Source organism: Thunnus maccoyii, chromosome 9 (assembly GCF_910596095.1).
Source record: "Thunnus maccoyii chromosome 9, fThuMac1.1, whole genome shotgun sequence".
NCBI classification, from domain to species: Eukaryota; Metazoa; Chordata; class Actinopteri; order Scombriformes; family Scombridae; genus Thunnus; species Thunnus maccoyii.
In genome coordinates this window covers 14545827-14688960 of record NC_056541.1, presented here as the reverse complement: position 1 = coordinate 14688960, position 143134 = coordinate 14545827, and the positions used below count along the sequence as shown (strand labels likewise).

The 143134-nt window shown below is 39.9% G+C and overlaps 9 protein-coding genes across 17 annotated transcripts in view; 7 read left to right on the top strand and 2 right to left on the bottom strand.

Annotated features, from left to right (window-relative positions):
• oxct1a (3-oxoacid CoA transferase 1a) overlaps positions 1-27865 on the bottom strand; it is a 47721-nt gene extending 19856 nt beyond the window's left edge. Inside the window, exons 1-13 of the mRNA XM_042421996.1 lie at positions 27699-27865; positions 25994-26102; positions 25458-25548; positions 18149-18284; positions 17766-17915; positions 17450-17556; positions 16426-16486; positions 5532-5639; positions 5211-5325; positions 3083-3177; positions 2334-2382; positions 1793-1865; positions 825-900 (exon numbers count right to left, since the gene is read on the bottom strand). Of these exons, the coding sequence (XP_042277930.1) occupies positions 825-900; positions 1793-1865; positions 2334-2382; positions 3083-3177; positions 5211-5325; positions 5532-5639; positions 16426-16486; positions 17450-17556; positions 17766-17915; positions 18149-18284; positions 25458-25548; positions 25994-26102; positions 27699-27803 (1275 nt within the window). The 5' untranslated portion in view covers positions 27804-27865. The remainder of the gene's footprint in view (positions 1-824; positions 901-1792; positions 1866-2333; positions 2383-3082; positions 3178-5210; positions 5326-5531; positions 5640-16425; positions 16487-17449; positions 17557-17765; positions 17916-18148; positions 18285-25457; positions 25549-25993; positions 26103-27698) is intronic.
• A 4563-nt stretch (positions 27866-32428) lies between these two features.
• On the top strand, positions 32429-37399 carry c9h5orf51 (chromosome 9 C5orf51 homolog). Its single transcript, XM_042422416.1, has 6 exons — positions 32429-32605; positions 33307-33416; positions 35446-35592; positions 35800-35931; positions 36093-36207; positions 36310-37399. The coding sequence occupies exons 1-6, from the start codon at positions 32512-32514 to the stop codon at positions 36543-36545; spliced, it is 834 nt and encodes a 277-aa protein (XP_042278350.1). The 5' UTR covers positions 32429-32511; the 3' UTR covers positions 36546-37399.
• Positions 37400-37463: 64 nt separating this feature from the next.
• fbxo4 (F-box protein 4) lies at positions 37464-41303 on the top strand. The gene is made up of 7 exons (XM_042422415.1): positions 37464-37757; positions 38751-39025; positions 39173-39393; positions 39763-39838; positions 39934-40106; positions 40236-40462; positions 40569-41303. The coding sequence occupies exons 1-7, from the start codon at positions 37602-37604 to the stop codon at positions 40659-40661; spliced, it is 1221 nt and encodes a 406-aa protein (XP_042278349.1). The 5' UTR covers positions 37464-37601; the 3' UTR covers positions 40662-41303.
• Positions 41304-52085: 10782 nt separating this feature from the next.
• Positions 52086-91373, top strand: ghra (growth hormone receptor a). 2 transcript variants are annotated; one of them, XM_042421628.1, is made up of 10 exons: positions 52086-52613; positions 69114-69235; positions 81490-81619; positions 81795-81964; positions 83160-83338; positions 84036-84189; positions 84364-84454; positions 84567-84636; positions 85670-85902; positions 86000-91373. In XM_042421628.1, the coding sequence occupies exons 2-10, from the start codon at positions 69118-69120 to the stop codon at positions 86760-86762; spliced, it is 1908 nt and encodes a 635-aa protein (XP_042277562.1). In that variant the 5' UTR covers positions 52086-52613; positions 69114-69117; the 3' UTR covers positions 86763-91373. The 2 variants fall into 2 exon arrangements, with proteins under 2 accessions (XP_042277562.1, XP_042277561.1); XM_042421627.1 differs by having other exon boundaries at positions 52087-52613; positions 85667-85902.
• A 3388-nt stretch (positions 91374-94761) lies between these two features.
• LOC121904575 (selenoprotein P) lies at positions 94762-97229 on the bottom strand. 2 transcript variants are annotated; one of them, XM_042422385.1, is made up of 5 exons: positions 97125-97229; positions 96147-96377; positions 95529-95741; positions 95289-95406; positions 94762-95144 (listed from the first exon to the last, which is right to left on the bottom strand). In XM_042422385.1, exons 2-5 carry the CDS (start codon positions 96347-96349, stop codon positions 94860-94862), a joined length of 819 nt encoding a protein of 272 aa, XP_042278319.1. In that variant the 5' UTR covers positions 96350-96377; positions 97125-97229; the 3' UTR covers positions 94762-94859. The 2 variants fall into 2 exon arrangements, with proteins under 2 accessions (XP_042278319.1, XP_042278320.1); XM_042422386.1 differs by having other exon boundaries at positions 96147-96380; positions 97125-97222.
• A 2255-nt stretch (positions 97230-99484) lies between these two features.
• Positions 99485-106421, top strand: znf131 (zinc finger protein 131). 4 transcript variants are annotated; one of them, XM_042422522.1, is made up of 9 exons: positions 99485-99607; positions 100675-100810; positions 100894-100995; positions 101854-101998; positions 102147-102255; positions 102471-102662; positions 103202-103577; positions 103719-103849; positions 105359-106421. In XM_042422522.1, the coding sequence occupies exons 2-9, from the start codon at positions 100693-100695 to the stop codon at positions 105866-105868; spliced, it is 1683 nt and encodes a 560-aa protein (XP_042278456.1). In that variant the 5' UTR covers positions 99485-99607; positions 100675-100692; the 3' UTR covers positions 105869-106421. The 4 variants fall into 4 exon arrangements, with proteins under 4 accessions (XP_042278456.1, XP_042278453.1, XP_042278455.1 ...); XM_042422519.1 differs by having other exon boundaries at positions 103199-103577; XM_042422521.1 differs by having other exon boundaries at positions 99485-99619; positions 103199-103577.
• A 1387-nt stretch (positions 106422-107808) lies between these two features.
• On the top strand, positions 107809-118989 carry nim1ka (NIM1 serine/threonine protein kinase a). 4 transcript variants are annotated; one of them, XM_042421860.1, is made up of 7 exons: positions 107809-107908; positions 113610-113762; positions 114832-115143; positions 115309-115421; positions 116889-117010; positions 117154-117300; positions 117545-118989. In XM_042421860.1, exons 3-7 carry the CDS (start codon positions 114833-114835, stop codon positions 118298-118300), a joined length of 1449 nt encoding a protein of 482 aa, XP_042277794.1. In that variant the 5' UTR covers positions 107809-107908; positions 113610-113762; position 114832; the 3' UTR covers positions 118301-118989. The 4 variants fall into 4 exon arrangements, with proteins under 4 accessions (XP_042277794.1, XP_042277793.1, XP_042277792.1 ...); XM_042421859.1 differs by having other exon boundaries at positions 114778-115143; XM_042421858.1 differs by having other exon boundaries at positions 113610-114158; positions 114778-115143.
• Positions 118990-120008: 1019 nt separating this feature from the next.
• creb3l3l (cAMP responsive element binding protein 3-like 3 like) lies at positions 120009-126385 on the top strand. The gene is made up of 10 exons (XM_042421291.1): positions 120009-120150; positions 121310-121450; positions 121848-122247; positions 122487-122596; positions 122803-122895; positions 123306-123412; positions 123939-124007; positions 124102-124186; positions 124343-124436; positions 124740-126385. The coding sequence occupies exons 2-10, from the start codon at positions 121310-121312 to the stop codon at positions 125144-125146; spliced, it is 1506 nt and encodes a 501-aa protein (XP_042277225.1). The 5' UTR covers positions 120009-120150; the 3' UTR covers positions 125147-126385.
• Positions 126386-128918: 2533 nt separating this feature from the next.
• Positions 128919-130685, top strand: gadd45ga (growth arrest and DNA-damage-inducible, gamma a). Its single transcript, XM_042421605.1, has 4 exons — positions 128919-129172; positions 129285-129386; positions 129501-129711; positions 129869-130685. Exons 1-4 carry the CDS (start codon positions 129120-129122, stop codon positions 129980-129982), a joined length of 480 nt encoding a protein of 159 aa, XP_042277539.1. The 5' UTR covers positions 128919-129119; the 3' UTR covers positions 129983-130685.
• Positions 130686-143134: the final 12449 nt, after the last annotated feature.

Here is a 143134-nt window from a genome sequence, read left to right as displayed (position 1 = left end):
AACAGCTGCGTGCCACGGGGCATTCTGGTTGAGCCCTCCCACATTGTCAACAGGCTTTTAATGGGTTCTTGACCTTAGTAATCATTGAGGAGAGCTGTGGCCACTGTGGTCTTAAGACCAATTGACCTGATGAAACATCTAGCAATAATGTCGGTCACCCATTATACTGGAGCACTCACAAACATCCCCTGCACCCCCCATCCGCAGACAATCATACCCCCATACTCTTGAATAACAAAACCCAAGGTCTCACCCTCCCTTGAGGACATTCCCTTGTTTGAGAAATATTGAAGGCCACTATGCATAAAATAAACAAGTCTAAACTGTCTTAAGATGAACATACCACAGGAAATTGCAACCAATTTTTAGTACATAAGTTCTGCTTTTTGTTACTATTCTTCTGCAGCAGCTCTATGCAAGCGCAAAAGGGAAATTTGACTGTAATTTGGGATAACTCAGAGTCCTGAAGCCTCATATTATCTTCAACTAAACTTCACAATGCATTTTTACACAGAATAAAGACCTTGGATTTTGTCCCCCATTGTTTGAATCACTTTAGAGAGGGATCTCTTTGCTGCCACAGCAGACAGGAGGAACAATTAGAGCAACCAACAAATCTTTCAATGTACATATGGGCATGTTAGTATTGTTTGAAGACAAGCTTAAAAAATGTGAACCTATTTTTTAAGATCAGTACATTTATACCACATTACCATATACGTATTTTACTGATGGTGTTGTGTCGTTGTGACCTCAGCAGATGGAGCAGAAAGCATAGATTTAGAAAAAAGTAAAAGAAGGTGTGCCATCAAAACTGAACTTACTGGGATCATCCAGTTGGCTAAGTCTCCGTGTTTTGACACCTGCATGGCTCCCAGCATTGTCAGGTTGATATGACCCCTACAGAGAATGAGGCAACAGTTGAAGATAGCAGTCAACTTCTGAATCAGTTCTTAAGTCCACTCATCAAAAAAACAAACAAAAAAAATTATGACAATAGATCCATTTTTGTTTCTGTCCCAAGACAAACACAGTACACACTCAAGCACTTAATTTTTCTTCTATTATAGAGAAGAAACAGAAGTACAGTCACAGGTAGTGAAGTTACCTAATGTTTGAGGAATTTGTTATTCTCATGTTGCATAGAAAGTGTGAGGCCACACACTGAGACTAACAAGTGATGAAGTTTAGTCATAAGGAAGTACAAATCTAAATGTAATCCCAGGACAAGACGTAGCTGCTGTGGTATTTGAGGAAACAATCCACCATATGTTGTGTTATTCTTTCTTAGCGACTCTGGACTCTTTAACTGTGTTCACACAACAACAGACACACACACATGCACACACAGAGTCAGCATGGTTCCGTTTGGTCCCTGCCAGTGTGAGTGGACAGCGCTATTTATGAGCACTATTGGATTTCCACTGGGTGGACAAACAGAACTGATGCTGCAGGGAGTGCGGGTGGGCAATCTCAGACAGCTGGCAAATCAATAAGAACCAGAGACCTTGGGAATATTGGCAAGGCTGCTGTCTAGTTGTACTGGTGACAGGGGCTATTTGTTAGTATCATGGCCATGTCCTGTGGTCAAATCCTGCTTAATGGTTATAGGTGACCTATGGTGCAGGTGACAAACTATTAACCTGAGAGAAATCTAGCTGATAGAATTAACTCTTGGTATTAAGGAAATTGTTAGCAGATATAATAAGCTGTCTGCATGGCCAGATATGTCAAGCTTATCTAACTTTCAGTCGGTACCTACATTTTCAAAGCTTGAGTGTTATAGCCTTACCCTCTGATCATGGCAAATGACTCATCGCTGGAGAAATAGGCAGCCCCAGGGAGCACGGTGACAGTCTCCTTCCCTGCAGAACAGAAAGTTGACGTGCTTGATTTTTTTTGCAAAACAGGATATTTCGATTCATTATTTAAAGCAGTACACTGTTAAGAGCACACTAAACTAAACACAGTTTACATAAAGGTATAAGAGTAAATAAAATTATAAAAGACATTTAGTATTAAACAAATACATAAAAATCAATTGATTGAGTGAATGAAAAAGAGTGTTCATCTATTAAGTAATGATTGTAATGTTACGTAATGTAATGATTAAGTAATGATGATAATCCATTGTATTAATCATTCATCTAAGTGTGTTTTTACCATGCAGAAAAAACATATATATGGGAAGTCACATTTTAGCAGAAAAGCTCTCTTCATCCATTCATAATTTTGGTTCAGAAATAAAGTTAGATAAACATCTTCAGAGCTTTTAATTTTTTTATGTATACATAAATTTATAACTGGGAGGTATTGATCAGGATAAACCTCACCAGCATTAATCAGGTCTGCATCCACTGCCTCCTCCACGGGGTAAGGGCCCTATGCACAGTGGAATGAAGATAAACAAGACTGCACACAGACGGGCAGGGACACATACACTCACACATGTCACTCAGCCTGACCGGCCATGATCTTTCCAGGGAGAGACAGACACAATCACATTTCTCTGATTAGATGAGACATTGATTTTCTCAGTGTTCAGCAAAGGGAGCAATCCTTTTGGACAGAGGAGAGGAGAGGAGAGGAGAGGAGAGGAGAGGAGAGGAGAGGAGAGGAGAGGAGAGGAGAGGAGAAGAGAGGAGAGGAGAAGAGAGGAGAGGGAAGTACCTTTTTTAAAACTGGCACTCATAATTAAAAAGAAACTTTGACAAATAAGGCATTAGCATAGACGCCTACACTCTCCTGTCAACACAACTGATTGGAAAGTCAGTAGCAGTCTTTGTTGAAAGCTCAGCCAGCAAATAATGATTGGGAGAAAAGAAAAATGGAAGCAAAAGTGTCAAACTGCCACACTCTGTTATATAACAATCCCAGCACATTTCAAATGAGGGCCCCAACTAGAAATGATACCACTCAAATGAATAGCTATTCATCTTGCTACATGCTCAGAGCACAATGCAGTTTGACGCTTAAAACATCCGTCTACACAAAGAATTGAAAATATGCTGCTCGTTAGCTTGTTTAGTTGAGATTTAAAGCACTGAAACCTGAGGGGGAGGAAAACTTTCTGTTGTCTTACCAGTCCCAAAATTCCATTCTCACTTTGGAGGTGTACCGTGATGTCTGGTTTTATAAAGTTGCTGGCCAGCATGGGGATACCAATACCAAGGTTAGCTGATTGTTTCTTTGTTAAAGACTGGAACGATTCCATTTGTAATCATGCAGTAAAAATGATGTATTAAGATCAAAGAGAAACATTAACAGTATTATACTGAAGCTCCTTTAAAGGAAAGATTCACTTTTTTTTTTTTCTTTCTTAAAACAACTGTCAGGTGCCCAAATGAACATTGAAATAGGTTTTTCTTGCAATAATCATTCCTCCTGTTCATACTGGCTGTTAGAAGATCCCTTCATAATGCACTTACAATGCAAGTGATGGGGGGCCAAAATCCAAAAGCCCCCTTCTGTGCAAAAATGTATTTAAAAGTTTATCTGAAGCTAATATGAAGCTTTAGCTGTCCAAATCACTCAAATCAAGTAGATATGTTTCAAAGTTAGTCTTTTTAGTGCCAAAGTCTCTATTTTTGTTCCTATACTTCCACCACAGCTCACTGCACACTGTCCGAGTAGAGCTGCTGCATTTATCGCGGTAATGCAATCTCGTCACGCCCACCGCAGAGTCAAGCTGATCACCGCTTCACCACTGAGTGAGCGACTCAAGTGATGGGACATTAGTTATACTCTCAGGCTTGACATAAAGAATGACGTGCCTGCCGAATGCTGACCAACATTCCTGCTGCAAAGTCAGTCTCTTAAAGACAAAACTGTAATAAAGATCGACAATTAGACAATAGAGGCTATAAAGAATAGACTACTACAGGAATAAATGCATTTGAAAAATTCACCATATTGGTCCAAATATAAGACAGGTTTTTCTTCCTGGAAATACATCTGAAAAAGTGAGATTGTCTTATATTCAGGGTCTAGACAATTACATGTTCACGACATCAGATATTCATTTTGAACGGATAAAGTACCGGTGTAAAACCGACTCCTACACAGAGTTTGTTTATAGTGAGTGTGTTGGAGTCAGTCAGCCCTAAAATGTTTCATTAGTCCAGTTTGACCTGCAGGAGTTTCTGAAGGCTCCTGTAATGTGTTTTTCTGCCATGGAGGAAATAAATTCATGATGAGTGAGAATGAGTCCAAAGCATCTTCTGACGTCTCTACTGCAGAAACGGAATATGTCAAGCTGCCAAATACCAACGTCACAGATGATAAGAAGCTCAAAAAGACAAACAGGCAGTCTTATAAATGCTAACTGCCAGAGAAAATGATTTTTGACTTACTATACTATAATGAAAGTTACACTCAAAAAGTATTTTTCCCAAAAACAGGTGTTGTATAAGGCGGGGTTGTCTTATAATCAAAGTCACCTCATATTCGGGCCAATACGATATTTAGAAACCAATTATTTATAAACTCTGAGGTTTAAATTATTTTTTTATAGCAGTTACCCTGATGGTTTAAATGGCTTAGCTTAATTCCCCCATCACTTACAGAAAGCACATTTGAAGGGGACCTTTTCATAGCCAGTGTGAACAGCAGGAATGATTACAGTGAGGAAAACCTCTTTCAGTGTTCATATGGGCACCTGACTGTTGTTTTAAGATGGACTTGGAAAATTGTGAACCTATCCTTTAAGACAAACCGTACAATGCTCAGCCTCCTCTTCAACTTCCTCATAACAGTCATGTTGTGTGAACAGGCTCGATCTTTTTGTTTATGGACAATGCTCAAACCCACAGAAATGTGAAGTCCAAACATTTCCAAGATACCACATATAACATGCTGAATTACAAAGGGAATGTGAATAAGTCCAAAAATCACTGAGTGGTTAATCACAGGTCAGCCACCCAAAAACAAAGGAAGCTTTCATGAGGAGGGAGTAACATGTAAATGTGAAATGCTTAAAACATGTGCAATACATGATTTGCCAGTGCAATCAACTGATGCCGAGGCTAAAATTATTCATTATGTGTGTTGAAAAGAAAGGAAGCTGAGGCACAGCTTTCTATGGCTATTGGCCAACACCTGGTTTGCTTTCATTTGTTCAAACGGGAGGGAAGCACCTAGAGAACCAAATAATATGTAGTCAGTGGGACTGTACGATTAGTTCACTGCTTGCATTCTTTTAAAAAGGATACCATACATCCCATCCTCAAACTCCAGCGCAGCACGGCGAATGATCCTTTCCCGAACAATATCAGAGTCCTTCTTTGGTTTGGGCTTCTCTTGTTGGCTTTTCCTTACTGTGCGTTTCTGGAAACATTCAAAGATATATAAAGCATTGGGAAGTAGCATCTTCAGAGGCGAATATCTGGATGAGCAGAGCTTGTATGTATGTTTTTGAACAATGATGGAAATAAGTTCAAATGAAGAGTTAAACCAGAAAAAGTTTAACTCTACATTTTATTGTTACAAGATTTTATAATTCAATGCAGTCATTAAAAGACCTTGTTTTGTACCTCAATTCTTTTTTCGTAGCTTGGTCCCTGGACAACCCTGTGGACATAGATGCTGGGTATGTGGATGTCCTCTTCAGCAAATGTCCCAACATCAACCACTTCCTCCACCTGCACGGAGACACAGATGAATGAATGTAAAATGTCTCATGACCTTTGAGATTAAAGTTCAGATAAGGAAACCATGCACTGATGGAATTACACCAACAGGAAATAGCCTCTGCCTACCCAGCTATGAAATTTAACAGATTAACAGATAAAGATGAAAGATTTTTACCTTTCTGCAGGCTAATCTCAGGAAATTACCTTGATTTAGTGGTTATTAAGAAACCAAATAATCTGAGGCACACATTTCATTCATTTTGATCATTCCTAATCAAAATATGACAATGAAAAATAAAAATGTTATTTCTAGGAATACAGCTGAAATGTTCATTTTGTTTAATATTAAATCCCAAATTGAGGTACGAACAATAGTTATGGTGATGCACAAGCAGATATTTGTTCTACAAATATTATCTCACAGGTTTAAAAATGTTTTTTACAGGGAAGAGAGGGTAATATTTGTGGGAGAAGGTGAAAAATCTCCCTGCTTACCCAAAGCCAGCTCAGCTGACTAAAAACAGAGGAGGATCATCTGACACAGTAAACCCAGGGGACGAAGCTTGATCCTGGGATCAAAGTCGATAGGGAGTAAGGGTGCATGGAGGAGATGGTTTTGGTGTTGGGAGGGCTTTTGTCAAATCACACACAGAGGTCAAAAGAATCATACACTTTTTAGTGTGTAGAAACAACGTTTAGCCAGATGTCTTTATTTTTAGGCCTATTTCACAAGCTTTGCCTCTGCTGTTGACTTTAACACTCTTACACTGATGATATTTCAGCTCAGCTTATTCTCACAATCTCAGTGAAGCTGCTAAAACATTGGCCACTTACATTGTCTCAATATATCTTTCATAACACTGTAATTTCTCTAACATTTACAATGGCAGCAAAATAAGAAAAGCTACGTGTCATAGCGACCAAGCAATATATTCCTGACAACATAGGTGCACCACCTTTATGTAGAAGGTGTCAGAGACAGCAGCAGAAGACGAGTGCACATAAGAGGTTATTTCTGTCTAAGAAGACACGGTTGGAAATGGCTATTGATTTAAGCAGGGTTGGGTCAACATGACTGGAAAATAGAAATCCCACAAGGAACGCACCTGCTCCTTTCTCCTTAGGTAACATTGTTATAAACTGAGCCTACAGCTTCTACTTATACATGTGCTCAGAGAGAGGTGTACAGTACATATGGGCTCCACGCAATCTTGCTGTCAATTTTTAGCCTGTTCTAGCCTCTCAAATTCATGTCAAGTTCATATTTACAGTTGGCTGTGTTCTTAAATGTAGTGATCCCTGCGATTTTAAGTCAATATAAGATTCAAAGTAAGCTTGGAAGGGATCAATGGTAAGCAGTCTTTGGAGAACTAGTTTTCCTTTATTAAAAAAGAGAGAATCAAAAGGGGATGAGACACAATTTCTTTCATCCCAAAGAGTATTCAAGAGGATAAAGCACTTGAGATGACACAAAATTAAAAGGAAAAAAAGAGGGGAGAGCAACCAAGCACCAGAATTATCATCACCTCTCTGGGGACCAAGAGGGGACTTATCCATGACAACATAATTCTCGCCCTCCCTTCTACTTTTCTGTGCCTCACTCCTGTGTAACCTACTTATTCCATTTACATGAGGGGCAAGCAGCCGTTCAGAGCAAATTGAATTGAATCTCTCCTTATCTCCACTTCCTCCCTCAGCACTCAGCACTGACTGAGAGGAGTCAATGGCTAAGAGTGGATCCCATCTTAGCGTTGTCATGGATACGCAGGCTTTGGTCTGTGGTGAGCTGGGGCCGCTCAGGACCGTAAAGTGATTTTAGACTCTTTTTCTGGTGCTCTTGGTCGGGATATGGTGAATCTCTGATGCTCCACGGTGAAAAAGGAGGCCATGCAAGATGAGATCGGTAGCACGAGAGAATTGATACAGCAGTCCCACACATCCACCCACACCTTTCTCTGGGGGCTCGATCTGTCTTTTGTGAGAGTGATGATTTGCATAGACATCTTCATCAAGCTAGAGTGAGCTCATCATGTTATAAGACAGTAATACAATTACCAGGGGCTTGGGAATCACTAAAAATATTTGGTGGTGGTAATTTCAAGACTTCAGATGAATGAATTTAATCTCTAATTTTGTGTCTTCAATCAAAAGGTGTCAAATAGTTACTCAAAAACCAACAACCAAAAGAAAAAAAAAAAAAAAAAGGAATCATACCTCAGAGATGGGTTCTCCATGTCTTTTTGTTGGTTTTTCTATGCAACACACGCATGCAAACAAACCATGTGTCCAGCTCTATTTTCAATTAGCCTTCCAAAGCTAAGTCACAGCACAATAACAAGCTCATACAATTTAAATATGCTGTGTACATAAAAAAGGCTCTGTTCCTTTCATCTAGGTGATGTGTCCCGGCTGCACCGGTGCTCAGATGTAGTTCAGACAGGATGTGCAACGGACGAGTAAAGGATAAAGCATGAAATTGAAATAATAAAAACACACAAAAATAACACATAAACACACACGCAAATGAGCAGGTGTAAGGAGCAAGCAAAGAGACACATGCATAGACACACACATTGATATTCCCGTATCTGTAGAACGATTTTCACATCAATGAGAGCAGAGAGAGGCATGAAGTGAGCTGGCAGGAGGATAGAGGGAATCAAAGTGCCCTCTGGGGACACACCAAGCATTTGAGAGATTTTGCTTTTTCGTACACAAAGCTACTGGATTGGTAGAATAAACCACCAAGAGTGATGTTGCATAGAGTGTTTCCTCTATGCTTCTTAAACAGTGCTGGAAATATGCCATGTTTACCACTAATGTTTGCACAATGAACATAAAAACTTTTTTTTTCCAGTTACAGTTAGACCATATTTAAAAAAAAGAAAAAAAAGAAAAGAAAAATACAAAAAAAAAAGGTACTTGGGACTCGAACCAGTGGGGAGAAAAATGGACAGTCCAAATATGCCCATAAGAGCTTGAATTATGTTTTCCCATCATAAGTGATGTATGAATGTTGCATAAATGTAAATCATCATGCTTACTATGATTAACATTATGATCAGCACATGATAGTACCGCACTACTTTCAGACAAGGATTTGGATGCACATAGAACCTTTCAGTACCAAACAGACTCCATGCTCTCCCATTGAAGTTATTCATTGGAGCTGATTGCACACATATCGACCATCTGGCTGACTTTCCAATCACCAAATAAATAAACAGGAGCAGAAAAAAGTGCGTGTGTCATCTGATTATATGCATGGTATAATTCTCTCTGGTCTAACAAAATGTTAATAGGTTAACTGCTCCTAGAGGCTACGATGTTCATTACGGCCTCAAATGCAAAAGACATTAAACAAAATCAATGGGGTACATTGTGAATTTGGCTTTTGTAAGTCCCAGCGATGGGCATACAACTATAAAATATTCCTAAGGGGGGTCATCAAGGAAAATTTAATGTTTTTGTCACCAAAACAATTAAAATTAATCCCTTGGCGATCATTAATACTTGTGGCAAATGTAATGAAAATCAGGTCATTCATCATCAATATCAATATTAACATTTTGTATGAATACATTCAAATGTGTGAATGCATAAAAACGTTTTGATCAAATTAATTCAAATGTTTGAATGTAAAAAATATCTGAACAAAGAGATTTAATTTTTGAATCCATAAGGAGATCTGTAGCTGTGCCTGACATTTTGTACATCTGGCAAGTAGTTGTTTGGGTAATATATTTTGGATCATAATGTTGGGTGGACTGACATCTTCATCCTTAGGCTCTGCCACAAGTGGAACAAATACTTTACTCAGGTGGAGTTAAAACATTTATGAAACTTAATTAAACCAACATAAATTACCTTAATAAAACTTCATCACTTCAGAGTATAGAGTTGTCAATTTAAAGCTTGGATTTTAAATTTTAAATCGGATTAAGATACACCGTGACTGAAACACTGCGAACTGTAAAAGCCTGCAAAGAGTTACCTGAGCTTATAGTCTATCATGTCTATACTTTGTGTGTGTGTTTGTATGCGTACTGAGATGCGACAGTAGAAAGAGATGGTGTGACCACAGGCGACAGAGCATGAGGATGACAGCGACACCACACTCTCATTACCCTGTGTATTTATAGCCTCTCCATCTTCCTCCCAGTGTGTGTGCATGTGTGTTTGTGTGTGTGGGCACTTGGCCATGCTCTGCTGCCACTTTCGGGGCTCAGCTCCGGCTCTATCCTATAACCCAGAATACTGACAACATAAGCAATCTGTTTCCTCTCAGTGGAAGCTCGCCTCGCTTGTGACAGCCTTTAGGGTATCCAGAAAATAAGAGACAGCAAGCCAATGCAAAACCTGAAAACATTACAGGAACTAAAAATACATTTTTCAAATGAGACATACTGCACATCAAAGCACCTTGTATCATAAGCATTTGGGATGGACAACTCCACTCCCAGCTCAAATGGCAATGTTTACATTTCAAATAACACGTAAGGCTCCATGCAGTGTGCTTCAGATTCAGATGATAGGCAGCCATCAGGGAACTTTGAACTTAAAGTCAGAACGTATAACATGCAAATTTGCTACTTCAAACATTTCGTTTGTGCACATGTTCAGCAAAGCTGTCTTCCCCTTCTTCTGGCTCCCTTCATATCTTTTTTATGTATACTGTATAATCTGTCCCATTTTCTTCACTTCTGTTCAACCACTCAGTGCTCTACAGTTCATTATTATACCTTAAGCCTACAGTCTGTCACCAGCTATCAGTCATATGAGAGTCAGTGTCAGCATTGACTAAAAGTCAATGCCAACCTGTCAAATTCCTATTGTAATGGAGATGGGCAAATACTGCCAGCAATATCCCAAAAAAGGTAGGTAGTAAAATATGCTAGTTATAAAATATTGATCTACCTTCCTGTTCAGGTCAACACAAGAAAATATCTTCAAATGTTTGAATCTATGCATGACAGCCCTGACCTGAGCAGTTGCTAGCCCACAGAATACATTAGGTGAACTAATTTAATGTGACTTCAATATCAATTATATGTTTAATAAGTTGCACAGAAATATGCACCAGTTTTCTAAATAAGTTATTAAGTAGTAAGCTTGTGGTGCATTATATTTATAAACTATATGTAGTCTGTTTAAGAGATAATGTAGCACAGAATTATGTTGCAATGTCTGAGATGTTAGGAATATTTCATAATCAAGTCTATGGCCTTTACTACTTGACTTACTAGATCCTTAATTCACAGGCTCAGTTCTTGGTCATGTGTGTTCCATTCAAGACAACAATAAATGCATTTTATTGTCCCCTATCACCATTAAGTTGGCCCATTTATGACCTGATTTGTAGTCTTGCATTTCAAGATAGTCTCTGATAAATGGAAAAGTGTAAGTATTAAAGCTACCTGTGTCGCTGTGGCATATTTCCTTCTAACACATGCATACAAATGAGCCTATACACATTTAAGGGGGAAAAAATGATGTCAAAGGCTTTTATACCCATCTGTCCATTGATATTACAGCACTTTGCTGTGGTTGTAGCTGAGCTAGACATGCAATTACCATCATCTGCTCAGGAGAGGTTTCAGTTCAAAGTAAAAGAGAGAAAAAAAGTGACACTACACTCATGACAATGTTAACTTTGTTGCTGTCACATTTTATGTCACACTACTCGGTAGACTGCAATACCTTTGTAGAAATACTAAACACAAAATGTGCCCATATTCTGTTGGATAATCAGTATTTTTAATCAGTTTGGATTCAAAGCCATATTTACATCTGGTTTATTAATCTTATTACATGAGAGCTACAGATCATTTTTGCAACACTGTGGTGAAGATCCAAACAAAGGCTGGATAAAGGATCCACCTAGACCACATTTCCTGACCTACAACTCATGCAAAATACAGACAGAAATTATGGCATTCATTAGACATCTTGTGCACACAAAATCTTATTCATAAACCTCTTTAGGCAGGAAATGGTGGGGAAAATGAGTGGATTTATAATTATTTGCCAATAGTAGCTTGAGTAATGGAGTTAGTCGAGGACACAAGGCAAGAACAAGGCAAGCAAACTCAACAAGGCATAGTAAGTGCTGTAAAACAGCACTGAAAATGTTGGCTGTGATAAATAATTGAAATTCCAGCAGCACGCAGACAAGGCATTATGTACCACAAAAAAGACGTAATGGGTCATGATAACACCTCATCATCATTCCAAGGCCAAATATTTGAGACAAAAAAAACCCACATTACCTTCACCTAGTTCATGTTGCACAATTCATAACTGAAACAACGATTGCCTGTACTTTTTGCAAATGTGCAGGTTTTTTGTCGCAACAGTATTATCTGTTGTTATGTGTTGTTTAAGCTCTGAGGATGAAGGCCATTTATATCCGATTAAACCCCTGGCCTGGTAAAAAGAACAAAACACACATTTGTGCAAACACATTTATTCACTTCATGTACCCGCACCACTGCATCGCCATATTAAAAGAATGCAGTTGAGCCTTTACTGTGACTGATGATCGAACGACAACAGAAAACACTGCTTTGATTCAGTCTCTAGCGTATTGTATCCCACAATGCACTGGGGCCTTTCACTGTACCTGAGATAAGGGAATAACGGGACCAGCTGGATACCATGGAACATTCAACAATTGAATAGCAAGGTTTGGTTGCCTAGCAACCATGGCAGGAGCTGGTGATGATCTGGTAATTTTCAAAGTGCTTTTGTGTTATCTCATTTTCTGACACCCTTTCTGCCTCTTGTAATATAAATTCAGCTTAAAAAGAAGTAGAGGTATGTATCACAATTGGGACGAGAGCTAAAATGATACGCCAGCAGTTAGGGACTTGAGAGAATCAGGTTTTGTTGGTGTTTGTCAATTATTCATCTTTAATAAAAGCATATGTATGAGGACATACCATACTGGGATGTATAATACAATATAATAGAATGATAATTAATATATCATGGAAAAATCATGGAAAATGTTGACATGATGTTTCTTACACAAATCTGGCATTATCCATTAGTTATTGATAAACTACAGTCCTGCTGGACCTTAGTGCTTTAATGTATTATGTGCACGTACACTGCATGTTCACTGAGCCTTAAATGAGGGAGGTGTTCAAAATTAAATAAAAATCAACATATTTTGATGACTGATGGTCATGAATCTAAATTATTATAAATCGTGGCACACATATCAAATGTAAGTAAACCACCTGCAGATCTACTGAGGAACTTGAGTATTCAAGTTAAAAGTTCAATCACAGGTAATTCAAACAACCATTAGAGAGGAGTGGGTCGGCTAAACAAAAATTTCATTCAAGAGGCTAAAAAGGAGGCACAAGCTTTTGCCATGTGTCAAGGAGGAGCTCAGCAGTATTTATGCAATATGCATAAATAATGCAATATGATCATTTAAGAGCTTGCAGTACGCTGGCCTAACCTGACAGAAAACACAAAGTTAAATGAATAGCCTCAAAAACACCTGACCCTGCCTGTTTGTTCCTCTCACAGCCTCAATGAGCTCAGGGTCAATATTGACAGCATATGACCAGATTTATGACCAGGCATGCACTGAATCCTAAAGATAAATTTATTTTCAGAGAGACAGTAATTGCTTCACTATCAGAGATAAAAGGTTCTTAATGGGTACTGCAATACAGGCCTATCACTTTATTGTCACCAATAAGTAGGCTTTTCATAGATAATGTCTATGTGTTTCCTGCACGGCCATAAAAAAGACACTACAAAGCATGGTGGATACAATCTGACAAATCACCTGATGTCAGACACACACTACTAAATCTTACTCATAAATGTAACTCAAAATACATATTTTAAATTCTATTTTATTTTAGATCAGATATCTGTTTTACTTACTGCATTTTACATTAGGAGCCATGTTTTATTTATTATTTACAACTAGAAATATGAAATGGCTAAGTGTCACTGTTAAAGAATTTTAATTTTGGCAGACATAAAACAACTTGATAACCACAGAATGTATTTGTTTTGAAATATACTAAATTCTAATTCAACATTCAAAAATGCTGTTTGATACCGTTTGTCAGGCAGCAGCACAATTTACAACAGATGCCCTACTGCATAGAAGTATTTACTTGACATGTGGATGACAAGTGTCTGAAAGGACTATTTGTTATTAGAACATGACATGAAAAAGGAATGAAATGCAAAAAAATCTTCAAAGACTAGTCTGAGACTGACACAGTTTGTTTGACACAGCCTGGTTTTAGTGATGGCACAGAACATCAAATTGTATTTAAATGGATTCAGTGGATTAAGTTTAGATGCAAAAATGCAGAGCTTTCCTCTCCCAAAATAACATGGTCTGTGTGAGGCTTTGGAATGTGTTTTTGGTGAAGTTAATTGACTGAGATGTGACATTAATTCATTCTATCATAAATAGGCCATTTATAATAACTGTTTTTTTAGGCTACACACCTATGTCTAGTGCTCCATTAAAAAGGCTGTTACTCTATACTGTGTCCTTGTTTGAGAAATTAAGTTAAGCAATTATTTATGAGTCCTTGAGTTTGCTGAGGCTGTGTTCATAACTTTTTCTCAGACCTTGTTAACTGAAGCATGTCAGGTGCATCCTGGCCGCATTTGATATGTGGGATCTGAATCTCGCTCACAACTTGTCACATCCTTCCTTCCCTCTCTCCTTCCTATCATCCCTGCCAACTCTCCACTGTATGGAACCAGAAACTGCATGAAAAAAATCTTAAAAATGCACCTGGGAATGAAAAAAAAGCCCCAACACTTGTATTTATCAGTACAAGTGAAGCCTGGGATAAACAATCGCTTCATCCTCTCCTCTCATCGAAAACAACCTGAGCAGATGAGTCTGGGGGTACAAAACTTGAAGCAGACAATATTAAATCCAACCAATTATGCTTGCATCTCATTGCAGCTCTCTAAGCAGAGCTGCATTGTCATTCATGTCACTACCGTCTACATCACAGCTCCAGCAGACGTCATACAGGCACATTTCTCTGTGGCATCACTGCTGTCAGTGCGACTAGTCTCATTATCCCTGTAGAGTAAACTGGGGAATATCTACTATATCATACTGATTCTTAATAATTCATTCATATCTATCATTGTCATCATGGTCACATGCACATGATAGTGTTTGTTGTCTGCTGTTGTCTTAAAACGAATTAATACCTATGCCACTTACTAGAGATGCACCAGTTGATACTGATATCAGTCCGATACTGACTCAAATAGCTGGATCAGGTATTGGTGAAATTGGGCCGATCTGGTATCAGATAACATTATTTTAATTAATAATAATTCAGTAAATTTATAGCTATGCATTTATCTGTTACATTTTGTTTTACAAAGTTAGGAAAGCAATGTTTAAGTCAAGTTTGGTTTTGTCTTTCACATAAAAGAATGAACCCAGTCCCTTCCACGCAGTGAGGCATATAGCTTATTAATTTAACACTGGTATCGGATCAGTGCTCAGTATCAGCCGATACCTATATCCCAGGTATCGGTACTGGTATTGGGACTGAAAAAGTCAGATTGGTGCATCCCTACTGCTTGCCGCTATAAACCAAATTTTAGCGATCAATTGACCATGAAGCCTCCACATCAGCTCTATAGTCACAAAATTTACTCTCCCAATTTGGTCACAGACATTTCTAATCAACAGCAGTCTAAATCTAAGGTCCAGCAGCCGTGGAATAATTGAAAATGTGCTTGCGCTGTTAGATTTATGAGAGACCCTTTGCTGCCAATTTATTTTCAGAAGGCATCCGTGTTTTATGGTTTTCACACACACAGTTTTTCCCCCTGCTGCTCTCCGAATCCAACGGTGCTTATATGGGAGGTGTGAAGCTGTTTGTGTGTTGGAGGGGCGGAGAGGGAGACCAAAAGACACACACATACATACGCAAAGAAGAAGAGATGAGCTATCACATTTCTAGACTGTCAAAAGCTAGATAAGTGGGCAACCAGACAGATAGAATGAAACTAGGTATGACACAGAACTGAGAGGCCTGAGATGGCAGGATACTCCATTTCTGGCCGTACAGATGGAGGCCAACATCTTTAAACTTCTACTCTATTAATTTTACCTGAGGTCTAACAGTTAGACCACAAAACAAATCTTTGGCCTTACACCTACATATAACAAGCCCGTCTCGGTGGTCCATTCGGCATAGAAAAAAAAAAGATATAACCTTGTTCTTTCTACCTTGTCCTTCGTAGGTGGTTAGATAGCATCCATTCAAAATGATATCTGTGTTTTGTTGCTCTGCTGTCAATGTGATGTATAGGTTGAATACTGCTTTTTTGTACTTGGATTCAAAACTCAAATGATCATTAAAATGTTTTCTTTACTCCACAGGTTCTTGGTAGATGTGGATGGTGAAGAAATTCTAATTCTAGTTGAAACACAAATTCACGCTTGGGCTCTTTACAGATCAGTTTCAGGAGGCACTGAATTAAGAATGGCTTTGATGTAGGATATTTATGTCAATATATGTGGAGATGTATTCTCTAAGCTCAAGATTTTCATATTATTTACATTTTTGCCAAAGGGGACATTTCCAGCTGTGGGGAGCACAATAGCTAAATTTCTAGATATTTGAAGTGTGCATAAGGCATGAAAACCAATAAAGGCAAAGCTGAAATCAATAGATTTTGAGTTGGTGAGTCCACTGATAGCTAAGCCAGCAGATGTTCCAGGTAGACATCAGGGTAAGCGTGTGATTGTGATGTGGGAAATGCATACCTCAACTATGGTGGTTTTGGCTGCCTTGCACATGGGCTGGTTGAAGTTTCTGGCTGTTTTCCTGACATAAAAGAGCAAGAAATATGTTGTATTAAAACAAACATGAGGTAAAGAATTATTTACCAAAAAGCAGAGATGAGCAAGTAAACTCATGATCTATCACTGTGATTTCCATTGTCTTATATCCAGTATACAGTAAGCTGGTAGTTTACTAGAGGACACTGCCCTCTTGTGGAGGAAGACTTTACTACATCTACTCTAAATAATAATGTTCTGTGTCGAAACCAAACTAATTCACAATAATTTGCAACCATGTTGGTTCATATGACCTCTCTGAGGCTGTACCAGACGAGGGGCAGATTTTCCTGATTTATTTTATTTTATTTATTTTACTTTTATTATTTTATTTTGCGTTATAACAACTCGTGAGGGGTTCATTCATGTAAAGGTAAGTTGATGATTAAACTTTTTTGACTCATTGAAAGATCAGATTGTTTAACTGCAATGCTAAATCTGCAATGATCAGTAGCCATATCCTGTGCTGCCTGAATAGTTCTGAATGTAAAAGTTGATAAAAAACATTATAGTTCTTATCTATAGTATATTATTTAATATATACTGTAAATAAGAACTACAGCAGGCTTAAATTGTACTGATTAGAATCTGTCCATATGACCTTCAGGAACTGCTCAGAAGGTAAGGTCAAGGTCAACGTAAATCCTGTTCGCCAGGAACATTTCAAAGAGAAAAAAATATTTTCCACGACCTTCCCTAAATGACTGTTTCATTCTTGCCACATGATACCATATGTGCTGACTGTTGTGCAAACACGACCAAGGTGATTAAGACTAGTCTTATACATCCTGAGGCAGGAAAAAGCTGAATCCTTTACAGGGTAAATACTGGCACCGGTGTAATTGAATATGTCTGTGCTAATGTTGTGTGACTAGTAGATAATTCTGTGTAATTCAACAACATCACAAACTATTTTGTGTGCATTATGGGCTTCCATTTCAGCAGTTACCTGAAAACAATGTTTCCAGCCTTGTCAGCCTTCCATGCCTTGACCAGAGCAAAGTCTCCAGTAATAGCCTTTTCCATGATGTAGTGCCTGCCATTGAACTCCTGCACCTGTGCACAATGAAAATCACAATTTAAGGAGTGAGTGGCACTGAATGCAGTTGAAGAGGAACATGTTGACCTGTTCTACAGCATTATCAGAACTATCCACAATTAGATTTGTTTTTTTTTTTTTTGTTTGAGGGAGAGTCATTACTGCAAGATTTGTTTCCACACACGAGAATGAGTAACAGAAGAATAGTGAAAGATAGTTTTCTCACCTGTCTCTTCTCGCTGGCAATGGCAATGCTGCCATCTTTGTTGTATTTGATAGGAGAACCTCCCTCTTGGATCAGTGTGCCATAGCCTGTGGCTGTGAAGAAGGCTGGAATCCCAGCACCCCCAGCCCTGATCCTTTCTGCCAGAGTACCCTGTGGAGAAAAATGTGACAGATTAGGATGAGACTCAACGGATAAAGGCTCCACCGCATGACTTTGTTTCTGTCAAGTACACAACGTATACAGTGTGAAGTCTGACTATTTGGATATGGGAATTAAACATGTCAAGACTTCTTGAGTGAATTTGGTTTATGAATGTGTGTTTTTCATGTGCGGTTATCTTTTTTTATTTGTTTGTGTGAAAATTCAAGTGCTTTCTGACTAACCTGTGGTGTCAGTTCCACCTCCAACTCCCCTGCCAGATACTGTCGCTCAAACTCTGCATTCTCCCCGACATATGAGGAGATCATCCTCTTGATCTGCTTAGTCTGAAGGAGCAGGCCCAGGCCAAAGTTATCCACTCTGAAGAAAACAAACAAACATAGCTGGTTTTCAGATGAGTTCAACTGCGCTTTATTTCATATATACCAAGACAGAGAAGCTTGGCTTAATACTACAATTTTGATAATTTACACAAAAACATATTCTTCACAAATAAATGAGAAAAAAATAATACAAATTCAAAGTCACACAGATTTATACACAGAACAATTTTAGAAAAAGCAGGGCCTGTATTGACTACATTTCTTCAATTTGTATTGTAGAAAGAAATACATTAAAACACAGTATACTTTTGCTTGTTTTATTGACTTTCAAAAAGCATTTGATTCTGAAGCATATACTAAATTAAACTGTAAATGGCAGCTTTTTTCAAGCTATAGTGTCTCTCTTATAGACCCCAGAAGCTCGTGTTAGGATAAATGATTTTACTATCAATTGGTTTCTAAGGGTTAAGCAGGGCAATGTATTCTCTCCAACATGGTTTGCAATCTATATTAATGGTCTTGTTAACGCTATTGATCAGTTGGAATGTGGTGTGAAGTGTGATGAATTAAATGCTAGAGCCCTTCTTTATGCAGCCAATGTTGTTTTCATTGCAAAGACAGAGGAAAATGTGCAGAAGACAACCATCTGCAAAACACAGAGAAAACAAATATAATGCACTTTAGACTCTCATCACAACCCATAAGTAAGTTAAAATTTATGTTTGGAGATAAGTGCTTAGAGCTTTTATTTATTTGGATCATATCTGGATTTATTTGGAACAGCTAATCTTTCTGGGGCCCTCAGAAAAATAAAGAAAATAAAAAACATTAGAGTTCATATATTAAAATAAATATATTGGTTTTTATCTAGATGGACATATTAATTTTGTAAAAGGGACAACATTGCTCTCTAAACCAGCTGGTGGGGCTTTAGGTGGAGTCATGAATGAAACTAAATGTACCAATTTCGGTTTCTCCACATACATTTATCTCTACCAAGCCTGTGCATGCTCTGTGTTTGGATTATGCTGCTGGGGTGTGGGGATTTGAAACTTACAAAGCCATGAAATACTTTTTGGGAGTAAAAGATTTGCTCAAACCACAGCTGTGGCAGCAGGTGTGGGGTGGGAACCCTGTGAAGTAAGTCGGGCTGTTTGTATGAGTGGACTGTTGAACAGAGTGGTGGGTATGAACAAAAGCAGACTTCAAGAAAATCCTCATGTGGGACACACACACAAATGTTCTCAGGGTAGAGTATGTGCATTTATTTTAAAAAGTAGGGTGTGAGGAAACGGACACAAAGAAAATATTAAAATTGGTTTGATAAGAGATTTTGTTTTTCAGTCTAAAGAAAAATGGGCTAACGGGATTTCGAAATAAGCCAATTTTAGAACATATGGTTTACTCAAAACTGAGTTTAGCACTGAAAATTATGTGAAATTGAATCTGCCTGAAAGGACATTATCTTTGTGTGCCCAAATTAGATGTGGTATCTTACATTACATTTGGAGACAGGATGTTGTTTGTCCTGAAGAACAGGATTGGCTATGTCAATAATGCCGTTAAATGAAGTAGAAAATGAAAAGCACTCTGTTTTGTACTCTACTATGCATCATAATTTCAGAAAGAGGTTATTCAGTAAAACTAAAAAAGGATGAGTTTCTTTTGGAAGATACTATAATTATGAAAATATTGTCTGAAACGCTGTTCGCTGTTGGTCTCCATTCAACTTGACAGAGCTTGAGTAATTTAGGAAAAGAAGTATGGGGAAAAACTACAGTGCAAAGTTGATTCAGACCTACAACACTCAAGGCTGTAATTGCTGCTAAATGTAACTCTATAGTGACTCAAAATATGCAAATATTTATGCATTCAATTATTCTCTGTTGCATTTTTTTATATTAATGTATTTAAATTTGTAGAGATTTGTAGAGGCATTTTTTCTACTGATCAGGTATATTAAATTGTCTTTTTAAAGAATGGTTCAAACAGTTATAAAGGATGTCACAGAATTTCAGACATGGGAAAATCATCATGATTTGACAGCAAGAAAAACTCCTCATTCCTAAACATAGTATTGTGAAACTCTTTCCTAACTTTGTGTGACTGTGGAAAGTTATTGTGTCACCACAGTTGCTGAAATGCTCATGAAACAGGCCAGCAGCTATGAGAGGACTGACTCTGTGAGGCTGGTCAGTCATTAACCCATGAAGGTATAGTCTTCATAAAACTTCTTCATGAAACATACACCAATCAGCCACAACATTAAAACCACCTGTCTAATATTGTGTAGGTCCCCCTTGTGCCGCCAAAACAGCTCTGACTCGTGGAGGCATGGACTCCACAAGACCTCTGAAGGTGTCCTCTAGTATCTGGCAGCACCTTGTTAGCAGCAGATCCTTTAAGTCCTGTAAGTTGTGAGGTGGGGCCTCCATGGATCTGACTTGTTTTTACAGCACATCCCACAGATGCTTGATCGGATTGCGATCTGGGGAATTTGGAGACCAAGGCAACACCTTGAATTCTTTGTCATGTTCCTCAAACCGTTCCTGAGCAATTTTTGCAGTGTGGCAGGGCGCATTATCCTGCTGAAAGAGGAATCAAGGAACACCGTTGCCATGACGGGGGTGTACTTGGTCACCAACAATGTTTAGGTAGGTGGTGCGTGCCAAAGTAACATCCAAATGAATGCCAAGACCAAAGGTTTCCCAGTAGAACATTGCCCAGAGCATCACATTGCCTCCACCGGCTTGCCTTCTTCCCATAGTTCATCCTGGTGCCATCTCTTCCCCAGGTAAACAACGCACACACACTCGGCCATCCATGTGATGTAAAAGAAAATGTGATTCGTCAGATCAGACCACCTTCCATTGTTCCATGGTCCGGTTCTGATGCTCATGTGCCCATTGCGGTTGCTTTCAGCAGTGGACAGGGGTCAGCATGGGCCCTCTGACCAGTCTGTGCCTAACGCTGCCCCATATGCAGCAAGCTGTGATGTACTGTGTGTTGTAATGTTGTAGCTGATTGGTGTATAAAACTGCTTTAAACAGGGTATTGTCTTGTGATACAAGACAAGATTCAATTCCTATCTAACGTGTTATCAAGTATTTCCCATTCTGTTTGATTACATGCATGTTCTCTAAGAACACAGTGCAATCAAATAATATTGAAAGTTCATTTCAATGACCAATTTACTTTGTGTAATACTAAAATTACAAAATATATACAGTATGTACATGTAGAATAATTTCTCTACAATAATTAAGACAAATGCATTTTGCTCTGTCTCTGCTCCTACTAATTGCTGCAGATAGGAAAGCTGAGCTTTGTAAGGATTTGGTTCTTCTTCCTCTTTGTGTCCTGAGGAGCTGAGAACCAGAAACCATTGCTTTGTCCTTAATTCTAATCTCAGGTCAGCTGACAAGATATGTAGGCCATGTGCGCCCAGAATACCAAAAACAGATAACTGTGATAAGTACCCTGTCACACACACTACTTATATTGTGTGTGTGTGACAACTGATGTTTTTTTGTTTTTTCTTGTATATTAAACTCATGTGTATGCATGCCTATTTGAGGACTAAAATCTTGTCAATTTCAGAATGCAACATTAAGTGTCTACAGTGATCTTTAACTTAAATGTTGCAGCATTTTAAACAGAATTCATTCTGTGTGTATTTTTGTGTATTGGATAGTGAGCAGTTTAAAGGCAGACAAGAAACAAGGTCAACAAATGCAACAAAGGTCCCTGGCTAGAACTGAACCAGGGCCGTTGTGGTTGTGCAGTAACTATTCAGCTACCAGGGTCTCATTTCTGAAGCACATGATTAAAACAAATATAAAGCTGGAGGCGGTGGTAGTTCTATCACAGCTCAATAATCTGCTCTGGTGTACAGTTGAATCCCTCTCATCTCAAATTACACTGCATAAAGAGCCCACAGTGTCAGTGTTCTACGAAGTAAAGTGGCTGTGTTCACTTGTTAGTGGTGAGACACACAGCCAGACATTTCCCATAATGCTACACAATTCAAAGGACAAAAAATGCATCACCACCTGTGGTTATTGGTAATGATTACTGTATAGGGACAAAGTGACAGACAACTTTCTCAACCAGGATGTGTATAAATGACACTGTAACCAGGCAGCAGTTCCAAAAGTACATACAAATTATACTTGCCTTTCACATCTGCCAAAAATAGGTCAGCAATGTCTATTGTACAAACAGTGTATTCAATCTCCATTGATAAGTGGGATCATTTTTCCTTTACCAGTACAGCATTCAGTCTCCCCAGTCTGCAAAAATTGTCAAATACATTCCACTTACTTTTTGTTAAGATTCATGTGAGGTCATTAAGGAAAAGATTTCCATTCACAAAAGTTAATGTGTCATATTTTTATTACTTCAACAATCCATATTTATTTTAGGGCTGTAGTCAACCAAAGAAAATCTTAGTCGACTAAAATCGTACATGAGCTTCAACTAATCGATTAACTAATCAACCAGTCGACCAGCAGACTACAGCCCTAATTTATTTGCCACCAGCCAAATACTGATAAACTATGAAAGTGTCTGGTAGATTTCAGATACAAAATAGGCTAATGATTAACTATGAGTGGCTGGCTAATTTGAACATGTATCTGTCAGTGGCTGGTAGATGTTCACATTTTAAAAAGTTAATTTCCAACCTGGTGTTCATATTGTGAAGAGCTCACAGCTGAAAAATATTAAAGTGTCTGGTAGGTTTCAGACACAAAATAGGCTAATGATTTACTATGAGTGGCTGGCTAATTTGAACATTTATCTGTCAGTGGCTGGTAGATGTTCACATTTTAAGTTAATTTCCTCTCTCTGTTATCATGTCTGCATTATTCCTTATTTCTGAGATAATACAAGGTAACACATGGTTAGTGTGAAATCCTTGAAACCACAAAGCAATACTTGTTTTTCAGGTTTCATTGAAAAGGATTTACAAACCATTGAGACATTCAAAAAAGGAGCAAGCAAAGTAAGGGGAGTTTTCAGCTTCAGGGAACTTTATTCTAAAATTAAAATGTTATATAACTACTTCTATCCCCTTCTAGCCCTCGTCCCTCTTCCCTACAGAGCCAGGAATTTTAAACAAGATTCAACTGTGAACGAGAAACCACAGATACACACAGGCCTGAGAGGTTACATAAAACAAGAATAATCACATCTAATACATTCTTGCCAACGTCTGTGTAACTCAATTTTCAACTCCCCTCCCAAGCCATTATAAGCCAGATGCATACCTATCTCTGTCTGTAAGCCCCTGTCAAGCCAGTATTCACAGAGACACAAACATCAAGTGTACTACATGTACTATAGTTCATATAGTACACTTGATGTACTATTTGCAAGTGGTTACAATCTTCCCCAACAACTAATGTCTGCAGAGGGAAAACATTTAGGGGAGTAATGGATCAGATTTAGAGGAAAGGCCAAGCGCAAACACATTTCCATTTGAGCAAACATTTTTGAGTATCTGTTGCAAGAATCAATATTCACCAAAAATCGAAGTCCACAACAGAAGTCTGGTGAAGAGTAACTTCTGTGAAGCACATTAACACACTTCATAGGTCAGTTTTTTTCCCCCCCGGACTAAATCAACTACTTACACAGAGGAAATTTAAACAGTCTGTGCAGTGACTTTGATGTTGACTCTTGTCAGCATAGACAAGTCTTTTCCAAAGTTGAGTCTGCATTTTACTCTTGGCATTGTATGTATATTGCACTTAAGTGAATGATATGATGTTAGCCTTGTTAAAAAAAAACACACACACAAAAAAAGAGTGATCAATTCCTGTAAGTTCCTCAAAAAAGCCACCGTCTAGTTTAACACTCTACCCCTTTGGCAATACCAATCCAGGCACAACCATGCGAAGAAGAAAAATATTTCCTAATAAGAAAAACAGACCATATTGCAAATGATTTCAAAGTGGACCACAGTTTTCTTTTTTTTACACTTTCAGCTTCAAATGTTCTCAGGTATGAAATTCACATTGTACTCTCTGTTTTTTGTTGTGTGCAGTGTGCAGTTTTTGAAAAGCTGAAGATATGCATCTTTTTTTGTATTATTAAGCTTTTTTAACAGCAAACAGCTGACTCATTTTTCAACATCAAAAGCTTAAAGAATTCAGTTATGAAGACTGTAATAAACACATAAAATTATTTGTGTGGTGTTGAAATATATGTGATTTGAAATTTCAGTCTGGATTCAGAGGGAAATCCTTTAATTTTGCAGAATCTGCTTTATATTTTAGTAGAGAAGAGGTGTTGGTCGCTGTCCAAAGTGTCAGTATTGCTATTTAAACAATTAAGATAAAACTACATTTACTGAGTGGTAACTGGGCACACTAGGATTCAATTATAAGAGAATGGTGCAACATGAAACTGGTAAGACAAAGACCGTTTCCAAGTATGCAAGAGAGACAGACAGTATTATGCTAAACAACGCCCAGGAAAATTGCAGTGAAAAGCTCAGTTGCCAGAGTATGTGTACATGTTGCATTTCAGTCTCGAAAAATAAAATGATTTTCTTTCTAAGTTTATCTTGATTCAGGTTTTTCCTAACACTGAAGCATGAACCCAGTGTTTAGCAGAATACATTGATACAAATAACCATTCTGCAGATCAAGCTGTGCACTAAAAAGACAGAACACAATATGGAGATCAGAAGCTTATTGCCATGTACTAGAAAGGAAACCTCTGAAATTATTTCTAGAAAGTCTGTCCCACTGAGAGCAAGGACACAATATCACCTGACTACTGAAGGATTGGCCGTCACGGCAATAAACCTTTTCCTTGTGCCTTTAACTGAGATAACTTATCAGAAGCTAACTTGTTGGCATTTCTCCAGGTCAGGTCAGCCTATTTTAAAACACAGCAAGGTCACCAATATCTCTTCAATATGAGGTTAAAACAGGTCTGTAAGGAGATAAGTTGGAGTAAATAACAACTCAGGTTCAAATCAAGACTAAGAAAGATCAGTCACTTGTATTTGGGACTTTAAATACTAGTGAAAAAGCTCTTAAACATTTAATTTTATTACAAATGCTATGAGACACTTTCCTGCAAATATTCCCAGATTAAGATGTTGAATCCAAACATGACACTATTTACAGGACAGGGGACACCTGCAGGTGTGTTAAGCATGAACCAACATAATACGCTCCCTTCCACACACACTTACCCTGCATTGTTGCTGACGGCAGTGAGACCCTTCACTCCGGTCTTCAGTAAACTGTTGATAAGATTCTCTGGGATACCACACAATCCAAAGCCTGTGTTGAAACATAAAAAATAGTAAATAGAACATATGACAGGATCCCAGTGGCCCGATTACATAGTTAACCTTGAAACAGGCCACAAATAATTGTAGTCCTGTATGTAGCTTTACTCAACTTTTCTAATATTACACTGCACCATTCTGATTTCCCTCCGTCTGTTTTTTCCTCCTCGTGTAGAAGAATGACACAGTGGAAAATGTTCAACAATGTCACAGCGGACTTAACTATAAATAAGAGCTGTGGAATTTGTGTGTCCTGTGTGTGTGGATGGTAGTCAACCAGCACATCAGACACAGTTCTATTGAGATCCACAACAAAGACTGACATACGATCTATTTTCTAACACCTGAGAATTAAATGAATTAGCATAACATTTTAAAGCTGGGCTATATGTAACGATCCTACAGCTTTCAAATGTGTTTGTGAAAGTATATCTTACCCCCCACCAGTATGGTAGCTCCACTGGGGATGTCTTTCACTGCATCTGCAGGATTGGAGTAAAACTGTGAACTTCTCTGGTTGGAGGTGGAAAAGTAGCACCCACAGGTCTGTAGAAAGGAGAGCAAGAGGCATATGAAACTTAAAAAAAAAAAACGTGTTATCTTATTTTTTTCAAATGAAGCTCTATCAGCATCAGTAATTCACTCTAAGTGAATATGGATGAAAGCATATCAGTTTAATGCTTGTAAAACGTAGGTTGTTAGACAATAAAAATGGCCAGATGCCAGAGGACCACTAATATGCTTGTACAGTTTAAATAGCTGATCCAGTTTATTCAGTTGAGGAAGGGAAAGATAAGCAAAACTGCTGAACAAATCCTACTACAAAAGGAGCGGAGATTTAGGGCAGCCCACAGCTGAGAGTCCCAACCCAACAAAGTTAGCTGAGGACTCAAATTTAAAATCCACAATGTCAATACTGATCAATGAAAATTGTGACTGTGGTGCTAAATCAGAATACTCCAATTATTTTGTAAGACGTGTTGTGTTTTGCTTACATTTGTTTCTTGGGAATCTTCAATATTATGGTGCTGATTTTATGTGCATTGCAGTTCCATTGCAAAATTGTCATATTGACATTTGATGATGTATACACCTTGTTATGCATTATTGCTTACTAAACAAAATGAAACATTTCACTACCCATGTTCATATCTGTTCTGTTTGAATTACAAGGATAAATACACCAAGTCAGTTAATGTTAAGCCAGTTCTTACTGTCATCCAGATGATTTACAGAACCACAGGTTCAAGCTACTGTATCGACTGCAGTTTTAACAACACAGGATACACTGATAAGATTTAAACAAAACTTTGACTAATGCATATCATCACTTTCTTCCAGTAGTGTCACCATTACACTGCTGACATTCACTATATTGCTCATAAATTCTGAGACACCTGCTCAGATGTTGACAATATTATGCATTTTGCCACTACACCTAATTTGCTCTGATTATTGCCCTATTGTTATTAGCCAAATGTTGCCCAGATGAGTGTTTTGTCAGTAATGGGGAAATCTGTTGCTTCGATTTTTAGGTTTTGCATGTTCCCTTAAGCATTTCCTAAATTTGCTTACCTCATGAAGAACTATTTAACACCGGATATCACATTTAGCTTGTTATTTATAGCCATGACTAACTTATAGCCAACAGTTACAGTGTCTGTGTTATACACTTATTGCCAAAACAACCATGATGGAAATATTGTCTAGAGTTTGTGTGTAAAGCTATGTTGGTAGAGGAGCACTTGTGACAATCTACAAAACAAACACACGCACACCTTAACAAGCTGCGGGTTTGAATCATGCAAAGACTTTAAATCACTGATCCTTATTCACGTTTCACGTTTGGCATTAGGAAAAGTTACAAACAGTTTGCAATGGTACGTGGCGAGAACCTCTACCAGATTAGGTAAACCAGCAGCTTGAGGTCAATTCACGTTATTATCGATAAAAGTTAAGTTATATGAGGCAAAAAGAAAATGTGGAGATTATTAAATTGCCAAACTAAACTCACAGTATTGTGGACGGCAAATAAAAAGTAAGAATGATATTCTTATTATATAGTGACCTTTTAATCTTGCACAAGCATGTGTAACCGTCTCACAGTTAAACCTGTTTAACGTGACCGCTTAAAATACCGACCTTGCTCAGTGTGTGTTGAGTGAAGTTTAATTTGGTTCTGCGGGGGCCAGATAGGTTTCTGAAGAATAAAGTCTCCGCTCTGCACAGGGTTTTGAGGGCCGCCATGTTTTGGAAGCTACACACTGGCGACGAGCTGAGGAGCAGAGTGATAACACCAGCCGGCAATTGAGTCTGGCTGCAGCCGCAGCGTGGGAACACCCACTGCTTTGATTGGTTCGTAGAGCACCGGAACGCCCACTGTTAAGGAATGCCCACTGTTATGATTGGCTGGTGGGGTACAAGAACGCCCACTTTTTCTTCTTCTCCGTAAATAGGTGTGGAGGGCATTTGTGAAGGGCTTTGTATTCAAAAATATAGGATAAATAGCAAACCTCTCTCTGTGGAGGGCAGCATTACGCTTTTCAGTGTACAGCCTGCCTGAAAATCATTAGAAACAGAATGCCCATGGATGTATAATAAGAGCTCTTATTGTACATGGATGTATAATAAGAGCTCTTATTATACATCCATGGCCTAAGAAGAAGAAGACGAAGAAGAAGGAGAAGAGGAAGAGGGCTTTGTATTCAAAAATATAGGATAAATAGCAAACCTCTCTCTGTGGAGGGCAGCATTACGCTTTTCAGTGTACAGCCTGCCTGAAAATCATTAGAAACAGAATGCCCATGGATGTATAATAAGAGCTCTTATTGTACATCCATGACCTAAGAAGAAGAAGACGAAGAAGAAGAAGAAGAGGAAGAGGGCTTTCTGATGGTGTTTTGACGTTTTTTATGCAGCTGCCATGCACTATCTCATAGTAAATATGTGAATATTTACTCCCATAGTCATTGATTTGTCTTAATTTACCATTATCACTGCATTCTGTGTAAATATAATTTTTGATAACAGTAACAATAGAAAGAAATTAATGAAAATTGTGCTCAAATTAGTCTTTTCAGATCATTTCCAATGTTTCAAGCTCTCACACAGTAAAATCATGTTCTGCAAAATGTAGAGGCCTTGTACCGATTGGCTAGAAAGAGGGACTGAGCTAAGAAGGATGTGCAGCAGGTTAGGGTGATGAAGGATAGGGATGGAAATGTGCTGACTAGTGAGGAGAGTGTGTTGACAAGGTGGAAGGAGTACTTTGAGGGGCTGATGAAGAAAATGAGAGAGAGAGAAGGTTGGATGATGTGGGGACAGTGAATCAGGAATTGCAGTGGATTAGAAAGGAGGAAGTGAGGACAGCTATGAAGAGTGGAAAGGCAGTTGGTCCAGATGACATACCTGTGTATGCATGGAGATGTTTAGGAGAGATGGCACTTGGGGTCAACTTTTCAAAGTAACGAGGAGTGCAGAAGAGAGGTAAAGAAGAGAGTGCAGGCAGGGTGGAGTGGGTGGAGAAAAGAGTCAGGAGCAATCTGCGACAGAAGGGTAGCAGCAAGAGTGAAAGGGAAGGTTTACAAGAGGGTAGTGGGATCAGCTGTGTTGTATGGTTTAGAGGTGGTGGCACTGACAAAAAGACAGGAGGCGGAGCTGGAGGTGGCAGAGTTGAAGATGCTAATATTTTTGTTGGGAGTGACATGGCTCAACAGGATTAGAAATGATTATATTAGAGGGACAGCTCAGGTTGGATGGCTTGGAGACAAAGAGATTGAGATGGTTTGGAAATGTACAAAGGAGAGATGCTTCTTATATTGGGAGAAGGATGCTGAAGATCGAGCTGCCAGCTGCCTGGAAAGCCAAAGAGGAGGTTTATAGATAGGGTGAGGGAAGACATGCAGGTGGTTGGCGTGACAGAGGAAGATGCAGAGGACAGGAAGAGATGGAAACGGATGATCTGCTGTGGCGATCATCCGATCATCCGCTGTGGCAAATAAAAGTCAGTCTGACCATGAAAGTTATGACATCTACTATTTAAAGACATTATTTCTATTGTTTTTATAAATTAATTTATTTTTACTTAACCTTTATTCAACCTGGAAAGCCTCATTGAGATTGATCTTTTTTAGCAGTGTCCTGACCCAGGGTGACTTATGATTTGTAAAGGTTCTTTTCCCTATATATATATATTCATTTTTTTTCTTTTTGTCTGTGAAAAGATCACTAAATGTTATTCACACAACAAATCAAGGCAGATAATAGATTTGAGACATTTACTGGGCTTATAATTAAATACATTTGATCAAATCATACATAATACAGCCAATATGATTGGCTTATACATATGTTGATGAATACACACAGTAAGTACAGACATGGCAGACAAAAAGTCCATCTGGTTGTAGTGCCATTGTATGATAGACTAGCATTGCCTCTTTCCTTTTTATTGTTTTTTCACCAAGTGCTTGTCTTCAACCTTTGTATGGATGAGCTTAAAGGGGACCTATTATGCTCATTTCCAGCTCTATATTTTTATTTTTGGACTCCACTAGAGTAGCTCTGCATAATTCACATTTATCTTATGTTGGCCCTTTATGCATCCCCTCAGTTCAGCCTCTGTCTCTTAACAGGCAGTTTTAGCTCCTGTCTCTTTAAGGCCCTCTCCTGATGAGCCCACTCTATTCTGATTGGCCAGCTTTCCAGAAGCCTGCCAAGGGGCAGCTGTATCAGAGTAGCGTTAAGTTACAGCTGATTAAAACCCAACATTTCAGCTCGGGCTGAAAGTAGAAAAAACTGTTGGAAACCGAGCGTTCAGAGCAGTCTGAAGGTGGTGCTTTTTGCTCACAGGGATTATCTCTACATACGTTTACCTCATTACTTGACACTTTGGCCAAGTTTAATATGAACATCCAACATAGTAACATTATATATATGACTGAAAATAAGAAAAAGCATAATAGGTCACCTTAAATAATGGTCATGTCCCCACTGTCACCACTCAATCTAACAGCCATAGAGCAAGGAGGATGTGGGTGCACAACATGATCCATCTGAGATATGATTGGTTGACTGAAAAGGACCGACAGTAACGACACCAGCGCCTTTCTGACAAGTTCAGAAATTTTCAGCTAGAAGTACTTGGAGCAGCTGCACAAAAAAATTTGGAGCACATTGAAAAAAGAAACTGGGTGCAATGCTTTTTCTCTACGTGGCTGCATGTTGCTGCATACGCTCTCTCCCTGTTGGGAATAATTGAAAAAAGACGCTGGCATGAAAAAAATGCTATAGGGACACAAGCCCTAACTTTGAACCGTTGCTTCTGCAGTCTTCACTTCCTGCGGAGTCAATGAGCGGAAATACGGACAGTGTCACTCTGCCATTGCAAACAAAATCGTGGCCGGAGGGGGGTTCTACGTAAACCAACCATCTACCACTGCAGCTGCAATCAGACCCGTCTCCCAGCAGGTGGCGAACAGATGATGCAGGCTGAGCGCTCAAGTAGGTTTATCTGCATACTTGCAGTATTTACAAGATGCACCAACTTTACTACATGATACACCCATTTGGTTAAGGTTAAGCATGAGCAGTGAGATGGTTAAGGTTAGGGGCTGGAAGGGGGTGTGTCACCATAACATGCCTTTAGGGTAACAACATCCTGGGGGGGGTTGGTCGTGCAGTGAAGTGGGTGTGTCATGTTATAAAGTGAGTGTGTCGTATGAGTGCAAGGCTGAACGCTTGCAAATATGGCTACTAGCTTTAGCTCACTCATGGATTTATAAAGAGAACTGGATACAGCATTGGAGGCAGGGCCCTGTTCATTGCTATGAAAGTTGCTCAGTGGCACATGAAGCAAAAAAAAAAAATCGACTTCCAGGTATGGAAGTACCCAGATCTTCCACATTGTGCGGCCCATAGTGCATGCGCACTAGTGACTTTCGCTGGCTGAGCCGGCTACTTCCGGTTTCGAAAACGAAAAGTCAAAGCTACAATGATATTGGCTGGCATCACAATGGGCTGGACTATGCCGCATTCATGTCATATCGGACTTATCGGAAATACAATCCACCCAGTTGTAACAAATATGAATTTTGTAAAAATGAAGAAGAAACAACTAAATATCTATTTTATGAATGTAAGTATAGGTATACATCAGGATTCTGGATAAAAATGAATATTACTTTGACACTCAAACCAACCATTCAATTAAACTTGAAGCCAATGATTCAATGCTATATTTTTGAAAACAAAAACCAGAAAGTTCAACACACTGTCTATTTATTCATTTTACTGAGAAAATTTCACATCTCTAAATTCTAGTTCTTGAGGTCTCGCCCATCACTTGAACTTTTCATGATTGAATTTAGCCTATAAAGTTTTAGTCTGTATGTGCACATACAGTTAAAATGCTCCAAGATTTCTCTTTTAAAAAATCTGATTTTATTGCATACCTTTTCTGTTCAGCAATTTTTGAAAAAGTAAGCCATAAAAGTGTTCAAGCCAACTTCCAAGTTGTAAAACTAACACTTTTCAGAAAACTTCAATATATACGAGTTGATGCTTCACAACACGGATGTGCCTGAAAATCAAACAAAAGTTCAAAGTGATTAAACCCTGATTTAACCAAATCCAACTGTATAATCACAGGACCGTTAGGCTACCGTTAGCGTTGCCATATAACTTGAAAGCAGCAGTGGAAACAGCGGCAAGCTCATTTAAATTTAACCATTTCACCACCGCTACGCTTCATTGTGATGTTTTACCATTATTTTCAAACTCCCCGGGCACATAAATAACGCAGATATTTGACAGTTACAGGTTAAATTTTTTTGTTTCTATACCTAATACTGTTAATATTCATCCAGGCGTGCGCAGAACACCGACGCCATGGAAACTGAGACGACATTCTTTGAGCACGTGACTCCCCTGCCTCACGTGACGAATACTTTCAGTCATGGCCGACGACTACAGGCGACAAGGTTTCGAGTTGGAGAGAAGGATATTTGAGTTAGACATTAAATGTTCTAGTCTCAGAGCTGAAAAACAAGGTATCAATAAAACGTTGTTAAAATAATTATCTTGTGACCATTCTCGGCACCGCGTGCGCGCGGCTGACAGCCTTATTTAGTTTATTAGCCAACTAGCAAGCTAGCTATCGTTATCTAACATAGCTTGCAACCATAACAACAGCTGCTATCTGATGACATGTAGCATGTTTACAAATAATGTTTACCTTAACCGTTAACTGACAGACAGCATAATGTTAACAAAGTGTAACGCTATAGTAACGTTTAGCTTCTCACTTACTGATTGTAGTTTTTTTATTGGCTGGATGTTGGAGTTGTTGGCTAGCGTTAGTTCGCTAACGTTAGCTAAAATGCATTTATGTTGACAAGCTGGCCTTGTAACATGATGCAGCGTATCCAGAGTTGAGATAAAATTTAAGCAGTAACGTTACCAGCATTTTATATTGAATTGTACCTTTATTGTGATTACATTTCAACTTTAACAAACGGTTAAAACGTTTATTGCCATGATGACGCATAGTCACATTCATTGACTTCGTAACGTTATAAGTTTTTTTTAGTATCAATCAATTTGTTTTGCATATTGTGAGTAAATATGAAGTGACAATCATTACTGTCAGTGAAATCTACTGAAACAATATTACACTGAAATGTATAACACAGGATTTTTCTTTAGCTTACATCTGTAATTAGTAATATGTTAACATATTATTTTTCCATAGATGATGACTATTTACAGAATGCATCTGCCATACTAGACAAGTTGAAAAGCTATTACAGACAAGGAGGGGAGAGTAGCAACCTTTCCAAGCTGCTTCAGGATTACACACAGGTACTTCATTATGTCAAACTGTATTATTAAATGTCTAGGGCTGCAATTAATGATTATGTTCATCAGTGATTAATATCTGATTCTGCTTCATATATTAGTTCATGAATACATAAAGTCCCCGAGCACAAGGTGATATAAGATGAGATTTTATTGATAACCAGAGGGGAAATTCTCATGTTATAGCAGTGCAGATAAGAACCAGGGACCAAATGCATAAATGACACGTATGCACCAAAAACATGCATACTTCATTCCCCACACAGAAACTGGTATTTATAAAAACAGAATGTGTAGTGAGAATTTGCGCACCTCACGTATTCTTCAGATCACGCATACACATGTTTTTTCAAAGCGATCTGAGGGTGATGTGATGAGGTGGAGATGCAATATAAGGTGAGGGACAGAATCTCTTAGTAAAACATTGTGTAGATTGATAACCAGCTACAGTTTTTCTGTGACTGTCTTTTTTTTGTGTTTATACAGAGATTTGTAAAATGCCAATCAAAGGCACATTTATAAATGTAACATTGAATAATTACTTTTTTGAGATTAATTTTACCATTCTTTTAATTTACATAGGAGTCAACATTTTATTTTGCTCTTAATATTCTTTTTATTTTATCCTTAATTGTGTCACATCTTGTAAAGTCAGTTTAGATATGAGTGCTACAAACTAATCATTGATTACTTTCCTGCGATGTCACTGCCAACAATAGTTTACAGGTCCATGTGATGAATTAATGATATGGACGGTATAAAGAGCTACACAGCCATGCATAATGACAGCTGTTCTGGCTGTTGGAGAACCTCACCGGTGCAACACAATCGGTGAAACTGCACTTCTTCTTTCCTGTCGTTTCATGGATAGGTGTACAGACTGGTGGAGCAGGTGGCGAATTGATATGAAAACGGCTGGTTCAGGGCGTTTCTTCATCCATATATGGCTAATTGTGGGAATGGAAATGAGGCTCGTGCATGTGCGCCCAGTTCCTCAATGACTGAGATTTCTAAAACAGAGCCATGATAAAACAGAACCATGCGTACACATAGCTTTGTAAATCTGACGAAAAGAATGCATATGCATATTTCTGGCTTTGTGCATACACGCAGTTTTAGTCATGAAGCTGCACAGAGTTTTGGGCATCTGGCCCCAGGAGTAATAAACACAACAAAATAAAAAGTCAAGTAAATGGAATTTAATTTATAAACATTATAAAGATGACAATATTTAGGCTATATACATGATGTGATATCTTCAAATTGCATGAGATCAAGTACAAAACAAAGATATTCCATGTACATTTATAGAAAACATATAGCAAATCATATTTAAAAAGGTGAACCCCCTCATTTTGGGGGGCTTTTTTTCTTCATAAATGAGATGAACAATTAATAAATTATCAAAATTGCTGCAGGTTAGTTTTGTCACTAAACCGAATCGTTCCTCCGCTATGAACATGTGGAAGCTCCTCAGTTCAGCCAGTGAATTTAAAAGTCAAACACAAAACTGGTATCATGGCTTTGAGATTATAGGAATGAGAATGGTTGCCCTAGCTGCATCCTAGGTTACAAGGAGGCACCACATAGATTGTCTTAGTACTTCAGTATGTATGAAGCCTTAAGGGGTGCCAAGCTGAAAGAGAATCCATGATGTGAAGTGGTCTAAACCCTGACTGAAAAAGCTCAACAAAGTTATTAGAATCAAGTTACCAGTAATTAACCAGTTAATCAAGCCTGAGCACTCAAAGACTACAGAGTTTAGATTTTAGTAAGGATATCTGGATCTAGGGGTTGCTTTTTTGAAATCTAAAGTTAAGCATGGAGAGGATTGAGAAGAGGCTACAGCTTGGCTGTCACCCTTCGGCAACTATATTATCAGAATCTCTGATTTTATTTATCTTATTAATGAAGTTGATGATGTCATTAGTTGAGAAGATTGTATCTGACGGCTTTAACTGATAATTATAATTTTGAGTATGTTGCATTGTCTTCTTGTACAATGTTGTGTGTGTACTTTTTTGTTGTTTAGGTGATACTAGACATCACATTTTATGAAGAGAACAAACTAGTGGACCAGGAGTTCCCTGAGGACTGTTCCCCATTTAAAATCCAGCAGCTGCTGCAAGATCTGACCGAGCCAGAAGTTATGGCAGGAAGACTAGCACCAGCCCAAGAGGTATGTATACAGTATGTTTGTGTCAGTGCGATTGTATAACTTGTGTTTGTGTCTCTGTAAAAATCCATGTGGCCAATAAAGTGCTTGACATGAAATCGAGATGGGAGAGAGCATTATTGACAGTTGTGCAGCTCAAAAGCTCAAAACACACTCATGTGCAGTCATGTCAGTGTGTCAGTGCTATTCATGTCATTTGGTCTGTTATAGGTGCAGTCTGTGTTGGGCCTGGAGCTGTTAGAATGTCTGTATTGGAGACGTGGAGCTCTGCTGTACATGTACTGCCACACCCTTCATCAACGAAAACAATGGATCAAGAAAAACAAGGACACATTCCTCAAGGTGCCACGTTATGGAAAAAAATCTAAGTAGATCCAGTGAATTGTATTAGTGAACAGAAATTTACATTGTTTTGTTGAAATAATAGTTTGATACCCAAGGATATGTTGTTGGCATGTGCTGATAGTTGGCCTGACGCTTATCTGACTGATATTTTAATCCAGTGTATTCAGGAAGGAGTGCGCTACCTGATGCGGATGCTGCAGGTGAGAAACTCTGTGAAGCTCAACGATGGAGTGGTGCTGCATGACACTGCTACAGCAAGCTTCCTATCTGAAGGTAAATGTGTCATTAGTTATTTTTAAATAACATACAGACAGAATAACAACAGGTTGTGCTGCCTTTTGATCGTACTCACTACCTGCTTCTGTTTTCGACCAGGCATCTTCTCAGACACACACCTGTTGACAATGATGTACATAGGGGAAATGTGCTTCTGGGCAGTTAAGTACGAGGACTGCAGTGCCGACACTATGGAACGTAAAGAAGATCGCCTCCAGTTTCGGGACATTGGCACACAGATCCTCAACAAATATGTGCTTGCCTGTGAGGGCCCTCTGCAGGGCCAGGGCTGGAACACAGAGAATGCCAAGGAAATCCTTAGTATTTTACAGTGATCCAAGCTGATTCTGTGTTGAAGTTGCCCTCAGGCACAGATCTAAGATCAGTATTCAGTGTGTGTCAACCCCAAATAAAAAAGGAACCCATCAGGTGGGGTGTTATGTTGTTGAAGGCTAAGAAGAGGCATGGGGGAGTAAATGTATTTGAGGAAAGGAGTCTTTGGATCAGTGTCTACAGGCAACCTCATCCCATGCCAAATGGCCCTGGCCAAAGCAGGCGAATGAGAGGTTATAAAGTATAAGATAGGTGGTGTAAAACTGGCAGGGGCTGCAGATGAGGCTGTCGAATAATTTCTTTTGCCCTGTTCTGCTGAAAAAGCAGTTATCATCCTGATTCCAGACTGTTGATTGGGGCACTTGTTTTGCTCTGAGAATGTGTTATAATAACATTGATATTAATATAAAAAGGTTATTAATAAAGATACCTTTTTTTTTCTTTTTTAAGATTGTTACAAGTTTAAAGATAATCCAGCTGGAAATGAAACATTGCACAGTAACATTTTATTTATTGTTTTGTTGCCATTTTGTTATGCTTTTAATATATTATAATTGCATATACATTATATACAGTATGTATGTGGGTATAAAAAAATATACACACAAAAGGCAAAGAAAGGTGTTAAGATACAGATTGACAATGATGTATTCATGAACCTTTGAAGTATGTTCAGATTTGTTCATACCAGCTTTGTAATGCGCCACTTGTATTCCCATCTATTACAAGTTCCATTTTTCTGCCACTTGAATAACTTTGATAGTATAACTATTACTAGAGAATCTGTGTTGTTTGGACAAAAATCATTTTCTGTTTTTTATGTCCTCGTTGACAATAAACACGCGCGTTGTTTTAAGATGCACACATTTATTTGGCGATGCAACTTCAATTTACAATGTGCAAGTCCACGTTCATGTTGCGTATGACTGTAGAACTACAATACCCACAATGCCTTACCGCCGCCAGCAACAAGGAAGCGTGACAGTTTGTGAAACGTCAACAGCTGTTATATCACTGTATTACTAGTAATTCACATATTGACAGACACATTTGAAGTCATGGCAGGTACGATCCAGCAGCTTAGCGAGTCTACAGTGATCCGCAGCCTCAGGAGATTTAGAGACAGGTATTTTTCAACCAGTGGTAAAGTTGACAACGATTTTGTGGACACGGACGAGGAAGAATCACAGCCAGGTTATCTGGACAGCTTACCGGTGAGACAAGTGGGAATTCATGGGCATGTTTTTACATATTCAACTACCTAAAAATGTATTGAGGTGAAATTTAGTGTTGATCCAGGTAGGACAATGTCAGGTAGAAATTAAACCATACTTACATTTGGACTTTTTTACATTGCTGTTCCCAGTCCTGCCAAAAACCGGAACAAAAATAGAAATGGATAGGGTGAGACATGACATAAAGTGGAAAAAAAGAATTGCATATACATTATATACAGAATGTATGTATCTGGTATCTAGTGGTGAAAAGAAACACTTCCAATTCATGGTAGGCCTTATTCTTACTGCACTACATTTCAGAGAAATATTTTACTTTTCCACCATATGTATCTGACAGTTAAGTTACAGATTATGATTTTACACTAAACATGTGGTCATCTTAAAAAATATGGATTAAACTACCCAACAGTATTTTTTGTTAATACACCAATACTTACAATCTTAACAATGTAGCCTATAATAATATAACGTTGACAAACAGCATTTATACTTTTGATACTTTAAGTACGTTTTGCTGATACTATTAATATTTTTCTTGGGTAATATTTTAAATGCCAGACTTGTTACAGAGTATTTTTACAATGTTATTACTTTTACCTATACGGAAATATTTAAATAGTTTTCCACCACTGATCAGGTTCAATGAACACTGAAGGTTCCATAAGAGCCACTTTAATAGCAATCTTTGTTGTCTTGAAAAAAAATGTTGCTTCTCCACAGCTAATACATCTGCTATTTTGGTGATATTCAATCCTATCCCTCACTTTTTCATAACTTGGTCTGAACACTCCTTTTCTAACCCTTAGCCTTCATCTCTTGTAGATATTTATTCATTTTTAAGGCTGGGTATCCAACAATTAGAAATGAAAGTTTCATGGGATCCAGATTCAATAAAATATCCAGCTTGTCACCTATTTATATTCTTAAAGGATCAAAAACAAAATCATTTCAGTATCCTTCTTCCTAAAGGTGGATGTGCAATTCCTGATCATGAACTTTCTATCTCCTGCGGATATCTGCCACCTGGGAGCAACCAGTCGGTACTGGAGGGCTATGGTTAGAGATCCATTGCTATGGAGATTTTTCCTGCTCAGGGACATGCCCTACTGGCCCTCCATAGATCATTTGACCATGCCCCAACTGGAGCTGTTGGATGGACCACTAGTCAGTGAAAATGAGATCCTGGATGATTCAGAAGAGGGGGGAGACCAAGGGATGGAATCACAAGTGGACTACATGGCAGAGTGAATTTCTTTTTGAATTTTAATTGTTAGAATTTCACCTAAGATAAACTTTACACTAACTGCAAGATAATGCAGACCAGTACCATGGTCAGATGGTAACATATTGTTAGACAGAGAGGTTTTTGACAATCGTTTTTGTTTCAATAGATACCTGAAAGGATGCCCATCCTGCAGACAAAAATGGCTTCCTTCACGGCCGACATACAAGGTTGTGACCTCATTCCTCCAGTCTCTGGTGCCCTCATCCGAGCCACGTTATGCCATGTTTGGCCCTGGCATGGAGAAGCTGGATGTCTCTTTAGTCACAAGGCTCATGCATGCCCCAGATGTGCTTCCTGTCTCGGGCACTCCACACAGACAGATAAATGGTGAGATAACTGCCCCCATAACTGATAATTGTCATTGTATTATTATCATTGTAATTATCATTAATAGCAAAGTTATAATGCCATATACAAGGCTGTTAGTTTATTCAGATTGCTGTAAAGCCAGATTTTAATGCAAATTAACTAGCAATATTCATTGTATGCTACCAAGAAATGCAGTTCAGTCACACATACTCCATTCATAGACTAACCAATGGGAAAGAAAACATTTATCATCTTACATGTTGCAGGTTTATTTGTCCACCAGTAGGTGGCTGTCTTGGTTCATAATTTTTATGTCTCTAGCCATTATCAGCTAAAATACTCCCAAGAATGCAACTAAACCTGGGTCAAACTTTTTCTTTATTCTAGGAATTGGTTCGGGGATCAGTTATATGTTCAACAACCAGCACAAATTCAATATCCTGACTCTTTACTCAACCAATAGGTAAGCATGTTGTATTTGAAGTTACTATAATAGATGCAGCTGTTTATTGTCTTTCTCTGTGTATTATTATATTATTAAATTGTTTGTATGTGCAGGGCAGAGAGGGAAAGAGCCAGAGTGCAGCAGCAGGATATCAGTAATAAGCTCTTCACTTTTGAAGGAAGCGATGATTCAGGTTACCCGGTCTACAGCCCTGCTCCTCATGTGCAACAAGTGTGCCAGGTGGTGGATGGTTTCATCTATGTAGCCAATGCAGAGCCTGGAAGAGGTGATGGTTTTTTCTATTTGCAGCTCCTGCTCCTTGGTTACTACCATGTCACATCATGCATGTTGTGCTGTTGCCTTATTAATCACAATCACAGAATAGATTTGCAAAAAAATACCACGTGTTTAACAGATGAGGGGGAGTCTGAGGCAGCTCAGATCCAGGCTGTGCTGAGATCCGTCTGGGGCTCAACATCCAGGCCTCTGCTGGTGCTCTCGTGTGTGTCCAGAGAAGAAACTGAAGCAGCCAGCACCACCAGCCTGCAAACTAGTACCAGCAGAAACAGGGCCAGGTGTCGAACTGCCTGTGTTCACATGGCAAAGAGACTTGGTCTGCCGCAGCTGGCTAATCCCTGGATGGTAACTGTTTGATGTTTCATTGATGAAAAGGTTTCATTTATATCCAACAAATATTGGTTTGTGGAGCTTTTCAACTTGTGTTTGTGTGTCTCTCTCTTTAATTCAGGTGCAGGACACAGTGGCAGAATCCTTGTCAGGTCTTCTGGATGGCATTTCTTGGTTGCTGAGATGCTCTGGAGTCAAACTATATAGTAGCTAGTTCCCCTAACTCCTGCTGCTGCCGGATGAATTAAAACCACAGAGCTCATTGCTGCATCATCCCGACACCAAGACACACTACGGCATTTCCTGAGTAATCTATACCACATGTGCACTGAATGTCTTGGGGTTGGAGCTTTGCCCGAGGAATTTAATGAATTGGATGAGCAGCGGAAGTGATGAGTCTTCCAGATTTTTCATCTGCCAGAAGTAACAGAGACCCCATTCTTATTTACAGAGAAAGTCATATGAAGGAGTTATGGCTGGATAAAAGGTTGTAAAAACACCTGAGAGCTTCATATTTACCCCACAAACTGGCCTTGTTGAACGCTGAGTAGTTCTATGGAACAGCAGGGTAATAAGTGCCTTGTTTGAAGTTACAGTAACATTAGTAGCTGTGGATGGAGGAAAATTGCTTGTTCAATGCAGGAAATTAAGAACACACAGCTAAACAGGCTCTAGAAAATCAAACTTAAAAAAGCTGAAAAATCCACACATGTAAAAACCCAATTTGACTCAATTTATGACTGTCTCACTCTGAAAGCCCAGTATTGGGTTTAACATTGGAGTTGTACATGTGTTTGACATGACATTTTTCAGTGTTTGATTAAAGGCTTGAAAATGTCAATGTTTCAACAATGAAGATGAAGTCATAATTATTTTCCAAGAACAGTAAAAAGTCAGCTCATGTAACCTTCAAACTCCACTTCCTTGGGATCAATGATTGTACACATGTACTGTAAAAATGTGTTGTTTAAAGCGAACATATGCTGCAAGCAGTTGAATGTGTTTACTTCAAATATAAATTAATTTATTTTTAAATTATTTTTAACATTTTTTTAACAATTACTTTGGTTTACAGATTGTGTCTTTTCATGTGGATAATAATAATAATAATAAACTTTATTTATATAGCACCTTTCAAAACACAGTTACAAAGTGCTTTACAATAAAAGCAAAACAGATTATAGAACACAAAGGGAGTGAAATGCAAAATGTGTGCCTTAAAGGTAATCAATAAGATCTTAAAATCAATCCTAAAACAAACAGGGAGCCATTGTAAAGAAGCTAAAACAGGTGTGATGTGGTCGTGCCTTTAGTTCTGGTTAAAAGCCTGGCAGCTGAGTTCTGTACAGTCTGTCGTCGTTTCAAAGTTTTTTAATTAAGACAAGAGAAAAGGCTATTGCACTAATCAGGCACAAGGAGATAGAAGCATGTACAACAGTTTCTGCATCTCTAAAATTTAAAATAGATCTTATTTTTGCAATATTTCTGAGATGATAAAAGCATGATTGGACAAGTTTTGTGATATGTTGCTCAAAACATAAATTGGTATCAAACAGGACACCAAGATTTCTTACAACAGGCTTGATATGTTGTAACAGGTAACCAGTAGATGGCAGTGTTTGTTTTGTGACATGCTGGGACCCAATAACAAGGATTTCTGTTTTATTAGAATTGAGCTGAAGAAAATTTATCGACATCCAGTTTTTATATCAATCATGCAATCTTGTAGAGAACTCAGCATACTGAGGTCAGAGGGCTTAACGCGGACGTACAACTGTGTGTCATCTGCATAACAATAAAAAGAAATACCATGTCTACGGATGACGTCACCCAAGGGGAGCATATATAGGGAGAACAAAATTGGATGAGTCACCCTTTCAATCTCATCAACACTGAAAACACACTATTGAATTACTGTTTTATAACCAATAAATTGCAGTTACATCATTACAGTGACACAGCTACTGTATTTAATTTTCTTCTTTCTTCTACCTTATGCTCATATTCACAAGTTTAAAACCTTGTGAGCAAAAAAGCATAAAAAAAAATCCTTTTGACTCAGTTAAGTAATGTGCCACAGTTTATTTGGCACAGCCTGTTACTGCACTCTCGCTCTTTGCCTTCTTTCCTGTGAGGTCAGCCCTGGCATGCAAAGTTGAATCCACATCTGCATGTGAGAGTATCCTGCTTTGGCCACCTGGTAGCTGGTACCACCAGTTTTCTGATTCATAGCTTGGTTAAAGTAAGATCTGCAATTCATAACGATTTTTTTCTTTTTCCTAAATTTTATTGTGTTAAATGTAGCTTAGTAACATGTTTGTCTGAAAGGAAAACCTTGGCAAATAACTAAATGCACTGTAATAAAAAAATTTCAATGTACCCACTTACACAACAGAGAAGTGCAACCAAAGCCCAGTCACACTGTAAGAAAGATACATCTTGTCTCTTCAGGAGGTAAATTTAGAATGGCTGCTGGAGTAGCAAGTGAAAGGTTTCCATCACTAGAAGAATATGAAATAAACTTCAAACACAGCTTTAATATAATCACAGCAGGAGTACGGTTATTCGTAAAGGTGGGGAACGTACGTAAAGGTTATTCCAAAGCTTTCTGCAGCAAATAATTTACTGTGTTTTAAACCACCGATTCACTATTACACTCCTATAACATTATCTGACTCCATGCAACCTTGCACCTACTGTATATTACCCACAATGAAACTCGAGCACTGACAATGTGGTCAGAGATCTGAGTGCATTATGTTAGTAGCAGGCTAATGTAGCCTTGAGCCACTAGTTATAAGCAGAGATGAGGAGCAGGCTGCAGAGGTTTGGTAACCTCACTTCTTTCTAACTCCACACGCCCTGTTTTTTTTCATTTTCAAACTTGTAGTTCAGTCCTAACAGACATTTCCTCAAGTGATGTCACTTAAGGCAATTTATCAAATTTTGAGCAGCTCCCTCTGGAGCCACAAGGCTTTATATAACTTATTTTTCATATGCAGGAATAGTCCCCAAGTCCTGTAAACAGAGCTTGATTTATAAAATCGATGGAATTCCCCTTTAATGAAATCAGCACATCTCTGGGGTTTCCTGACTTCTGCTTCTGATAAGCCTGAAAAATACACAATTGATTCTGCAATGATGAAATTGAGGTACAAAAAAAACACATCAGATGATTCACAATGATTGAAAATAATTCACTGTTCATGTCCTGTTTTGCATGTAACTGAATTCATTTGAACTTAAATCCAGGACAACTGCTGCACTTCAACCATCACATCTCTCCCTTAATGTCTTAAAGTTGTGTTAGTCCATTAAGGATTACCAACTGTTTCATATTCAGTGTTCCTGGGGGTGGTGTTCACATGCCCTAATAGCAGCAATATGATCATTTTTACAACATGTAAGTCATGACAAGATAATGTGCTTCACTGATGCTCTTTTGTTCTAGTCCCCTAGGTAACCGCAAATCATCTGCAAAAGTATGTTCACCCCTCCAGCCCTTCCATCAAAAGGCCCCTTCGTCTCAACAATCATTTCCATAGACATACAGATTTAGAATGGGACCATGATTGGTGCAATTTAAGTGCATTAAGCTGAGCTGGATACTGGTGCGGAGCGGAGATTGATTTTTTTTTTTTTTTTTCTGGTGAATTTTAAAGGGAAATGATGGAGGAGTCGGCTGCCACATGTGTGATTTCTGTGGTGTGTGTGCGTGTTTCTTTATTTGAGAGAGAAACAGATAGAAACTGGCTTTTCATCTCAACATATCTCTCTGTTCTCTGTAAACATGATGTCTATCTCTGGTCCTCACTCCACGGTTATTACACCTGTGCGTGTGTCTATGTATATGATTGTATAATCACATACTGACCAACAATAATATTGGACCACATTTAAGAAATAGTGTAACCATGGGAACCTTTTATTAGGGCAAGTATGTAGGGAATAATGTTGCTTAATCCTTTGTTATTACACTGTGATCCTGATGGAGCCAATGGAAGTAGAGACCCATCATTGCAATCTCTGGCACTGTCAGCCTAAGCTTGTGGTTACAATCTGAATGAGTGAATGAAATTTGGCCCGGAAATGAACTGGTTAGGAGGCTTCTAAGTCAATGTAGGCTAAAGATGTTTTGGATCCAATGCTGGAACTTGCTGGGATAGGATGTTTTCAAGGTCTGTTTATTTAGACTGCAGACTGTGCACCATTAGTACACGTTGCTACATAATGAGGGCCGGGGGTTTGGTGGGGGAGGTTCTCGGGCCATGTTATAGAAGGGTGAATGAGTACCAGACCTCCAGCTGCCTCTTGTCTTCTACAATCAAAAGGGGCCTCGGGGATATGATGTCATGAGGATGAAACCCCTATTTACTGACCCGAGACAGTTTACAGACGCAAGAAGTCTGCAACATTATGAGGACAGTTGAAGCATACCATGCGTGTAAGAAGTGTATGGAGACACCAGGAAGCAGTGTTTTGAAAATACTGTGTATTTAATGTAAATTTTGAAAAAAAGGTCTGAACTCTGTAGCAGACAAAAAGACTTTTTCCTCTGTGCCTCAGCCAGACAAATATTACCCTTTTATGACACGTTAAAGTGAGTAAAGAGAAAGGTCTTTACAAAATTTCCTTATGATAGTTATTAATGGTGTATTTAAAATATCAGAGTGGTTGACACGTTTGTAATGTAAGCTTGGTGTAGCACCAAGTGGCAGAGAGGTGTTTTTATGTGTGTGACACAGTCAAATGCAATTCACTTTATAGTGTTCTTTACACAGCCTGAGGAAACTGCAAATAAATAATCAGGTGGCATTGCAAAGCCAGTCTGTTCACTTATGTAACATGAAAAATGTTTTGGCAGAAGTATTTCCCATCTATTCTCAAGGTTTCTAAGTTGGTTTAGATACACTTTTTCAACACTTGTAGAACAAGTCAAATATTGAAATTGGTGAAGCAATTTCAATATTTGCCCTTTGTACTAAAATTCGCACTGAAATCAAATCAAAATATTCTTACTGCAGAGTACATATTCTTGAAAACACTGCTCTTGTTTGCCTACATAAAAAATAGGTGGGGTAGACACACTAAAGGCAAAACCTGTACAAATATCTAATATATTCTGAAATAACTATTACCTTTATGTAGCTTACAATATTCCATTATTGTTGAAAATGTATCTATGTTTTCCTAGGCTGTAATTTGTGCTGGTGTAGAATTGTATTGAATTGCATACGTCACTTCATTTAGCCAAATCAAGCTGTATAGATGAACCATGCAAATAAATTGCAGAAGTGGAGTGGATACAATATTAGTAAACAAACATACAACACTGAATACAAAGTAACTTTATCAATTAATCTAATGAAATCAACTTGATGTGTCAGTTGTTGTTTGCTTGACTTTTAAGTATGAACTTGGCTCTCCACACCATTCACAGGGTTAAATACTGTAATCAAAGAAACCAACTCCATCTCACTGTCTTTCTCAAACTTCCTCCTTTTTACACAACCCTCTCAATCCTCCACTGTCTCTCCTCCACTGTTGTCTCATCCCACTCTTTTCACTCTCGTCTTTTCATTACACTTAAGTCCCTGATTTGTATTCTACGATAACAGCCAACATTAAAGCAGGCATTGAAAAAAAAACATCATTTGCATGATGCATTCACTGATTAGGCTAAGCGTCCCTCTTAATTGTGTTGTTTTGCACATGGTGGGGTTCTCATGCTGATACTCTGTGGATCTTACTCATCCCATGCAATCTCACCAATTCACTTCAATTTCCTCCCCACTTCTCTGCGTCCGTTCCACCTACCTCCTGCCGTCTTATATATGGCAGGTTATGGACTTGTAATGCTGGATTATGGATCAGAAGTGTTAATGGTGAATTACTTTTGAATGACTTTGAGCCTACATAATAAAAAAGATATGGAACCAAGAGCACAATGATCCGTCCTGCTGTTGTTGTTATTTCAATGTGTGTGTATGTATGTGTGTGTGTGTGTGTGTGTGTGTGTGTGTGTGTGTGTGTGTGTGTGTGTGTGTGTGTTGGTGTTTGTGTGTTCCCCCTGTAGCCATCTCCTCTCTTTTATCCTAATCCAATAGGCAGCAGGGTGGTGACATAGTTGTGAATGGCCACACTTGTGATGTGAAACCACACTAAATGCATTATAGGTGACTTGAAGGGGATGACACAAAGGGCACTCTCCCATTATGTGGCAAATAAAAACAGATAACCAAACGGGAACAGATCTTTAACGGCTATTGAAAGACCTGCTATTTCAGAATATAATAATTTTATGTGAATAAAGCTGTGACTTATGCTGCCTGAATTATGCTCAGATAGGTGGCTTAGAAACAATCCGGTGAAAGAAACATCAAAAATTGTACTTTGTAATTGAGTTCTAAGGAAATACATGTTAAAGGTCTAATGATATTTTTCGTATTGTCAACAAATCCCATGAAAAACACAAAACCAGCAACAAATTCATCCTACTATAAAGTATTGTCTGTGTAAATAAAGCCTGATAATAATGAGATAATAATAATAACACATTTAATTTGTACCGCACTTTTCATTCATAGTGAAATTCAAAGTGCCACAGTAATAACATAGAACACACAAGATAAAGAAAATAGTAATAAGAGTTAAGATAAAAAAAGCCTACCTGAACAGAAAGGTTTTTAGGCCTTTTTTAAAAGAGACTAGGGTCTGTGCTGCCCTCAGATGTGTGGTGCAGCAGAGCAGAAGGCTCAATCTCCCATGGTGCGGATCTATGGGGGCCTGGAGAAACAAACTGCTGATAGATCTGAGCGTGCGGGTGGAAGTTTGTGGTATGATCACTTCCTGTAGGTAGGGAGATACATGTCTATTGATGGGTTTGTATGTGAGTAGCAGGACTTTGTAATCAATCCTGAAGAAGACAGGGAGCCAATGTAATGAAAACAGAATTGGAGTGTGTTTGTGTTTTCGCACTCTCATCAGGATCCTGGCAGCGCTGTTCTGAATGTACTGGAGCTTCTGGATGCAGTCTTGAGGAGATAAAGGCATGGACAAGTTTTCTGCATCTAACAGGGTTAAAGAGGGGCAGAGTTTAGAGATGTTTTTTGAGATGGTAGAAAGAGGTTTTGCATGGATGCCTTCTATGTTCATCAAAAGTCAGCTGAGGGTCAAACCTAACACCTAGATTAGTGACTGAGGAGGAAAGGGCAATGTCTTGGCTGTCAAAGGTGAGATCCTCATCTCATATGCGGGATGACTGAATCTGGTGCAAATTAGGAGAGCTTCAGTTTTGCTGCTGTTTAACTGAAGGAAATTTGTGCTCATCCAGGCCTTTATCTCCTTAAGACAGGTGCTGTGGTGTGACATGGCTGCAGAAGGGCTTGGGACAACAACTTTACAACAGGATGGGGCTGAGAACCAGTCCTTGTGGAACACCACAGGTGACAGGGAGTGACCTAGACCTGCATCCTCGCAATGAGACATACTCAGTCCTACCAGAAAGGTAGAACTGAAACCACTTCAGTGCAGAGTCTGACAGGCCAATGGTGGTGTGGAGGCACTCTAAAAGGATAGTGTGATCCACAGTGTCAAATGCAGCACTCAGGTCAAGGAGAATCAGGAGAGAAGGGGACCCTGCATCAGCTGCCCTCAGCAGGTCATTCACAACCCCAAGCAGAGCTGTTTCAGTGCTGTGTGTTGAAGGTGGTCCTGAAGCTCAGAAGCAACCACCTTCTCCAACAGGAAAAGGAGGTTGGAGATAGGTCAGTAGCTGGCAAGAACTTCTGGGTCCAAGTTGGGCTCCTTGCGGAAAGGGGTGGATGATTACGACCTTGAGGGCAAATGGAACACTACCAGTTTGAAGGGAGAGGTTAACAGTTTGGGTGATCAGGGGGCTGAGAATGGGGATGTATGATTTGAGCAGAGCTGTGGGAATGGGGCCCAGGACACAAGTACAGGATTTCATCTTCCTGAGGATTTCCTCAATGTGACTCTGCCTGACGCCAGTAAAATGCAGTAGAGAAGGCAAGCTTCCAGACAGAGAGCTGATGACAAGAGGAGGCAGAGAGGAAGAGCTGGTTATCAAAGAGCGGATGTTGTTGACCTTGGCTCTGAAAAAGTCAATTGAAGCTGTTACATCACTCTTCTGTAGCCTCAATTGGGAAAGATGATTGTGGCTCCAGGAGATGATTTATGGTGGAAAAAGGATGCTTGGGGTTGCCAGGATTGTTATTAATAAGGTTGGAATAGAACTGTGACCATGCATCTTTATGGAACTTTGATTAGGTCCTTCGATGTTCATGGGAGGCCAGTTTATGGACAGCAAGTCCAGAGCATCTGAGGCGTCATTCGAGGACATGTCCACTGTTTTTATTTTCCGCAAGTCATGAGTGAACCAGGGAGTAGAGTGTGAAAAATTGACCTCACATGTCTTTAAAGGGGCATGAAGATCAAAGACACTGCTCAGAGATGTATTGCAGAGTGCCACTAGTTGTATCTACTGATACAGAAGCTGGGCAGGTGATGTGCTGGAGGTCCGTAGTCATGATGGCTGGGTCAGTGCTTTTCCAGTTCTGAAAAAGCATTTGACACTTAGGTTTATTAGGGGGTGACAGGAATGTCAAATCCATTGAGACCACCTTGTGATGAAACACAACCACATTATAGACCTGTAGGTTATTGATGGGGGCAGAGTAAGTGATGACCAGATCAAGTGTGTGCCTCCTGGTGTGAGTAGGGACATCAACATGCTGTGTCAGGCCAAGACACTCAATCATACTCAGGAACTCCACTACAAAATGACAGGAGGGGTTGTCAACATGTATATTCATATCACCAACAATGACAATGTCGGTTGACATGGAGCAGAGTGAGGTGAGTGGGGTGGGGGGGGGGGGGGGGGGGGGGGTAGATGAGAAGCACTTACATGGAGTAAGGAGGTTCACATTTTAGAGCGAACTGGCATTCAATAGAAGAGATCAGGCATTGGCAGGGGAGACAGTTTTAGTTCAGCCCGGTATATGATTGTGAAATCACCACCATGGCCAGAGCTGCAGGCTTTTTCCATATAACTATAGCCAGGAGGGCAGGCCTCATTAAGCACAGAGTAGTCTCTTGGTGAATGCCAGGTTTCAGTTAGGCACATGAAATCAAGCCCCTTGTCCAAGATGTGGTCATGTATGAGGAGGGATTATACACAGAGGGTTTTTGTTCAAAAAACACAATAAATGAGTCACACTGTTGCACTGGGTGACATGTTCCTTCATTTCATTGAACTTGGGCACAGTAGTAAAATACACAGTGGAATAGTCCCAAAACATGCACTGTTTACTCTTGTTTGAGTAATGTTTGCAAAAAAATTGCAGTGCTCACCAGTCTTTGGATTCTTTTAAATGAAACTATATAGCTCTTTATTTTCATAGGATTTGTTGTGAATAACTAACAGAGAGATTATTGCCATTCTTATCCTGTAACATGAATTATTATTTTGCAGTTGCAGCATACTGGCAAGACAGAGTTAATCAACAAAAGCACTTGCTCTGTGTCACCTAAAATACAGATCATTAAACTGCTGCATGTGTCAAAATCCACTCAAAACACTGTGCAGGTGGGTTTTTAATGACCTTTTGCAAGACAGGAATTATTATTTAATAGTCAGTGGTCTCCAACTGGGACAGGTCATGCTTAAATTCACATGGAAAACACATCCTTTAATGATAGAACAAAGATTAAAAAGTGAAATTATCAGTTTTGATGGCTGCTGTAACTGCTAACACCAGTGTTCACCAAACATCCCACTGAAAGCGCAGCTAAAGAGGATAGCTTGGGGGACCCCAATTCCAGTCCACCAGCACAAGCACAGTGGCATCGGTTTGTGTGCCAGATGCATTGTTCTGTTGTCACATTCAATATAACATGAGTCCACATGATCACTCAGAGCAGACAATCACAGGAATGAGTATTCCAATAACAAAGGAACTAATTCAATGGACGCCCCCCCTATCTCCACCAATCAGAGCTCTCTGTCCCATAACTGACCAATACATAAACATGTTCAGGGGTCATTTAATACATACAAATATTTGCAAATGTTTTTTTGTTTTTCTCTCTCCTGGAAAAATTAAATTATGACACAAAAGGCCTCAAGTCCAGTTAAAGGTCACCAAATAATGCTTGAATTTACTTTTAGTTTAGTCATGGAATAAGGCGGCGAAGTTGTAAAGTTGTTGTGCACATTGAAAGATGGTACACAACATTAGCAAACCTTTTTTTCCACTGTGTTATGAGTTATAATTTACAGGATTTGTGCTGTATGGGAGCAGACTTGGTGGGTTTTTATGCGCACTGCAGTCTGAGGACTTGGAAAAGCCATAACTTGTCGACCTTGTAAACGAGAAGGGGACAGGGAAATAAAAATACAAGGACGACTCCGCTCAATACAGACAGGCCAATTCCATCTCTCCCCCCTCGTATCGCAAATTATGTCTGCAGCGTATCAGTGCATTGGGAGGAAGGAAAAAACACTGAATTCACTGGACCAAGGAAATACAGACACCCAGCCCTCCTCTGTGTCTCCGTCAATATGTCTGCGTGCTTGTCCCCTGTCTTGGCTTACAGATGGCCTATTCTGTTTTCTTAGTACTATCCTACTTCCAATTTACACCATAAACCGGGATGTATTGGAGGCTTACAGGCTTGTTTGTTGTTTTAGAGGAGGGTTAACTCAACTTTATAGGCTGACATATGATCTAACTTCATAATGTGTAGTGCAGGATGCAGTCCAGTAAAATTATCCGTCTGTTGCTTCATAGCTTTAACACCGTAATTGATTTTGTTTTCTCTGATGAATGTTTGCGTGGGATGATCATCGATTGCAAGTCAAATCCTGAAATGAAAAACAATCCTAAGTTCCACGCAGGCAAATGCAGCGTATGCACAGACAAAAAAACCACAAAAAAAAAAAACCTGCAAGCCAGCAGCAACAGCTGGGTGCCTGGGTGTGTTTCCCCCTCACGTGTCGGGGCGGGCCGTCCATACTAACTGATGGCTTTTGGGTCGGGGGTGTATATCCATTGACAGCTGAAATTCTGGGCGAGCCTCTGGTGGCGTCACTTCTCCAGTGGACCTTCCACGTGAGTCCACACAGTCTATAGTTCTCAGACAGACGCGGCCATTCATAACACGCTGTTTGTGAATGGATGTCATTTACATTGCCTATATAAACAGGCAACGTTTTAGTCTTTTGTGGTGTGTTTTGACGCATACTTGTAAATTATGCAGGTTATAAATTGGCACATATAACTTTTTAGGGAAATAGCTTGCTGTAGCTTGCAGTGATTAAATCGCAAATTCACAAGCTGCATATTTAAATTTTAAAAAAAAAAACTCCTAATAATGGATTTTTTTCCTAAATGCATTAAACCATTGGAAATATATAGCCTAGCCTTATTCAAGCACAGCACTTCTTGTTTTAAAAAGCCTCTCCAGTCGATAAAATTTAAATATACTTAGGCCTGAGGGCGACTAAGACAACACAGAAACACCTGTAATGGTGTTATTCTGCATTTTTGCCCACAAAACTTAAAAGAAAAAGTCATTTGGGTTGACCAAGTGTCTACCGCAAAAAAAAACCCCACTATGCACAATTAAAACATATCTTAACGAGACATATCCTAATAAGCTGAAATGATAAAGCCTAATAAAGTGTTTATTCGCTACTTCAGCTAAACTTTGTCACTGAATAGAAAGTGTGGCAGCTACTGGGGGGTTTTATTTTGGAGGTTTAGCCCGGCAGTCTTTCTTTTCTAGCTGTGGTCATGAGGGCGCTTCACCGCCATGTGAAACACACAGACTGGCTCTGTCTCAGCAGCGCACTGAGTATGGCTCTCTCAAAGTCGGCTAGACGATGAACTGAGCAGCAACAGATAAGGAAGCGAAAGGAAAGGAAAGCGACACACAACCGATCTAAAAGATTGGGTGATGTGAAAATCTGGAGAGATCCTTGTGGGCCGAGCAGGCAGAAGTGAAGAGGCAGGAGTTTGTGTGTGAGTGTGTGTGTGTGTGTGTGCCTGCTGGTGCTCTCTCGCTGGCCATCAGATGACCGACTTCTGAAAAGTCCATCGGCGCTGTCCTCGCAGTTTTTCAGCTCGAGGCTTCGTGGAAAGTAAGTGCATTTATGTTATTTTATTTGTTTTTTGTTTTTGTTTTATTCTGGTTGTGTGTTTCTTGCCTACAGTATCTCCAAAACTCCAGTTTTCACGCAGTTCACGCACGGCTCGGGAAATTTCGCTTAAATTGCATTACATTTTTTACACATCAGGCATTGCAAAGTGTTTTTGACCAATCATAAACATTTAGTATGTGCTTACAAGCTGATATAATGCGCACTATTAATAATAGCCTACATTAAAATCACAGAAACTTGAGATTGTTTAAAATTCCGCTGCAACTTGGTGGTGTTGCAAGAGTAGGTAGGCTATTTGGCCAGCCAGTGGATGGGATGAAGTGACAGCCATGGTCGGTTATGACGAATGTAGTCTTTCTACCTGGTAAGTTATCTCCGGTTCATGTCAGTTTTGGGGGGAGTTTGATTTTGTTCCCTCTGTGTCGTGATAAGCAACATCGGTGAATAGAGAGAAATATAAACATCTGATTGAAATGAGATGGAAAGCTGTGATGAAGAAAAAATGGTCAAGGATGAAATATACTGCTAAAAAGAGAATATTCTGAAATATTTGAGATTCTTGATTGTTGACACAGCTTGATGTATGCATTGTGTTATAGTCACTCCAGTGACCATAATACTGCTGATATTAGTGTAGATGCATGATATTGTGCAACTATGCTGATTTTCTTTAGAGATCGTCAATTTTCTTATATGTTACTTTGACCTATTAATACACAGATAATGACAAATGTTAATTAGAAGTTGCCAGAGCTCAGTATGATGTTTTTAAACGTCTTACTTGCTTTAATCGACATACATAACTTCAATTTACAATGATATTAAACTGAGAAAAACATCAGATTTTTAGAGGAACTGGAACCAGCTTATGTTTAGATTCTTCATTGATAAATTACCTAAGCAATTTAAAAAAATATTAATTAAAAATCTTAAACTAGTTACACAGCAGTTGTTTTCATATTGTATAGCTAAATTCAAAACATTTATCTAGTGAAAATGTTTGCCATCCAATATTCGCTGTAAGAGTAGTTAGAGAGTTCGTAATGCTTTGTTTTTTACCCTTTGTTTGCTCTGCATCAATGATTGGCTGTGTTGCACTGGCTGCAGGAGAGCACCTTCCTCCTCTGCTGTTTTAATTAGGCAGTACACCCCACTGTGGTGAGATATGATATCAAATGCTTTGACTATAGTCTGTTTGAGAGATGCAGGTTTTGTGTAAAATGTATTTTTTGTTTAAGAGTTAGTTTTTCCCTGTAGTGGGGTTATTGATTCTTTAAGATCAGAGGTTTTATTTCACCTTGAACAGTTTTTTCAACAGTTTTCACAGTTTTCCTGTGTAACATCTCTGGGACTTTCTCTCTAAACAAAATGATATCACACAGCCGTTTAAAACTCTGCATGTTTTTCATGCCCACTGGATTACATTACTTTAGAGACCAATTTTTAAAATCATCAAACATTTCTCAAACTGCTTGATATGTGTGATATTATGCATATTACAAACACATTTTCTTTAAGGCTGCACAGTTTGATAATATGCACCTAAATGTAACTGAGTCATATTTAATGGGATTTATTGCTGCAACAGTCGCTCGGTAAGTACTAATGCAGAGAAAAAGCATGGTAAGGGACATGCATAATGGCAGCCATTATAGCATCCACCAGGTAGCTGCAGTAAGAGATGTTTTAATAGATGAGTTGAGGACGTTAGTTCCATCACTTTCTATCTCAGTATTCACCACACATTAACACACACAGTAAGTACAGCTGTTACGTTCTATACCCTTTGTCAGCTCACCAGCACTCTGGAAACCATTAGATTTTACACACATCCATGTGCACTTGAATCTCAGTGATGCACATAGTTTGTGTGTCTGACGCAGAGGGAGAAACTGGATTTAAGAGTAAATTGAAGAGGTACATGCCGCACATCTATACTTAGTCTTCCAAAACAACGAGTGGGTTGATTTAAGATTTTAAAAAAAAATATAGGATTCAATTCTGCAGCCCTATGCGGTGACTGTGCACCATTCAAAAGCTAGGAAATTACTGAAATCCGGGTTATTTCACATGTGATTTACGAAGTTTGAATAAATGTCTGACCATGGCAACCAGTTATGCTACCAATGTCAGGCAGCTGTAACAGATGAAAAAGTTTGATATTTCTAAAAATTCTGCTCAACAGCTATTGCTTTAATATCTTAGACAAACTGTTGCATGCCTGTGCGTGCACACACACAGCATGGAATGCAGCAAAGGAGATATTTTCCACAAATATCAATTTTCAGGTCCTTACAGCACACATGTGCTCTTGCTTGCACTCCTTACCTTTCTTGTTCTCGCTCTGATACACACACTTTATTTTATACATACACACACGCACGTGCATACACACAAACACCCACTCTTTCTCCGTCTCTCTCTCTCTCACCTCCCACACAGACTCTTGTGGGGTTTGCAGATGTGTGTCCTGATCTGCTTCCAGCAGAGGCTCTTCTCATGCCAGTGTGCTGACTCTGAGTTTTCCACTCTCTCTCTTATGAAACAAGAGTAGGAGACATTAGAGCCCCATCCAGTAGCCAGATTTGAATGCCTGAGAGCACACACAGACACACATGCGCACAGGTTAAAAATGCATCCTGTGTCTCCCCCAACAGATACACACACATGCACACAACTCAATTTAGTTCAATTAAATTCAAAAAGCTTTACTGGTAATCAATTTAGTAATGGTACAATTTAAATGTAAATTTAACAATGCAAGACAAACAAAAACAGTGCAAGTGTTAATCTACTGATATTAAAATAAAGAGATGTTGATAGTAGGGATAATACAAGACAGCCATTAGTCTTTAAATAACATAAAAACAAACAAAAAACAAAAGGAGATTGTGGCAATAAGTAGAATATGGTAAGTACAAGTATATTTATATATGTCTGTCTGTCTATATGTCTATGTCCTACTGGTTGTCTCTTCTGTCATGGCAAGAAGTGACATATTTAGCAGCCAAAACTGCACATTCTGTCTTTTCCCTCAGAATGAATGAGGAGTAATTTATCCCTTTCTGTCAGACCTTGGAATTCAGGGCAATTTTGTGAAGAATTCCTCCCTAATATTTCTATAGTTTTGACATTCTGTTAGAAAGTGAAATTCTGTCTCTTCATCACGGTGACAGCTGAGCCTGTCCTCTCTGGGCAGCCAGGTCTGGCTGTATCTGCCCTTATCTATTGCCATACTATGGTCACTCAGTCTGTACATGTCTTGTTCAGGTTCTTATCAGTTATTGTGGTTAAGTAGTCTGTCTCAGTATACTGTCTGTTTAGGGCCAAATATGTTTCTAGTTTGTGTTGTGAGCTTGTAATATCATTCCAATAAATTACGTGGTTTTCTTTATTTATAATTGGGTTAGGTCTAATCTTCTGAGTGATTGTGTAACTGCTCTGAGGCTGGCTGGGGTTTGTGAAGTCAGAAGGTGAAGGGTCAGCCAGCCTCAGGACCAGTTGGCTCCTTTCTATGTTCAACTCTTGGAAGGCAAGAGCTTTATAATGGTAACAGTCAGGGTCGCTCTTTTTAATATGGCTCCAGAATTCGATAGATCTTTTTTGAATACATATAAATAAAGGATATTGGCCTAATTCAGCCCTGCGAGCAGAGTTTGGGGTTTTTGTTTGTACCCAGAGAATGCTTTTGCAGAACTCTGCATGCAGGGTTTCAGTTGGATTTTTGTCCCACTTTTGCCCAATCATTTTGTAGTAAGGGGGCCCCATACCTCACTGCCATACAATGCAATTGATTCTATAACTGATTTAGACATTTTGAGCCATGTCCTAATTGGAATTTGGATTCGGACTGAATGCTTGATGGCATAGAAAGACCTTTTTGCCTTTCTTTGAGTTTCCTGTAGAACTAATTTGAAAACCTAGGTAAGTATAGGTATGGTAGTATAAGTATAAGTATTTGTTTGTTTTGTTTGGGTCCGATCTATTTTAAATGTTGGGTCATTTCTCTGTATCTTGATCTTTTTTGGAAGGTGATAATTTTAGTCTTCCTCACGTTAACTGTCAGGGCCTAGGTCTGACAGTACTGATGGAGAAGGTCCAGGCTCTGCTGAAGACCTTCTTTAGTTGACAGCCAATTTGTTATTTTCATATATTGATTTAATTACATCAAAAGACTTCCCCCCCTATACCACTACTCTATTAGTTTAAAAGGTAATCCCTCATGCTAGACTGAATCAAAAGCTTTTTGGAAATCAACAAAGCATGCGTGAATTGTGTCTTTATTTCGATTTATATATTTATCTATTAGTGTGTGTAGGGTGAGAATATGGTCAGCTGTTCTATCATTTGGAAGGAATCCAATCTGACCTTTGCTTCAGACACCGTGCTCGATGAGGAAGTCTATAATTCTTGAATTTAGAATGCTGCAAATAACTTCCAGTTGAAGTTGAAATAACTTCAACTTTCAACTTTTCCACTAAGCATTTTCTGTTGGTATATTTTAACATCTGATTTAAGATGCCATCGGGCCTGCATGCTTTTTTAGGGCTGCACAATCTTCATTTTGTCCTCCATTTCTAATTCTGTGATAGTTGGGTCTGATAATTTTCAATAGCTCTTCATAGCTCAGTTTTTCTGAAATCTGGTCTTGAGTTTGAATCTTTGCAGATTTTCTATATCTTCAAAATGATTTTTTCAATTTAGTTCCAATTTTGCCAGAATTTATTTGACAACAGAGACTCTTTATTTAATTGTAGGGATGCACGATATTTTTTGCTGATATCCGATATGCCGATATTTCCAACTCACTGTGGCCGATTGCCGATGCCGATACTGATACCGATATATGCACATATTTTTTTCCAGATGGCTGAGGAGACTATTATGCATGCAAGCATAGATTGTACCAAGTATGATCAAGAAAGACAATATATGAAGGAAGAATTTAGGAAGCCTTAAAAGAGTTTTCATTGAGTTCATTAGACAGACAGGATTAATGTGTAGGATTTAATCTCTGGTCCACACTCCGGAGCAGAAGGTGGCAGTAATGCAACTAATACGCAGGTTGCCAACTGCCGTTATAAACCAAAAATCCCCCCCCCCCCCCCCCCAAACAGAGTGGTACATCCTGTCAGCTGAGCTGTTTCCTATCTTTGCAGCCGAACTTAGCAGCTCCTCCACGGACTGTTTCTCCCTGATGGCACCGGTGCTTCCTCCGCAGGCTCCACTTCACTCAGCTGCCCGTCAGACCCGCTGCTTCTTCCCACTTTAACCTGAATAACAAACCGGGGCTCGGTGCTCTGGTTGGATCCACATGTTGAACTGGGGCTAACATTAGCTGGGAGGCTAGCTGGCTGTGCCTCCCTCTGGCCATGCTGCGGCTAACGCTCCGCTAGCCTCTCAGCTAACGTATTCAAGTTAAAGTGGGAAGAAGCAGCGGGTCTGACGGGCAGCTTGAGTGAAGTGGAGCCTGGGGAGGAAGTACCGGGACTGTCAGGGTGAAACAGTCCGTGGAGGGAAGCACAGTCAGGCGGCGGAGGAGAAGGCAACGGCCTCTCATAATCGGCAGAAATTGCTGATGCCAATATTTCATTTTAGAGCTTTCATCGGCCGATATCAATGACGTGCCGATAATATCGTACATCCCTATTTAATTGTAATTGGTTTTGTTCTTTTTTTTGTTCTTAGTGTGTTTTATATGGCTTTAGAGTCTCACAGTAACTAAGACAGTGCTCCTGGCTGTCTGGATTCCTGTGTTTTTGGTTTAAGACTTTTCTTAATGTCTACCCTAATGGTTTTGCAGTCTGAATCAAACCACCTTTCCCTGTTCATTTGCTTTGGTTGTTTTGTTTTGCATTTTAAGTTTGATAAAGAGGCCAAATGATCAAATATGTGGTTAATGTTTACCAGATACAGCTTTACGACTTCTGTATTCTGAGGGTAGATCTGGACCAGAAAAATCTAGACAGACTGGATTTCTTCACTGACCATTGCTTCCTGGTTCTGTTCCAGGCTGTTTTGTGCCCATCTGTATCACGTCTTTATTTTGTGGAGCTTACAGGGTTGAGAACATATGTTACCGGTGTCTGCCCTTTTCAGATACAAAGTGAACTGAGAGTGATCTGATAGAGGTGTTTGTTCTCTCAGCGTGAAGGCTCTAAAAGAGGTTTGGTTTAAATCTGTTATAGCATAATCAACAGTGCTGTTTCCAAGGTTTGGTTGCCAAGGAAGTTCAGGTTAGCGTCAGTGATGTAACTGCCACCTTCAGTACTAGTAAAGTCTAGCTCCTCACCAGTTCTAGCATTTAAATCTCCAGTGATCAGCACAGATCCCTGGGCCCTCTTCTTTTGTGGTGGAGAAAATTTCATCATTGAAATATGGAGATTCTATTGGGGGAATATAAATTGTACATAAAAATAGTTTCTCAGTGGAAATTAAATGTTTAACCAAATGTGATATTTCCCTTTTTTCATTATTTCTATTGAGTCTGCTAGTTCTGACTTATACCATATCAGCATTCCCCCTGAGTCTCTGCCCTGATTGTCTCTATTTTGTTGATGTGACTGTAAACTCTCTATAGTTAGGGGGACAACCAGTGGGGGCACCAAGTCTCTTGCAAAATAACAATATCAACATCACTGACCTTGTCAAAGAAGTCAAAGTTTCTACTTTTTAAACAAATAAATAAGAGTTTAAACCCTGAAACAGATATGCTAAATCATGTTAACCACAGGTTCATGAATGTATGTAAATACATCCAACAGTCCAAGGCCTATTAGGAGCAGCTGGTCACTGCGGTTTTCAGGCCCCACCTCTTGCCTGAGCAGCCCTGCCAATTTGGGCTCTTCTTCACCAGTGTCTGGTGCAACACGCAGGCTCAAATTTTGTTTATTTTAAAGAAAGAGGTTAGTGGTGAAGGGGAGGGCAGAGAGCAGAAAATCTATTTGGATGATGCTTGTGTAATTATTGAGAGACCCAACAGTGGACCTTGGACTACTGTGTGTATGTGGATTCACAAACATGGATATTTTAAGTGATCTTGATGAAATATGATAATTTCTGTATTAATATTTGTGAAATCACACACAATGGTTACCAAACAGTATGGTAGGATAACCTTACCTTGTTGAGGCAGAGTTAAGTGACTTAAGATGCTCCGTGAAATGAATTAACCCTGCCAAAGCAGTGCTCAGAAGTCTATGGATTAACTGTAAGTGAAGGACGTGTTGTGTTCAACAGCAGTTGTCATTTTAATATGTGAAGTTGATTTTCAGTGATGTCAAACTGGATTCAGTAATGGTTCGTTCTTTTTAAACCAGTCAGGAAAATCTAAATTTTATGAGTCCAACTCATGTGTCCACCAAGCGTCTTTTTCAGGGCGCTATCATCTTTTCTCAATTATTATCAGTGTTTTAAAGAGTCTCAGGCTGCTTCCAAGCACCTAACTTTTTTTTTTTATAGTGCTCAGCCTTTTTATGTAGCTGTTTTTGAGTGCTATTTGGGTAGAACTTAAGATTCCAACTTGTCAGAAGCGTAGGAAAGCATAATGGCTGAACATTAAATCTTTTTGGTGAGTTTTTGTGTGCACATGTTTCATATTTGGCTGTTTTCTTGTGGTATCATCCTGCTAGTTAGCTAACCTTTTTCCCCAGAGTGGTGGTTCCTTGCCCCTTTCAGTGGTTTTCCACCCATTGAAGATGCCTTGTGGTGTCACACTTTCTTGCTTTATTTATATTGGCTTCATTCCATGATTACAGTTGATTGCCTTTGGTGGAATTTGGGTCTGAAATCAGACCCTGAATAGCCTGGGATTTTGTTATGGAGGTTTGGCTGGAAATTCAGTGAATGATTCCAAAGCAATTAACAAGGTCATACTAAATTGATCGACATCTTCTTTTATTTCTCCTTTAGCCTCAATTAGCCCAGTGAGATAATTACTTTGAGCTTGGAGTTTGTAGTGATGGACAGACTGCAATGAACAAGAGAGAGAGGGACTGATGAAAGGAATGAAAGATATAATGAAGAGTGGATTATGAGTGAGAAAAGGATCAGGAAAGCACTAATGGGAGACATTACAGTCAAACTAAAGCCGGCTCAGCCTACAGGCGTTTTGGGCTTTGGGCTTTATCCCCGATTCACCCCTCTGGAAATCGGAGGAGAAATCTGGGACCTTGGTTGATACTGATATTCAGCCCAGATTATCTGGTAATGTGAGGGGTTTACAGATCCAATCTTAAAGCTCCAGAACTGCTTGTAGACTGATCAAGGCTGCCCTGATGATTTCAAACATGTTTGATATTTAGGAGTTGTCACTACTTTCCGAGCGGGACCACAATAGCCAATGAAGGAGAGCTGACAGTGTTGCCAAGCAACATTAGCTAACAATGGCTAGCATACTACTGTTGACAGATTTTAAAACTGACAGTTGAAATCTCACCTCCAGTTCTTGCTGAAGAACAGACAACCTGTATTGACTACGTCTCCCCAACCATTTTTTCATCCAGACTCGTTTAGCCTCCTGCTTTTATTTTTTCTCACCACAAAGCATTTTGTTCGCATCTGCTTCCCCATGAGATCACATGAGAACACGTGAGGTGGTGCATTGCTCCCTCTGGCACGATAATCTTAATATCCTATGGTGTGTGATGCACCATTATTTTCAAATCTTGTAGTGTGTGTATGTTTCGGATTAGAGGGAAGAACATCTGTGAAGTTCCTCCTTATGTACGTGATGCGATTTCAAAATCGGTTAAGATTTTAAAACTTCTGGAGTCTAAGCCAGGCATAGAACCCCTAAAGTCATTGAAAGGCTTATGTAGTCCTGAATATCTTAACACTGTGTGATATTACTGAGACCTTGTTAGACTAAAGGCAGAGATTAGGTTACGTACAGCATTTATAGCCCCAGCCTCACTCCAGAGGACCCAAATGGAAAAATCATTATAAAAGATAGTGTATCAAAATTGAATAAAAAGAGTATCTCAGTATAAAACAGATGTATGACGGTTTAAGAACAGGTCAATCAGGTATTCAGTGATGCTGTAAGGTCCAAGTCCAGTTTTACCTTTAAATGAACCTTTGTGGATTTTTTCTCCTGTACATCTATCACCTAAAAAAAAGCATTTTTATGTATATATCTTTTTTTTTCATTGTTAATTAGTGAGCCACCGATAAAGGTTTAGCAGATCTCATAGATTCTCCACCAGCCATCTAACTTAGCTTACAACCTTAAGCTTGCTATGAGGTTCCTTGTTTTGAGGCACCCAAATACCACATACTACAAAAACCACAATCTTGCAGTTTCATTGCATGTTACACTGCACAAGATGGATCTAATAAAATCTTGGTTATGATCTGTGTCAGAATGAACAAAAGCAATTGTGTGCAATGACTGTACAGTGAATTGTAGTGCTATGATGTAAATACAGAAAAAACAAAAAGAAACATAATAGTATATGTAAGTAAAGATATATCATTAACTCATATCATCCCTCTGTGCTACTCTCATATTTTGAAAATGCAGCAAAAGAAAGCCTCAGCTGTAGCGCTAACACAGGTGTGTTGTTTGGGGTTTTTTGATGTTTTTTTTTTTTTCAAAAATGACCTGTTTATTCTTTGCCAGAATTTTGATGTAGGCTGAATTTGGTTTCCAAGGTTTAAAATCTGATTACAGTTTGGGATTGATGACCAAAGATCTCACCACGTTTTTCCCATAATTGTCTACTTTCATGTTTGTCCGCCCAAAAGTGTTCAGTGTATTGGAGCCTTTATTTGAGGCCATTTGAAATGTGTTTAGTCTAAATGATCTCAAATTTTGGGTTTCAGAGTGTCTGACTCCCTCTGAGGGGCTTTGTCTGTGTTGTTTTTATCTACAGTGACACGTTACCACTGCACTTACTTCAGCCGGTACCTCTCACACTCTCTGTCTGCCTCACACTTAATTTTCTGTGGACCAAGCACTTGACTGCACTCAGTCAGCCATCACGAATGTCTGATATCACTGGAATGTTAAAAGAGAGACAAAAAGATGAAAAGAAAGAGAAACTTTAAAGGTTGATTAGAATTATCGTAACCTTGAGTCACAGGTAAACACCCTTGTCTCTTATCTTGAAGACAGAATGTGTGTGTGAATGAATGGTTTCCACAGATTGAGGTCAACAACTCACTGAGGGTTGTAAGTCAATGGCGCTGGAAGTAGGGAGTTCAAGGGACAATTGACCCACCTCGCTTTACCCTTCTCCCACATTCTTTTTAAGTCACAAATCACTTGATCCCAAAAATGCCTCTATATTGGAACATTTAAAAGGCAACCAGCCAGTCAACACACACATTTTAAAAGTTCACGTGAATTGGTTAACTCATGATATCGCATTGAAATGACAGGTCCAAAGCAATTGAGGTGCTCCCCCCACAGTTTATTTAAGCTATTGTAGGCTATAAACGACATTTTCACAACAGCATGGCATGTTGATAATTTGCAAAGTTGAAGCAGTAAGAAAGTCATGTTTTTTTCGTTAACATTCCTATTGCCTGCTTGACGTTACTCAGCCACAGAAGTGTTACTGTCCTGTAAACTCATAGTTTTGGGTAATTGAACAAAAAAGCTTGTATCTAATCCCACAAGCATAGGCGGCACTATTATCACTGAAAAAATCTAACCTTCAACAAAATCATGATTTTTGGGGAACAGTAACTACTGGCAAACAGGCTAAGCCTTCCCTAAATTTACTGCTGGCTATTGTGCAGCCTACACTGCATACTAGTAAAGCTAAAATGATGAAAATGCATGTCAGCAGTACAGTGGTTGAAAAGACAGCAACACTTTATGTAGCCCCGAAGTTAGCAACAACCTGACCAGCCTAGCTTCATGTGGACTGACCTTTAAGATGGACCAACTACTCTCATTTACGTTCCTCGAAGTTTTGCTCAGCAAACAACCCCATCACCCCCCCGGTCTATCTACCGCTACACACACACACACGTACACACACACACACTTTTTGGCCTCCACACTTCTGAAATTAATCCGGCACCCCTGTTGTGAATGTAGTGAGTCATCACATCATGGGGTCATCATCTCATTCAAGGCTGACCTCCTTTTGCTGTGTGCATTTCTTAGTCAGAAATATATGTATTTGTATAATCATGTTAATGATGTGTAACTTCAGTGTTCACATGCCTTTCTCCACCCAAAAGTAAACAGCTGCACTCAGCCGCATAATTTCTACTTTGCTTTTCAGGTTTTTCAGGATGTTAAGTCAATAACCATGGCTTTTACTAAATTACTATGTAAGCTGATCTCAGATATTTAAACTTACCTTTGTGCTCAGTAAGAATAAGAATAAAAATAGTTGAATGTCATAAACCATAACACTGATGTAGAAAGTGTAAATTACCCTTACATATTTAATTAAAGGCACCCTGTGGACTTTTCTTGTAAACAAATGTTACGTTTACATTCATAGTTTCTCATCAAAAGTCACTGTGTGTATCCTTGAGGCCTAACAAACCCTTTGAGTGCATTTCCTTCCTCATTTTTGTTTGTTTGAATATTTAAAATCATGCATTCTTTACATCTGTGTTTGCTAGCTTACAGCCTTCTTTTTCACTGCCTTTGTTTGTACATGTCTAATCTTCATTGCATGTTACTGCCACCATCTGTTGATCAATAGAATAGGATGACACTGATGGAAGGACTGTGTATTGCTTCCATGTGTGTATTCTTGCATGTGCACAATACAAAAAATACAAACTCACAAAAACATTGCTCCACAGCACTACCAGTGGTCAAAAACCAGAGATCCAAAGATCTGCTATTATGGCCTTTTTTGACTAATTTTTATAAATACTGAGTCAATTTTAAACATATCTGTGACATTTTATTCACCAAAAGTTGTTTACATTTCTCTTAATCCATCTTTCCTTAGAGCCTAGATTCCTCTCTGTCCTCCAGCAGGCGGTTTCGGAAGCTATTTACATAAAATCACCACCATTAGTGACCACCTACTCCGATTGACTGGAGGTGTGGCCCCCACCTTTCACCCTCAGCCAATCAGATTACTACCTAATGAATAATGCAAATTCCCTTATGCCGCATCTGGCTGCAGCTCCAGATGTGAGACAGTGTATAGCGGTCTATGAACCAGTGCCAATTACTTTTTCCTGCAGCTCAGGGTTATGCCAAATCAAACCATACCAAACCATGTTGGTTTTGCCAAACCAACATTCCAAGATCCAAAGATTATATTTACAATGCAAGCAAAAGCAGCAAATTATCGATTTTAATCATTGCAGATCTACTTCTCCGACGAACTTCAGTACAGAAATGAAAAGAAAGTCAGTGTTTCTGAATGACCTTTTACCTCCCTAGCTCCAGACATATACATAAAAATAAACAAGGTAAATAAGTTAATTTACTCTATAAGATAAATAGTGGCCACTATCTGGGTGGACACATGTGAACACAGAATATCAGACACCAGACACTGCAGTCTCTCTGTTTTTGGCTGGACTGCAGGAACCAGCCCTAGACACAGAATTGTCTGTGACTGACTGAGTCACTGACTGAGTGATGAAGTTACACCATTGGTCAGACGGCTGAGTGTTGGAGTTTCCCCATTGGCTGTTGCTCTTTCAAAATGATTCAGTGCTAACAGTTTTCTATGACGTCATCGGAGGACGTTTACGGCACTTCCAGATTCAGGTCGGCAGGCACTCACCCTCTCAGCGGGACTGAGCAGCCCTGAGTGTAGCTCACTTTCTGTGGGACTGAGAGTGAGCGCAGCCCCGAAATAATTTTTAAAACACACACTTACCGACCACAGCGTCTCATATGGAGGCTCCGACACTGAGAGCACCAACCTGCAGCAGGTCCGCGGACACAGTCGCGTTTCACATTGTGCATACTAGTAAACAGGGTGCTATAGTAGTGTGAATAAATCACTTTATTAAGTTTGAATATTTTTTCAATCAGGCGAGAAAGTAACCATATAGAGTCCCAATATCCGGTCAGTTTATCCAAATAAGCCAGTTTATGTCATGTGACATTTACGTGAGAAGAGAGGATCTGTGCGCAAGTTACATGCATCTAGTGTCTTTTCAAAATAAAGCACTTCTGTATTCATAGTAAATAAAATAAAAGCGATATAACAAATACATTTATGAATGCAAACTTTGAAACACACTGTATTGGGGTCATTTACACTTAGCATTAATGATTAACTTAATAATTACTGCATTAAAACTATTTTTGGGTTGTGGGTAAGTGAAATAATATATAAAACACATAAAAAATAGCCTAAATCTTCACTCAACCCTTCTTATAACACCACCATACAGCCAAAATCTGGTGTACTGTATCATAATTATTTTAATGTCTTTCTTATGTATACAGCACCTTGAGTTACAATTACTGTATGAAAAGTGCTATATGATAAACTTAAACTTACATAAAAACAAATATCTGAAAAATGCTTGCAATGTCCGAGTCTGATAGTAACCAGGCGACGCACAAATTTAAAGCATTTCATACACAGTCCAGCCATATACTGGAGGAATCTTAAACTAAACTTGGGCTTGCAACATCACTATGTGTTTGTGTGTGTGTTTATGCTTTTCTTTTGGAGCTATAGAAGGGACTAACACAGGGATGATGTGACCTCTCACTCCCTTCCTTTTTCTTTGGCTTCACCCTTACACCATCTACTTGTAACCTCCTCCTCCCCCCCTTGTCAGCGCCATTTGAAAAAACACAAATGATTAATAGAGATTTGAAGAAACATGGGAGAGGCATGACACTGGTGGTGGGGTGCCAAGTCAAGATGTGCATCTACGTGTGTTGAGTATTTGAGTTTGCCTGTTATATGTTCATGATGCATGCTTGTGTGTTATGTGTGTGTGTGTGTGTGTGTGTGTGTGTGTGTGTGTGTGTGTGTGTGTGTGTGTGTGTGTGTTTTAGGGCAGAGGTAGTGGGAGGAAGGTTGACCACAGAGGCCTTAAATGTTTACAAAGGGACCCCAGGGGGCTTGACCAGACCCTCCCTCGTTTCTGATTGGCTTAGGCAGCCTTCCCGCAAGTCTGGGAGACTGTAATTGGTTGAGAGGAGGAGAGGAATGGGGGAGAAACGTGCATGAGATGAAGATGGAGAATCAGTCTTGCCAGGGCTTTCATAGATGCTTTCAAATGGGAAAGGGGGAAACTAAAGTTAGGATTAACATGAGGCCACATGTTGGAATAGAGGGGCTGTTTTTTCTGCCCTGTTTTATTGTACTTGGGTTCCTCAACTGATTGAAAGAATGTTTTGCCTTTGGATTAAAAGAGAATGTGGGGGGAAAAAGAAGAGCTAAGAACCTTAACACACCCAGATTCAAAAAATGGTGTTGTAGCTTTTGACGAGGGAGGAAAAATGGAAATGATTTTCATTATGATTTAGAATGAAATATTTTTAAACCAAAATGGGGAGTGCGAGAAAGAGGGTTTGAGAGGATCTGAAGACAAACTCAGGCAAGATGTCAAATGCAGAAAATGAGAAATAATTGCTTTTAAATGGAGCATTTCTGTCAGGCCAGATGAGCATATTGCTCGACAGCTTTCTACCATGAATTCTTGCATTGTATAACTTGGCCTGGCATGGCCTCTGGACACTTGGAATTCAACCACACTTAGACTCTCTCTCTCCCTCTCTGTCTCTCTCTCTCTCTCTCTCTCTCACACACACACACCCTATGACTGTTTACAACATTTATATTGATGGAAGATTTTTGTCACTGTGCTATTCATTCATGAAATTTGTTACATTGTGACAAACGTATATTGTTACACTGTGAGCAGTATAGTTTTACAACCCGCAAGCAACAAACTATTGATGTAAGTTGCAAACTTGCAAATGTGTTTAGTTTCTCATTTTTATGTGAATGGCACAATGTGCCTGCAGTTCTAATCCAGAGTAAATGGATAACTTGGGTACTTACTGTAAATATATACCACCGTTAGGTATGTGCTGTTATATATGAACATTGGCCAGGCATTTTTTTTCCCCACTAGGTTCTTGCATGACTCTATTCAAGCATCTTGGACTTGAAAATGTGCATGAGGTGACCACATTATTGCTCAGTAGTTATCACTCTGTATATGTAAGTAACAGTGCTATAAAATAATCTTTTAGCTCGCTATTTTTATCTACAGAGCCCAAACATGTGTTTTCCTGTGAAAAAAAACAAAACAAAACAAAAAAAAACATATAACTACAGTGTGCTATACCAGCATGTGATATGCTGGTATAGTACACTGTAGTTATATGGCTATAAAGTCCTCTGTCCTTAAACTACACAAGAAGTCGGGAAAAATTTGGCAGCTCTGCCCTCAGAGACATAGCCTCCACGTTTGGGGTTGTTGGCTGCCCAGCAAAGTTGTGGAGACACAGCTGTAAATAGCCAAGGGTGCGGACAGAGTTTGGTCTATATTTAGAGGTTGGAATTGACTGGTAGAACTTGTTCGCCAACACCAGCTTATTCTCCAGGAAGATAGCCATTCCTATTTCGCAGACCTAATATCAAAAAAAAATAAAAAAAATCTTATTTTAGATGTAGGTGGATGGCCTGGAAGAGAGAAGCGGTCACCCCATTTCTGTGTTAAAGGTTTTGTTGGGAAATTCAAGTCTATTTTTCAGAGGGGGAGTAAAGCTCAGGGGAAATGTGACTGTGTTGGTCTGCAGTACAAATTTTGCCAAGAACATTAGATATTTAGACTTTGTAGATTCTCCTCCATTTTGGTACAACATGTGACTGTTAAACACCAAAATCCAAAGCCACCTATGCCTTGATAATGCAATTTTGTTAATCACTGTTCATAAACCAGAGTTGTGTAACATAGACCAGAGTACTGTTTAAAGAAAAATAGGCCTGGCATCACTGACTGAGTATTAAATTTTAAAATTTAAATGTTAAATATTAAAGATTTGGTGCAAAGAGGGTTTAAATAAGAGTGACTTTTTGGATTATGTTTGACATTACTCCTTTTTCAACCATATCTCCCTCTAAACTTTAGATATGTCTGAATAAAATAATAACTAAGGCAAACTCATTCCAGATTGTGATTGGGATTGTCTTTTGTCAAATAAAGACTGAAAATTTATCAGCTTGTAGGTTGCACAAAAACAAGAATGGACAAACAGCACAAATAAACGAAAAAAAGGTGCTTCATGCATGCAACTTTAAAATGCAGCAGCAGCAACCTAGCATGATAATTAATTATGCCCTGTCCCGTGTTAGGTTTCACATACACCAGCTGAAAATAAGTGGCAACCACAATTCGTGCTCACAGGGCAGAGAGAAAGAAAGAGAGAAAAAAGAGAGAGGAAGGAAGAGAGTAGTGAGGGAAGGAGGGTTTTTCGCATGGGCATGTCATCATGGAGTCCAACTGATAATTATAATCGCTGAGTCTCTGTCCCTCTCTCATTCTCCCCTCTGTCTCTCTCTCCAGCATCATGGCTGTCTCACCACCCTCCTCCAAACTCCTTCTCTTACTCCTCATTTCCTCCCTGGGCTGGCTGTCCACTCCAGGATCTGCATTTATCATGGACCGGGACCACATGACATCATCAGGTAGGTTACTGTTGTGTTAGTGCTTTGTATCAGGTCAAATAAGCAGGAGAAATACAATTATGTGGGTCTAAGTCTTCAGACAGTTTATGCATCTCTCTACTTGCAGCTCATCAAACATTAACAGATTCAGGTTTTGCGCTCAACATGCTGTTGACACTTGTTATCACGTCTTATGTCAGACATCAGTTGCAGAATGCTGTGTTTGCTCAGATACATGTGGAAAGGTTCAGTGTTGAGCAAACGCCGCACTTTCCTGATTTGGCCCGTCAGACAGGCTAGTGATCAATAGAGCTAGGGTAAATATATGGTTGGGGCTTCTCTGTCAAAGTCCAGGGACAGGACGATGCAGGATGTTCAGCCAGCTAATCCAGCTGTCACTGAACCATTTGAAATAATTAGGTGAAAGAATGCTGTGGCTGAGAAAATAAGGCCAAATTTCAATTCTGATATAATTTACCATCGAACCACTAAAATCCCTGAAGTAATAGGTGGCCAAGACAGGAATTTCAAAATCAACTATGCTGTATTTTACTGCATAATTTCCACAATTGATGCTCAAAGTCACAATCACAAAACTGACAAAGCGGCGCCGTGTGATGAACTGGCATCTTCTCTAATGGTTGAAGCTACTGCAGCTGGAATTAGGTGAAAGTGTGCAGCCCTGCAAGCTTGGCCTGGGCCAAGAAAATTCCTGTTTATTTAAAGTCTACCTCTGCTAGAGCAGTACATGATTAAAATAAATCTTCAAAGTTGAGATACAACAACTCTCAAAATCAATTCTGCTGTTAATTTGACAAAACGTGTAGATAAGCCACCATTTGCTTGTACGTAGGTCTGGTTAAGTTTGCATAAAGTTAGATGTGAATTGATTATTCAAAATATTTGACACATGCACTGTGGATTTTTTTATTTTATTTTCATAGGTACAACCGTGCTTGAAAACTATGTTTCTTTCTTTCAAATTGTAATGGTGGAAAATCTGGCTATGGATTTTTTTGTGTGTGTATCTTTAAGTTGAGACATTGTTGGTTTTGGTAAGGTTTATGGTGCAAAAAAATTAATTAGTAGCTTACCTGCATACACAATGGACATAAATAACACATAAAATATACTAGTGGTGAAACAGTGAATTGATTATTTGATTGGCAGCGAATCAGCGACTATCGTGATGAATGTGTTGATGAGTCATTTCAATTCTTTATCAAGTAAATTTACTAAACATATCCTGGTAATGACAGATTTTAAATTGTTGAATAGTTCGATGTTGTTAAGTTGTTCTTTCTTTGATCATCTTGGCTCAACTTCATTCAGTTCCAGTTAAAGGAACGTTCAATTTGAATGCAAGTAATGGCACTGATAACATTTGGCAACACAATAAAAGCCGCCCTTGAATCTTGGCAAGTCTCTGTCTTGCCAGTATATTCATAGGTGCATCTGCTCATTGCCATTAAGAAGTGAGCCAGACAGAATGAGACAGAGACATGAGAAATCTCCAAACCATCTTTGGGCAGCCTGTCTGGCCGGTGCAGCACTTGTTGCCAGAATGGAAAGCATGCACATTACCTGGAGAAACACTGCGGGGAATTTTGTCCATGTGATAGGGGCTTTGATAGAGACCCTATTCAAATGGATATACTGGGTACCTGCACATATACCCAGCACTTTTAAGTTATTTTTTAGTACTCCATTTGCATTGGTACTGCCTTTTATTGTTGATTCCTTTCAAAAGGGCACATGAATGGCAGGACAGATGCTGTTTGTGTGATTATGGAAAGCTGTGACCTAGTTTAAATGTCAATTCAGTTATTAATAGCATTTTAACAATTTAGTTCCTTCATATTTTTTGCAACTTAAACACTCACAACCTATTTCATGCAGCTGACATTTAACGCAGGTTTTTCTGGTTTAGGGGTTTAACCTTTAGGAGTGTGCGACTTTGTAAACACTAAAGTTAAAGAATGTATATATCAATGTGAAGTTAGACACAGTTTTATTTACATCCTTAATCAGTGCACACCTTTACTTGTGAGTGACCAATAGAAGCGTTGAAGCAAGCATGTGGTCATTTTGTCATATTTGATGGTATCCTTGAGCAGGATAATGAACCAATATATATTTCAGTCAAATCGATTGGCGTTTCCCAAGTGTGCTTCTTCCCTCTTTGTGTGAGTTTTGTGAAAAACGGCTGGAAATATTAACGCTAGCTCCCACTGCAGAATGCCAGCTCATCTCATCTTCCTCTGCCAAGTAAAGACCAAGTCCACACCCTACTTCTTTTCTGTTTTTTGGTGGGGCTTTCCTTAAAGAGAAATGTTGCAATCGATAATGCTATTTGTTGACTGGTTAATGTTGAAGCCCCGTATTCAGATCCAAAGATCTTTTTTTTTTTTTCATAGTTTTGGCAAAAATGGTCTATGGTGCAATCTACCATTTCAGGGGAGTCAGAAGTTCACCAGCTAGTTGGTTAATCCGTGTTGAGAAAAATAAATACCTCAGTGGGTTGATGTGGCACCAAACTTTGGGAACATTGCTTCAATTATCATGTGCTGTGAACATATTGTTCTTCCTGCTCTCTGCTGTTTTTGAGTGTTGAAATAACACAGTTTGGCCCTTCCAAACTAAAATAATTCTGGTTCCAGTGTTGGCACCAAAGCAGCCAAAACAAATTTTGGTTGTAAATCAGCCCTTCTTCTTTTCCTGTTAAACCATGAGCTGAAGTATATACAGTATTTGTGAACATGCTGAAAGCATTTCCATTTGGATTAAGTGATTATGGGCCATGTTGGCATTCTGATAAGAAATGAATGACTATAATTGGTTTTGGCAGAGTATCAGATTTTCTCAGTTATTGCCATGCCTTACGGTCATGGTTTTGAAATACAGTCTGTGTTGAGTAGAGGAAGCAAGGAAGCATTTTTGTTTTTTGTACAGTGTAACATAATGAGAATCACACTTCAGAGTCACAGATACTATCCTGATAAGATACTGCCACAGAGGTGTGGTAACACATGAGGGCTACAGCAGCTCCATCCCTTATGTGCTATTATGTATAAAATGGGGCCAGCCAGTAACATAATAGTGAAATTATAGATATAATTTGATGATATTCAAATGTAAAACTGTACTGTAAGTGAATTAGTAAAACTGCAGAGAGTCTTGATCTCCATGTCTTTGCCCTCAGGCCTTTTAACCCCATCTGACTTTGTATCTGTTCACAAACTGTAGCAGATGTCTTTATCAGGTTTACATTACCATTCTGATAAGCTCTCAGAAAACCGCTGATAACCATGTGAGGTCAAAGCATCCAACATTCTGACTGGTCCACCTCCTTCATTCGTTGAAATGATGTCAGGCGAGGACTGTGGTAGCCCTGGTCTTCCTCAACAACCGTTAAAACATCTGTAAACACAAAGCAGCCACTGATAGCATGAGTAAACACACACAGCCTGTGCCTTTCTCAAGCTCGCCACTGTATAACCTACGATCCTGACACCACTTTCTTTTTACACTGTCTATATTTGACATTTTACCTACCACTTCCTCTCAGATGCATCTAGTATGTATGATGCAGAAATCATTAAATCTCGTTGAGTAGGTCAGTAACAAACGTGGTGCTTTTAGGTTGTTTTTAAAAACCATTTTGTAGTTCAACTCGGAGAACTAAGAGGCTTCTTGGAATTCTGTGGGTTATACTGTGTCTATAAAATGTTTTAATATCTGTTGTCGAGCCAGCCACATAACAAGCTGAGAGGAGACGTTTGGAGACGCTCCTGTATATTTAAAGGCTTACCAGAGTGATTATAGCCAGTGGTAGTCGTTTGTCTTTATCTGTCCTCACACACACACACACACACACACACACACATACACACACACACAAACACAAACTTACACACACTTTCTTTTTCTTCCCTTAAACCTTCACTGAGCGTCTGCCTCTGTGTCCCAGGAGGACTTGCTCCACAGGCCTATACATTGATCCGGTTGAGTGAGGCTGTGTTCTTGGCCACGGAGGTGGTAACCAGTGGTAACCGTGCAGAGGTTTGGTCCGCCTGGCTTGTACACACAATCTACAGTTACATCTGCTTCAAAGACGAGCAGTGGGTGTGTTTGCTCTGAGCAGAGAAGTTGGGGCCATGTCTGGGATATGCTGTCTGAGGTTACACACAAAAGAGGAAAGTTAAAAAGCAGGAGAGAGAGATGCATACTGTAAATGGTGAGACGTAGGATACATGGTTGGACAATGGAGACATTTTCTGTAATGGAAGGATCACTGTAAAGAAACATATCCTGAGTCTAAAGGCACACTGTCGTTCCCCGTTTTGTTTGCCTTGTTCACGTGCATGGCGACGCACGTTCACATGGGTGACGTAATACACGTTCCTGGCAAAGGTTTCACACTATTCCACTGATCTTTACAGGTGGAAATAATGTGCCAAGACATGCAGAAATGTGCCAACAAAGGCAGGGAAGAAGATGACTGCAGTTTAGTTAATATAAATGTAAACAATGCATGATTCGAACTTGGAAATGGATTCGATATGTTTGTAAAACCTCCTACACAGTGTGTTCTGGTGAGCAACACTGAAAGTAAACACAACTTTTGTTTGTTTACAAGAAAAGTCCACAGGGCACCTTTAATAAAGGTGAGTTTGAAGGAAAATGTTTATAAGCAGCAGGGCAGACTGAAGAACTTACAGATTCTTTTTCCATAGGTAAGAAAACCTCAGAATCACACTCACATATGTAGTAATGCTATTCCTCCTTAGGTTCAATCATACACCAAGACAAGATCAAATCAAATTCCAACACACCATAACACTAGTTCACAACATACACACAAACTGATGTGAAAAAATGATAAAGAAAAAAAAAGAAGAAATAGAATAAACAATACAGCATATAGCTCATGAAAAAATGTGGCTCTATACATCACCCTATTCTTTTTGCAATGCACCTGTTCACAGTTCTATATAAATTTGCATCTACTAGTTTGCCTAGTATGGTAATCATGTTCATTTAAACTAAAAGTAAGTTGTTTGTGTAAGATTTCTGGCAACTTAACAGAAATATTGAATGTACCCTCATGTCTATATTGGAGCCAGAAGTCAGTTAGCTTAGCTTAGCATGAAGACTGGGAAACAGAGGGGGAACAGCTGGCTTGGCTCTGCCCAAAGGTAATAAAATCTGTCTGCCAGAACCTCTAATAACCACTAATTCACACGTTATATTCTCGTTTGTGTAATCCGTACAAAAACCATGTAAAAACTACATTTTCCATTTTGTGGGGGGTACAGTGCCCAAATACCATTTATTGTTCAGGAGGAGGAAGCTGGGATTCAGACCAAAAACAACCCTGTACTAAAAGTGATGGTACTTGTTTAAATGTACAGTATGTGTATTGTTGTGTTATGACCCTGGCTCAACAGAAGCAACATAGAGGAGTCACACCACACACCCGCACACCTATGATTTGCAAAACAAAATTTTATTGCAAATAAAGCAAACAAAAGTCAACAAAAGACAGAGAAAGTGGTGGCTGGTGGCAGGACTGCTGATACTGGCTGCAATGTGAGAGAGAGAGTAGGTGGAGCTTGACAGGGTTTTTAAAGGCCAGCCAGCAGGTGCCAGAAATCAGGGATCAGGGATCATGGAGGGAGGAGTTCCAGGTTACCTGAGAAAACACAGCACAGTGCAGACTCGGACATAACAGTTGTGTTCACTTTTGTTCACTCGTGTTAATTCTCACAAAAGAAGTTAGTGGAATAGCAGCTAGCTTGGAAGTGACATCAGCGCTTTGGCTCTCTTTAGGAGCACAGTTTAGACTGACATTATGTAAGAGGTAGAGAGGGTTTTGTTGGTTTATGTAGTTGGAGAGTCAATTATAATAAACACCCATTTTGACTCATTGCTAAGACGGGGATTTCACACTCTAGTGTGAAGCCACACAGTTAGGGGCTGAATTTAACATGTTGCCCTGTGTCCCATGTGAAAACATCTGACAGTCTGCTGTAGCGTTGAGGGCGGCGTAGTGGAATAAGAAAGACAAAAAACACAGAAGGAGAGAGAATGTGTAAACACACAGTATGTGTGTATGTGCAGGTTGCCGTGCTGTACGCCAGACTTGACTGCTCATCTATATTTACTCTCACTTGGACATAATATGACATAACTAAGCCAATACTGCGAGCTGTAATGGCATTAGAGGAGATTAACATCATTAGTTGAGGCTAATAAATTGCTGGGACCAGAATAAGCTGACTGGGTCAATGCATGGTTAAACACACCAGATTGTGTCTGTGAAACTTCAAAGCTTTGAACACTGACGGGAATCATGATGGTCAGATGAAGCGAGAACTTGTCATCCTGTGGTCGGAAGAAAAGCCATAGGCTCTGTTGTGTGACTGGGAGGAAAGGCCGGAGGTATACAAGGAATTGGACAATGGCACTTTGATATTCTTTGTCGGTTTTTGTTTTGGAGGTGTAAGTTCAGAGTGTGTGCACGTTTGTGTGAGTCTGTGCACTTATGTGTGAAACCGTGTGTGCATGTTGGAAGTTATTTATATCACCTGTTTACATTCCCTTGTTTGTATCTTGTTGCAGTCTCTCACCTTTCTCCCCTTCTCCTCTGCCCCACTTTTCACCCTTTCCGGCTCTATCAAATGCTACATGGCCTCCCGACTCAAGCACAATATGATGGTTTTAATTTTCCTTCCTCCTAGAAATTAAATGTATAACTATGGTAGAAGTATGGAGGAAGCATGAAATCAGGAAATGCCTGTATGAATTCTCAGATTTTGTCCCTTGCAGCTTCTTATCCTTTCCCTCTTCTCATCTTCTTCTTCTTTCTTTTCCCTTATCATCCAAGACATGTTGCCTGTGGAAGACAAACGATGCCGTCTGCTGCAGATGCATAACGCTTCAACTGGTGTGTGCTGGACAAAGAGCGTGCGCGCGCGCGTGTGTGTGTGTGCAGTGTGTGTGTGTGTGTGTGTGTGTGTATGGTCTGTAGTGCGGGGATATAATGTAAGACTTGGCATGTGCAGACTGACAGGCACTTTTACTCTCAGTACAGTGTCAGTTTGTGCTGCCAGTTTCTCCATCTGGTTAACAGAAACACACACATAGACTGATGGCACTGCAGGAAGTCATGTGGATCATCTGGCACGGGTGCTACAATGGCAGTCAGAAGTCGGTGCTGGACAGTAGTTCCAAATATGTCCGAAATTTACAACTTAACTGTTCAAAAGTGATGCCTGGTTTGAAAAAGATTTCATCTATAAGTAAACATAACATTCATTAATTACATTACATAGCAATTATGTGCAAGATTTACCTTAAAAGAAAAGACTATTCAAACATAACTTAACATTTTACGTTTCCTGTTAGGGTTAAATTGAGACTTGCAGAGGCAACTCAGCTTTGAGTGTTGTGTAATTGTGTTTACGCAGTCACTCGAGAGCAGAATATGAGCTATGTGAGTAAAGCGACCTGGGACAACTGGTTCCAGTGTTCAGCAGCCATGCACGTGTTCTCTTCAAGCATAGGGCAATCAAATCAATTATCTGCTAATACCACACTCAGAGTCCATATAGTGTGTACGTGTGTGTGTGTGTGCGTGTGTGTGTGTTTATTGTAAGTAAGAAACAAAGCTCCCCAAGACCTGCACAGTCCCAAAGTGGACTGATAGATGCTTTAAAAATAAATGTGTACCAAAGTGCTTTACGATTAGGAAAGCAACCACAAATGTAAAATCTTTTCTTCATGTCCAGACAGCGCTTCAGCGGCAGCACTCTGCACTAATTGTAGAAAGGAAATACCAGTCTGAGAGAAACAGTAGTCAAGTCTGGAGGGTATTACTGCAACTTTCTCCAGATCAAATGGGAGTAGGAATTAGCTAATTTTAGACGGTAATTATTTTACTGCAAGTGAAAAAAAAAGAAATTATAAATTATACATTACAACAAAACTGATGTCTTTCAGAATTTCAGTAGGACATATTTTTTAAAAAGCACTGCAGTGATTTCATAAAGTTGAGGGAATGGTTAAAATTGATCTTGTAGTGGCTGAGATATCCTGGTTTTAGTCCCTAGTATTGATTAGTGTCCTAAAAACCTGGATCCTACACTTCCCAGAATACAACTCAATAGCATCCTTTATTAGACTTTGCTTTGCTGGTAAATGTCAACATCTTTGAAACTCCTTGGCCCCAGTTGTAAGCATTATGATTAAAAATTTCTAGTCTCAAAGCTCAACCTGAGATTTCACTCGAATAATATTCTCAGAATTGACAAAGCTCCCCCCAGAGCCACAGAAGACATTAACTGTTCTCACGGGCTTTATCACATAAAACAGGTTTAGTGCCTCTTCAAGTTTCATCTGTTTTGCAATGAGAACTAATTTTGTACCTCAGTAATTGTTCATAGTGGTTGCACATGTGAAGAAAAAAGTAACAGATCTAAAATTGAACCCTGAGGGACACCACATGGAATGATTACCTCTTCTGTAGCAGAACCAGTTTTAAACATAACAATATCTGATAATAAGACACTAGATTTGCAAGTTTTAAACTGTTTTTTTTGTTTGCTTTTTTAAAAACTTAAATTTTATTTTTCTAGTACAGTTTTGATACAATTTCATTTTTCATAATTGTCTTTACAAACTTTCCTGCTGTCTTGACATCTATTCAGTTTTGCAGGAGTGAAAGGGTCAAGGCTGGGGAGTATATTATAGTGTAATTATATGTATAATGTAAGAGAAAGGATGTGTGGGTGTATGATTTATATATAAATATATGGGATGTAGATAGTTTGAGATGGCATGACATGGGTTTTGCATAAACGGAGTCATTGCAGGACTCCACCTCTTTATAAATTTGGGCCTTTGGAGCCTTATCGCATATGTGATTTGCACCAACTCATACAGTTCTCATACAATGTTTTTTTTAACAGCATTTCTATTTTGCAGTCAAAAACTTCATGTCGGTGAACAGCTTTGAAAATATTTCATCATAACCACCTAAAACACACATTCACTCTCTCTGTCTCTGTCTGTCTTTCTCTCTTCCTCCTCCTTCTTCCCTCTCATCTCCTCTCTTTTGAAGCGTTATTAACCTCAACACTGACTTAAATCTGCAAATGAGCTGGAAACGGTGGTAATTTATAGCGTCATAGCCTCATTTCCCTCGTTCATGACCATCAACCATTTCACAATATGGTAACTGATAAAGCCTGGTCGCACCTTTCTCGCTCCCTTTTTAGTGCTGTTTGCCAGCTGGCGCAGAGGCCGGGGAAAGAGTGCTTTATTTAGGCTTTTTAGTGGATTTTAAACCTTAATGGCTAAAGCTGACATTGAGGTAGATAAGTGGTTTCCTAGCTCCTTTGTATGGACTGCTGAAGACAGGACGTGAAGCTAAGAGCTGTTTATCTGTCTCGACTGAACACACAGCCTAGGAGGACCAACGGATACATATGGACAGTCAGGATGAACACACGAACACACACACACACACACACACACACACACACACACTTACTTACATTCATTTCCTGCAGACTTACCCTAACCTTAACCATAACCACTACTTGCCTAACCCTAACCCTAACCTTAACATAACCAGTTACCCTAACTTTATACTAAGTCTTCACCATAAAATTCATGATTTATGTTAAAGGGACTTTCTTTTTTTACCCATAAGGGCAGAGAGTCTCCACAACATGACTGTGTAAACAGATTTACGTCCCCACAACATGAGTAATACCTGGTACACACACACGCACACACAAAATTAGGTTTCTTCTTCCAGCCGAAGGCTTTCAACTGCGGATCACTTAATGGCAGCTGGCAGGTACAGGCAGGATTTAGCTTCTCATCACTGAAACTCTGTGATGGTTATATATTAGTAAGTGTAGAATATGGGAGAAAAGCCAAAACAGAATTACCAGCAAGTGCATGGCAGATAGTCAACATCTAGCTGTCAAGATGTTACCCTCTGGGTTGTGAGCCAGTTACAACTTGCAACAAATCTTTTGCTTTTGTGTGTTCTGAAACTGTACATCGGGAAAGTTATTTTTTTTAAAGCAAGTACAGTATATGATGAAGCACATATATACTGTAAGTTCTGTATATCAGAGAAGAGGGGTAAGAAAAGAAGTATGACAGTCAATATTGGAGTGAGTGGGTGAGAAAGAGAGACTCTGGGAATAAAGTGAGAATGTGAGTCTCTCCAGGTGTTGCTGCACAACCTTACACCTCTGACACACTTTGGAGTCATCTCCCATCCAAATCCGTGTTCAAAAATGCAAACAACTTTTTAAAAAATGTCTTTAACCTCTCACCTTTACCAGCAGGGCTGCATTCGTTATGGAGAGGTTAACTTTCAAAACTCTTGACTACAACAGCAGTTGTGAGATGACATTCAGAAATAAAGTTGGTCTTGTTATGTAAGTAATTGTATATGAGCAACATTTTAGAATGACTTCTTATGTAATCTGTGATGTAGTCCTGCTGTACTTCCAAGCTCTCCTTTGCATCCACTGTGTGCAGAAAGCCCTTTGATGGTGGCAGCTGGAATTTGTTGGATGGGGGAGGGAGGCAGAGTTGAAATAGCAAAGCTCTGGGAACCATGACAATGTGCAGAAGATGAAGGGTGGGAGGGTGGGAAGGTGGGAAAAGGGGCAGAGAGGGAGAGAGCTAGAGGCACAACGGCATAGGAATGCAATGACTTATGAGGTTGCACTGGCATCAAATAGAAAGTAAGCAAAGTAATCAAAGTAATGGTGTATATACTTTGTGAATAAATAATGAGTATGTGCCAAGGGTTGGGCTTGTTTGTTGAAGGTTTGTTGTGGTGTCTGTGGTTAAAGTGTTCTTATATTAACTAGCTCCACCTAAGAGAAAGGATGCGTGCTGGTCAGGTGTGTGCCTGTGTACACATACTGTGCTAGTGTACTGTTTTCATTCATTTCATGTACCTTGAGTAAGATTTAGCAGCATTCTTTGAGTCTATGTGGAGATCACTTTTGTCTGATGTTCATAATGTATTATCATAAAACAAAAGTGATAGTGTTCTGCTCCAGTCCATCTGTCTTTAATTCCTCGCCTTGTGTTGGGAAGCGTGTTTATGTTCTGGGTCTGCGTGTTGGTCTGTGTTTATGCTGCAGCCAGTGAGAAGAGAGCGCTGCCAGAGCGGGCAGAGCAGAAATCAATGATACCTTCAGCTGCTTATTTATGGTTGCACCAAACCCCAGGACTCTCAGCTAGATGAGAAACGGGCCTCCGACAGGAGAGGGAGGCGGCGGGGCATCAATGATGAGGAGTGACAGGATGCTGAGGGAGAGGTGGAAAGGGTTGAGTCAGGGCCTCGGGGTGGGGCAGAGGAGAAGCAAGGCGAGATGATATAAAATGTGTAAGGATAGATCTATAGGTCATAAAAGGCATGGTGACTGAAATTCAATGCAATTTAACTCCATCTTCCAACAAGTTGTTTTTCTACTCACACATGCATACACACATAGGTTTACAGGAAGCAGAAGTCAATTTGAAATTTACATAAACTGCCAACTACAACTTAGCCTTATCTCCTGCCAGCAGAAAGTGTTGCCCCTGCTGCTCATTACATGGCTTTCATCAGGGTGGTGTGTTTTTCTGATAGCAGCTGGCAGCGACAGGTAGGTTATTAAGTCATTACTGACCATATGTGATGCTAATCAGTGTAAGGTGTATGTGCAAGTATGTTAAAAGACAGTAACATGGTATGCTGACAGATTTGCCAGCTTGTGAAGGTGAAATGCTTCAAACATCATGTTGTCATGTCACATGCTATAACAGCTCTTTGTGCATAAATAAGAAAGGATTACACACAATGTCCTAAGCTTACAACCAGAACCTTTTATTGACAATCTGGAGCATAAGTTGTAATTGTGTTTTGGTGTTATTATTTTGTATTTTGGCATGTTCCCTCACTTTTACCTTGAAGTTTAGGTTGGATTGCAGGCATCTTACTCATGTCGACTGTGAAAAAGTGTCTGTTGTTTGGTTTGTGTAGCGGCGATCATGGTTTAATGAGGAGTAGGGGGTTATAGAGGTGGGGATTTTATCAATATCGTTGCATTGATAAATCTAAACCCCTGTCGGGTTCATGGAGATCAAAAAGGTGATTGATCAGCTTAGTGCAACCTGAGAGTGAGTGAACTGTTTGTCCATTCTCTGATCTTTTTTTTCTCTGTCTTTGTGTTTCTCTCACTGTCTCTCAGCTCCCCTTGAGCCTCATTTCACAGAGTGCATATCGAGGGACCAGGAGACATTCCGCTGTTGGTGGAGTCCAGGCAACTTCCAAAACCTGTCCGACCCTGGAGCACTGAGAGTCTTCTACCTTAAGAAAGAGTGAGTCTGATCACCTATTTTACCCAGAGAAGTCCGAGTAGTGCAAGTTTTGCAAGTGGCAAATGCTGATTCTTTATTAGCACTTTACGCATCTGCATACAGTATGTGTGTGTATTTATATGTGAGCCCTTTTGTTTATTCTTCCCTCCCTTACTTTATTGTTTCCCTCCTTCAGCTCTCCCACCAGTGAATGGAAAGAGTGTCCAGAGTATATCCTTTCAAACAGGGAGTGCTTCTTCGATGTACAACACACATCCATTTGGATCCCCTACTGCGTGCAGCTGCGCAGCCAAGACAACGTCACCTATTTCCAAGAGGACGACTGTTTCACTGTGGAGAATATCGGTTTGTTGCAAATATTTCTTTATATGTATCATGATTTTCTTCAACACATCCAGTGACTTGAGAGAGAATGACAATCCTACATTGCATTTTCAACAGATTCAGCTCTGTACAACATGAACTAGCATAATGTTTTCCTCCATTTGTGGAAATATCGGTACTGGCAGAAAAGGATTTTTGCAGATTTCTGAGTAAATGCATTCAAACAGAAAGAATCATGAAACGCATGGCAGAGGAGAAACGGTGATGTGAGTGTGCTAGATTACCTGCACAGAAGGTTTCCAGGGAATGGCACTTGCGGCTGTATATCGGCTAAACCACAGCAAGTGTCAGACACACATTGTCTACATGGTAAATGTTTTGATGTCTGACGATCATTATTGTACTAGGACTGTAGGAGATGCTAATAGATACTGTATTACCACATGACAATGCCATGTATCTCAATGGAGAAACATATGTTTATTAGCCTTCTTCTAGTCTCCATATATACATACATGCATTGATTATCTGCATTTTTTAAATGTTGTCTTCTTGGCCATTGAACCTGTAAGTCTTGATGTTTTTGGTGACCTCCCTGACTCTATCTCTAGTGCCACCATCAGGCCAAAATTTCCAGTTGTACTAAAGAAATATCAGTATATTCATACCCCTGAAAGGATGAGCCATTTCCATTGTGAACACCATGAGTTTTGCTCCTTTTTCCTTGTGCAAGCATCAGGCCAAACTGTGAACTCTGTACACAAAATATGTTGTAATGAAGTTGACAGATTGCCATACAGTCTGGTGCAGGAATGTCCAGTTTTAATTTTAGTAACTTCAATGCTTTTCTTATAGCAACACCTTTAGACACAGTCTTTATTTAACCTTACTACTGGCAACGCTCTCAATAAAGCACAGTCCTATTTATGTTGTTGATTGCGTTCAACACTTTTTTTTATTTTAATGAATTTAATTTTATTGTGTTTTATCAATTTTAAACACACAATTCAAAAAAGGATACTTGCATTAAAAAAAACCTGCCTTAACCTTCTAAGCTTAGCTCAGGTACATTATACACTGACTTATAGAACATGAACATTTTGTTTGATTCAGTATGATTCTTTCATTTGTTCAGCTAAGTGAAGTACATTCAATCAATCAATTCACTATGTTGAAAGGTATAGTTTTAAGTGTATTTATTCCCTTTTCCTGGCAGTACGTCCTGACCCTCCAGTGTCTCTAAACTGGACCCTTCTGAACATAAGTCCCTCTGGGCTAAGTTATGATGTCATGGTCAACTGGGAGCCGCCGCCCTCTGCAGATGTCAGAGCAGGCTGGATGCGCATTGAGTACGAGATCCAGTACAGAGAGAGAAATACCACAAACTGGGAAGCAGTAAGTCTTCAATTCCCCTCAATCCCTCTTTCTCCTTTTCTTTTATGTGCAGACACACAGTTACATGTGTTGACACAAGTAGATACACACCTTTAAAACTTCACAAAATGCCTCTGTGCACATGCACAAGCTCACACAAATGCAAACACTCATGCACTATCTTAAAAGTAAATTGTAGGTAGGTCATAGAGGCACAGTATCGTGTTTCCTTCCCCCTCCCCCCTGAACTCTTGTGGCTAAAAAGCAGTGTAGCTTTGTTGACAAGGCAGTGGAAGCCAGAGCAAGGCCCTCTGGGAAAACACAAGCTCTCTGAAGGAAGTAAAGGGAGGGATCTGTAGGTCAGAGGTCATGAGACCTTGTACAGGCTCATATTCATTACCGCCTGGCCAGCCTGTCTGACAAATGAAGCCTTGAAAACGTTTTTAGAGTGGTCCATTATAACAGTATGTCCTCCGTCTAATGTATCTTATATGTCAACAATTGCTCCTTTGAAAAGGTCATAGTTATAGGTACCAGAAATAAACATAGACCTCTCACCCTTTTAAGTTTAGTGTTGGAATTGTAGACACTTCTGTCATGACAGCCACTTTTTCTGATTAAAAACATAGCAATATTAATATTTTGGCTGTTTCATACAACTCAATCTCTCTGTGTTTCACTCTCCTTTCTAATCTGTCTCTATGTCTCTGTACTTCAGTTGGAGATGCAGCCGCACACCCAGCAGACAATCTATGGTCTACACAAAGGAAAAGAGTATGAAGTACACATCCGCTGCAGGATGCAGGCCTTCACTAAGTTTGGAGAGTTTAGCGACTCCATCTTCATTCAAGTAACTGAGATTCCCAGCAAAGGTAAGATTATGGTCGGTCAAGGGTGAAGCAATCAGTCTTTTGCTTAGGTGCCATAAATGGATGGGCTGTTCCTTTGTGCAATTTAAACAGACAGGGTGCATCAATCTTGAACAACCTGAGACATCTTTGTGAGGGCTGTGATAATGATGGGTTCTGTTTCATATCATTTTATAGAGTCTGTTTTTCCACTCACACTGGTTGTTGTTTTCGGGATTGTGGGCATCCTCATACTCATTATGCTGGTTGTGATCTCTCAGCAGCACAGGTAGGAACAGACTCTCTCTCCTTCTATCACACACACACACACACACAAATACACACAACCATTCCCAGATGATCTTCATCACATCCTCCTCCTCTTCTTCTTGCCTTTGCAGATTAATGATGATTCTGTTGCCACCAGTTCCTGCACCCAAAATTAAAGGCATTGATCCAGAGCTGTTAAAGGTACATTTGCTGTATGGCTGTGTTGTTATTCTGGCTTGTCTGTGTATGTTCCTATGTCTATTCCTATATTATATATATTAGTGAACACACATACTAGACCCAGACCAATACATCATCATGGCTGGTTTTAGGTTATCACAGACATATTGGTATTGATTAGTATTGGTATCAGCTTATACGTTGGCCAGCAAGTAACAAGAAACTGCAGTACTAAACATGTCACAGATACCTATGTTTCATTTAGGAACATTGTCACCATTGTGGTTTGTACACATTTCTTTTTCTCCTAGTATCTCAATCACAATTCTTGGATGTTATGCACTTGTTAGAAAACAAATATCAGCCTATATATTCTTACTCTCTTAAATCCAGTTTCAGTCAGGCTCTGATACATTTACTATTTTGTTAATGCACAAAAAGTGAAATTGCAAACATTGATAATTCAACAAGAAGAAGCCAACACATGGAAATGTGCATTGTTTATCCAGTAAAATTATTATATAAACTGTTGTGCAACCACAGTTTTGATTACATTTCCATTGTAATTGTGATTAAAAACAAACACTGCTGGGGGTGTCCATGTGGCTCAGTTGGCTGAGGCACGTTAGGCCACTTAATCGTCACACCGCCCACTGTCTCTCTCCCAATCACTGCCTGTTTATTGTATGTATCAACTATCAAATAAAAGCAAAAATGTTATAATGATTTGAAAGCAAAGAGGCTCTCTTGTTTTTTGTTGAGGTAAACAAGGACAGGAGGACCACTGAGGGATAATAAGGCATGAAGAGGGTCTTGGTTCAGCACTCTGCTGTGCGTGTGTTATTGTCAGATGATGTGGGATGCATTTAATAGCCTTCCTGTTTTCACTTTATAAAACAAAATGACCCATGGACCTCAGAGAAAGTCCTCATCAGGTCCTGATACTCCCTCTACTATTTTGTGATCAGATAAAGGTGAAACAAGAAGACTGTGTTGACTTTTACTAACACACGCCTTTCTACAATCTGATTATCACACACACTTAAACAAGAAGGGGAAGCTGGAGGAGCTGAATTTTATCCTGAGTGGTGGAGGTATGGGTGGCCTGCCCACTTACGCACCAGATTTCTACCAAGACGAGCCGTGGGTGGAGTTCATCGAGGTGGATGCGGAGGATCCAGACAGTGGGGAGAAGGAGGACAACCAGGGCTCAGACACCCAGAGGCTCCTGAGTGTGTCCCAACCCGTCAGCCACCATATGCACATAGGATGCTCCAATGCCATCAGGTACTGCACCGATCCCCTGTAAATGCCTTGCTGTCATGCTGCCAGATGCAAATTTGAATTTCATCTGTTTTCCTCCACCTGTCACCCTCTCACTCAGCTTCCCTGACGATGACTCAGGCCGGGCCAGCTGTTATGACCCAGATGTGCCGGACCAGGACACCCTAATGCTGATGGCCACCCTGTTGCCAGGCCAACCTGAGGACAGAGAAGCCTCCCTCAATGTTGTAGAAAGAGCCTCAGAGAGAGGCGAGAGGCCCCTCATCCACACCCAAACTGGAGGGCCCCAGACTTGGGTCAACACAGACTTCTATGCCCAGGTCAGCAATGTTATGCCCTCCGGAGGCGTGGTGCTGTCTCCTGGGCAACAACTCAGAATCCAGGAGAACACCTCAACCACTGAGGAGGAAACACAGAAGACAGGAAAAGAGAGCGAAGGCAACGAGGAGACTGATGAAAAGAAGCAGAAAGAGCTACAGTTTCAGATGCTGGTAGTGGAACCTGAGGGAAGTGGTTACACCACAGAGAGCAGCGCCCGGCAGATCAGCACTCCCCCTAGCTCCCCCATGCCCGACAAGGGCTATCACACCATACAACCTCAGCCAGTGGAGACCAAACCCGCAGTCACAGCGGAGGATAATCAATCACCCTACATTCTTCCTGACTCTCCCCAGTCCCAGTTCTTTGCCCCCGTTGCAGACTACACAGTGGTACAAGAGGTGGACAGTCAGCACAGTCTGCTGCTCAACCCGCCTCCCCTCCAGTCTCCCCCTCCCTGCCTGCCACAACACCCCCTCAAGGCCCTACCTGCTATGCCTGTAGGGTACATCACCCCAGACCTGCTGGGGAACCTCTCACCGTGAAATGACAATGCCATTAGGCCTTTAGGTGTTAGGTTGATTGACCAGGAAGTCCCCCTGCAGTCACAAAGCCTGTGTCTACCTGATTCCTGCTGGAAACCAAATAACTCACAGCACACAGTGTGGATGAGAATGTGCAGGTGTTTGTTTTCAGAGGGTGCTGAAAAGGAGATGTGAAAAGCTGCAAGTTTTATTGCTGACTGTTTTACATCTGCAATTACATCAATTAATTTGATGCAGAGGTAGCCAAAAGTATACATCACAAACCAAATGCACAGTTTGTTCTTTTTTTTTTCCATGCACAAGACAGACACGGATGATAGGCTGAGACTATGATTATAATGAGTCAATAAGCTTCAGCTTGCTGCTAACCTGCCTTGGATCTCATTACATCTCTGGCTAACTGTGTTTTAGATCAGTGACAGTGTTAAAGTCTTAATCTTACAGAGAGATGTCAGTGTATGTCAATTGGGGAGAAAACAAGCACATTGTAGTCATGTTTTTACTCTGCAGTTCTTGATACCTCTTGCTGGCAGAGGTTTTTCAATTAATTGTCACCTAAAAACGCTTGGTGGCTTGTTTTGTATTCTTAAATTTCTTAGCTCATCGTGTCATCAGTATTTCACTAGAGATATATTTTTATATGAAAGATATTAGCTATCCACCCTAATACACAGCTAAAACACAGCTATGCAGATTCACCTTGCATTCCTGGCTTCATTTTGTTCAGTGGTATACTGTTCATATGTTCATGAATAAGTGGCCAAACAGATTATATGATGTCAAGACATTTTCGCTCCACGGCTGCAATAGAGTTTAATAGAAGAAATACTTTTAACAACACAGATGCGCACACACACCGACATGCAAATACATTAATAATAAAGCAGTACCAGAGGAGTCCTTACATATACTATTGCTATTATATCTCTTTCACTCCTTGGGGGATGTTGACAGGCATTCAAGAATATGAAGGAAATCACTAACTGAAGTAGAAGCAGAGGAGACAAAGGGAAATTGCAACAAATCTGGAATGCATTGAACATTGCAGACTGATTAAGCATAAGAGTGTCCCAGAATTTTTCTTTAACCTGGGTTTATTTATTTTCATTTTATTTTTTAACATACCGAGAACCTACAGCGCTGTAAGAGGAAGGACTCATTCAGATTCATTCATAGCTGTGAGCTGCTCAGTGCAAACTGTGCTGTAGAGCACGGAGCACCACAAGTGCCTTGCTCACGGGCACATTGAAATATATATTTAGCAGAAGGGAAGGAGACACAGACACACAGACGGCAGTTCAGTAAAACCAAGTATTGCATTACAGCTTGAAACAGCAACCAAGTCTCACCTTTACAACCAGCACTTACTCATAATCTATCACTTAGACCGAAACTTTAATTAGCAAGCTTATTGCTCGGGAGTTGTATTTGTCTCATGTTGCATTGTTATTGCAGCGACAGCAACTGGAATAAGTTGAAAGAATGTGAAAGTATGTAATAGCTGTAATTAGCTAACATTTTATACTTATTGTCTGCCAAGTACACAGTGTTAACAACGTGTGCCTATTACTGTGTTATTGGCTTGCCGTTTCTGTGCTAATATATGTTTACATAATTAGGATTTGTGCATTTATGCATTGCTATGTACACGCAAATACTGCTATGTATAGGTGAATTAGTGTAAAGCCTCTCTGTGCATAGAACACAGTAACATGCATATATACACACACACTACAGAAAAAAAAGAAAACACATGTCTTAATTGATATTTAATTTTGCCTTCCTAACATAGCCATAAAAATGATGAGCTGAAAATTGCCTAAAGTTGCAAGGGTGAACATTTTTTGAGGCCACTAAACCTTAAGTTGCACATTATAGACCATGCTCATAAAAACTGACCACAATTTCCAACCCAAAAATTTTCTAGGACCTTTAGTTCCAAGTTCTGGTCTGTCAGGGTGGATAGATATAAAAAAGTTCCCCTAAAACCTGAGAGTCACTTACAGCAGGCAATGCGTGTGTAATTAGGCATGTGATCCTTTTTTTGTCCCAGTACTTGTCATAGAATACCTAAATTTAGGACATTATTTCAGCAGAATCTGTTGCATAATTAATTATTTTCTCACATTTACCATATAGTGTAAGCTTGGCCTTAGTTAATTGAGATTGTAAGCTTTAATTATGGCCTGTGGGTTTGAAGATGGCAGAGGAGACATATTGTGATGGTTTTAGGCTCCTCATATTTTTTCATCCTATGAATTATCATGAAGACAACATGCCTGTGACAAACACAGTAGCATGGCATACAATAAGATATCCAAGCTTAGGCTGATTGAGGTTGTGCATTATTCATGATTGTAATACAAAACAATGAATTTTCATTTCAGCAAGTCTATGAGTGAGTCAGAGGCATTGTTATTGTATAGCATCAAGGCAGCCTTCAAATGAGCACATCTCACCATAAACAAAAAAATACGTCATATTGCAAAGGAAAAACATCCCGCCTTTGAATTATGTTGTTTTGGACTCATTCTTGAGATAAGCAGGCTGAAAAAGATAGAAAAGGTCTTTTGTATCAGACAATCTAGAATGAAGAGAGACAAAGAAAGAGCCATAAAAAATGTGAATATGATAAATATGTGCCATTTCTCTCTTTCTGTCTCTCTCTCTCTTTCGAAAAAGCTCAGTGTTCTGTTGTTGCTGCCTAGTGCTGATGATACCAGCAAGTCAATGCTGTTGCAGAAATGTCTTAATATATTTACTAGTGCTGTAAAATTACAAGTATATATTTTTTATGTCATTAATGTTACTAATCACAATATATTGCTGCTCGGTACATGTATTTTTTCCTGCATTCAGCCTTACTGTGATGGGGAAGTGTCATTTAAGAGAGTGCAACGATCACTGTATTGTGTACAAGGGTAAATATTTGGTGGTAAAACCAGCAAAATTGATGAAACTGATACCTGAAAAATGGTCTGAGTTAAGCTGGAGGGTATTATTTGGCTCAGTTATCAGTTCAATTATGAATAGAAACACTTGGACAGTTTTTCCCCAAAGTTGAGATGCAATACAGTTGTCTAATGATGCCCATGCAACTTTCAGAGTATTGACACCCATTCAAAGATCCAGAGAAGCCTCTTCGTGTATATGAAGGAAGATAATGGAAAAAGCACTGTTAAGTTTCTGTTTCAGTTGTACCATGGTGATTGTGAATGTGTGCAAACTGGAATATGGAATGCAATTATGATATTGAGGAAAAGTTTTATTAAAAAAAAGTGTTTTTAAGGTCACGGCAAGGAAGACAAATTGGGAGGTGCTTTTGTTCAAGCTTACAGGTGTTTACTTCATTGTGTCTGCAATTTTATTTTTTTGACAATTCACAATGAGTTCATTTTTAATGTAGTGTAAAAGTTTGCAACTGTTATTTCAAGTTTATAAATGTTACAGACACTTCAGAGCAAGCACTTTGTACACATATATATATCAGATGTTTAAATAGTGTTCAGATTTTGTATCTCAGACTAAATCAAGTCTATGAATGACCTGTTATAAAACAGCATATGTTTTTTTTTATTCAGCACAATAATCGGACGATGATGAACCGTCAATATCAATAAGCTTCAGTTTTGTTCTACAGAGTTTATGTTTATAGGATGTATTTTACACTACCAGATTGATAGAATGATGTACTGTAATGGAGTATTTAATATTTGCTAGAAGATTTATGGATAGATAGAGTAGATAGATGTAGTCTATTATGAAGTCATATCAAAATATAGGCAGAGTGAAATAGTTATACTGTAACTATACATTCTTACATTTCTCCCACTATGTGATTTCAACGTTTCTTTATTGAAAAGTTCATTGAAAGAGGCTGAAGCATTTTTTAATTTTGTGTTTTGGCCTCCAACTTCTTGGTTTTGTGTCAGTGAAAGAGTGGCTTTTGTCGCTTTGTTAAGCCTGGAAATAATCTTGAGTGCTGGAATTTGTGCTGGTTGTGACTCTTTATCAACAAAGAGTGTTCGGCCAGACATTTTTTAGCTTGTTGGGAAAATTGTTTAATTCTTGACTTGAGTACTGCGGTTATAGCCTGTTTTTTTATGACTAAGTTCAGTGGCTCCAATCTATATTTCTCTCCATGTGTGATTTATTTGTCTGCTCTGAACCCTCAGATCACCCCACCACCTTATCTGACCGCAGTGGTCGGGGCAGCATGTGTGCGCTGTTATTTCTGATATGTTGTCATCCAGGCTCATAAAACTGGAAATATGCTACACGTGCAGCTGTTTGTACACGTGGAAACAGCTGCATTGCGGTCACAAGTGTGACAAACTCATTATCATAATTTATCACAATGCATTGGTGTCATTAATTTTATATGATCTTGCTCCAAGTTTTCATGCCTCAACATCCCATCTTATATTTGCAGAGCTCCTAACCTTGGAACCACTGTTCTAGTCTGTTGGCTGCTGTTCTGCTCAAGACCAAGAACTGTTGTAATCTTTGATGATTTGATATTGTTCCCTTCCCATTTAAGCCTTTCTGGTGTTGTATGTGTGATCAATAAGCTTTCAACAAGTTACACAATAAATGTATACAGCATCTTAATCATCCTGTGCATTTTTTTTAATCATCAGTTGTTTTTGAAAATTTTGATCCAAAGTTTGATTTATACAAATATTCTAACATTAGTGTTGGAAAAGCAAAAGTAATTTAGAAAAATTAGATTTGACTGGGTTATCAAAATCATGTTACTGACACATAAGTTAGAACAGAATTCAATTTAAAATGTAACTCTGTTCACAAGACCTTAAACTGCCTGCCAACTGTGCCATTAAAAGTCCACCAGCAGCATACTGCACAATAAAGGTCAGCTCAGATCAGCGCTCTGTGACAGAAAAGGATGTTAGTGAAGAAAATGTACAGACCACTGTTGGCTGAGAGTTCGAATACAAATGAATTTGTGTTCGCGTGTCTGATACATAGGAAGAAAAGGAATTGTGTGTGTATACATGGTGGTTGTAGGGTTCATAATGCGTACTTGTTTGTGAGCAACAGAGAGGCACTTTGTGTGTGTGAATGAGTTCACAAGTGTGTGATTCTCTCTCGCTGCTGGAGTAAGTGGAGAGGAAAGGGCTGCGGAAACAGTTGTGCATCGGGGGGAAAGCATATCGGACAATTAAGACAGAGGCTGTGTACTGCACTGCTCTGTGTGGGGCTGATTGAATCAGAGAGACAGCCACTCACAGCTCTTCGTCTCAGGACATTGCAGGTAATTACCCATAAGTCACTGTTCCCCTGTATTGGATCTTCAGCCCAATTACGCCCACACAAGCAGTCCACCTCGGCCTCATTTATTACCTCCGGTTGCTTGTTGACCTTTTCAGACACACAGTCCGACGGGCAATACAGATACATTACACCGAGCAGAGGGTGTTGCACTTTAAGTCTTGAAGACAATTTCACAGGTTTTCGGTGTGTTTTGACATCATTACACAAGTGTTAGCATTGAAAAATGAGCTTAAGATGACTCATGTGTTAATGCGTCATGCAAGCATTGCCATTCTAAACAAAGATGGCCAGTTTAAAGTAGTTTATTTTTGCGTTTAAAGAAACCTAATTAAATAAATGCATTCAAATGTGTTCTAGAGTCTATCAGCAGTAATATTAATACCTAAGCATGCAACCTAACAAGACGTGCATTATCAGTATTTAAAGTGTGTGTATGTATGCATGTGACACACCAGCTATATAGTTGAGGGAACCCACTGTCAACCCTTATAGGATACTCCTGCAAATATTTCAAAGTGTAACTGGACAGGTGATGAATATGTTGCTTATGTGCATGCAAAATCAGGACAGTCTGAACCACTGGATTTGGACTTGTATGTGTTTGTGAGTGGCAGACCGAAATAGAGAAAGAATACACAGCTAATGTGCATGATCCTTGAAAAGATTAATTTGTTTTTTTATTAATTTAAAAAGTTTGTTAAGAGTCACTTGGGTTGCATTATCAAAAATGGTAAGCCTATATGAGGTCAGTAAGGAGCACATAGAACATTATTTAACTTGTTTGTTACCGTGTCTATAGAGCGGTGGTGGTTTATTGTGTAGACCTTCATCGCCATCTACTGATAAACATTGAGCAAAGCAATGACATAGCACCTTTTACCTATATCATCAAAATAACTTGAGGGAAATGCAGTTTTATCTACTTAACAGAATGAGTGACATGAATATAATAGATCTTTGCTATACTGGAGTTAAATGGCATGCAGCTGACTCTTAATAAGCTCATAAATGTATAGGAGGTGTAGGTAATATGACCCCTTTGCTATGTTGAAGTCACATGTTCAACTTTGAGGCATGTGCAGGATAGCTGCCAAATCATCAAAAGTCACTCCCTCCAGACATACATGTCAAACACACAGACTTCATCTTACACAGCAAATATCTAACCTATATACTGTACATTCACTGTCAGTTTTCATGTTTCAACTTGATCATCATTGACAAAAAAGCACACACACACACACACACACACACACACACACACACACAAAAGGTAGCTCAATCAACTTTATTCCACAGTCATTTTCCATGTTTCACAACCTCAACACAATACAGTTCTCTGTGCAAGCATCAGGTGTTCAGGGTGACCATTACCTTCCCACAGAAACCATCATTAAGCACAGAGTGTATTCCAATAGTCATTCATTGCTTCACTCTCTTTTTCCTTCTGCCTTTCTCTAAACATTTGAGCCTTGTATTTTTTTTTAACTAGCTTTGTATAAATGTGTGCAACTTGCAACCTACATAGCAAACTACGAGCAAAAAAAAAAAAATTAAAATGTGCATGCAGGAAGTGGTAAAAGATACACCTGAGATATGTTGTGGACTTTATCAGCAAGTACAATGCAAAAAGAAAGTTATGTTATGGTGGTTACTGCCCTTATGTGCTCAAGAACAATTATCAATAGAGTGCCCTACAGAGCAAACATAACATTGGTATAAACTTTTTTTTAGGCTTGCTAGAACTTTGTCCCAATAAGGGGCCAGTGCTTTTGGGTCCCCCCCAACAAAAATGTAGCATTTACTACATCCTTCTTCAAATATTTGCTGGTAATTTACTAATTCACACATTCTGATGGAACTGTGTCTTTTGCTGCATTCCTATATATCCTACTCTTCTTTAATCATTACTTTTTTGCAGTACTTGCAGAATCCCTTTTTCTATTTGCTCAAATATCCTGGGATATTGAACTTTGAATTTTTTAAGTGTTTATCATGTTCCTGAACAACCCTCTCCCCTCCCTCCTGCCTGACTTCAAACAGACGCCACTAGAGCGTAGTTTCTGCGCCTGGTTTCATAAAGGATGGAGAGAGCAAACCGGAAAAAGCAATTCATGAACATGACCACCACATACACTCCTGAGAAAGGATGAAAGCAACAACTGACAGACATGGTGAGACAAGTGAAACCCAGCATCTGACTGTCATTTATTCTTTTAGGTACAGTCAAATTATTTGTGAATCTGTTGCCGAATGTAACGAGTTAACAAGTTGCCAATACCCGCTTTGGTTCGTATGTTTATCTACCTTATTTTTCTATATCAGTGTGATGGTGGACTCAACTTGTGTTCATCTACACCACACCCATGCTGTCAGTAACTGCCACGCCCTCTCCCAGGGTAATACTTGTTGGTAAAAAGAGTGCTTTGCCCCGGTGTTGATGGCTGGTATTAATATGAGGTTGATATCAGAGCCAGCTTACAGCTGCTCTCATCCTCAGCTTACAACACCTGGAGGTCAGGCTCACTTGGCTGGCTGTGGCTGTTGTCAGTCAGCAGGAGGCGAGCGTCACTGTCAGGTCTCCCTGACATTATTGGTTGCATCGCCTATCAGTCCCTGTCACTGTCAGGAGGCAGGCAATGCCTCATCACATTGTCAGAGACCGACCGGCTGCTCACTCCCTGCATCACCAAACAGCCTTCGTCAGTGTCAGCATCAGCTGGCCTTAGGGGAGGCTTCATTGTCAGAGCCTGCTGTCCACTGTCAGCTGTGCTTTGACTTTCACTTAGCCTTTTCAGATGCTCAAGGTCTCTGCATCTCAGGGAATCCCACTGCCTCCTGGGGCATAGGTTGTATTTGCACTGCTTGCTGCACCTGGCCAAAATCTAAATGTTGTTGACTGTGAGATACCTGTCTATCTTGCTCTAACCCTTGTTGCCCAACAGCTTGTTGACCTTGTCCATGGCTATGGCCATGACCATGATGATGCCCATGATGGTGACCATGCCCAGTGTCTTCTTCCACAGCTGGAGCAGCATCTGCATCAGGCTGTGTGTCTGCTTTACACTCCTCTGGGATCTCAGTGCTCTGTGGGAAAAATAGCAGGGGAGGGGCCAGAGATTTCAGTGTATGAGCTTGTCTTTGATGAAGTGTATCACCAACATGTTATCTGAGGACTTCAGTTTGTTTAAATCCCTGTATGTTTTTGCAGTTATGTGTCGTGGAGTATACCTCATGACTGCAGTCCCCACACACACGTTTGCAGTACGTATCTTTGATCGCACCCTCAACATGGCCTTGACCAATGATGGAGTATGGAAGTGAAATGTGACGGGTAAGACGGCCACACCTGATGGTAAAGGTAGAAAAACATGTTGAGGTTAAGTATCAACGGCAACTGAAGTGTTAAAGGCAAATCTAATGTACAAAAATAAGACGAAGGAAAATATGTGCTGAATACAGGTAACAAACCTGTCATAAATGAGAAAGTCATCTTTCTCTCCGTTCAGTGTCCGCCAGACATCAGGCTGATGTTCGAGCTGTTTGTAGAGAGTGACATTCTCAGACAGACTCTGCTCCAGCATGCCGTGCAGCTTCTGTGCTTGCGCCCCCTGGTGGTTAATGACCATGTAGATCACATCCTTCAGACCCCGCCTCTCCAGCTTCTGGCGCAGGCTGTCCATCCTGCACAAAGGAGGGAAATCAGAAACCATGAGTCTAAAAATCAGTTGCTAAGAAACAATGTTATAAATAAAGCTTTCCTCTATTGTCTGTTTAACAAACAAAATATGAACAGGATGCGCTTCCTCGCCAGTGAACTTGAATAGTTGCATGAGGACTACTCTGAGCTTGTTGTACCTTGCTGGCAGCTTGGCAGGCCTTTACAGGATAGACTGTCAAATTTAACTGGCACTATTAAATGTCTAATACCATTTCTGTAACAATTCTCGACAAACCAAGCAGTGTGAATGTCATGCTTTGACACAGATTTAAGACTCCTGGGGTGATGCAATGCAATGAGCTGTTTTTTCTTGAATGGACAAAAATGCAGGACAAGAAGTCAAGTTAGAGACATATTTGGGCATGTACCTGGATGCCTGCACCAAGCAGAATTGTCAGCTGGCCTGAAAAAGAGCCACCACCGTCACACGGCCAATGGCCTCCGTCATGGGCTCCACCTCCCCTATCTTCCAGGCTGGGGGCTGCTGACAGCGGGGCCCACCCCCCTCACTCTCTGCCCCGCCCCCATGGAGCAGGCAGAGAGTGAGGAGCAGGGTGAGGCACGCCCACATCCCTGCTGTGCCTCCTCACTGCCCCAATCTGCTGATCACAGAGGGAAAAAGTGGGAGGAGGGGGATGTTGGAGAAAAGGGTAGCAAGAGGTGAAAGAGCAGAAAATGGGAGGAGAAAACATCAGAAATTGGTCAATCTCATCAGATAAAAGAGATAGGACTGAACAAAAGGTCAGAAGAAGGTTATCATTTTTACATTCTGCAATATTGACTGGACTGAATAACCATATAAAGGAAGCAGTGCAACAAATAGAATGAACAAAGTATTTAACAAAAATGCTCTGTGTGCATGTTCTTTCTATACAAATTTATACTCATTGATACACATAATTAATGCAAACAACATATACAATACCCATCAAAAGTTTGGATACACCTTCCTATTCCCTTGAATGCAAAAGTGTGTCCAAACTTTTGACTGGTACTGTAGTAGTATAAGAAGTAAGCTTGGATGCAGAAAGTTAAAAGTCCAATTTTTCTGCCTTGCGTCACCACATGCAGAAATGTTAGTTATTGTATAAAATGGTTCATTGGCTGAAAATATTTGTTGAAGTTTGATACATTTGTACAGTGCATACACAGTAAAAACTTTTGCATTTATGATGAGATAAAAAAAGTGGATTCAAATATGCTGCGTTGCAAAATACCCTTAGGTAAAATGTTTTAACTTTCATCCATTTATTTACTGTAGCTGTAAAATGGAGCACTTTGCTTTCTAGGTATTTAATTTATTCTATTTTAAAAAAGCATTTTAAAATGTAATGAATTTTGCTTACCCTTTTACTGAAAAGTTCCCTTCCCTCTGCTCAGCTCAGCTCTGTGTTGCTGCAAGTCCTTGAACAAAAACAAGTCTCTTGCTCCACCACTCCCCCCTTTTATACTCTGCCTGTTGTTTTCCTATCTGAAAGGAGGACAAAGTTCAGTTGCAGCTGTTTGCTGATGCTTACACTTTCTTCAAGTTTAAAAAGTCACTCTACATGAAATCCCTTTGTCAAAGGTATACAAGAGAGGTTTTTTATGGAAAATGTTTGGTAGCTGCTGGCAGCTTGACAAATTCCTTTAAGAGAGTAGTGTTAGGAGAGAGAGTAGCCTCTTTATTATGGCTGGTTAGGTTGTGTCGGTCCTGGAGATGCATGCATGCATTGTAAATTACATTACTATACATAAAAGACACATAAAAAAAATATGACAATATATTATAGAGTGTGTGTACTAGAGAGGGTGCAAAAACATTGCGTAATTTGGTTTGAGAGACAGGAAATGAAAAAGGACAGAGGGTGGAACTCTGGTCGGTTTCCAGCATGTTTCTGCAAAGTCCACACAAACACAGCTGGACTGAGCTCATCCAACATGTGGCGTAACTTAAGTATTTCTGAGAAAATATTCTGCTGTTGAATAAACACAGAAAGCGGTAGGAGGACAATATTATTTAGCATTAAAGATGACAGTAATTTGTACTGCATCAACAGTTCAAGAATATAAAAAAATCTGTAAACAGCCTCCAAAGTCCAATCAACCAGTTGTGGGTGTCTGTCTGCAGAAATAGGTCATGCAGTTCAGATCAGTGAGAGTGCTGTTATGAAATAGCTGAGGTCAAAGGCCAGTGCAATTTTAATAAGGCTGACAAATGTCGACTACTTTGGTAGTCTTGTTGTACAATGAGTAAACAAAGAAATGCAAATGGCAGTTAGACTGAGGAATATGGCCTATTACTATATCTGAATCTACAGAGAGCCCTACGTCAGATAGACATAATAAGAATAATTCCTGCATAGTATCAAGAAATCCGATACAATTAACCTAGCAATAATTATAGTATTTGCAGCCTGTTGTTGTAACTGTGTTAGAGAGGTGTTTGTTCATCTGCATTATGATTTTTAGGCTTGTTTTGTCAGTGTTGTTGGGTTGAATTTGCCAGTGTTGAAGGTGTTCCTGCATTGTGTCCACTCCCCATATATCTCTAAAAGAGTAACCACTATATGTTCAGACTCTGAGCATCATTTACTGAAGTTGAGTGGAACAGGTAATTTTCTGCAGTTTGTTCTGATTCCAGGAGTTTTGGTCAGAAATACTCAAGCCACTCACTCGGTTGACTTGGTGCTATGGTTTTACTCTTTAGGGTGCTTCTCGCTCCTGGAATACACCAGCGACATTGCAGCATGAAGGGAGCACTTGTACAAAGTGTATGTATAGGTACCAGTGTCTATAAAACACCACTTGATCAGTGCTGTGAGATGTGGCATCTATGGTGTAGCTGTCTGCCGGTATAGCAGAGCATGATGTGACATAGAGTGTCCTACCAGAACTAACTTTATTTTATGTAACTCATTTACAGTGTCTGGCACAGTGCCTATGTGCTTTTATCAGGGCACACTAACCTGCATGAGATATAACAAGGCATGTCAGTCAATTTCAAAAGATTTTAATTGATAAAATGAATCCACACAAGGCCAAACCAAATACCCTATCACTAGAAGTTGATTCAGATGGCACAATGTCTTAGAAACTTTTATCAGCAAATAAAAAATCCAACACTTTTTGGTGCAGCATTTTTTGGTGGTTTGGTGCAGCCTCCAAAATTCAACCTTGTGTAAAGCTGGGTGATGCCTCAGACCTCTATCCTGGTCCCAAATGCCCCCGGTTTACTTTGTACTTACTATGTGTCAGGTTGCTTTTTGGTGATTCGATTTCTTGCAAATGTGTTTGGGATTTTGCACCACTAAAATACAATAGGCTGTTAACTGACAGATAGTCCTGGGGCCATGCAGTTAGTAGACTATACTGTTATAATAATGAAACTATACTGTTATAATAATGAAATCGATAATGTTCTGTGTACATTAATTTTTGGTGGGAACAAGGAGGCAACAGGGTCCCCCAAACAGATTAATCAGGCACATGATGCAAATGATTTGGTTTATTTTGATGGTGCATACGCAATGTTGTTGTTATTATTGCTATAAACGAAATAGTAGCTTTCAGATGATCATTTAATGCACGTCTAAATTAAATACATGATTCATTTTCGTAATAGTTGCTAATAGCAGCTGATAGGAAGAACATGTAAACGCCTGCCACGCTCGGCTGTCACCAAGCAACGCTCCCCGGCGTCCTTGAGTTTGCAATGACTTCTGGGAATCTGAGGCCCGGGCGTTAAACGACCGCCCTTTTTGGAGCAGCGAGAGTAGAACAGTGGTACATGCGTCGAAGGAAATACTATCGCAAAACAACTTTATTGAGCAGCGTAACCGAACTTGAGGTATGCTCACCGGTGGGTTTTTAACGCATATTTTGACCCACGGCGGTTATAATCGGGCAATCTGTCTGGGAAAAGTGTATTTTAATGCGCGGTTTGATGACGTAATGTTGATTGTCAAACGCGAAATGGCGAGCATGCTAAGAGGCCCGTTACCTGCAACACTTTGGTGTCTTAGTATGTTTATTTCGGCCGTGTTACATTATGAGAACGATTACATAGGCTTTTCTAGTCCTGGTAAGTCGGGTCCTGGATAAACGTATCTCTCGGGTGTTTGAAATGGCTCATTTTGTTCTTCCGTGTGGGATTGCGTCCTTGCTAGTTAACGTTAAGCTAACACCGAGTAAAGTAGCAAAGCTGCTGCTACATGTGTTGGATCATCAGTTGAATTATTCGTCTGTCTTCTTGACTGGCACATTAGGAACCAATCCTAGCCTTTAGCAGGATCTTTTTAGAGTTTTTATTTGTTGACTGTATTTCGGAAATTCCGACGTAACGTGTAACCGTCTACAATAATAAAGTGCTTCTCATGGGCCCTCTTCTTCATTTCCTCGTTTTTTTCAGCCTTTATGCCCAGTAAAGTGTGTTATTTACCATTTATAATGTATATCAGTCGATTTATAATTACACTTTTTTGGAACCAAAGATAATTTAGTCCTTGTTTACAACCGTTGCTTAGATGTAATATCAGCAGTGCCTGGTGTATTTTGTTTATAATTATTTCCAGTCATGTGTGACACCTTAAGTACTGCAAGTGTCAGCTTATGATTTGATCTACTACATTGAAAAGTAGGTTGTTTTTTCTTTCTGCTCCGTTTAGAAAGAGTTTTCTGTTTGTTGATTGGAGTTTTAAGAACAAAACACCTTTTTTGCATTCCTGTTTTGCAAAAGGAAATACAGTTTTGGTGTTACCTATGCTCAATACGGTGTGTTTTTGTTTCTAAAAATGCAAAACATTGGGGGGAAAAAAACTGTCATCAGCTTTTGGGTGGAGGGTTTGGGTAACAACTTTGTTACTTTTCATTAATAATATTAGAAATTGCATGTGTATCTTTCTCTGTTCATTGTAGAAAAGGATTGGCTGAATAATGGCGGCTGAGGCGGACGGAGGCAGTGAGTTCCCGGCCCATTACAAAGTCATGATGGACAAACTTAATGAACAACGGCAGTTAGACCAGTTTACAGACATTACCTTGATTGTGGATGGTAAGTAGACATACCTTATAGGTCATCTGTGTGTTGTCTTAGTGGTGTTGCTAAACTATTTCCATGTCCCTTTTCACTGACAGGACACCAGTTCAGAGCCCATAAAGCAGTGTTGGCAGCGTGCAGTCAGTTTTTCCACAAGTTCTTCCAGGATTTTACCCAGGAGCCACTGGTGGAGATTGAAGGTATTCTGTGTTTTGAAATTCTGAAAATATGATCAATCAGATACATGCTTAGAGTGAATACAGGGAGACCATTGCTCCGTGAAGCACATTGTAACTATTGTTTTTGAAAAGTGCTATACAAATAAAGTTATTATTATCAAAACTATATATATGGAAGTGAAAACAATGATGATGTTAAAGTTATTACCAAACTGTCTGTTGTTAACATCCAACATCCAATGGATCAGTGCTGACCTGCCATAATAACAATAGTTTTGCAAAAATGCACTTTTACAAAGCCATAAATGATTCTAACAGACATTTGGTGAACTTTCGCTACAGTTTCCACTTCCAAATAAGCAGCTTTAAGATTTGAATATAAATGGAGATTTATTTGCATCATGTATGATTGTCTGAAAGCCTGTGTTGCTTGCCTTACTTTTGCTACTTCTAGAAGAACTTTCACATTCCCAGCAAGTAAAGTTAAATGTTATAATTGATTGGAACTTAACTAAGATAAATGGGAAGGTGTGTCCAAACTTTTGATTGGTACTATACGGCCAAAACTATGAAAATGTAATACAAATTTCTTTTATTATGTATGTTCTCAAGCTAATGTGGCATTAAAAAAATTACATGATTTATCTTAAACATAATAATAACCATAAAATCCCAATGTGGCATTATATATTAGAAGAGTTAGTTTGATAAATCAAACATTTTCAGTCTACTAGTTATTGCTGGTCTACAAACTAAATTGGTTTTATTTTCCAAACTTGTGCTACTAAGAATCACAGGTTGTAATTTATTTTTCTGTCTTTATTACTGTTGTGTAGAACAACTGTTACTCACCACTGCTGCTTTGTCATGCTCTGACAGGAGTGAGTAACATGGCCTTTCGCCAGCTGATGGAGTTCACATACACAGCTACACTAGCTGTAGCTGGAGAAGAGGAGGCCTACGATGTCTGGAAGGCTGCTGAATACCTCCAGATGCAGGAAGCCATCAAGGCACTCAACAATAAGTGAGACTTAAAACCTGTCACTGCTCTAAAAGCTAAATTGTTTCACTATCTGATTTAATTGATGCCATATGTTAATGTAATGGTATTTTATGAGCTGGAAATGAATTGGTTGAGGATTGTGAAGTATAAACTACATATTATCTTGCAGGATAAATGAGAATCCCTCGGTGACAACGAAGAACCAAGGTAAAAAGAGGAAGATTGCTGAGACGTCTAATGTGATTACAGAAACCTTACCCTCAGTGGATGGGGAACAGGTTAGTATGTTCATGGTAGTCACAGTGATACAGATGTAGTTCCTTGCAAAGCAGAGGGCAATGTGAATTTTCAGTGACTGGCTGCGTTTTTCCACCGCCTCACTACCATCCATCCTTGGTGTTACAGCTGTCTAATGTATGAACTAAACACAAGTGACCCTTAATTTTTCCCACACATTTAATTCTCAGCACTGAATATGTTCAATGTTGTCCAGGTGGAGATTGAGGTGATAGGGGAAGGTGCTATTGAGGTGGAGGAGTCAGGACTGGAGGAGGTGGTTGATGCAGCGAAGAACGCCCAGGCTGCGTCAGATGACTCTGCTTTGGCTCTGCTTGCTGACATAACCAGCAAGTATCAGCAAGGGGAACCTGCGCTACAGGTCATCAAGAAAGGAGGAATAGAAGAGGTATATCGACTTGAGTTTCATTCTCTAGAGTATTTTGTTACATCTTCCATATTATTGTACTCATACGCCTTTCAGACAGCAAACGGCTATACTCAACCCATTGGACCCATTCAAATGACTCAACCTGCTTGTCACTGTTAACAAAGACAGTATACAGTGCAGTTCCTCACACTTCACTGGTTCAGAATTATACTGAGTTACATTGAATGATTACTATTAATATGAATGAAGGCAGAAGGTGAAGAGAATTGCATCTAAATATACGCTTTAGCTGTTAGTACTACGATAGACAAATTATATAAATTATAGGATTAGTCCATGGAGTAATAGTAGCAGTGTAGCAGCGATGAAATATGACAATGCATGTAGTAATGAGTCATCAAAATAAATATCATAATTGATTTGTTCACAAAGGAAGAAGAAAATCATTGTGTGTGTTTAAACTTAGTCATCAGTTAATTTAATTGGTAAACTATGGATGTATAAGATTTAAAAGTGAAAGGATTAACCAAAAAGGTTATTATGTCTGTCCTCAGCAGGAGGTCGTGTATCAGGAAGAAACAGTGACTGCCTCCAAGGTGCTGGAGAACGTGGAGGTCGTAGAGGTCCAGATTTCTCAAGTGGACAACGTGTTCCGCTGCACCAAGTGTGACCGCAGCTTCAAGTTGTACTACCACCTCAAACAGCACTTGAAAACACACCTGGGCATGCTGGAAAAGCCCCATGTGTGCAACCACTGCGGTAAAGCCTACACGCGGGAAGGCGCCTTGAAGCAGCATATCAGCACGTTTCATTTCGATGCCGAGGAGCTGTCTCGAAACCAGAAACCCCAAAAGAAAGTGCATGTTTGTGAATACTGTAAGAAGCACTTTGACCACTTCGGCCACTTTAAGGAGCACCTGAGGAAGCACACCGGTGAGAATGAAAAAATAAAACTGTTGCTATGTTAGATTTGTTGACGCAAATAACTCAACTTAGTACATTTCTAATCATGTATCATAGATCTGTTTTTACAAATCTAGCATAGAAATGCATGCTTGTCTTTTTTTTCTGTAGGTGAAAAGCCTTATGAGTGTCCAGATTGCCATGAGCGTTTTGCAAGAAACAGCACACTGAAGTGCCATATGGCAGCCTGTCAGAATGGGGCTGGAGCCAAGAAAGGACGCAAAAAACTCTATGAATGCCAGGTACAGTCTGTCCAGAAGCAAAGCCATTAATCACTCCCCTACCAGCGCACATTATGTTAATGTATTTATACTCATCTAACTCATTAAAACACAATGCATTTTTGATCAATACCTTTTTCAATGTGCAGACTAATGTATTGAATAATGAACTAATACTGCGTGCACTGTCATACAGTATATACTTTAACTAGGATGTGGGATACTGTTTTCTTTATGCGTTCATATGTTCATCAGGTAAAAAGAATTGAATCACATCCTGCTGTGATTTAATCTCAGCTTCTTTTTTTTTTTGACAATCCTATAGTAGGGATGACTCAATCAATGTTTGCTCCTAATCTAAGTAATTTTAATATCAGATATCGGCCTATACTGAGTGCATATTTGATATTAATATTTTTCTATATAATACAGTTGCACAGGGCAACAGAAGGCCTGTCCATTGCAACATACATATCCGTTCTGTAATTTATATTTTATGGTTTTATGATGGCACACGTTAGTTTTGCATTGAGTCAACAGAGCACCCTACGTTATTTGTCTGCATAGATGGAGTCAGAGTTCTGTTATAGGCAGAGCAGACAGTCACACTGAACCAAACAGCAGCGTGCTTCACAAAGTCACAGACTCTGAACAACCCATATTAGCTTTCCTGCTAAAGTCTCCTTCTTATCTAATTTAAAAAGAAAAATGCACGTCTCCTTCTTATCTAATTTACAAACATGAACATGAGTACATCTTGTCCTGCACCTGAGCTTGTTGAACAAGAGACCAAACAAACCAAGGAAAAGTACACAGTTAACATCAGTTTGCAGGCTAGTTAGCTAATTAGCTGCTCAGCTGCAGCACATTAAAGTACCTGCAAATCCGCTTAGATGCCGGTGTGATCCTCAGTGGTTTGATTCTAATAAAAAAGGTTGACATTATGTTTGAAAGGATGACTTAAAGTGGTTTTAGTTGACTAAATTAGAAGTAGTGTAGGTAGGTAAGGCTTGGCAGGTGATAACTGACTATAACTATACAGCTCTTTTTTTTTTTTTTAAGAAAATCTAGCCAGCATCACAACTTTACATTAATGTTTTCCTATATTATTGTGTACCCAGAGTGAAGTGGGTACAAGTAAATAAAAGAATGAAGTAAAGCTGCAAGGATTAGTTGATAAATTGATAATTTGATAGACAGAAAAGTAATCTGCAACTTCTCATCATTTATTATTGAAGTCATTTTGCAAGTTAAAAATGCCAGATAATTGATGTGAGAATTTGTTGCTTTTCTTGGTCATAAATTGAATATTTTGGGGGGTTTTGGCTGCTGAAGTGACAAAACAACACAAACGATGCCCTCACTTGGGCTACAGGATATTGTGATCAGCATTTTTCACTGTTGATGATGTTTTATAGCCCACATGATTTATCTTCACTTCCTAGAATCTTCTTATTTTACTCACAGGAAAAATGCTGCTGGTCCTTTCTTTCTTCTGTACCCATGACCAACTGTTTTCTCCTCCATCAGGTCTGCAGTAGTGTGTTCAACAGCTGGGACCAGTTCAAAGACCACCTAGTGAGCCACACAGGGGTCAAGCCCAATCACTGCACCATGTGCGACTTGTGGTTCACCCACACCAAAGACCTGAAGGCCCATCTCAAAGATGTTCATTCGATCGAAGAACTGGTAATCACCGACTCTCCTGCCACCGCAGCCCTCACCATAGCCACACAGAACATAGAGGGAGCAGAAACAGTGCTGTTGGACGACGGAATCCAGGTGGAACACGTCACAGTGGAACCTGTAGATGTGATGGAGATGGGGGAAACCACAACAGTTGTGGTGGAGGACGGAGGAGTGGCTGAGATGTGTGAGGAGGATGTGGAGAGATTAAAGCAGGCTGGGTTGCAAATCCAAGTGGTGCACGTTACTACAACCGAAGTAGACGGGCAGCAGGTGGTGAACTCTCAGGTGGAAGTAGAGATGGAGGGTGGGACGGTGAACGTTGAGGAAGCAGAACAAGCAGTGGCTGTATGAAAATGTGAAAATGACAGTCGTAAATGACCTGCAGGACACAACTTTTAGAATGGCTGCAGTGTCCTGTAGCTGACATCTTATTCTTAATACAGACACCTGCATGTGGGACGCAGCATGTCGCCTCAATATCCTGCTGTCTGCCATCACGTTGTGAATAACCTGGGTCCCACCACCCTCACTCTTTGAACTCTGAAATATGGACAGAGATATATATTTTTTGCTAATGATGCTGTATTTATTTCAAAGCTCTTTGCCATCATATCACATATTTCAGATGACTATTCAGTGCTTCGATCCAATTTCATGTGTTTTTTTTTTTTTTTCCTTAAAATGATACTGTGATCTTTTAATTTGGGTCACTTGCCAAGACAATTTGAATGAATGAATGAATGAAATGTTCTCATTGCAACATTGCAACTTGTGTATCAGCCGATGCATTGTGCTGATGTCCCTCAGTGCTAATGCTACGGTTTTGTTCAAGCTCATTTTTCATATGGAGTTCTGGTGTTTTTGTAGGAAAAATATATGGAATAAACTTTGTTTCCTGAGTGGACTACAAGTCTTGCATCCATCCACTGAGATTTTGATTATCTTGCAAAAATTTTGGCCATGGTGTAGAGAAATTGAATGACTTTTTTTTTTTTTTTTTTTTTTTTTCTTAACACATTTAGTTTTGTTTCTTTCCTTGACCAAGGTGGTGTTTGTAATTCAGACCTTCATGTTCATAAACCAGGAAATTTGAAAAGGCAAAGTCTTGTTTCTTAAAACAATATTAGAATGCTGGTGTTGAAGTTTCTCAAAGAAATAAAGTTATGAAAAGCAATTCTGTACAGTAAAAAGAAAAAAAAAACTGGATTGTAGATGTAGAGTAGACGTTTGCCACTTGTCCAGGAGGCTTCATCAGTGCTAGATAGAGCTGGTGGGGATCATGAAAAGATGTCACGTAAGACTCTTTTCATCTAAAAACCTGAATGAAACAGATTTAGCTGTGATATAGAATTACTTTACAGAATATATAAGGCATCGCATCTTAACTTCAGGATAACCGTCTGTCTTATTCACGTCATCAGATGGAGATCCAGGGTCCTGCAACAGGGGAGCAAATCTGTTCTCCAGTTGCACACTTGATTGTTGTTGGGAAGGTTTATTCTAGCTCTTCCTTTCACAGCTGTCCACGGCTGTATCCCACCAAGTACAGGGGTTGAAGAGGTGATCTGCCTGGATTTAGTAGGTGGCGATTTGCATGTCAACTGAGCAAAACAAACTTCATTATGCCGGGCCCTTTTAGGACTTCTCATCCATGTTCCAAAATTTGAGATTTGACAGTTAACATTCTTGATCGTGGAAATAGTAGATGAGAATCTCAACTCAAGGTCTCACTTGTTCATTTATACATTTCTGTACATCAAAGGCCTGTCAGAGCTCAGCTGCAACCATGTCAAAGTAAATGTATGTATGTATTTGTAACCTGGGTGTCTCAAGGTCTGAATATCAAGAATATACACATATACATGTAAAGAATATACATTATGAACCAGATTTGATGAAGTTTTGCCCCCTATAAACCTCATCAGCAAACAGTCGCCCCTATGTATTCTCTGAGAATAGTTTGGTCGAGATGTTGATCACTCCAGGGCACTTTGGGGAATCCTGTCAGTGTCCCTGTTGGTCCTCTGACCCCATCTTGGCCCCGTGTCGTGCTAATAGCCCGACCAGCGACCATGGTGACACACAGGTTGGGTTACCTGGAGAATCTCACACACTGGACAGCTCCTGTGGTACTGAACTAGAGGGCTCCTGCGGCTTGATCTGCAATTCTTGTTTCTGATTGGATAAAAGCTGCACAGTGGACTCCTCAGACCGCCACTGATTGGTCGTTTGACCTGCCAGTCAAGCGGATTTCCTTCGCGACAGACTCAACACCGGGGAGCAGCTGCAACAGAACCGGTGCGCTCAATGTCACCCGGCACCCGAGAAGATGATTTTTACAGAGAAATCGGTAAAGCTCATCGTCACGGCTCCATGAAGGTATTTATCAAGGTAAGATTCACAAATCTTTGCGGTCTTTCGGTTCTGATAGGATTATAATAGGAAATGCGCTGGCTCATAGGGAATGGCCTGCTGCGAGGAGGTGTTAACTGGACGCAGATAGACAAATCAGTTTAGTGATGCACCCCATGATTTAATTACTCGAAAGTTTATTTGTGTGTGGAAAGCTTGCATGTTTGCGAGAATAAACGTATAAAGTCTAACACATCACAATTACAAGATATTATATCCCGGTTGGCGAGCAGCTTCTCTTAAATGTATATATTAAGGTGGTATATAGCTCATATCATATAACATGAGGGTCAAAATCTATTTTTTTTTTTACAATGTCACCAGCTATTTTCTTATATTGTCGTCTCATTTCGTAATGACGGTGGCCGTTTTAATTCAACGCATCACTCCTGAAAGGGATCAGTGCCTCACCTGGCAGTTACGCACGCACATGCACTGTTCATCAGCTTTGGGGATCCATCATGATTTACTGATTAACCCCCTGTTTTGAGCAGGCAGGCTAGATAATGCCAGGGAACGGATAGGAGTTAGGCTCCAACACCTGTTGCACACTTTACCTGTCTTTATACAGCATCCATCATAACCTAGTTTTTGTCTGCAGGACACTTTGACTGATTGGAAAGCAGCCTTTAGTGAACATCTATCTAACCTGGGGGTAATAGATCACTTCTGTACTTTTAGAGGTTAAGACTTACACAGATACAAATTATAAAATGTGCGTGTCAGAGAAAAGCTATTTATTTGTTGAGTCATTCCAAAAACTTGTCTGAGGCTATTAGGAACAGAGAGTAAACAGCCTGAAACTGTTTAGTGATGATATAAAATGTGTTGACTTTGATTTATTTGCATCGTATGTGTTCTGTGTTTGCTGAAAGAGAGAGAGAGAGGAGATTCATTTGAATGACTCAGCCGGACAGATTTAGACGACAAAATGACCCTACATTACATGTCTTGTCAAACTGAGCCACCAGGATGCCACATGTTGTGTCTTTAACTACATGATGTATGTGTTTTTGGCATACTTCAAGAAGTTCCTATTTCCTAATTGAAAAAATAAGCAGATAATCAATCTTTACCTTATAAAAGTAATATTTTCAAACCTATCTCAATCTTTCTATTCAGAATAGGCCTGGATTAGAAACTGAATACATTTCCATATTTTTCAGTGTCAGTGTTTACTTCCGCCTGAATTAAATTTTCTCTTGTTTTTTATTCTTTTGATGGTCAATCAGTTAGAGCAGATGAAACATTGTGCTCCATGTGTTCTTTCTTTGATGAAAACCCTCTTTGAAGTGCTGAACATGCCAAACTCAGATGGCTCTTTATTGCGGGAAGAAATAAATGACCAAATAGATTCTGATTTGAGCCACCAAATGCAGGATTCACAGTGTCTACAGCATTGTTATGTTATTGTGCTCCCTGTAAACAGTGTCATGGTAACTTTGATAAGGCCTCAGAGACATCTAAAGCTCTCTTTGTCTTTCGCTCTCTGCAAGAGCTGTACGGTACTTTTTATGCATTGTTAGGCATGGGTTATAACAGTGTCTGCACACACAGCTGCATTAGGTTAGCAATGATGAATGAGAATGAGTCTTTTCACATACAAAGAAGAAAGTAAAGCAAAATATATATAAAATCCGTGCAGAAAGAGTAGTATGATGCTGCTCATGTAGATGTGCTGCTGCTCAGTGGATATATGCATTGTATGTTGTAATGGAAAAATGCAATATGTATACTTAAATACAATATCTTATACATATTCTGATACTTTGCTACTTATACTTTGGTGATGTTCTATGATCTTGTGTGAAGTGAAACTACTTTGTAGAGATAACAGAGGCCAGCAGCACCTGTCTGTTGAAAGGACAATGACGGAATGTGTGTGTTTGTGTAGACATAGGAAAAGAAGGCTAACTGCACTGTCCGCTGAGAAGTATGATAGCGAACTGTGTGTCTAAAGATAACACAGTTCACAGGAGGAGGCCGGCTGTACCTTTCTGCTGAGGGTATAATAATGGACTGTTCAGAGCATGACTTTGTACTTTACCTAAGATAGCAGCTCTCTGTATCTGTATTGTATAGTATAGTATTGTACTGGGCTTGCAAATGTGATATTAAACCCAGAAGGACATTCTGTGGTTTGTGAGTCTTTTATTACAGAAACTGCCACCACATGTGTTTATCATCAATTTCACTTGATGCTGCAAAGGCAGGTCTGAATTATTTCAGAGTGCTTTGTACGTTTGTGTGTCAGGGGGGATGGGATTTAGAGGTCAGTCTGTCTTTTTGGAAATGAGAAATATTTGCCCCATAGATTCCAGAGGGGTCTGCCTCTCCGTTCCTAGGGCCCGCAGTCTTCATTGTCGCAGCTCTTTCACTGCTGAGCTCTTTATTCTCGTCAGCCGTACGTCTCAAATAACACACTTTGGAGCTTTGTGTGGAGAGAGCTCACTGTCGGCGTGCACGCGCTTTTGTGTATGTATTTACGTGAGTGTGCTTGTGCATGTGTCTGTCTGAGAAAGTGTGTGAATGTGTGTGCGTTGGGGCGAGTGTTGCCTTTGTGTCTGAATGCATAACAGCAGTGAAAAAGAGAGAATGGGATACAAGCACAGGCGGAATGAGGGAATGGACACGATGGGAGGCAGGGAGAAAAAAAACAGTTAAACAAGACAAAACAGAGAGGAGGGACTCTTTTACAGATAGATGTTTCAAAGCTGGAAAGAAGCAGCTCCTCTCTCCTCTCTCCTCTTACCTCGTCTAAGTAAACGCACAAACAGGCGTCTAGATGGAAAGAGTGACTAATTCTTGATCCACAGCTGCTGTGGATGGGCACTCATGTTTTCTGTTGTTGGAGTGTGTGAAGAGGCTGCTGATGCTAGCAGTGTGTTCAGCAGCAGAGTGCATCAGGCAAATCCTCCTCCTTCCCTTAAGGGATCAAACAAGTGATCGGATGTCTGGTGAGTTCTTGGATAAGCTGCTTGTGTTTACTGATGAAGGGCTGGCTGTTTGCACAATTATACATGTTTCTGTTAAGCAGCGTATTCAAGTGCATGTGTTATTCATCTGTGTTATTCCAACTTGAAACGACAAAGTGGACTATTCAGATTGCTCTCACAGAAGTTATTCTGTCTATAATATAATCATGTTACTGTAGACAAAAGTGATAAGTTGCAGTGTTTCTTTAATGAATATGTCTTTGGAATAGAGTAAAATCTTAAAAAAAGAACATTTGGTTCAGGATGTTTTCCACACTCCGCTATTGAGAAATGTTATTCATTTAAAGGTTGCACCTGTGCTGTTGGCTTGGAGAGTGATGTGATACACAATATGGTTGTATTTTTTGGCATCAAAATCAGCAGCATTAGCCCAGTGATGGAGATTACACTCTCTGAGTCAGTGCATCTTCTAATGCACTAAGAATGGTTGACGCAACTTTTAACAACCAAACTTCAACTTTCGAACACCACTTCAATATACTCTTGGCTATACTCTCTTAAAGTTTTGAAGCTTTAAAACAGACACATATTGCTTACTTTGTCTGATCAACAGCCAATATATATATATATATAAATATTAGAAACAATGAACTTCTGCAAATCAGTACGACTAAATGATTCAAGTTACTTTACTAGTCAATTTATTAGACAGGTATGAGCCAGATAGTGTGTTTATAAAGTTTACAATTCTTCCACTGATTTTGTGTGTGTGCTGGTGTGTGTATGAATCCATCAGTCTGCAGGCACACATAATTAACATGGGTACTCTCAGGCTCAATGCAGCACCGTATAACCGCAAACGTGGCACTGTGTGCTCTCTTTCTTGACACTCAGTGCCAGTCGATGCCTTATCCTCAGCCTGAAAAAAAGACAAACAAACACACCCAGTCAGTGTCCATCGCCAAGCAACCAAGTAGATCTGTTATTCAGTGGAAGCAAAGCCCAAAGCAATATGGGTAACTATACTCATCTCCAGGCTCCACTTGAAGTAATTATCAATAGATCCAGTCAGTAACTTAAAATCATTGATTCACTGTGTTCAAAATAAGTTATTTGACACTGCAGTGGCTCTGTTACAAGACAGATTATCGGAAATCTAAATTCCTGATGGTTATCTTGTCCCTGAGCTCCTCTTGCTCTCCTCTCATTATTAATGTGTTTTTCTCATGCATGGTTGTCCTTTAGTCTTTGTATTTGCACACATAAAAGACTGATATTCAGGGCTTGTTGCTTTGTGCTGTAAAGTGGAGGCCTCTCCTCTCTCAGCAAGTCCTTTTAGGTTTCCTGAGATCAATGCTGAGATAATTATGGCAGACTGGCAGGAAGGTGTTTGAAGGCTGGGAGACTGTAGTCCTGACAAAAGAGAATTGCTTTGATTTCCTAGCAAGGCTTTAACATAGAGTCATTCATCTTAATATAGAGATGAATGAGAGAATTTCTACTCCTGCCATACACACTGCATGCAACATCATGTCCTCTTGTGAACATCATAAATAAAAGACAATTTATAATAATTAGATTACATTTTGTTGCACAACACAAATTTGTGTAATACTGAAGGAAAATTGATTTTCCTGTTTTTGTTGATGGGACATTAGATAGTTCAATAGCCAACAGTTTAAACAATGACTGTGGCAACACTCATGTAGTTTAAGTACTTGGCAGGACGTACAGCAGGTAAAGTATTTATGTATGATATAGTATTTTAAATTCAGGTGTCAGGTTGATCGTGGAACAATCAACTTAAGCTGGTTGAAAGTATCATGTGTGCACGCTATTACTCTGTTGAACACCACTACTAAGAGACAATGGAGAATCAGTTTACCTAATATAAATTCAGTTAATTAGATCAGAGATGAGATTAAATTAGATCAATTTAGATCAATTTACAGTATAATTTTGAAACAACTCAAAACCCGTAGCAAAAAAAAAAAAAAAAGTTGCCACATTTCTTCTATTGCTGTATATGGTGGTGATAAAGATAATGTGAGTTATTAAACATTGTAATTTGTTTCTTTTATTGAATTGAATTGTTAGTAGAGGACATATGTATATCTGTTAAATCAGGGTTCACTTTCACCTCAGATTCACCCTTTCTCTCTTCCCTGTCAGGGGACATTGTTAGAGCTTTGTTCCTTGAGTGGCATGCAATTATCACCTACTTACAAACTTTTACACCAACGCACACGCACAAACACACACACACACACATCACACACACACATCACACATGAGTACACCTTGCTCTTATTCTGCATTTGAAATGAAATAGATTAGTCATGCTGGTTTTTCAGGATGTTAAAGTATAGTATCTTCTTGGTAGAAAGTGATGAGGTTCTTGTTTATTCTGGCTGTCAAGGCAACCTCAGCCTGCACTGCCATTGGAGCAGGTCTCAAGCACTAAATTAAATAAGGATTACAATGCACACTAACAGACACACATGCAGATACTGAGGCACACTTGTATGGATATATGCACACGAATGCTTTCACATGGAGGGCTGTAAAGTAAGATTTCAGTGCTTTTGCACAGATGCCTGTTCATTTAAAAATGCCAAAATGGTGAATTAGTGCAGGAAGTAAGTAACCACTTAAGCTGTTAAATATAGGAATCAGAAAACAAAAGGAAAAGAACGTGGGCACAAAAATGAAAATAAATGACATTTATTTTTGCTTTATTTCAGGTTGTCTCACTCGCTGTGCCCTGACACTATCATCTGTTCAACCTCTTTCCTCCAACCCCCTTCATCCAGCTCCTCTTCCCTCCTCCTCAACCTGTGGTCTATTTATACCTTGGAGACTCAAAAGAGCCCTTTAAAACTGCGCAGACCTCATCAGTAAGTGACAACAGTGAGCATGAATCCGATAACATATGATCTATCTCATCTCCAGCCTCCTCACCTCCTCTAAGGAAAAGTAAGGCTTCAACCATTGTTGATTCTTGAAATGGAACCAGATTATAACTGATTCACATTCATATTGAAGATTCACATGACATATTGCCCCTGATGATCCATTGTGGCAAGACCAGTTCTGAGCTGCAGCAGGTTTTTGAAGATCTGGAGGCAGCATATGCTTTGGTCCATGGACTGGCGGTTCTTGGAAAGACTGGTGGTTGAAATACAGGAAAACACTCATTTTAGAACATTTATTTATTGACTGAGTTTTCTGAACAGATATGAAATTTGGATAAGGACACTGAAAATTCTAAAAAATGGCTCATATATCTGAAGGTAAGTCACAGTTTTTGTCTTTTATGAATGTGCTTTATGTTTTTACATTGACTCTATTGGCGAGAGTGTGACAATTAATTTTATTCATTTTCTGCAATAATGAGTGGATCATCATAATACATCATAAAAAAATGTTTACATTGCAGTATGTGTGCTCTGTTTGTGTGTTCTGTATGTGGCTAATACTGAAGCTGTTGTCTACACATTAGAAAAACGGGAGGTAATTCTTTGTTAATTCTTAGTTAATAAAAGTCTCACAACACCAATGTGCTGTTAATCTGATATGATTAGATCAGAAAAATAAGACATAATATTATTATGGGCTTGAAGTTTTTGATATGTTGTAGTTCTTGTCGATTTTGTAGTTCTTCTTGTTGTCTTGCAAAGCAGTTAGGTATATATATATAATTTGACTGATCAAATTTTACATATCATTATAAAGACTTTAAGTTTAAATTAGGTATATTTTAAAAGGCAATGGTATACATTTCATATGGGGACAAGGCTCATCATTATGCATTAGAGCAATCCATAATTTTCACAGTTTGCTGTGAAGAAATATGCAACAAAAATTACCCACAGAAAAAATGATTTTGCTTTTTTTTCCGCTGTTGTGCAGTCCGCCACTCCCAGCCACAAGCTAAGCCCACTTCACCCTGGGTGTCCCTTGCAGGATGACTGCTGTCTGCCCCTCCGAGAGCAGCCCAGATGGGGCTGAAGCAGGGGCCCGGACAGCAGGCTCGAGGGGGTCGGGGGCAGCAGGCACCGCTGGGAGCGACTCAGTTTCTGGTGCTGACACCGGGGAGTCTAATGGAGAATCTGTCGGAGGTTCTGTGGGAGGCACAGCTGGAGTTACCGGTGGCCAGAGGTACAGTCGCTGGAGCCGCCAGGACAGCTCAGACATCAACACAGATGATGAGGGAGCCACCATCCGCCGCCTCACTCCATTGGAAAGACTGAACCTGGATATGTGCCAGGATGATCGGTAAGGATCAAGAGGGCTTTTCTGCATGGCTGTAAGTTATTTTAGGGTACCTATTTGGTGCATTTTAAGGTGTTTTATTGAGATTTTTATTATGGCAGCTCCACTGTATGTGGTAGAGCAAAAAACATTTTGTGTTACATATTCTGTCATGTTATTTGATGGCAGGGTGGTCCGTGAGCTAACAGTGGGCAGGAGAATCGGCTTTTACAAAATTCGAGGAGAGATCGGCTGTGGAAATTTCTCCCATGTCAAGCTAGGAATTCATGCGCTCACCAAAGGTAAGACATTGCAGAACACAAATTAAATGCAACTGTACTTACAGGAGTACAGGAGCAAATTAAAACATCAACTGAACATAAAAGTCATACAGAGTACAAGATATCACTGATAGAAGCTAGAACATTTTAAAGGAATATCCATTGAATCTCTCATTCTCTCTCTGTTCTGACTTTCTATTAGACTTAAGTGATAATTTGGTTGATGAGCTGTTTTCATCAATGGGCTGCAACACTAGCAAGTGTGTCCTTATGTAGCAATTCACTAACAAGGCGATGTGGACCTGAACAGGAGGCTGATTCAACCACAAAGAGACAGACTGTCTGCTGCCCTTGAACAGATGGATTGATTAGAGATCTCCAGTTTCCTTAGCGACGGCTAAAATTGCTGCATGCTTCATCAAAGACTAAAGAGAGAGAGGAGAATGAGTCTGTGTGTGTGTGTGTGCATGCTCCGTCTGCAGGGTTATACGTGTTGGACTGTATTTCTGTGTGTACCATGCTGTGCACTGTACTGTGTGTGCACATGCAAAAAGAATGTGTGTGTGTGCACGTGTAGGTGGTATCATTTAGACCTCCAAAAACAATATGAGCTGCAATGCATTTTGAATGCCCCTATTGAAAGCTATGTCACAGCTGACGGGGAGCCAAATGCCAGGCTCAATAATGCATACTGATGCACAATTAGATATCTCAACACCATTTTGCCACTTAAGAACTTTTCTGTATTCAGTTACCTGAGGTCTATTTTAATCCTCTGTATGAATCATTTAAATGAATACAGTCGAGATATCAGTTGTTTGAATTTGATATATGTGAATTTGATCTTTATTGGCCCTTAAAATAATATAAGTGTTCCATTTTCCTCCAAGACCCTTTTAGAGGTGGTAAATTTAATTTGATTTTAAGACAGTGTAGCTAATCCAGCACCGTGTGTTCGTGACATATTTAATCTTCACTCTGACTTCACCTCGCAAATCCTCTCAGACCCGAAGTCCTTGCAGTATTACAGGAAAGGAGCAATTTTCCTGCACTTACAAAAGCAAATTTCTTCTTAAGATAGGGCTAAAAGTGAGAATTGACCCCCTGGGAGAATATAATCAAGAAAATTGGTTTCTGAGGACAGCTAATCCTCCATCAAATTATCTAGAGCAGAGCATCAGGCCTGGTTACTGCAATGGGAATTCTTTGTGTGTTAGCTTGAACCAGGCTTACATTTTCTTTATTCTTCTAGGTACATAGGATTTCTAATGCATGATTTATCATTTTAATTTATTTATTATTTATTTTAATGATGAAGCACCTATATATTAATAAAAAAAGAGAGTTTGATTTTCTTTTCCCTATCAAATTTGTATTGAAATGCCACTTCTGTCTGTACAACTGATTCCTCTGGATAAATGTGTCTATAATACTGTGTTTCATGTGTCACTGATCATTGACTTCTGTCTTCTCCCTCTCCATCACCAGACAAAGTAGCCATAAAGATCCTAGACAAAACCAAGCTGGATCAGAAGACCCAGAGGCTGCTGTCCAGAGAAATTTCTAGCATGGAGAAACTTCACCATCCCAACATCATACGCCTCTATGAGGTTTAACTCATACACTCACACATACACTCAAACATATTGATTTATATTATGTATGACCTTTATCCAATCCCAAGAGGCTGTCTCAATGATCACTATACTGCGTCTTAGCATTCACACGTGTTATCCTTCTTCTCCCTCTTTAGGTGGTGGAGACGTTGTCACGGTTACACCTGGTGATGGAGTACGCAGGCGGAGGGGAGCTCTACACCAAGATAACTACAGAAGGGAAACTTTCTGACACTGATGGCAAGATTGTCTTCGCTCAGATCCTCTCTGCTGTTAAGCACATGGTCAGCACATATAAGTTTACATTGAAGTGGTATGTTTAAGTGAAACAAAAGAAAAGAAAACATCAATCTAAAGACAACCTGTGTCAGATTTAAGTACAATCTTAATAGTCAAATAACCATTAAGATGACAACCTATACCGACTGCTATAAATGGAATATATTATCACCTGTAGTCATAGTTAGTCTTACTTCATATAATCATGAAGATGATACTTAAATAATTCAGTTTCTCATTGTTCTACAGCATGAAAACAATATCATTCACCGTGACCTGAAGGCAGAAAATGTCTTCTACACCAGCAGCTCTTGTGTCAAGGTGGGTGACTTTGGCTTCAGCACGTTGAGTCGCCGCGATGAGACACTCAACACATTCTGTGGCTCCCCACCTTACGCTGCTCCTGAGCTCTTTCGGGATGAGCATTACATTGGCATCTTTGTGGACATCTGGGCCCTGGGGGTGATGCTGTTCTTTATGGTGACAGGCACCATGCCATTCAGGGCAGACACTGTAGCCAAACTGAAGCGATGCATCCTGGAGGGGGCCTACATTCTGCCCTCCTGGGTGCCAGAGGTGTGCCAGAGGCTGATCAGGGGCATCCTCCAGCCTATACCATCTGATCGCTGCACAGTGGAGCAGATGATGGGCTGCGAGTGGCTGCTCCCTGTGGAATTCCCACGGGCCATGGAGCCCTTTAAACTGGACCCATCCCACCTAGCAGAGAGTGATCCATCTGAGCTGGACACAGAAGAGATGGAGGTAAAAGCAGCACTGGAGACACTAGGAATTACCTCTGAACACATCCTTAACAACCAGGGGAAGGATTGCAGGAGCTCAATCACAGGGGTCTATAGGATCCTGCTGCACCGTGCCCACAAGAGACGGGCTGTAGAGAGCATGCCTGTGGTCACACAGGTAGTCAGACCAACTACGAGTAAAAAGGAACGTCTAAAGGTGTACCGTAGTTTACGGCACACATCCAAACTCTGTGTGATTCTGTGACAAAATGCTCTGCTTTGCTCTGGAAATAATAGACTTTATAGTCTGGGATGAGATTGCATGGATTTCATTAGAAATAAAAAAGTGCTTTCCAGTCCAGCAGTATGAATTGAAATCATGGTATGTAACCCCACTTGGTTCCTGAAATCTGGGATTTCTTATTTTAATATCTTTCTTCTAGTAAGTAAAATTAGTCTCTGTGAGAATGGTGCTGCGAGTGAATCATAATCGTCTCCTCTTTTGACAGGGACTCGTAATCCCCATGAGATTTGGAAATGTTATGAAACATAATTTATTTAAGTAAACATAATGATGATTAGTTGGCATATATAATTTTTTATTTGGTTTATGTAGGTCAGGTGACTATAGCTCATACTGACTGTGCTTGGTTGCGCTGTAACACAAATAAACATTATGAAAAGTAGCATTTGTAAAGAAAAGAGTTAGAAATCTGACATTATGATGAGGAGATAAAATGGTAAAACATGCAGTTAGTGCATGAAATGTGGTGTCTTTAATGTAATGCACTTTTCTTTGATGCCTTAGTTTTCTATCATGTTATGAAACCACACCGACTGTTTTCAGGATACTGCTTAATATTTGTAATGACATGAATAGAGACTTAACATCTTACCTTTTGGGGCGGCTGTGGGGCTCAGGAGGTAGAGTGGGTCGTCCACTAATCAGAAGGTTGGTGGTTTGATCCCCAGCTCCTCCAGTCTGCATGCTGAAGTGTCCTTGGGAAAGGTACCTCAAATTGCTCCCGATGGCTGTGCCATTGGTGTGTGAATGTGTGTGTGTGAATGGGTGAGTGAGCATTAGAAACATTGTAAAGCGCTATATCGCACTCATCTGATGAGCAGGTTGGCATCTTGCATGGCAGCCTCTGCCATCAGTGTATGAATGTGTGTGAGTGGGTGAATGTTGGCATGTGTTGCAAAGCGCTTTGAGTGGTCGGTAGACTAGAAAAGCGCTATATAGATGCAGTCCATTTATCATTTACCTTCTTATCTGATGTATCTCTATGAGATGTTCCTATTGTTAGACTGGTTGACCTGCATGACCACACTGTATTTTCCCTGTGGCCTGAAAAAAGTCAATAAATGACATCAAGCAACTAATACCAACATACCAACCACCAAAGTTATCAGTTGCTAATGTGGCAAATCAGTAACTCAAACAATTTTGGTCTGAGTTTCACTAATCAGGCTTTTTTTATCATCTAATGACATGTTCATGCTCATGTGCTGAATAAAATAAATACAAATTTAAAATGAATCAGCCTTTCTTTTTTATTTTAAAAGTCATGATGCTTTTGTGTGAATGTGTATATCATATTATTACTTAAAAAACAAAAACAAAAAACAAAAACAAATAAAAAACAGTAAATGCAAATATAGGTGCAGACCATGGTGCAGACACACATTTTGCAAGCAAATTTATTGCATCATATCACTGTATTTTTTCTGTATTAAAACTAGATTAATATGATATATTATGATATACAAATATATATAAAATGTTTAAAACAATATTTTAAAATGATCTTGTGTGTTAATGTGTTGTATTTAGTGCCATACGTGTGTGCAGAAAGCTGAGCAGTCATGCGTACAGTACATGGTACAGTAGTATACTACAAGTCCCAGAAGGACCCTCGAAGACTACGTACTCATCATGTCCGCCTTTACGTGATGACGCAATTTTTGCCTTGTTGGAAGGTGGTTTCGGGAGGAAGCTCAGTGATCTAGAGACTTGACTGTAGCAGGGGAAAAACGCTGAATAGAGAAACCTAAAGACAGCCCCGGACCCGCACACACTCACTCGAATGGTATTTCATCATCTGTCATCGAACGGTAAGAAAATGAACATCAACATTAACTGCGTTAAATGTTTTGTCTTTGTGTGTTTAATGTCACCGGGAATACGCCCTCTTTGCAATAAAGATCATGACAGGCTTTTTAAGCTAGCGTTAATTAGCTTAGCTGACCTGTCGATATTGGCCTAAGACGTTTCCCTTTTTTCTATTGAAGTACATAATACAAACACATTTTCAGCCTGTTAAAATCAAAAGCTTATTAATCATATTGCCGGTTTTTGCCCACTGCTACCTTAAGTAGGTCATTTCGTTTCTGTATTAAATGGCTATGATGCAAGCGCATTACTGCATGCGGGACAACATTCAGATTTTTAATTTTTAATTAATTTATTTTTTAACTCTGCAAGCAATTCAGCATAGAAATAGTCGTTTCCAGGAAATATCTATTGGCCTTACATCCTATTTGTTTTGACATTTGATATTGTAGTCAGATCTCGTGACAAAGGCATGCGGGGGCGGGGCTCAATATAAGATGAGGTCATTAGGGGAGCGTGGCGATGATGCAATATAGCTGTTTACATGGCAGTTAAGTATACGTGTCAATATCCCATTTACATCATTTATTGGTCAATCATTAGTTAATCATTGATGATGGTGATAATAATAATTTATTATTAATTGTTACATTTTAATTTAATTGTTCATCTTGCAACAGTAGAACACTAATGGCCTCCACATGAAGGTCAGAGTGTGGGTCAAGCAGCCCAAGAATCAGACACTCAAGAAGGGAAGATGCCCACTGGACCATCACTCCCTTCACTATTTCCTGTGATACAAGGCCTTATGGGAAGTAATGGCGTCATAATTACTGGAGCCAAGTTATATTGATTTTCATCATCGTCATGTGTATATACATGACTGTACATTCATGTGGCCGAGAATGTAAAGGCGTTTATTTAAAATCAGCTTCAACAGTGAAATGAATATGAAACCAAGAAATGATACACAGTGTATATCACAAAATTAACCAATTAATAACTCTCATCCAATAACCAAAATCCCAAACTTCCTCAAATTTTTTTCTTACATCATACTATTGTATTGTAATATTACAGTATATCAACATACGTCCCATTGTTTCCTAATTTTCTAATTAATGCAAACGTTATTGTCTGTATGCCGTTATGTTTCCACAGATGTCAGTCACTCAGGAGCTACCAGACATGGATGGAACAGACCTGTTAAGGCTGCTGTTCCACGATGGACAGGATGGATCCACTGAGCCGCTCTTTCCTGACGGGAGCGGGCTCATTGAATCCTGGCTGTCAGAACAAGATGTAAGATTTACAGATTATAACATTTTGAATGGATTAATTCACAGAAAAGCAAAATCAACTTAGAATTTTCCCCCAGAAAGAGCTTAAATTTTCTAAATAAACTGAAGTGAAAGTTAAGATTGTTTTGCTTTTCAAGACAATATTTGATCAGTTCCTCTTTATTTTTGGATGACTCAAACTGCTACTACTGTGTATTTTCATTTTTAGAGGTAAAGCTATAACATGTCTTTATATGGCTTTGTGATGTAGTAAATGTCCAGGCTCTGGACACAATATTAACATTTATAGTCTACATATCAGAGAAAACATAAGTTAAGCAGCTAAAAGCATATAAGTCTGCTGTCTTGCCTATTGTGTGTGTGTGTTTTGGACTTAAACACTGTCTTTTTTCTCCCAGATGCTTACAGGCATGGATACTGAGGATTTCCTGTCCAGCTTGTTAGAGGGAGATGACAACATGGAGACTATCTGTCCCTCTCACTCCCCCTTGGGCAGCGACAGCGGCATCTCTGATGACAGCAGCTCCGGGGGAGGAGTTGGAAACAACAACCTTCTGGGATGCCCAAGTCCCCAGGGCAGTGATAGTGACATAGTGCCCAGTCCCAGCTACTCCCAGCCCAGCCCGGAGCACTTTGACCCTGCACTGGTCTCTGGAGAGCTGCAGACAGAGAGCCTGGAGGCCTTAACCGTCCAGGCGGATCACAGCTACTCCCTGCTGCAGAGTGGATGCAGAGACATGGATTTCCTGCAGAGTGTGAGAGCAGAGAAGCCAGATACAGATGTCTTCATTGATCTGGGTATGTGGAGTCCAAAACCTTACTGATTCACCTCATTTATGAGCTTTATAGGCTTAGCACTTGAATATTTTATAACTCTGCACTCAACCCATTGATATCTACTTAAATCCCTTCCAAACACATGGGTTTGAGATAAATGCAGTTTATGGAAGGACTGCTGCATACTTAAGCAACAAATGGGGGCACTTACTTGTCTAACAGATAAGAAGTTTAATTTAAATGTATGTTTTTCTTGTTAGACGACTTGGTGAGTGAAGCAATGGAGAAGGACATTACCAGTGAGCTGCCGTGCACTTTGGCCATTGAAGACTCAACACTGGATTCTGTAGAGGCCAACAAATCAGACCAGGTCAGTTTTTCCTAATTTACCTCATGCTTGTGTTATTTTGATCTGAACAAAGAGTCTGCTTCAAATATTTTAGGGAAAAAAATGACAAATTTATAAATTCTCAAATTTGAATTGACAGCAAATATGCCAGTGAGGATTGCTCATGATGCATGCTGAAAATGTGGCACAATGTTATGTCTTATGTCTTATGTCTTTCCTTCCCTCAGTTCCAGTTTAAAGAGATTGTGCTCTCTGAGGAGGAGAAGCGACTTTTGGCGAAAGAGGGAGTAACTATTCCCACACACATGCCTCTCACAAAGGTAATTGATGCAGAATGTTTTTTTACTTTGGCTGCTGGTCTTGTCTTAATACTGAGCAGCATTTTAAGCTGCTCTGGATAGAAGCATCTGCCAAATACTGTAAATATAGTAATGAGTGTAATCAAACAACATGCAGCTGATACATTGAAATGATTGTTGTGCCTTTTTGTAGCATTATGGTACAATAATATACCGTAGTAATATGGTAATAATCCTGAACAATATTTACTTTTATTGTTGGCCATGTGTGAATGCTTCTTAAATCTCAGTATGTTAGGTATTGAACCCCGCTTTTTTTCTGATTAATATTCAATATGGTCTTTCTATGGCACAGCTGCTCAAGGTTGTTATATACATGTCGTCATCTGTCATGTCTACATTCTGGTGAAAGCCTCCTCTCTGTTTAACAGGCAGAGGAGAGGACCTTAAAGAGAGTCAGGAGGAAGATTCGTAACAAGCAGTCTGCTCAGGAGAGCCGCAAGAAGAAGAAGGTGTACGTTGACGGACTGGAAAACAGGTGAGATGAATAGGTCTCTTGTTAAACCCACCTTGTCAAATAAAAAAGTCTTAAACATGGATTTTCTACACCTTTGAAGATTGCAGACAGAGCTCTCTTTACCTTACCATTTACTGTCACTCCAATCTGGCAATTTTCATTATACATTGTTTTTAGAAAGCAAACAAAAGCAAAACTATGATCAGCAACTTAATAAATTTATGACTGGATCATGTAGCATCATTGATAACAAGCTGAAAAGATAGAAATGGTCATTGTCAAAATCCAGCCACTCTAATTATGTCTGGAGTTTTTCAAGGTTAAAGAACTTGGAAGTTGACTTGATTTAATTTTGCATTAAATAATGGAAAAGCTTGACTTGTATAAAACAGTCAACATACTTTTTCTTGGTAACACAGTTATGAGGAGTTGTACGTCTCTACGCTATCCAGTGTATGTCTTTAGTTTTTATAGTTGATGAGGTCAAATATCCACTGTACTTTTGGACAACTATACTCATTACTGAAACAATATCTATCCACCACAGGGTTGCCATCTGTACTGCACACAACATGGAACTACAGAAGAAAGTCCAAATGCTTCAGAAACAGAACATGTAAGAACTCTTGAGATATCGTCTCCACGTTAGTATGTAATAAAACAAAACGTCTGAATCTGTTGACATCTATTTGTCCCTATTGTCCTTTCAGATCCTTGATAGAACAGCTGAGGAAACTGCAGGCTCTGGTGAAGATGTCGACTTTGAAAGCGAGCACAACCAGCACTTGCGTTATGGTAAGAGGAATAACTGAGAACATCCCGAATGGTTATCTATATTATCTTCTTTTTCTCTTCTGTTATTCTTCTGTCATTGTTCTCATATTAAGTGTCAAGTTCTTTGTCACGCTTCAGTACTTTTCTCCTCACAGTCTCTTTGGTTTTGCCCTCTAGGTGTTCCTGCTCTCTTTCTGCCTCATCATCTTCCCGTCAGTCAATCCATTTGGCAGCAGCACAGAACAGAAGGAGCTCTACACACCCTCTCCCAGTAAGTTCTCTCTTTAGATAGAGTCATTTCTTTTGTTCACATTCTTGCAATATCTTTTTGCTATAATCATGTATTGCATTCTTAAACAAGATAGCATGTCTGTTTAATTTGTACTAGCAGACTACTACATCACCTCATTATATTTTCATGTGAACAGCTTCTCTGACCGCTTGCCAGTGTAGTGCTGTGTTATTTATTTTATCTATTGTGTGACAGAGATTTCATGAATTCCCTTTTCAACAATGCAGCTTTGTAAGTCTCAGCTTTGGTAACCATTCTGTCATTTTTCATTCATAATCGCAGTCATCTCCAGGACCTTGCGCTCAGTGCCACCAGAAAGCACAGATGCCATATCTTATCTCGAGCCTGAAGAGGAGGAGCTTCTCTTAGTGCCCCAAGCAGAAGTGGAGAACGTTAAAGCCATCTTCGCAGGCGGTCAGAAAAATCACACTCCTGATTACCAGAGGGTGGAGCAGTCTGACTCGGAAACAGGTGTCAACAGCAACTCCTCGGCAGACTTCCCCAGTCCTTCACAGGCTGCAGAGATGAAGCCTGGGTCAGCCGGCGGAGTAGGAGCTTTACAGGAAGGTTCCATTGATTCTGTCGTGGCATCTGCTGTGGCGTATGAAGTCACAGGGTCCAAGGATAACTGGATAGACCGGAACCCTCCGTCTGTCATATTACAGCAGCATCGCTCAGATGAGATGTAGAAGGGAGATGTGGATCAGTAAAACCAGCAGAGGGAGCCATATTCCTAATTTAATAGGTACCAGAGGGAAGCTTAAATTTACAAAAAGGAGGAAGGGAAAATACTGGTAATTTTCAAGATATAGGATCAGTCTGTCTGTGTCCCTTCTTTTCCCCTCTAACAGCCTTCTTATATACTACTGTAACTTAATTTGCACTTAGCTCTTATTTCCTTGTTCCGCTGGACAGAAACAACTGCAGAGGGATTTCAATGTTTCAGCATTGAACTACCTAAAGAATAGGTAGCTGCACTGATAAAATGCATCATACACCACAAGAAAATTTGTAATGAACCGAACGTAGATTACTCCAGGAGAGGCATTGTCTGATGGCATTATTATGAATCGTCAAAATCCAGGGAGAGCTACGTTTCACTCTAGTCTATGTGATTATTTCCACCAGATCCAGATGTTAATGTAACGTGTTGATGAATGACACTCCAAAAAGTGAAAAAAAAAAGTAGTCCCATAGTTTGCACGGCAAACTAGCCACCAACATCCATTGCGTAGTAGGAAATAGGCTGCTTATTCTCATTACGCTTGATCAAAGTGGTTGTTTGACCACCGTAACGCTTAAGCCATTGCAGGACATTTGGCCATATAGAAGACTTGTAAAGTTTGTCAGTATTTCCCTTGTAACAAGGGTATCCATGCTCCTTTTAATTTGGAATGCTTTGTTTTTATGTTGTACAGTAGAGCAAGAAAAAAAACGTCTGCAAAATATATAACAAGACACTGAACCACTGATTTTGCCGTTGTTGGCCAACTCCAGTCTACCCCCGTTACCCCTTCTTTTACTACTTCATGAGACAGTTCTTACCTTTATATACATGTCTGAAATACCTTGGCACTTGGGTGCACAGAATGCAGGCCTTGATATATTCACTCAGTAAAATGTGTTGCAGTAAAATATACTCAAAAATGTAATGACCTGTTTTGTCAGTGAGGCATTTTTGTCATTTCTTTGTGTATTTTTTATGTTACTGTCAATAATAATGGAATCTAAATGGTGTTGGAACTGCTCTTTGTTATAATCGACAGTCAGTGAGATTTTAAATGTTGATAATGTTAAAGAAATGCACTGACAAGTGACATAGTCCAATAATGGAATGTAAATAAGCTCAAATGATTGTAGCTCTTCTGTACATTTGAAGTCTTTATGTATAAGACATGTCTGGACATCTATAATAATAAACTTTTTATATATCAAAATGTCCCTTGGGAGTTTTTTCTTCATCAGTGTTAGTCCTGAAGGTGTTGACTTGAAGAGGCTGTTCATGTGTAAGACCTGAACTGAGGTGAAATATCACAAAAGGGACCCTACAAAAGATGATGTGGATAACATTTCAGTTGTACCCAGGTTATCTCTACACATCGTCTCTTTAAAATGTTTTTCTCAGTTTTTGTCATCTTTTTCCAACTAAGTCCTTAATACTCCTACAGTGTCATTTAAGTGACATTTTCACAGACAAATTAGGACTCACAAGCTTCCCAGTACAAAGACTGTGGAACTGCCTTTGACATTATAGTTTTTGAGAGTTAGGTGCCCTGCTCAAGGTCACGTAGGAAGACTGTTTCTAATTTATCCCCTATTGGGATTTTCACAGACAGCCTAGGATTTCCCCCATCCTATTAGCCCATCTGTTTACTGCCTTCAGGCCTGTAAATGCCACACAATTCCAACAGATTCCAGACAAAAAGATTTTTGTAATGTGGTTTAATCTAACTAACACATCAAACTGAGTTTTGGTGTTTTTATGTAAATAAAGTTAATTCTCCTGTATGGAGGAGTTTTTGGAGGGCAGGCATCTCTCTCTTCCTTTGTGCTGACTTCACTCACGCATGCTATGTTTTTGTTTTTGCCTTGTCCTCAACAATATTTGTCTGACTTTTGAGCTTACCTCAGCTGCTGGGGGGAAATAACAGCATAGTGACCGGTAGATGACTCACAAGTGTAAGGCTGGAATCATGACTCATGAGCTTCAACATATTTAGACTAGTTACTGTGTGTGAAAGGTCACTTTCTGAATTACCAGCAGGTGGCGATGTTACTCCACTTTCTGACAGCTCTACTCATATCACAGGCGCAGTAGCACTGTTATCACCAGCTCCAAATGTGTGGGCTGGATTAGGTTAAAGGTTATCCAGTTATCAAGTAGGCATCTTAATTTGCATTCAAATAAATGTCAGTGGTTTATTTGACTCATTTAACAAGAAGCCTATCGTAAATACCCTTTCATAAAGTGCAACATTTCTGTAATTGCTTATACTTTGTAGTGACATAGCCTTTACACCATAGTAACCAAATATGTGTTATTGTTTTTCAAGTCTTAATTAGACCACTCGTGCAACTCTAATAGGCATCATTTTCAAGCCAGCCGGTGTGTAACATGCACAGCCTTCGATCTGTCTGAAAAGCGAATGATGTTGAATGTAAACACATGCAGTCTCACTGATAAGATAAATTGGGCTGAAAAGCCACTGGCCGCGGCACGTGGCGCTTTTGGAGAGGGGGCCTCGCGCATCTGTCGGGCATCTGCCGCAGGGCAATGAATGGAGGGGGGTAATAAAAAGTGTGAGACGCACGCACACACATACACTCATCCTCCAGCCCCATGAAAGGACTGGGGGCAGGTGGAGGACGTGAGTATTGTTGTAACACAAAGTCGCCCCTTTTCTCCGTGCAGAAGCGACACGCGTCAAGACAGACTGGCAATTAAGTTTCCTTTTCAACCGGGCGAACAAAAACTGGCGTGTGCCGACCACAAGCTGTTTTGGTCACTCCTGTAAAACACGTCGCCATCAGGAAATCTTAATGGCTTACAGGCATGCAGATCTCGGACACTTCTGTAACTTCCAGACAGGACAACACGTTGAGTAACAGGCTGGTAGGATGCACGCGCGTGCAGGTGCGCCAAGCTGTTTATCAGTTGCACGGCAAGGCCAGACAGGGAAAGTTTGGATCGGCTATATTTGTATCAGACCAGTGATTCACCAAGCTAGGGGGAAATCCAGTCCTTAAAAGATTGTTCCAGAGTTAATCATGGAATAGTTTCATTTGACTTTTGATTCCACTACCCACTGTAAAGATCCGGCAAATTTCCTTTGACTAATCAGTACATTCAATTACACTGTCACCTGCGGGCTTGTGATTAGATTGAGCTATTGGTCTGATATGCCGTCTGATTTTATAACTGTCATGGGAAAACATCACTTGGCACAAAACAATTATATAACCTGCAAACATAAGGCAGCGCTCCTGTTATTCAATGATCAAGTAGTACATAACACAGTGAATAAACATGACTTCCACCTGTCATCATCATCATGCAAATTATAGCCTCGGGACATTTTACATCAATTAGGATGTTCTTTTTTTTAATCAAATCATCATATTCAGTTTAGTCTTATTAAGCCCGTAATACCACATGATTTGTGCATTATAGCTAAATGTAGGTCATACATAGGCTATGGCTCCATTTACCAAAATATTATCGACTGTGTAGAGATGTGGGGGGGGGGGGGGGGGGGGGGGGGGGGTCAAGCTTTCTTACTGTTTGCAGTGACTCTGAAATCCATCGTAAACAGGACTTTTAGTTTTTGTTCATTGTGGTGATGTTGGATGTTGACAAAGCAAGGGGGAATTGGTAGTGGGTGGGGGGGATTTCTTGAAAGGTTGTAATCTTGCCCCACGTGGGGTTGTCAACATGTTCAGCGTAACTACCCAGGGACTTTTGCTTTCCTCACTCGCGCTGCTCTGAGCCAATGGTAGGAGGCAAGAGCGGAAAAGACCGCCCCTTGCCGAGAAACCACGCTGACCTGCTATAAAACCACCCACAGCCTGTTCCGAGCTCAGAATAACGCAAGAGACTTTATAGAGAACTAAACAACCCGTTTCTGTTCACTGCAAATCCCCGATCGCGCTTGGATTATAACTATGACTCTGGAAGAGATCCGCGGACAAGAAAGCACAATGGAACACGCAGATAGGTAAATATTTTACACACGGATACGACATTATTCAATATGTTGGTTCAATTCTTTAAATATGTTTATCAAATTGTGCGCAGTGTTCTGATGTGTATTTTTTCGTTATTTAAAGGGTGCAAAGTGCAGGCGCAGCCCTGGAGGAGCTGCTGGTCGCTGCTAAGAAGCAGGACTACCTGACAGTTGGAGTTTATGAATCTGCTAAAGTCATGAATGTGTAAGTATTGCAATTCGTGAAATGTTTAATTACAGTTGACATTTTTGAAAAATAATATATTAAGCATAAGCATGTGTGAATATCTTCTGACCACTGTTCTCGTCTTTCCCACAGTGACCCAGACAGCGTGGCATTCTGCGTCCTCGCCACCGATGAGGAATACGAGTGTGACATTGCTCTTCAGATCCACTTCACCCTCATCCAAGCTTTCTGCTTCGACAACGACATCAACGTGGTGCGCGTCAATGATATCGAGCGCCTGGCAGACCTCGTGGGCGCAGACGAGACCGGCGATTCCAAGGACGCACACTGCATTCTTGTCACGGTATGTTCCGGGAGCACCCACTCAGTCAGTGTGAATCATGCATGCATCACACCTCTGTCTGAGTAGTCTACACTCACTGCCAAGTTACTGCATGTCTGCACAGCATGTATTTGCTGCAGGTGTTCTGACTCTAAATGTATTTTTTCTTTCATTTCAGAGCCCCAGTGCAAATCCATGGAAAGATCCCGCTCTGGACAAGCTGAGTCTGTTCTGTGAGGAGAGCCGCAGTGTGTACGACTGGGTGCCCACCATCAGCCTCCCAGAGCGCTGAAGTAACATTCCCCTGACAATGCTTCACATGATGATGATGAAGATGATGATGAAAAGAAAGTCAAGGAGCTGGGCTTCAGTTGGGGATGTCTAGCCTTTCTGCCTCACTTGTCTGGATTAAGAGGCCATGGCTGCAACCCCCCTGCAAGAATGCACCCTTCCTGTGCATTCTGGGTCAGCACGTTGGTTCTTGGATTACCCTGAGGAAGGGTTCAAGTTCAGAGGTCAAGTGAGGACTGGGTCACGTGTGTGTGGACTGGTCTGATGGACACTCAGAAGGAGTTGGACTGTGCTGCAAAGTACAGGAAGAGATGATTTGTGATGACCCAGTGACTGCCCTAGATAAAAGGCATCAGGGTACTGAGCATAAAGGTCACAGAGAAGAAGACTGTGCAAGAAATGGACTTATGAAAGTGTGGAGGCTGTACTGAATCTCATCAGAGGGGAATAAGAAAGATCCTGATCCTGAAGAGAGTATCTGAAAATGACCTAATGGACTTCACTTTTCTTTTCCAGTGCAGCTATCAGGAGGTTCTCGGAATAACCTGAGACTTTTTCTTGCAAATCCTGATTTGAGCTGTATCTGTACCTGTGAGCAAACTTGAGAATAACACATTTTCATGGACTATGATTTTTATTTTCAAATACGCAGACAAAGCAATGCAATATTGATTTGAAGTGTACACATTTTTAATGTTTTGTGAATAAACATTTGAAATCAAACTCGTCCTCTCTTGTCAGAAATGTTATTTCTCCTATGCATTGAACTTTGCAGACCCTTGGGACTCATCAAACCTATGGGTACTGAGGATGCAGCAGAGTGTGAGAAATTGGCAGATTGTGCAGATAAAGAGGTATCCGGACATGACATCAGCTATACAGTACCAGAGAAGAAGTAAAGAGTAAAATGTGGGTGGCAGACAGGAAAAAAAAGATCAAATGATTAGGTGGCAGTGAGAGAGATTAAGTTGCGAGTAAGAAAAAGTACAGCAGTTATTCAACATAATGATGCTTGTAACATGTGCTCTTTCCAGGCACTGACCTTTTTTCGCTCATAGACCAGCTGCCTCATGTGACAGCTTGCACAATCGCTGCAGCCAGAATGAAGGCCGAGGCTGAGGGGCTTGCAGGAGAGAGCTTTCTTTTGTTTTCTGTGCACTGCACTGGCAGCTGGGGTCAGAGAGGTCTGTGTGTCAGTGGGTACAGTAGTGTGTTTAGTTATATTTTTGTGCATTCAAGTGGAAATGGGAGGTTATATTGTAATAATAACCAAATTTGCTCTGCAGTACAGCACTGAGGTTAAACTTCACTTATCGGAGTTGCACTGTTGGGAAATCTAAAATATCGCTTAAACTTGGTTTGCATGCATGAAAGGTTTAATCAATCATGCAGTGGCTTACAAAATTCATGCAAACCATTAGGCAATGCATATGGGGAAAGCAGTGAAACGTAATGCATTTTGTGTTTCTTGTAGACGTGCATGCACAAGCACGTGCCATCATACCATAGAAAATGAACTGGAATTGAAGCTGAGCCATAGCGGAATAAGGGTCAAGCAAGATCATCAGTAGCAGGTTTGGGAAGTGTATAAGTGTTGTGGTTGGCTCTGAGTTGAAGCTGACAGTAAAGGGCTGGCCCACATCAAAGAGATAGCAGACTTCAGAGGAACTTGTCTCATTTTTCTTGGCAGCACCTCGGTCTCCAGCCAACCACTAGCCATACCATGCATGTGCACACGCATGAATACACAGGTGCACACACGCACAAACAGAAACATGCACCTGTATGTACACAGTCGCACACATACATACTCACAGCTACACCCACTCGGTCTGCTAAGACTGATGTCAGGTAATTGTTCAGTGTTCTAAGAACAGAGGAAGCTTTACTCAGACAGAATTATAAAGAACAAAGTATAGAAATGTACTCAAGGGACTTTCCTTGGGCATTAATTTCTGCAGTTGTAGGTATGGAAAAGTCAAATAAATTACCATAGATGCTGACAAAAAGAATCATTTTCTTGCATGCACTGTCAAAACTGAAACTAGATTGTACAGTCTTGTGAGAAATTAGTTTGAAAACAAATGTTACACTCAGCAGTTAATTATGGTTGCTGCACAATGGACTGATCAAACATATAGCCCAAATATAGAAAGTGAAAGTTGAAGTACAATATCATGTGCAAATTACCTATAAAAGTCTCAGCCAGCTCATAGGATTGGGACACATTTTAAAAGTTCATTATTACTATCAAACTAAAAAGGCAAAGCAAAAATGTTTGGTACTTTTTGTCTATGCAGGTCAATTGTATTCAGGAAGCATTTTCTGTATTCAACCATAAAAAGAAAAGACTATCAGCAACAATAGCAGTGGCAATTGTATCTAATCTTGACCTGTTTTGGAAAAAAAGCTATATTTAATGCCCCAGATAAGACCCATTTTCTCAAGAATATAAATGTTGACTGTTTCCTTACGTGCATCAAGTAAAAAAAAAAGTAGCATTGACTAAGTGTATTGAAATAACGATTAAGCGCTAAGTGTAAATCCTTGACCTACTTTGGATAAAGTTACATTGGTGGTCTTCGTGATAGATCAGATTCTCATTTATGCTCTCTAAAACCTAATTACTCCATGTCTGCATTACTCAGGTCTACATTATCTGCCATCTCAACCCTAATGTCTGCAGTGGCAACTCATGCAAGCTGTATGCAAGACTAAAAAAAAACAATATGCCTGTTATTTTCATGCTATGTTCCTTTGGCTGCAGGTGTATGTGGGCCAGTGGAGAAGAAAAACACTCAGGCTACTGGAAAGGGCTTCTTGCTGTTGCTGCTAGTATGGAGTTAACAAACATCTCCCTGTGTTGGCTGTTGTGCCAAAGCCTGGAGCAACAGTCCAGACTGTCGAGGCAGCCCGACTGTCTGCATGAGGTCTGAGCCAGAGATCCAGAGCTATGATAGACTGAAAGGGAGGGAGTGAGACCAGACAGATGTGTGCTCTGACTTACAAACATTAGTTTTTTCAACTGTGACACAGAAAGATGGTATACATCAGGCAAGAGAACACTCCAGAGTGCCATCCAGACTGTTTTCTTTTTCGTCCAGTATGAAGAGCTCATAATGAGTATATTCAATTTATTCTTCATTGAGGTACTATTACAGATGCAAAATGCTGATTAGAGGACATGCTAACTTACCTTTTCAACAATTTGTAAGGTATATGTGGGAACAGAATTAGTTAGAGAGTGAAATTAAAAGCGCATAAATGACAAATCGCTAAAACTGGCCATCACTGTCATTGAGGGCCACACTTTTGTGTTCACCATCTTTTTATGGTCTGGTCTACTGAAGCAAATGCTGCAGTCCTTGTATGAGAAACAACTACAGACACACTAAAAAGGCTTCTGTTGTTATCAGCATATTTTGGTTGTTATCGAAAAGTTCTCTTTGCAGATTAAAACGCCAAAGCAGTTAAATCTACTTCTATTGGACATGTGCACAGACCACTTGAGCAGCAAGCCAAAGAAGAAAAAAAAATCTACCTTTGTTTTAAGTCAAATTGGATAAAGTCAGGGGTAGTTGTGAGTGTATTAGGCTTTTGTTTGCAGGTGAAATTGAGGACCTCAGAGCTATATGATATTGTTAATGTTGAAGGATAAGGCGATATTCTATATTTTTGTCATTATCAACAAATCTCATGTTTAGAGCCAAACCAATAATGAATTGATCCTACTTACAGATATTGTGTGTATCCAGAGTCCGATACGTCGTATTCCTCGGTGCCGTAGACCTCTGTTGTTATCCAAAAACATGTCAGTGAGCCACACCGCTGCACTGGGTGACATGTTCCCTTGTCCCTGAAGACAACGGCTACTGTTTGTTTAGAAACCGCTACAAAGACTAATAACAGTGATCAAATTTTCAGTCTCAGGAGAGAAGTTCAGTGTAAGGCAGACGCTACTGTGCATGAGTGGGAACACACTTCTGTTTATAGTGCTTTGCTAGCTCGTAGTGCTACATATCACAACCTCTTGACTTTGTGCTACATTGTACATTATAAATAATTTTAGTATAAAGTCAAGAGAGTGTGATATGTAGCAAAACAACTTATAAATTGGAATAAGATACATCAAGCTTTGGATACGCACACAATATTTCTAAGTAAGCAATCAATCGCTTGTTTGGCTCTGCGCATGAGATTTGATGACAATGAGAAAAATATAAAAAATCCCCCGCCATATTCTTTAATAATGTAAGCCTTGCCTACAAATATTGAGAGAGTTCCACAATGTTAATGCTTTAGCTAGTAAAATGTTACTGTGACATTGTACAGTATTAATAGGCTACTTAAAGTACCAGTGTGTAGGATTTAGTGATACCTAGTGGTGAGGTTGCAGATTGCAATCCCCCCCCCCCCCCCTCCCCTTCCAAGCGTGTAGGAGAGCCTATGGTGGTTGCGAAACTTGTGAAAAACGTGAAAGGCCCTCTTTAGAACCAGTGTTTGGTTTGTCTGTTCTGGGCTACTGTAGAAACATGGCGGTGCAACATGGTGGGCTCTGTGGAAGAGGACCCGCTCCCCATAGTGGATATAAAGTGTTCATTCTAAGGTAACAAAAACACAGTTATTCTTATTTTAAGGCGATAATACACTCATTGAAACATACTTATGAGTATTATATTCCATCTCTGCCAAGTCCGCTCTGTTAGATGGCACTAAATCTTACACACTGCACCTTTAATGCTTTCTGTTTGTCTATTTTAACTCTGGTGAAATGTTACAGTATGTGCTTTCATATTGGCATACCCAAAGATTCCCAGACTTGTGGTTCATCTGTAAATCTTAAACGTTTCACTGGGACTTTGGTAGAGTGATACTCCACCCTTCCCAGAGCCATTACTTTCATGGGGAACTGTGGTCCCTTCTTCCCATTCCCTGCTCCATCTCACTTACAGTAACCACAGCAAGATGGGATTACATGATGAGCTGGCAGGCAGCATCCCCTCTCACCCCACCCAGCTCTAACTCTCTCTCTCTCTCGTGTGGCCAGATTGGTACCATGAGCTCATGGTCCAGCTGGCTCTGGCAGGCTGTAGAGAGAGATAGATGGATGGCTGGTGTTGGGTATCTCTAATCTAAGTATGTCACTCACTGGAGAAATGAGCTGCACCCTAGCTGCCTCTGCTGTTGTGTTGCTCAACTTACAGTGAGTTCACCCTTCAGTGGCCTGGTGGTGAGCCAGCACAATATGCAACTTTCAAAAGTTCTTAGATTTACAGTGCAGGGAATTTCTCATCGCTGCGGTGGCCCGGGGTGTTTCCAGCAAAACAACAGGTACACACACTGAAGCTGCTGTTTGTCAAGAGTCCCTATCACTCTGTCAGTATGACCTGACACCGGTGGTTTTTGAGTTTGTGGTTGTGGTTAGGCTGAGGTAGCTGTGAATGTCGAGGCATACATATGAACACATACACACACCTGGGCGATGACCACACCACACTGAGATGGATGAGATCAGAAGTAATGATCGCGGTTGCCTTTCTGTAGAGCCTGTAATCAGAGTGAGTAAAACAGGTGTGTGTGAGCCAAGGGGAGGGTGACCAGGTTACAAACACACACACACACAAACACACACACACACACGCACACACCTGACCTACACTTAGAGATCCACTGTGTCCCCTTGGGTGGTAGAATGACATACACACATCAGGTCATTGCAGATGAGGTCATGACACACAGTTAACTGTTGTTAATGTATCTGGTCAAAACCAATGAGACAATTGTCATAAATATATCAGCTGGTCAGAGGGAAGGTTTATTCATTTGGAAGATATCTGTGAAGGATACAGTCATTTGGATGTTTGTTTTCAAATCGGTACAGTGTGTCTGCAAAAAATTGCCCTGGGATTGCATCAGTGTGTTTGTTCAGTAGCACCTGAATGGGTTGAGTGGATGAAATGTTTGATTTCTGAGCATAATGTCTACATTATTAACATAAACAAGAGTATGTGTGTGCCCTCATTACCTTTTTGACATGAAGCCTCGGTCACAGGGGGTATAAATATATTATATGAGCCTTGATAGTAATGACCTTAAGTAAACCTTAACCTTTCTTTATCCTGCCTCATGGTATTTAACAAGAAGTGATCACCATCAAAACAAACATGCAAAACAGTTAAAAACAAGAAAACACTTTGAGATGAGTAAACAAGTCACAGTCTTGAACAAATCAAGAATGTGACTCAAGTCCACTATGAGTGATATGATGCCTACTGCATTCATCAATGAGGCTGGGGCTCTGGATTTGGCTCTTTACGTAAGCTGCATTGAGATAAGTGTGAAAGGCAAAGGATATTTCAGGACAAGAAGCCACTCAGAGAGTTTAGAGTCTCAGAGTGTCACTTGAATTGTTCTAGCACAGGAATGAGCAAATAGAGAACAAGCCAAATATAGTTTAAAATGCTTTACAACAAGGCCTCCGAGTTTGCTATCAGTAACTAAACAATAGTATTTAATGTAAGAATGCATTTTATTTCTCACTCATGCTTTCTCCCTTATTTCCCTGTCTGCCTCTGCATTCTATTCATATTTTCTAGTTTACTGTGGCTGCCAGACTGGCCGAGGTGGGGCGATGCTAAGTGATTTGCCAAATATGGGGAGCAGCCTGTAACCTCGGCAGGGCTGACACATTACTGACATAGCTGAGCTTATCCTTCCAGAAGCACATGTACTCGAAGCCATGCCAGGAATCCCCACTCATAGCCTGAAATCCTCAAGTAGAGCAGCAGGCCGGAAGGTACAGCCATAGAAGCACAGCCTGGAAGAGGAGGAGACATGAACTAATACTGCCGTCTACACAAATACAGACAGACACACAGACATACAAATAAAATGTGAGGACGTTGGAAGCTATTTGCTCATCTGATGCTAGAGTCTCAGCCCTGCCCTGGCATGCAGACTCAGACTGCAGAGCAGACAGGATGAGTGGGTTGATTGGAGGATAGATAGAAAGAGTGTAAAAAGAAGAGAGAGACACATTGCGCGGGTGGTGGAGATTTCAAATTCCATCACGCTGATGTGTAAGATTTTTTTTAGGCTTTGCAAAGTAGCATCTGAAATACCAACACTCATTCTTACCCACGGGGATTGTTTAAATCAAGAGAGACGGAGCATACACACATGTGCGCATACACGGAGAAAATAAGGAGAGAAACAGGAAGACGTTGTCCAGATAGTTTTAACTCTTTAGTCACATCAGGATTTCTTCGCAAGCATGAAACAATCTGGCAATAAAAAAGAAACGAAAGAAGCCGTTCTTTCTTTTAAGTTCGTAGTGGTTTGGTACAGCCAGTGGAAAGGTGTCAAGGCAGCATGACATTTTTTTCTAAGAAAGAGGGTGAGAGAGATAGAGAAGAGAGAGGAAAAAAGGAGACAGAGCACAGCGACAGAGTAAACAGTGTGTCTGCCAGCCTCTCTACTTTCAGCGCACATGCTAATTAGAAACCTCGAGAGAGGTCGGGCAACCAGGGACATGGCCTGCCTTGACACAGAGAGAAAAGAAGGGGAGGTGAAGAGAGGAGAAGATGTCAAGAGATGAAGGGAACAGAAGAGACAGAGTAGATAGATAAGTAAAGAAAAAGGGCATAGGAGGATCCTGACGAAGGCCTTGTTTGCTTGCGGTGTGTCGTCACTCGGTTACGGGTCAGGGTTATTGGGGGAATGATGATGCAGCAGCTCCTAATGACAGCTCCTGCTCATGCACAAACAAGTTGGCTTTCTTTGACAGCTTGTGTGTGGCTGTGTGTATCGGTAGAATACGAATACGCTCAAACTGTGCACATACACAAATATATAGGTATGCAAGATAACAAAAGCATGAGATAACCTTTGTGAAATGGTTAAAGATTAAATTGACCACAACATGTTTTCAGGTTTCTTATATGCAATGTGAGGCTAACATGCTTTAAAAACATGCTCCTTGAACCACTAAGGTGTTGCATAACAATGTCAGATCTGGGCTGACTGACCATGTTCTTGGCAACATATCTTATCTCATGGTGCCTCTACTCTAACAACAGCCTCTGAACACTCACTGACAGATCAAAACAAACAGCAGCTGGCTAGATGTCCATACACTTTGCCTTAACTGACAGCAGCAAAGAGGAACAATGAGACTTCATTGCGATGATAAACAAAGACCACGCATGATTTGTTGTTACAACACCAATGAACCAGAGTCATGAAGAAAAATATAGAGAAGAGTTTAATTTGGAGTTATTCCAATACACGAGAGAACATTCAAAAGTCTTCATGCTGTAGCACGATGTGCTGCATTTCAATTTCAAATTTCCCCCAAGAGGATGATTTGAAAGCGCAATTAGAATTTTGCACAGGGTACAAAAGGAGAGAGACATGTTTTTCAAGGACTTTTCAAGGGAGTGATGCAATTGCCCCTCTTCCTTGCACTTCGTTTTTTTTCTTAGCAACATACCGTACTTAACCTAGTAACACACTGAGGGTGCATGGCAACAGGGGTTCAATTTATCCCGCCTCCTCTCTCTTTCTCCTCCCTGTGCATTTCTCTGTGCCACCATGAGGCAGTATACCTTTACATCTAAACAAGCCTGTGTTTATGTGGGTACACTGCATCTGATGAAAAACAAAAATAAGCTCTTTTTGTTTTGCCGGTGTTACTTAATCTGTAGGAATGGAGGGACAGGCATAGGGAGAACGGGGGAGGGGGGAAGGGGCTGTGCTCGCAGGCCCAGCTACCAGCCAATCACATAGCAGGATTAGCTTGAGGCAGGCATAAACACGAGTTGTTGCTGTTGGTAACAGAAATCTGATTGGTAGCTTGGAGTTCTTGCTCAATGGGATAGGTGTCTCAGTGTGTGGGTATTTTGATCACTGTTTTCAATGTGTTTATCTGCTTTTATGTTCTTTAATAACCTTGTTACCCTCCCACCCCACCCTACTTTTGTTTTCATGTACAGAAGGGGACTTTTTGGTCCAACCACTGAGGCCATATAATAGTACAATGTCTGAGCTGTTATGTACCACCCATAGTGCACAAACTCCTGAACTTTGGTTACCTTTAGCTGCTGGGCTGCAGAGGAAAGGCTATCTGGGAACAGAAGTAAACACACACACAGGCTCACAAAAGCCTGGATAACCCGTAAAATGACGGGGGGAGAGGGAAAATGTGATGCTGGAGGACAGGTCAGTGACACTGCTGTTGTGCATGATGCGGCTTTAGTTTGCCTGTGCCCAGAGTCACACTCTGTTTACCACAGAGTCAGATGGAGCACACAGTGCTGCACATGCTGGGTTTGTTTACATGCAGTTCCTTCCTGAAAAGGGCGGCGCTACACATGCATTCCAATGTTGCTTTGGAAACAGGGCTCTGACATCAGCCAATGAGAGAACAGGGATTATGACATGTGTGTTTGTGTGTGTGAATTAATCACACAAAGGTATCTATCTGGCAGCGTGTTGACAGGGGGAGATTTTTTAATCAGCTCACTCAAGGAAGAAAACACATTGGGCAATAATACCAGGATCAAACAAACACACGCCGCTAAGCCAATTAAAAATCAACAGTTTAATCTCCAAATGAGGGGTTATGAGGGGTATGAGTGTGTGCATCTACCTGTGTGTTTGTGCATGTGCCTGCTGAACACAAACCATAAGACTGCTCTTAAGTCTGTCGTGACAGAAAAATACTTTCATTTCAGCATAATTTTCATTTCTTGACCTTGTGGTCATTTTGAGGCTGTGTGTGGTTTGTACATGAGCAACTGTCACTGACATGAAAAGTAGTGTCCTCATTCATGTGTGTTGTTGTGCGCGTATACGATGTGTACATGCGCTTTTCCCCTTATACAGCTGTTATTGTTGTTATGACAGGTTGATTGCTGGTCCTGGCACCTGTTCCTTTACCGTCAGGATCTCGCTGTCTTCCAGTTAACACTCACTTTATTACTGTGGACACACACAAAAACAGAAGCTTTGTTATCTACTCAGTTATGAAACATGTTAACCTCACAAACACTAGAACTCAAACACAAGTCAAGCCATGTGTGGACATTATTAAAATCAAAACAAAGACTGCAATGGCACGAAGATCTTTTTTAATATTAGATTTTCTCTAATATTTTGTGATAATTAGTCATGAATGCTGATACACATTTTAATGTAAAATCAATTTTTTTTTTTTTACTTTACTATCATGTTTTATATATTTATTTTATTTTTTTATAATAATACTGTTAATATTGTGTCTTTTAAACTGTATCAGTGATCTTCATACAGTTTCATTCACTTGCAAAGGTGCAAACATCGTGAGTGGGGTCTGTGTTTTTGTGTGTTTTCTTGTGTGTGTGCGTGTGTGTGGGTGAGAACCGACACACAGGATGCAGCTGCAGCAAGTTAACAGTAACTTCATACGAGGGTTTTTAGTATGTGCATTTGTGTGTATTCACCTAGAAATGTGTCTTACTGTTTATTTATATATAAACAGGGGCTTCTTTATCATCTTTCTCTATCCTCTTTTCCTTCTGTTTTTAATCCACGACTGGCTCTTCAGCTAAATGTGCCCTTTGGGCAGGAGAGACATAATCTAATCAGTAATCCACGTTTCTTTTTGTCCACTGACAGCCCGTGAAGCATGTGAGTGCAATCACGTTTGCCTAATCACTGGAAAACAGGGATGTAGCAATCGAGTGACAGTTCATCCATAGCAGTAATATGGAAAGGCAAATGTAATACTTGATTGATCTTTTCATAGGAAAAGCATCTCTCCACTTCCGCTGGGAGGTGAAATGAAATTAAGTTCCCCATGGAGTTGGGGATTCAGGAGAGTTTTGGAGAAGCTGGTCTGCTTGAGTTTTGTACTGCATTTGTTAGAGAAAGGCAAATAAAGTGGGGAAAATATTGTAACATAAAGCATCACGCTGTCTAAATAGTTAGACAGCACAAACCTTTCTTTTCCTGAGTCTGGTATGAATCTGAAGTGGTTCCTTTGTCCCAGTCTAAAAGCAGAGTGCCAGACAGACAGTTTATGAAACAAAGAAAGGGGCTAGCCAACCACAACATCCTCCGCAGACTCCTCAACTCTACCCAGCAACTACTGTACACTGACACTGAACCAATCTGTTGTAAACAAACACAGGCATGCATGTGTGCTCACAGAAATGGACACAGACCACAGACAAAAGATCTCAGTGAAGATCTGTATGTTTGTCAGTGTGCATGAATGTATGCTCTGGCTGTTTGTGTTGCTCTTGTGTGTCAAAGCATGTGTCTGCCTTTTGCACGCATGCCTGCATAAAGTAAAAGTTTGCAAAGAGGAAGTACTGCATCTGCTGTTTGTCTTTATTAAATAATTACTTCTTGTGCAGTATCTGGCACTGTGTACACTTTCTGTGTGGTTGGTCACTAATATGCAGATGTACATGGGGGTTCCGTGTGGGCAAGCTTTATCCGCAGCCCCAGAGCAAGGCAACGCTCATTGACGTCTGACTTGGAACATGACAAAGACAGACTTTGTTGCCTGTGTGGGTGAACTGAAAGAACCCAGCCTTTGAGCGTTCCTCTTTGATTGCGTATCTATGCATTTGTACGTGGGTCGGTAGGTGGGTGGCTGTGTATATGAGTGAAAGGGAACTTTAATTCCTACAGCAAATTAAAGGTTATCTGCAGCCTTGTTAATGTGGTCATAACTATAAAACCCACTGCCTCACTTACGATGATGATAGCTCTGATCCTTTTTCTTCCTTTTTTCTTTCTTTCTTTCTTCCTTCAGTGCATCTCCAACTCACTTTAAATGAACAATACCCCCACACAACTTACAGTGCAGTTCGTAATTTCACTCCCTCTTGCCACCTCCCTGCTTCACTGCCATCCTCCTCTATCCCTCCTCTATCCCTGTCAGGTTTAGTGTGTCATATGAATCTGTATCCATGTTTATTTGTGTGGGTGTGTGTGCAATTTGCAACCAGGAGTACTCTTACTATGTCCTTTCAGCTCTTTCAGTTCTCTATCTTAGCAAAGCCAGACATGAGTCGTCTCTCATTCAAATACAATCCTCTTTGTTGGCATACATTCAGAAGCAGTGAATGTCTCTTCGAACACACACACACACACACACAAGTCCCTGAGGGCTTGTTTCCTTTGATCTGGATCTTACTCAACCATAGACAGTACAGCAGGTGTGAGGCAGCCGTCAGGTGTGTGTCTGTGTATGCGAACAAGCGTGTGTATATGTGTCATCAGCCATATGGCCTTTTGGTTGCTAACTACACACCTAACCCACCTCATGGACCCACTCAAGCAAATCAGCCTCCATACAAACACGCACTCGCTTTCACCATGTCTCCAAAACAGCTGCAGTATTTAGAAAACACTGCGACTGGTGAACTCACAATCATGGGCAAATCACAGCAATTGATAGGTGGTTCCTCCACCAATCAGTCGGCTGGCTGAGGCTGAATGCAATCAGCAGCTGAGCCAATCGGGGGTGAAGAGAGAGTGCTAACCAATTGCAGCAGGAGCCAGAAACTGAAGCAGTTAGAGATAGAGATAAGCCAATGAGAACCTGAAGACTGAGAGCATTGATGTGTTGTTTTTGAAGTTCTGCTAAGAACTTTTCTTTTATAGTCATGCATGCAAGATTTAATGCTCTTGCTTTGTAATCCTTACTTTATAGCTATAAATATGCAGGGAAATCCAAACTTGCACAAGATCAATGTATTACAAATCAAATCCTCTCATGTTTTTCTTTTTTTGAGGATACAAAAAAAAAAAAAAACTGAAAACAGTCAGGTCTGTTGCAGATGTTGCAAGATGACGAAATCCCAGAAACAGAGAGAGCAAACAGAGTGTTTTTCTGTTTTTGAAAGACTGTAAAAATTAACCATACTTCATGTCTGTCTATATGCTACTTTGTTAGTGTGTATGCATCCCTGTATGTTTCTAAGTGTGTCAGTGTGTTTGTCCCGGGTCAACCTAAACCCTCCGTCTTTATGGACAATAAAGCAGAGAGGCGTGTCATTGACACACGTGCTGCCAACTGTTGCTGAGACACAAAGCGAACATAAAAACCACTTTACTGACTGTGAAGCCCCCCTCCCCATGACCACAGCACACTCCAAAA

What these genes read in the sequence shown, in the direction of transcription:
- c9h5orf51 (XM_042422416.1), top strand. Translation starts at nt 32,512, where the DNA reads ATGGCCGACGACTACAGGCGACAAGGTTTCGAGTTGGAGAGAAGGATA. An exon ending in TGCTTCAGGATTACACACAG is followed by an intron (nt 33,417 to 35,445) that starts GTACTTCATTAT and finishes TTTGTTGTTTAG; the next exon opens with GTGATACTAGACATCACATT. An exon ending in ACAAGGACACATTCCTCAAG is followed by an intron (nt 35,932 to 36,092) that starts GTGCCACGTTAT and finishes ATTTTAATCCAG; the next exon opens with TGTATTCAGGAAGGAGTGCG.
- fbxo4 (XM_042422415.1), top strand. Translation starts at nt 37,602, where the DNA reads ATGGCAGGTACGATCCAGCAGCTTAGCGAGTCTACAGTGATCCGCAGC. An exon ending in GTTATCTGGACAGCTTACCG is followed by an intron (nt 37,758 to 38,750) that starts GTGAGACAAGTG and finishes TTCTTCCTAAAG; the next exon opens with GTGGATGTGCAATTCCTGAT. An exon ending in TCCACACAGACAGATAAATG is followed by an intron (nt 39,394 to 39,762) that starts GTGAGATAACTG and finishes TCTTTATTCTAG; the next exon opens with GAATTGGTTCGGGGATCAGT.
- ghra (XM_042421627.1), top strand. Translation starts at nt 69,118, where the DNA reads ATGGCTGTCTCACCACCCTCCTCCAAACTCCTTCTCTTACTCCTCATT. An exon ending in AACTGAGATTCCCAGCAAAG is followed by an intron (nt 84,190 to 84,363) that starts GTAAGATTATGG and finishes ATCATTTTATAG; the next exon opens with AGTCTGTTTTTCCACTCACA. An exon ending in TTGATCCAGAGCTGTTAAAG is followed by an intron (nt 84,637 to 85,666) that starts GTACATTTGCTG and finishes CACTTAAACAAG; the next exon opens with AAGGGGAAGCTGGAGGAGCT.
- znf131 (XM_042422519.1), top strand. Translation starts at nt 100,693, where the DNA reads ATGGCGGCTGAGGCGGACGGAGGCAGTGAGTTCCCGGCCCATTACAAA. An exon ending in GCCACTGGTGGAGATTGAAG is followed by an intron (nt 100,996 to 101,853) that starts GTATTCTGTGTT and finishes ATGCTCTGACAG; the next exon opens with GAGTGAGTAACATGGCCTTT. An exon ending in CCTCAGTGGATGGGGAACAG is followed by an intron (nt 102,256 to 102,470) that starts GTTAGTATGTTC and finishes AATGTTGTCCAG; the next exon opens with GTGGAGATTGAGGTGATAGG.
- nim1ka (XM_042421860.1), top strand. Translation starts at nt 114,833, where the DNA reads ATGACTGCTGTCTGCCCCTCCGAGAGCAGCCCAGATGGGGCTGAAGCA. An exon ending in AATTCATGCGCTCACCAAAG is followed by an intron (nt 115,422 to 116,888) that starts GTAAGACATTGC and finishes CTCCATCACCAG; the next exon opens with ACAAAGTAGCCATAAAGATC. An exon ending in ACATCATACGCCTCTATGAG is followed by an intron (nt 117,011 to 117,153) that starts GTTTAACTCATA and finishes CTCCCTCTTTAG; the next exon opens with GTGGTGGAGACGTTGTCACG.
- creb3l3l (XM_042421291.1), top strand. Translation starts at nt 121,310, where the DNA reads ATGTCAGTCACTCAGGAGCTACCAGACATGGATGGAACAGACCTGTTA. An exon ending in CCTGGCTGTCAGAACAAGAT is followed by an intron (nt 121,451 to 121,847) that starts GTAAGATTTACA and finishes TTTTTCTCCCAG; the next exon opens with ATGCTTACAGGCATGGATAC. An exon ending in ATGCTTCAGAAACAGAACAT is followed by an intron (nt 124,008 to 124,101) that starts GTAAGAACTCTT and finishes TTGTCCTTTCAG; the next exon opens with ATCCTTGATAGAACAGCTGA.
- gadd45ga (XM_042421605.1), top strand. Translation starts at nt 129,120, where the DNA reads ATGACTCTGGAAGAGATCCGCGGACAAGAAAGCACAATGGAACACGCA. An exon ending in ACAATGGAACACGCAGATAG is followed by an intron (nt 129,173 to 129,284) that starts GTAAATATTTTA and finishes CGTTATTTAAAG; the next exon opens with GGTGCAAAGTGCAGGCGCAG. An exon ending in TCTGCTAAAGTCATGAATGT is followed by an intron (nt 129,387 to 129,500) that starts GTAAGTATTGCA and finishes TCTTTCCCACAG; the next exon opens with TGACCCAGACAGCGTGGCAT.